The sequence below is a fragment of the Pteronotus mesoamericanus genome, unplaced genomic scaffold (assembly GCF_021234165.1).
Source record: "Pteronotus mesoamericanus isolate MK-2021 breed Mesoamerican mustached bat unplaced genomic scaffold, CSHL_Meso_final contig_164, whole genome shotgun sequence".
NCBI classification, from domain to species: Eukaryota; Metazoa; Chordata; class Mammalia; order Chiroptera; family Mormoopidae; genus Pteronotus; species Pteronotus mesoamericanus.
In genome coordinates this window covers 29091046-29212941 of record NW_026555065.1, presented here as the reverse complement: position 1 = coordinate 29212941, position 121896 = coordinate 29091046, and the positions used below count along the sequence as shown (strand labels likewise).

The window sequence follows — 121896 nt, the reverse complement described above, 5'->3', positions numbered from 1 at the left end:
CGATTTTGAAGTTTATTCTTTGCATGGTGTAAGAAGGTGGTCTAGTTTCTTTCTTTCTTTCTTTCTTTCTTTCTTTCTTTCTTTCTTTCTTTCTTTTTTTTTTTGCCTGTATCTGTCCTATTCTCCCAACATCATCTACTGAATAGACTGTCATTACCCATTGTATATTCTTACCTTCTTTGTTAAATATTAATTGACCATAAAGGTATGGGTTAATTTCTGGGCTCTCAATTCTGTTCCATTGATTTATATGTCTGTTTTTATGCCAGTACCATGCTATTTTGACTACTATGGCCTCATAGTGTAGTTTGATATTAGGTAGAGTGGTTCCTCCAACTTTTTTTCCCCCCCACAGTATTGCTGTTGCTATGTGGGGCCTTTTGTGGTGCCATATCAATTTTTGAAATATTTGTTTTAGTTCAGTGAAATATGCCATTGCTATCTTGATAGGAATTGCATTGAACCTATAGATTGCTTTGGATAGTGTGGACATTTACATGATGTTACTTATTTCTATCCATGAAGACAATATATACTTCCATTTATTTGTATCTTCAATTTTTTCTTCAGTGTCTTATAATTTTCTGAGTACAGATTTTTCATATGCTTAATTAAATTTATTCCAAGATATTTTTTTGATGCGTTGTATATGGAATTGTTTTCTTAGTTTTCCTTTTTGATAGTTCATTATTGGTGTATAAAAATGCAACCTATTTCTGGATATTTATTTTGTATCCTGCTACTTAATTGAATTAATTCATCAGTTCTAGTAATTATTTTTGGTGGAATCATTAGGGTTCTCTATATACAGTATAATGTCACCTGCTGTGTCTGTCTTCTTGTACTGGAGTAAAGAAGAATAAAAGCCCCTTTTTTTTTCATTTGAAAGTGACCTTGTATGCCCTTCCTAAAAAAGAGGGGGTGGTAATAAACTTGACCACGGTTAAAGAAAAAGATATTTGCAATGATCAAATAAAAATCAAATGATTTATATCCAGAATGGATTTCTCTTTAAAATTAATAACAGAGAAAGGGAAACCTTTCTGCATGGGTGGTGGGAATGCAGACGGGTGCAGCTACTGTGGGAAACAGTATGGAGTGTTCTCAGAAAATTAAAAATGGAACTCCTTTTTGACCCAGCAATTCCACTTCTGGGAATATATTTGAAGAAACCCTAAACACTAATTCTAGAGAGTATACACGCCCCAATATTCATTGCAGCATTATTTACAATAGTCAAGATTTGGAAGCCAGTCAGAGAAAGACAAATACCATATGATTTCACCTATATGTGGAATCTAATGAACAAACTAAACTAAGAATCAAAATAGAGACAGACTCAGAGAGAGCAGGCTGACAGCTCTGGGTGAGGGGAGGGGTGTTGGAGGTGGCAGGATTGAGCAGAAAAGAAAAAGAACCAATGGCCACGGACAACAGTGTGGTGATTGTGGTGGGGGAGGGGGTGGGAGGTGGGTGGAGGTGGAGGAGAGTATAAGGGGGACAAACGATAATAAAAAAATGCAGTCAAAATAAACTATTAAAAATAGTCACTTTATCATAAAAAATTAATAAGAAAAATATTCCACAAATAACCTAATACAAAAAAAAAAGGCTGGCAAAGGACACAATGAGGCACTTCACAAAAGAAGAAAGCTGAACACACAGTAAACATTAAAAAGTGCTAGATTACACTAGTAAGCTGAGGAAATGCAAACTGAAATAGAGGATAACCCTTGCTTATATAGCAGATTTGCAAAGGTTTAAGCCTGCCAATATCCAGCAATGAAAAGGGTATAGCGAAGCTGGTACTTAAACATATTGTCATTGAGAGTGTCAACTGGCACAACCATTTCAGAGAGTAATGTGTCAATATGTGATAAAATTAAACATGCCCCTAGTATACCACCCAGCTATTCCACTTCTAGGTAAACGCCTTCGAAGAACTTGAGTGCATGTACGAGAACTAGAAACTTGTGTGAGCACTTCTATTACAGTATTGTTTATAATGATCTTGGTGTCCATCAACAGTACAAGGCATAAGAAATTATTTTATTCATATAAGATGCTATATAGACCTCAGAATCATAGTGTTGTTTTAAAAAAAAGCAGTAAGTTGCAAAATGATACAAGCAGTATGACACCATTATGTATATTTTATAATAAACATATAAAACAATCATATAAATTGTTTATGAAAACATATGTGTTCATGTAAATGTATAAATAGTGGACTGGAAACCAGACCTTTCATGGCGCCCACCAGAATGGAATGGGGGAGGCATGGATCAGGGATGGAAAACAAAGAGATTTCAACTTTCTAATGCTTTAAAAATGTTTGTTTTAAAAAATCTTAAAATAAATAGGATAATATATTGACAATTTTCATTTCTAGGTGATGGGTTCATGGGTGTTTGTTAGTCCCTTTACATGCAAATTTTTTAAAAGTTTTTCAAAATTAAAAAAAGAATCTGAGCTTTTAATCATAATTTCAAGTGATTTCTAACATCATTTGGGCACTGAGGATTTCTACTTCCTGTGTGCTCCAATCAAGGCAGGCATGTTTTCACAACACATGCGAGCCCTGGTGTTTCTATGTCTGCTTACCTGTGTCCTCCTGGAGGGCCAGCTCCTGCCTATCCGCCTTGCTCTCTACACATTGGCAGTAAAATGTTTACCAGTTTGCTGTACATGGAAAATACATATACATGTGACAATTTGGAACAGTGCTGCAAAATAAAATATATAAAAAGATGATTCATGCAGGCCATTTTAATACAATATTCTGACCTAACCCCATACAAGTATTTATTGTACATGCTACTTGTGCATTGCAGTATGCAAAAGGTGACAGCATAAAAAATATACTATAGTCCTTCGCAATCAGTATGTAGCCATAGTAGAAAACACACTGAACTTGGAGTCAAAAAAATCAGAATAAACTCCTGTCTCCTCCTCATATGAACCATGCCCCTGCGTTAGATATTTAAACCCTTGGAGCCTAAATTCAATAATTTACGTTATAGGAATGGTAATAATACCTACCTCTGGGTGGATGATGGAAGTAAGTAAAATAAGCTTTGTGAGTGCCAGACATGTGACAGACACCTAGTAAACAGAGTTCAGTGGGAACTGAAACAAAGACAATGAAAGCATAATATCAACATGGGTCTTGTCTCATACATCTTTATATTTACAGTTCATAATGCAGTGGATGCCACATAGTAGGTGATTGCATGGAGGAAAGGAAGAAAGGGAGGGAGATGGAGGGAAGGGGACAGGAGAGGAAAGGAGAGAAAGGGAAGGGGGAGACAGGGCAGGCAGGGGAAGGGAGGGAAGGAGTGCTGTCATTCCACGAAATGCCACAGCAACTTCTATCTTTGGCAAAACCAGTCGGTGGTATGAAACCCCACAGAGTGGCACGGGCAGAACAGCAAACCCTCCTGGCTCTCTTTTGCCTGAGTCTTAACAATCACTTAACTAAAAGTTATAGTTTTCAGATTGTTTTCACCGCAACGGCAGAACCTGAGAAAAAGAGGTCAGAAGATGCCTAACCATGTAGCAAGGGAGGCTGAATCTCCCAAGCCCAGGACTGCGGGCAGAGATGTGGGAGTGAAACAAGACAGAAAGGCAGAGAGACAAAGGCCTTTCTCAGCAACCACACACGCAGTTCCAGGATACGAAGGACCCTGCTGCAGATGAGGCTCCCATCTTTGTCTGCAGCCCGGGTGACTTGTTCAGTCTGAAAAGTTTCTGTTTGTCTTGAGATCTTTGACATGACCTCACTCTAAGAAAAAAATTGGATGGGACTTTAATCAGTTATTGATTTTCTGTTTTCCCTTAGGGATTGAACTGCTGTGGTTCTTCATTTTCTCAGTCTTTTTTAGGTGTATTTTCCAAGAAAATCTCCTTCTACTGCAATTGTTAAGTGCCAACATCTTGGAGAAGATCTGCTGAGAATGCTCATTAAACCGAAGGTCTCCGGGTATTACGCCATTGTTTCTGGCTGCCCCGCTCCTTGTGCCTTATTGAATTTATTTCCAGCCTTTGTTCCCTTGAGATCTTTGCTATTTACTAGGAGCCATATCTTAAGATTTAACTTTCCACTTTTTGGGGTTTTTTTAAGGCATGGAAGAAGCATCGATGTAATTTCTGTTCAAAACAGTCACTGTACTGGTTTATTACATCTTTTAAAAGAGTTTATAGCATTATAAAGATACTATAAACTCATCATAGAAAACTTGGAAAACAGAGAAAATACAAAGAAAAAAAATTCCCATAATCCCACAAATAAGCACTGTTTACACACACACACACATACACGTATACATATATGGGTTTCTTTCCAGTTATGTAAAGTATGCATGTCTACCTTACAGTCAATTTTTATTAACTAAATAAAGGGTGGAGCAAAAATAGGTTTTTACAGTTGTTCATATGGAAAGTAATACAATAATTAATAAATAATAATACAAGAATAAACTCTGTGTTTTGCATACTCACAACTGTAAACCTGCTTTTACCCTACCTTGTATATGGCTTTCCATACATTATCTAATTTAATCTTCACAACAATCCTATAATGTTTTACTATTATTTGCTCTTTTTAAAGGTGAGGAAACTGATATCCAGAGAGGTTGTATAAGTATCTCAAGAGCGCACACCTGTGTGAGGCAGAGGAGATTTTTATGGTGAGCTGATTTCTATGTTTACTCCACTTACCTTCTATACTGTACACTGTGTAGTTAGAGTCTATACTATACACTGAGTTAGAACTCATATTCAAGCCCTGGCTGGTGTGGCTCAGTGGATTGAGTGCCAGCCTGCAAACCAAAGGGCCACCAGTTCAATTCCCAGTCAGGGCACATGCCTGAGTTGCAGGCCAGGTCCCCAGTTGGGGGAGTGCAAGAAGCAGCCACATGTTGATGTTTCTTACCTTCTCTCCCCACCTTTCCCTCTGTCTAAAAATAAATAAGTAAAATACTTTTTTAAAAAGAACTGATATTCAAATGCCATGATTACTCAACAAAAAAAAAAGCAACTTAGCCCTGGATGGGTGACTCATTTGATTAGAGCATCACCCCATACACCAAAAGTCTGAGAGTTTGATACCCGGTCAAGGCACATACCTGGGTTGAGGGTTCAGTCCCTGGTTGGGGAATGTATGGGAGGCAACCAATCAATGTTTCTCTCTCTAATCAATGTCTCTCTCTCTCTGTCTTCCTCCCTTTCTAAAATTAATAAACATATCCTTGGGCAAGGGTTAAGAAAGCACCCTAAATACTAAGTGATTTAAATAATTCAGTAGCTGGTATTGTCAAGACCTTTGGTTGTATAAAATAGGAACACATATAAAAAATATGAGTTTGGATTCTACATGACCTTACTTACAAAAATTCTGAACACATGGCTATTGAAAATTCAGACAAGCCCTGTTTTATATAAACACAGCCTTACTACCATTAGAATTGTTATTAGTGACAGCAGCCATCTAATTTTTTAATTAGGAAGTCTTATAAGTTCAGTGTTTTCGGGTTTGCTCAGGGCAGAGAATTGTGGCGCTGAAGATGAGAAAGAAAGTTCAAGACCTGCTTTCCCTTCTAAAAACCACTGTGAGCTGGGTGCTGATGTGCACTGGGCTCCCAAAGGGCCCCAATTTAAATTTCTTTCAAGTCTTAGTCCCTCCTTCATCCTTCCCTCCCTAGCTTAAAGAGTGGATCATCTGGAATATGATTTCTCATTCCTTTTAAAAAGAAAGACAAAAATGTAAACTGTGGGCTCCTCACTGCTTATGTCAGAGCAATACATGTGTGGTTTATATAAACCAACCATTTATCTATTAATGTTTGTAAAGAGCTTTGTAGATACGAGGCATTTGGGACATACTCTCTAGAGAAATGTGGTGCCTTTGGAGAGAGGATCAGAGAAGGAAGAAATCAATGGTAGGAGAAATGCCTTTGTACTTGATGGTAAGAGAATGTGGAAAGAAATCCTCAAGACGAGCACCGAGCTGATTTTCCCGTGTTGAAGGCTATGGCAGGAGGAGAGAAACATTTCCAAGCAGACTTGGCAGCCTTGCCTGTACTGTTTGTTTCTCTACTCTCACTTGTCTGTGTTACACGAAGGATAAAATACAGAGGACATTCTTCAGACTGGAGAACATGGCAGTGCATCCCCAGATACTGGCTTCCAACTGATGTCCTGTGTGTCTCCCAGAGGCAGCAGGGGTTTCCTGCTGACTGGTCACCCCGTTGGCCTGACTGGTAAGGGGCTCTCAGGACCTCTCAGAAGCTTATGTCTCCCTACCCCGCGTGTTGTACGGGAATGCAGGGCTGGGCACAGGACAGGCTCCTCAAAACTGTCAAGTGTGGTTCTTGGCCACAGGGATGCAGAGCCAAAGGAGAAAGCCTTTCTGAAAATAAATCATAATGATTCCCTAAGCAGCTACTCCGCTAGCCAGAGCCATCCCTGAATGTCCGTGAACAGATTAGACATACTGCCCCCAGACGAATCTCTGTGGCCACCTCTCTGCACCAGCAACCCCCAAAAACCTGCCTAGCCGAAAACTCAGGACACTGCCCTGAGCTCCTGGTTGTGTTTCTGATCTTCCTTGAAAGGAAGGAAGGAAAAGAAAGAGGGAGGGAGGGCGGGAGGGAAGGACCCAGGGAAGGGAAGGGATTGTTCCTTTTCAATAAGAAAGAGATGTTACTTCAGGGATTGTTCCTTTTCAATAAGAAAGAAATGTTACTTCAGAAAACAATAGCTTTCATTAATTGGTACTTAAGCTTTTGTTCTGTTGTTCTAAGTGCCTATATTAATAGCAATTATTACAGTGTGAGCTCAGCTAGGGGAAAGGACCTTGTCACCAGGAAGAGGCATTTCAAACGGAGAGTTTGTTTGTGATACAAACATTTGATACAGGCATAAAGTCGCACAAATACAACCGTGCATATGAAAGGGCAAGAGGCTGAGCGGCACGTGTCTGCTTCTACCCTTTGTGGTCAGTGCTTGACCGGTGTTCTCAGTGGAACTTTCTCAGTGGAACTTTCTGCACATCCAGCGCTTGAGCCAAAGTGAACCACAGACCCACCCCCCCTTCCATGCCTTTGCTCCCTCCACTGCGCCCTCCGCTTAGAGCTTCCCACCCTCATCTCTTCCTGTCCCAGTCATCCTCTGCCTTCAGGGCTGCCTCTCAGACCATCAGCATTTCCTCCGCAGTGTTTTAACTTTATTGTTGTCACATGTATACTTGACCTGTCTTCTCCCATGGCAGGTAGACTGCTCGAGTAGTGGCACCATTTCTGTCCTCATCCTTGAGTTCCCTGGGGTCCAGCTGAGTGCCCTGAACAAAGGAGATGCTCACTCAGCAGATTCTTGTTGAACTGGAAACAAGGATTTTGTTTCCAATAAAGGAGGCTGAATTGCCAGAGTGCTCCGCATCCCCTCAGCCATCTGTTTTATTCCGTCACCTGCGGGAGCTGTGTCAGAACTACAGGTGATATAAGAAACATCCAAAACTGGAAAGAATCGTTACATGTTTATTTGAACCAAACTGATGAACATTGTGAGGAAGCAAAACCTCAAGGGATTGAGAAAATGTTCCAGAGGATGGCAGTTTTGCAGGAGGAGATGTAAGGAGGCTTACCTGAAATTCATTGTTAGTAAATTAAGGGGTTGGGAGAAAGCAAAGCGGGAAAATCTCTAGGACTGGATAAAAAGTAAAATGAAGAAATGCATTTCTTTTACCTTGGTGGGTACAGCACAGTTAACAGTGAGCATTTGCAGCACATGGAGGCGCTGTGTGGGAGAACAGGATAACGATGAGAGTTCTGTGGTCTCGTGCTCCGGTGGGAGGAGTCTGACCTTTCGAAGGTATGTTGTCTTACATGCATAAAGACAACAGACAGGCTCCTTTAAGGTAAAGATTTATCTTTTTCTAGGAAGCTGCAGGCCTAAGAGCTGACTACAGGCCACGGCTTGCTTTTAGTTAGGAACTTTTACATTCAGACATACGTGGCTACTTTCGGTCTCTGAGTTTGTAAGACCACCACACAGGTCCCCCCTGAGCTTGTCAGGTTTAGTAAGTCGCCCCCTTTTCATCCACAGTACCAAGCTCTAGGGTTCATCCAAAGCTTGGGTGCGGGTGACGGCGGTTCAGGCGTCGAGCTTCAGTTGATCTCACCTCTTCACTGCCAGCGCCCCAGTCCAGGTCAAGGCCATGCCCCATCTGGGGGGCTGCAGGTGCCTCTTAAATGCTCTCCTCTTCCATCCATGCCAACATGCAGCTGCCAGAGTAAGGTTTTGAAATCCCTCACCAGATCATGTCTTTCCCTTGCCTAAAACCCTTTCTTCCTAGCTCTTATCAGACTTGTAAGTTACTTGGTTTGTTAATTTGCTTCATTTTGTCATCTCTTCCACATGCCTGTAAGTTCTGGGGAGCAACAATCATCTTTGTCTGGGTCACTGTCTCCTGCTTCTCACATGGTGCTAGGAACATGGCTGGTGCTCGCAAACATTTGCTGAATGAACAGGTAAAAAGCGCAGAGTCATTATCATTCTCCTGTGCATTGTAAGCCTCGCTCTACCTCCCATTTCCCTTGCCGCAGCTTCTGCTCTTTAACTGGAACTTACTGGAGCAATGAGCATGCCGTGGTTGCAGGCCAAAGCCCTCCAGTGGAACCTCAGTCCTTAGCTTGGTTGTCGAATCAGAGAGCATACCCCCACCCACGGAGGGACAGCCGGAAATGACAGTGCAGCCTGATTCTGGGAACTTCAATGCATCCTGACTAACTTTCCTTGTACAACCAGTCAGGAGACAGCATTCCAAAGACCCCAGAGAAGTAAGCTACTTGGCCTGCCAGATAGGTTAGCAGCCCCTCTGCTAAAAGTAGCATGGTAAAATTATTACTCTTCACTCTTCCCTTTGTGTTTCTGGGAGACCTTAAAGATTTGTTATCAGCAGATAGTTTTGTTTCCTTAGCCTGGAGAAATAGGGCATGAAGGAAAACAGCCATACTGAATAATAGAAGGAATATTTACCTATGTGGCCAGGCATGATGCACGTTTTGCCACTGATTTCATTTTTCACTCTTTTTTGAAGCAGGGTGAAGTAAGTAGCCAAGCATAATACATGTTGAGGCCATTCATAGTTCCCAGTGTCTCTTCCTTCACTATTTATTGGTAGGGGCCCAAGTAGCTCATCCTAATTCATCCCGAGGAACAAGGTATAACAACAGTGTTTTAGCATGGTTTTCGTGGCTTCTGAAAGCACAAATCCAAACCGCGGGAGTATCTGGTACTTCTGGGAGGAGGTAGGCTAGTTAGGAAGATCTGGGATCTTAGAAATAAATTCAGGTGCCACCAAAACATGTTTTTCTGACCAGGTCGACTTTTGTGAGATGACTTGTATGGTTTTCCAGGCTGCTCACACCACACTGGTGTGTTCATTCTACCCGCTTCTCTCCTGGTCTCCTGTCTTCACCCGTCCCCATGCTATCTCTGGTTGCAATTGTGGACATTGTTTCCTCAAACTGGTCATGCATCAGAGCCACTGGAGGAAATTTTCAAAAATCTGATTTTCAGAGCTTGTTCCAGACTACTGAATCAGAATTTCCTAAGCCAGGCCCAAGAATCTGTATTTCTACAAAGCTCACCAGATGATTCTGACCAGCATACAAGTTTGGGAATCGCTGGTGTCGTGGAGAGTTCTGTCTGCACCAAAGCTCAACCACTTAAGCAACTTAGACAAGTCAACCTCTGCACTATTGGAAAAGCAGAGAAAATGACACCTATATCACAGGGCTGTTGCAGAATTAGAGGACATTTTGCATATGATTTATCCCTATGTGTGTTTAATAGATGCAGTTAATATTCTGTTGGTGACCGAGAAGCTTCCCAGAGTCTTTTTCTGAAATAGTGTTTAGCTTCCTCTTCTGTGTTTAATTCCTTATGAACCTTTATTTCTCCCTTTGTCAGTCACTGAGGATAAGGCCATATGTAGATGAATCATAAGACCATCATGCCATGTGTTCCAAGAGCCTTCCAAGTTCATTGCTACAAAAAAACACTCAACATTTAATGCATATTGTTTCTCGATATCTCTTTCCAAATTGCCAATGCAGTTTTCATTTCTGGGAAATTACATAGACATGTCTGGATCCAACTCTTTTATCTTTACATTTCCAACTGCTCTGTTTTCCTTCTTTCTTCCCATCAAATTCTCATATTTTGACAGTTTTAAGACCAGCTCTTCCTTGATCTTTTCCTTCCTATAATATATTGAATTGAAATGAGCCCATTCTCTTTGGTGTGTCTTCTGTCCAAACACAAAATACTCTGAAGTTCAGATTCTCTTTCTGTGAGTGGGTTAACATCACAAAAAGTTTGTGGTTTCATCCATCATAAACAAAAGTGTTTTAAATGAACTCTGTTTCTTTTCTCCCAAGTATCACAGAAAGGTTGGAACAATGGGAAATAAATTGTTATCAAAATAGTTACTTATTAAAAGTAGTAGTTATAAAAACACGGTAAATTGGTTCAGTAGGAAATATTTGTAAAATGCTTTAACTTCAAAGGAAACACTCTTGTAGTCTTCTGCAGTGAATCAGGAGGAAAACACTCTGGCCTCTTGAAAAAGCTGTTTACACTTTTCAGTGTTGACAAAATGTATCCAAAAACACCCCTTCTCTTATGATGTGAGGCAGGAGGCAAATGCATGTGAGAGGACCTGATCATACTTCATTGAGGAATGTTACGGTTTTGCTGGTTGTGTACCCAGTTAATCTGAACATATTAACAAATACAGTGTTAGCTGCTGGCAGTGTTTTGTATTGAATACATCCATTTTTAAAAATAGAAGAAATACTACATTCACATTTACAATCCTCTTTATTAAAAAAATACTGCAATGTGGTTTGAGTTGTGATTCTATTGAAGACATCTTTGATGAATCAACAGTCAAGGCATATGTGAAAAGTGATTTGGAGAATTTCTCATGGGCTCTTGGTGGGGTGGTAGGGTGGCGAACAGACTGCTGGGCATCTCTTCATTCTCTTTCTGCCTCTTCCATGGACTCCTTTCACTTTCTAAGATCGTCTGCTGTTACAGTAAAAATAACCTCCCTCCTGAACCAACATCTCTCAGAGCTTTCTGGGGTAGATAAACTAATTACACATAGTCTGATTTTTTTAAAAATAACCGGCGCTATCTAAATATGTGGCATTATGCCCTATCAGACACTCAAAATAGCATCTAGTCCGAAAGCTCCCAAAATCTGTGGAGGAGAAATAAGCTAAGAGCCCAATCCAAAAATCAACAACAAAAAAGAGCCTAAATATAAAGAAAGAGAAAAAAGAAAAAAACCTCCATCTCTACCTTTTCACTCGTGCCATTGTACATCTGGGGAAAAAAAGGTTCCCATGTCAATACTGATGATGAAACTTGAGTATGATGTGCATCTTTGCTGCTATTACTCATTTTCTTTGGATCACACTTTCTTATTTTGTCAAACAGGAAGTTTGTGGAGGAAAATAAAAGTCGCCTTTAAAATTCCACAGTCTATCACTTGGCCACACTATCTGCTGTGGAGCTCTTATAAAATAGTGAGTTGATGGCTAAACTGAGATCAGAACAACTGGGCTCCACTTTGACCTTCGCCAGAGCGTTCAACTTACCTGTGCTTTGCTACTTCTAAATGGAAAATGTCGATTTCCTGATTATATACTTTTGACAAAGTGGAGGAGGAAAATATGACATGGACTACCTGTGTTTCTAAGAATAATAGTGCATGAATGCTGGCTTAAGTAGCATGTCGATTAATAAAGAGAGTTGACCACAGATGCTCCAGGTTGCAGAGGTCAGGCTGCAAAGAGGTCAGCATGCTGCGGCAGAGTCTGCCTGTCGCAAACTTCAAACTAAGGCAGCCTAGAAGGTGAATTCTTCAGAGGAAAGCAGACATTCTGAAGAAGATAATGCCAGTCCCTTTAATTATATGGATGGTATGGTCCAGCAGCCTTATGCAAGTTCCTGGTACCAGAAATCTGCCTATAATCCAGTCCCTGTTCCTGGGGCAGGATTCAGAAATGGAAATCTATATTTACCATGTTTGGTGGTCCTGATGAGTACCCAGGTTTCCTCGTACCTAATCCCCTGCACCTGCTACCCCAACTGAAGACCTAAATTCCCTGTGTGTTCTAATCCAGCATGATTCCAGCGCTATGGTTGCTCTGGGAGAAACGTGAGAACCCAAGAGACTCAGACTGAACTTCAGCAGGTGCAGCACAATGGGATTTCACAGAGTTCCTGAGAAAGCAGGGGTGTGCTTGGTAACCCTCATGAGGGTAAAGACCCCTCCCCCAATAAAATGTATGAAGAGGAACTGGGAGAGTGGGACAGCTACCCCCAGGGGGAAGGGAAGTCCTTCTGCTGCCTGGTTGGCCCAGTCTAACAAAGCCAGTGAAGCCATCCAGCATGGCATGAGATGGTGGCAAGCTAGAGTGGTCCCCTGAGCAAATGCTCTTGGTAAATGAAGAGTTGTCACAAAAGGATCGAGAAAAAAGGTCCAGTGACAGAGAATCAAACCAGGCCAAGAGTGTATTCTTACATCGAAAGACAGTGTATTTGAACAAAAACGACACCTTGAACATTGTGCTTCCCAATGATTCATATGACTGTGAGTTGGAAGACAAAGCATGAGAGGTAGAATGGCTCTTTGAAGAAGCTGGTAGTCCAAGTTCTAAGGAAAGGTTTTATTATGAGGCATGCATGGCAACTAGGTTGTCAGAGAGCTCTCTCTATCCCCATGTTGTCTGGCCCAGCAGCAATAAGATCTGCTGAATATGAGACCATCCCTTTGATTAGCATGTTGATCAAACATGCCATTGTTTGAAGTCATGCCATTTGAAGTCATTGATAGTAAGTTTTGAACGAACGTATGACCACCCAGGAGAGATTGGAATTCATGACATCGTTTGAGGAATTATTGGAATGAAATGAAACAAATTACTAGGTTCTAGCTGCAAAGAAGAGCTAAATGTTGCATCATCCTAATGGGCTAGAACATGTGATGCCTTGATTTGAACTAATAAAACTGTTATACCAACAAAGAAGTTAAGCCTTTGGAATGAGTAAGTTGTAAAAGTAAATAAATTGAATAGCAAAAAAAATAATGAGAGTTAACATTAAAGATCTTATATATGTTAAGACTGTGACAAACACTGCCTTAACTGGTGTGGCTCAGTGGATTGAGCACTGGCCTGCAAACCAGGGGGTCGCCGGTTCAATTCCCAGTGTAGGGCGCATGCCTGGGTTGTGGGCCAGGTCCCCAGTAGGGGGCACGCAAGATGCAACCACACACTGATGTTTCACTCCCTCTCTTTCTCCCTCCCTTCTCCTCTTTAAAAATAAATAAATAAAATCTTAAGAAGACAGTGACAAATACTTTAAATATTGGATATAATCAACTGGCACCCATTTCTACTCCCATTACCCCCGTGTGCCTTCTTGTAGTGCAGCGGCTGGAAAACTAAAATTGTATTAGCTGACTCCCTGGAAATGAGGATTCTGGAAGCAAAGTAGAACACAAAATAGATGCACTCCCACAGATTTTGAAGGTGGAAGAGAAAAACTTTTTCTGCTACTGTTTCTTCTGTGAGAGATAGTAACTGCAGGCACTCAGCATCTCTGCGTCAAGACAATAGCTTTGGGAGGGTCATGCCTCAGTCACAGCAGCCTGGTGGTGGCAGTGACATCTGCTTCCTCACCCCTGGATCCCAGCGATGAGGGTGACCTTGGCTGGTAAAGTCCAGCCATGGATCCCCAACTCCTGCTCCTCCACATCATTAAATAATTTAATAAGCACCCAATTCCTTGTACTATATTGCTTTCATCTAAAAATATCCAGAGTAAAGAATTTTTTTCTTGCACTATAATCTGCCTAATTCTGAATTAGACATCCATATCAAGGTTTAATACAAATGCTGTATTGCAGGGAATTTATTCTCACATTAATTTGATGAAGTAGATATTACCTTTTCCATTTGTCAAATAGAAGAAAATTCAGTGAGATGAAACAACTCACTCCAGGTCACACAGCTTGTAAGTAGCAGGACTCAAGGTCAAATGCAGATCTAATTACAAAGTATTTGTGCCTAACTGGTCTCCTTTGAACTGAGATTGTACAGGATCAAATACATAATAATCATGCACAAAATATGAAAACTCATATGATGGTCTGTTTGGGCATAAATCACTATAGTTGCCAAGTTGGTTTTATTAAGATGTATCATGCCTTTAATTGCCTGTGTAATTACAAATATTTTTTACAAAGTGATCTCAAATATTTTAATGTTTCTTTTGTATATATTTTTGGTTTCTGTTGAGAGGAGTATCTTATTGACAAGTTCTACTGCCACATTACATTCATCAAACAACAGAACATTCAGCCTGCGAGGACGGTCTTTGAGGTCTATCTCATCTCATCCTGTAGCAGCTCTTTTCTAAAAGAGTGTTTCTTTACAATTTTAAGTTAATGTTTGTAAACCCAAATTCAAGGACACATTTCTACTAGGCTCTTTGCAAACACTTTGCCTTTGCTTACAGACTTCAGGAGCCAAGGTATAACATCCACAATTTTCTTGCTAGTTTTTTGCATAGTCTCCTGTGTGCCCATTAGCAACAAAGTTTTCTGTTTGAGTAGCTCCTGTCTTCTCACAGGGCTGGTGGCCACCAAATCTGATATATGCCACACACGTGTATTTTAGGAGGAAATTTGATCCGTATGTTTCAGATTCACCTACAATGAAGTCACCAAACAGAGAGCAGAGAAAGTAACAAAGTCTTTACAAAGTCTTGGTAGAGTGTGTTTTTCCCCCGTTTAGACATAGGAAGTGAGGTATGTGAGCCCCAATACTGCTGTGCGAAGGCTGCTGATTAAACCTAGTCCCTAGGAGGTTTCGAGGAATTTTACTTTTTCAAGATGTTAGTCTCTTCATGTAGTTCTGCCTTGCAGTGGACCTTGCGAACAATGTCTCGGGTGCTGCTTTTGGAAGACGATGGAACTGACCGCCTCTGCTGACTCCCTCTTGGGGCTCTCCCCTTGTGCTCTAATCAAGCTCCCCATCAACTGACCAGCGTTTCCCAAGGTCTCTCTGTTCTAATTCCCACAGCCATTGTCACAGCATGTGATATAGTCAAAGGCTGGCATATGCCCTGTGAGCCACTCACACGCCTACTGGACATTCCCATGGTCAAGAGGAGCCCTGGCAGATGGAAGCCCATGGCCTAAGCCAATGCTGAGGCTGCCCACAGATCTGTCCTTGGGGTGAGCAGAACCCCTGCAGTGGTCTGATCTACTTCTCTAATTAAGATAGGTTGTGCAGAGCCATCCTCGGACTGCAGCAAATTGAAGTATTTGGTTGGACACTTTGTGAACTGCCAACATTTGGGCAGTTACTGGGGGGAAAAGGGAAGAAGAACGTTCTATTGGCTGGTTTTAGAAGGACCTGGGAATCATATACATAACTTCAAGTGAATTTGTCAGCCCCACCAACGTAAGAAGTCATACCACCCTTCCTTCTTTACACATAGTCTAAGATGTTCAATCTTTCCTGGTTCTTGAAAACGTCCCTTAATGATCACTTGTTCAGCAAGCAGTGATTGCCTTTGTCAGACCCTAAGCAAGGTACTGGGATAGAAAAAGAAATGAGCACAGTCCATGGCCTCAAGGAACTCATAGCCCAGGGGAGCCAGACAGACACATAATAAGCAAATACTGGGAAGTACCAAGGAGTGGTGTGGTCCAGGGTTGAGTATCAACAGTGAAGATCAAGAGACTTAAGTTCAAGTTCCAACTCTGCAACTTACTAAGTGTGGAGTCTTGATTAAGTCATGGAACCTCTCAGGCTCAGTGGCTTCATCTAGTAGGGAGGGAGGATTAAGTAAACCCCATATACAGAGCCTGTTCTGCATGTGTAATCGCTCTTCTTAGTCTACCCCATTACAGGGACTGTACAGAAGTGTACGTGAGGCCCCCAGGAACACAGGGGAGGTAACAAAAGAATCCGGAATACTGAATTTGGGGGAAAGAATGACCTCTGAGGACCTGACTGCATTGCTAGGTGAAGATTGCTGGGAAGACTATCCACCCAATATGTTGGGGTGCCTTTTCTCCTGAATTAAACTTAAATACTCGGGCATAATGTGATGGAGATTGTACACACGCCCGGCACCGAGACCGCCTCGCTATGCCAATAGCTCTCAGGGCTCGCAGGACCTAGAATTTCTATGTGTCCTGAATATTCAGCATTTCTAATTGCCTCTTCCTCCTGTTCTTTCTTGTCCAGATTGTGAACTTGAGCAGCCTTTGCTCTGGTCTGCGCACTGACACCAGGGCTGTTCTAGAATGTGAGCTTGATAATGCCCCTTCCTCATGTGAAATCCTCTAGGGATGTCCCATCTTTCAGGATAAAATCCACACACTTCAGCATGGCCCATTCGGCTCTGGCTCTTCTTGACGTAGCCTCTGCCTCCCTCGCAGACTTAACCACTTAACGTTCCCATACATGTTACTTTTAAAACTACCACCAGACCGGGCACCCCCATGTTCTGTGGTCCCTCTCTCTTCTGTAGTTTTGTACATGCACTTCTTTGCTGGAAATATTCTGCCTTCACTCTCTTTTCTAATTTTGAAAAAACTCTTAAGATTCAGCTCGGATGTCACCTTCTGGCTTCCTTTCCCAACCCATCCACTCTGGCTTAGCTGCCCCTCTTCCGAGTCCTCGTTACACCCGCACAGGTTCTGCTGTGACGTCTGTTTCCCTATCAGCCTCTCTGCAGTGTAGGTTCCTTGGACTTGTAAGTCATTTGTCTCCCCACCTGGCTCAGTCCTGACTCACGCAATGTTTGTGAATGAATTACAGAACCTTAGAGAGAATCTCAGCTATTCTCCTTGTAGGTGTGTGAATGTCCTCTGCAAAGATTTAACTAGGTTTCCAAGGAAAAGGCTACTTCAAATGCCAGCCTCTTGTGTGGAGGGGGCTAAGTGGAGGACCATCTGGCGCAGAGACAAAGAGTGAGCCCTGTTCCTGGGAGAAGAGCCACTGGTTCTTCTAGATGATCAAAGTCTATCACGGAAAGGCCCCTGTTTCCTGGCAAAAGGGTCTAACCGCAGCTGGTCTGTTTCTGAGTGGTCGTTGGAGAGAGGGCATGGAAGAGGGAAGGAGGCATGTGCTGGAGCAGCTCCACATGATCCCGGAGCAGGCTTTAACTCCATAGCCCAGTTCTGGCACCCATGGCAGCTGTCCTGGGGCCTGAGTCTGCCATCTTGCTACCTTAAGGGTGGAGGCTTTAGGCGAGACAAAGGTGGTGAGACTGCATGGTAGCCAGAAATGCCCATGTCTCAGGGATCACACCTCTCCTCCACCCCCACTTTCACTTCAGACTGATGAAGACCCTGGAGGGTCTTAGATAATTGTTTGGAAGGGTCCTAAGTAAGGAGATTCTGGACCACCTGCCAGGTGTGTGCTTGAATGACGATGGAAGACATAAAAGTTTATGGAGTGTTCATGCTGCTTGCACAGCGATGAGGAACCCAGGAGCCCACTGGGAGCTTCTTGCATTTCGATGTACTGATAGGTAATCTTTCCCCCCTTAAATAGATGTTCACTGACTCCCAGTACTGTCGCTGGTAAAGAGCTCCAGGTGAGGTTTGACTGAACGGGATGCGGCTTTTTGGTGTCAGAGAAAGGGCCATAACTATTTTGTTTTGTTTTGCGTTAACTTTGCAGTCATGGGAAAACTAGAGTCCAGAAGTGGGAGCTTTCACAGATGTGGAATTAACTAGGCTCTGAACCAGAGCGGCTACCACGTCCTGCCCAGTCTGACCCCACCCACATCCTGGCCTCCATCGTCTTTATGTCCCATTCCATCTGACTCCACGATGCCACCTCCGAGACGTGGGTGTGGGCTCGTCTGAGCCCTCCTGCACCCGGGCCAAGGCAGTGACACCCTAATCATCACCCTGTGATTCTGTGGCAGATACAGAGAATTTCAAACAGGAAGAGTTTAATATAAAAAATTGGTAACACAAATGATGGAAGAGCCAGGAGGCTGCAGGGGTTAGTAGTGAAGTAACCAGGGATTAACAACATGGCAGAAGCCATGGCTCCCTCAGGCTGCAGGGCCAGGGGAGGAGGCAGCACGACTGGGGCCTGGAGCCCGCCTCCCCTGACCGCGACGGGAGCCCCAGAGAGGTGGCTACTGGGAAAGAGAGTGAATTGCCTGCTTTTCTCCCATCTTCTCACCTTCTCCTTTGCCCTTAGTGACCTCTCGTTAAACTCAGCCAGACATCAGCTGACAGGGGAGCCTGAGAAACCCAACTTGCCAGTCAGAGAACAACAGGGGAGGACAAGAACGTGTCTGAAGGCGAACAGGACAAACACAGGCACAGTGACCTTGCCTCCTCCTGCTTCTTCTTGATGATCATGATCTTTCTTCCTCATGATCTCAAAACATCTTTCTTTAACCATCTTTTCCTTCCTCTGTCTAATCTTCAAGAAAGAGGTGTCTTTGGCTTTTCTGAGAGCTCAAACTGGTATGAAATGTAACTGAAATACCTGCAAAGCCCAGAATGCACAGGGCAGACCCTCCCAATTCCTGAAATCATGCTGCGTGAGATGGGGAAACTACTTGCAGAAGCCGTCTTAGAAAAATGCCTCCTGCTGTGAAGAAGGTGCCCATACCTTTCTTGATTTTTATAAGCCATAATAACAAACTTGCATATTAGCTAAATGTGGTCAAGCTATTTCTATTAGACAAGCCGTAAATGTGCACTTGTTAAAATTCAAATCAAGAATGATGCTTCGCCCTGAGTACTTCCTCACAGCTGTCTCCCTTTTATAGATGAGGAAACTGAGGCCCATGATATCAAAGCGTGGAACTGTTGTCTGTTTTGGAGTGAGGAGTTGTCAAGGGCATGGAAATAACCTCACCAGTGAACTGTCTCCTGCCAGCCTTCCACTGAGCGACTGTTTGACTTGGGAGGACTCAGCTGGAAGGACATTGGGTACTTCTTCAGAATCAGGCAGGAGAGTGCTCCAGCACCAGCCACTCTAACCCTGAAAAGCAGAGTGCAGTCCTGGCCAGGTAGATCAGTTGGTTGGAGCATTGTCCCAATATGCCACAGCTGCGGGTTTGATTGATCCCTGGTCAGGTCACATACAAGACTCAACCAGTGAATGCATAAATAAATGGAAAAAACACATAGATGTTTCTCTCTTTCTCTCTCCACCCCCCCATCTCTTTGAAAATCAATATTTTTTTTAAATTAAAAAAGAAAAGGCAGAGTACAGCTGACCAACCTACTTGGTGCTCACAGAGAGAAACTTTGAAACCTGTTTCACAGATTGTATGATCTGCTGCCCGAGGATCTTAGAGACTTCAGATTGGCCTCCAGGCCTGTGTCTGGCACACAACAAACACCCATTATTTACTTAATAAACAAAATAACTCAAAGTCAGAAAACCTTAGTCACTAGGTACTGACTGTGCCACTTTCAGCTTTCTGTGGAAGCTCTCTGAGTCTCAGTCCTACCATCTGTAAAATGGGGATAACATTATAGTCCCATTTACTTCACAGTATTATTGTTAAGATCAGATAAGCTCGTATGTATGAGTTTGTTCTAGAAAGCAAAGACATGGTTTTAAAATGCTCTAAATATTAAAAGAAAACTCCCTATGCCAATGCTCACAAACACATTTATTAAGATGCAGCGAAGTGAAATGTGTCAAATTCTCTTTATTGGTGTATAACAATGCCCAAGGGCTGGGTGACTGACATCATCAAAAATAAACACCACCTTTTGACAGACCTGGCCCAAACAATGCAGCCCAAATTGCAAGAAACCTGAGGACATTTCATTCACAGTCTTGCTTTTCACTGTTACTGACATAAGTGCTTTAATTTTAATGCTCATTTCAGATCTTCATTTAAAAAAAATAAAAGCTCATATTCTAATTTAGCAGAAAGCAGAGTTATCCATGTGAAGGACAATGCAATATCAAAGTAAGACTGCTTTTCTTCCACACTTGTCTAAATTAGAAACATTTTGCCATTCACGGGGGCTCTAACACATGCACACATGCACATAAGCAATACCGAGGACTAATGGCTGAGTGGGTGCCCACCTAGCATATTCACTTTACTCTGGGTCCTTATCCTCTTCTGAAAAATGGGGGACCGACTTCTTTGCGACAACGTTGTCCAATCTCTGTCCTTGTAGATACGGGTTGACACTCTGAAACAGTATATATGGTTTGGTGTTATACCTGAACATCAGATACAGACATCTCACAGAACAGGTAGATGAGAATCATTTCTGGCCTATTGGATTAACTATAAGGTAACAACAGCAACTATCACCTAGCAAAAGATTACTCCAGTGAACTATCCAACACCTCAGTGGGACATTGTCTGACTGATGTGTCTAACTGTGTCCTTCACACATCTGTAAAGTTCTTCCTGGGCGCAATCTGCCCCCCTCCTTGTTTTGGCACAGAAATTTGGAGTGAACCAGCTAATACACCCTCACTATTAACTAAATGCACAAGACCCATATGAAAGAGAATTACTATTCTATGGCCTTATTTAGGTGGGAGAGAGAATCTGAAATGCATTAAATTATCTTACAAAAAGAAGTTTCTAAAGATGACAGAGCAGGCCAAGGTGAAATTATATTTGCAGACTGGCCATAGATCATCCTATTATGTTGATTCCTCACGCCAGTATTTTCCTAAAGAGGATTTTCCTCAAGAGGAGTCATTTCCACTGTCTCTCAGTCCAACTGAAAAGCTGAAAAAAAAAGGTTATACAGAAACCTCCACTATGTTTGATTCAAGATTCCACAGTCTGAAATTTCTTTTATCTGTTGGTATGCTGAATGAGTCAAGGTTTTTCCATTCCTTCTCTAATATGTACCTATTCTTTGAGGTTTGGATTTGAACCTCAAAGTAATCGCCTTTAGCAAGCAGAAAAAAATTTAAAGTTGTGAAATATTAGTTTATTGAAGTCACTTTCCAATAGCTGAACAAAAATATAAGAAAGAAGCTGTAGCTGCAAATGATCGGCAATTCTGTTGGATACGAAGTCCCCAGGAATGAACAGACGCAGTTCACAAGTGGGTCTCTCTTCCCCATGGGACATGGTCTGCTGTGACTCTTTTGAAGGGTGAGCAGACATTCTCCAAAGAGAAACAATGGAACCTGAATTTAGTATTTGTAAATGTCTTTCCACATTTTGATGGGTAATGAATTGTGCAAGTCCCAACTCACCCTGCAAAAATGCACCACGAACCAGCTGAGAATTACAAAATATGCAATGTCCTTATAGATCTGAAAAACGACATGTCACAAAAGACAATACTTTGCTGGGAAAGCGTCTTTAAAATATTTAAAACTACTCACATAATTTCTAAACCAGGCAGATTGTCAACTAGACTGGCCTGGCCGACGATAGGGAATTGTATTAGAATCTTTGGGTAAGTGGAATGAGTGTGAACTGAAAAAGTATGTTAAATATCATACATATTTTGAGTGATTTCTAGTAAAAATATTTATTCTCAAAATTCTAGTACATTAAAAAAGGATATTAGGTGTTTGCAATGATCAACAATGGAATAAAAGTTTGATTAGCTCTTTAAATAAGATAAATAGTAGATCTCAAATATTAACAAGATACATCTTAAGAGTTAAAACTTTTGCAAAGTCATTTACAGGTGAATTAGCCTTTGACTCATGAAGCAAGGAGGAATTCAATTGCAACCAAGCAAGTATAGAAAGTTACATAAAACCACCAAGGGCTCAGTTATGACTTCAGGGAGAATCTCCTTGGTGAGGTACTTTTATGGGAGATAGACCTCCTGCCCAGATCTAGAACATGACAAAGATTGGAGGGAAGGGGAAGTAAATTAATGAGGAAGGAAAAAGAATGATCAGCTGAATTTTTTTGATGAACTATTAATATTGAATCTTAAGAGTAATAATAATAGTGATACTTGGTTTTAATTATCCTCTGAAGAACTTAAGGCCCTTACACATTTATCTCCTCCTTTGGGTGAGAGACTGGATAGGTTATAAAGTGAACATTATTCCCATTTCACAACTGGAAGAACCATTGGAATCAAATCTCTACTTTTCATGTCTTCTGGAAACCCACAGAAAATGCTGAGCTTCATTGGAGAAAGCCTTAATTAGTCCCAAAAGGAAGCCCATAATTTATATTGATTCATGCACTTGAGGTGGTAAAATCTTCAATCAAGAATAGGGACACCATCTGAGGTCTGATGACTAGGGAGGCAAATTCTGTTTCCCCAAGAGTCCCAAAAGGCTCATGGTTTATGGCATGAGCACGGGTCTTTGCAGATGCCTGAGAATAGAAAGAACTTGATATGTACAGGTCAAAGCAACCCTTATTTTCACAAATTCTAAGCCTTTCCTATGAGGAGGAAGTTGAGGCCAAAGTAAAACCTTTATAACATGTGTCCTAGCCAGAATTCTGATTTTTTGGTCTCATCACTGAACCTAAATCATAACCCACAGCCATTACTTAAGTCAAGGCAAGAAGGGGTGGTGAGCCAGGAAGTAGGGACAATCAAAGCTTCAGGCTAAGTCATTCATTTTGGGCCCATCATTGGTCTTATTTGGAAATGTCCTTGGTGTACCATGGAGAGATATTCAAGCCATTTTACTGGTAAATTATGTGTGTTCTGAGCTCTTAGAATAGAATTTCTTGATGTTCTCTCAAGACCACACAACACCCTTTGGACGCTTCCTGCCATCATCTGCCACCGGAAACTGTAATCACCCAAGAAAAACCCCTAACAACCCTGTTAACTCTCCCAAGAAGATCTGCTTTTCCAGACATCAAAATTGGCCATGGGATGTCTGCATTTTTGCCAGGTAGCACAAGGACTTGGCACTCTCTGTTGCAGGGGCCTGAGACTTAGGGCTGAGTTCAAGAACTCCACGTCTCCTAAAGCCCCCTCTGACCAAATTCAGTAAAACTCTCAGGACGGCCACAAAGACCACTGTCCAGAGTCCCAAATTTTGCCAGGATCCTGGTATTTGCTAATCTAAACAATCAGTCGGTGGCCTTGGGTGTACGGTTTGCTTTGTGTATTTTAACAAAAATGGTTACTTTCTGGCAGCACCGTGCTATGCCATAGCAGAATTTTAACTTTTTCTCCTGCTGATCAGAAAATGATGGCAGGTGGCCAGACTCTTCCATGTAGGAAGGCACCAGTGGGTTAACAGAGTGGACAACGATCACTGATTAAGTCCAGATGCCATCAAATGCACAAGAAACCCAAAGCAAATCTATCAGCTTTACACGAGGCAATGCCATAGTGGCTAAGTGTGGAGCATCCAGACCAAAGCCCCACCCTGGGCAGCCCTGGGATGGTTAGTAAATTGAGAGGTCAGCAAACCAATATAATTGATAGTCAATTTTTACATCAATCTGGCCAGGCAAAGAGAAAAGGTATGTAGGAAGAATGAGGTTTGTTCATCTCATCTTTTGTCCCCACATTCCTTCAGAATTCTTGCCTGGAGCATGTTTTGCATCACTTCCTTGTTCCTATCTTGTGCATTTATATAATAGATGCTGATGTGTGAGCAGTTTCCTCAGTGGCCTACAGACCCTCTGAGGGAAGACACACCCTCATGTACTCCCTGCATTTCCCACACCATATGGAGATGCAATACACTTGTCCTGTGCGTGTGCAATGGAGGTGATGGAATTACCACAAAGCTTGGAGTCGCCCTAAAGTGTACGTGTGAAAGCTGGAGAAAGTCATCCCAGAAACCCAGGGTGGACTCTCTGGGCATGGCCCTCATCACACAGGACCCCTGCTCAGCCCTCCCAGGCCTGCACGTGAAAGGATGCTGCTACATTCCAACAACCGAAGGTTATGGCTTGTCATCTGCCCCACTCAGGAAGCTCTGCGCATCCCCAGAACGACCCAGCCAGCTGCATATTACCCTCCGCTTTCGTCTCTGTCCTCCCTTCATCTTCTCATAAAGGAGTTTCTTGTTCTAGAGTGGGGAGAAAAGAAAACAAATGTAGAAATATGGATCAAATTTGGTGAACATCTATTTTAAAAGCAAGCCTTGGTGTGTCCCCTGGATATTTGCATACACATATTTTGGAAACAAAACTAGATGAAAGGAATGCCGTGTCAGAAAGACAGACCACAGGGGAGAAGCTGGTGGTTGCGCAGCTATGAATAAAGTTCTCTGCAATGCCCTGAGGCCTTCAGTGTCATAGACAATCATATAAACAGGGAAATACGACATGCAAAAACCCAAGAGGCATTGGAAACCCATCTCTTCACTTTGAATAGCCGTCGTTTAAAACAAACAATTTTATCTCACTTTACTTTCGTGTCTAACTCCCTTGTTATGAGCTGTACACATAAACTGTTCTCTAGAGTAGTGTCTGACTATTAATAACAATCTTCTAGGTAAATAAATGAAACACTGACTTCTGCAACCTTTCCTCCTGTGGCTGAAATCCATGTACCCAGTCAAGACAATCGGAAAACCATTTGGTCTATAACATTTTTAATAGACTGAACCTTTTAAAAATTGCCAAAAAAAAAAAAAAACCTTTTTGGCAGAAAGGAAAGTTATGTTGGGGGAAGAAAACGGGGTCTGTTACCACAGTTTGTATAAGTGTTTCCACATATTGCTGTATTTCAAACACGTAGGGGACTTAAATGAGCTCTAGAATATCAGACACATGCTCAACAGATTTCCCTCCTATTGGGATTACAAAAGACAGACACGTAACCTGGAGGCACAGTGAGAGAAGAGGAACTGGGGGGCTTTACTTGTGTTGTTTTCTTTTTTAATTTGAATTTTAATGAGAAGGGAAATAATGAATAAAAAAGGTGATGCATCTTACTCCAAATAAAATACCCTGACGCAGATTTAAAAAAAAAAAAAGAAAGAAAGAAAAGGAGATGACAGAGTTTTGGTAAGGAACAAGTTTATGCAGCACTTGTATCCTCTGAACTGTCTGGGTAGAAAGAATTTTTATGGTAGATTTGGAAATGAAAATGAGAAATGCCAAGAATGAGCTTCGTAATATTCGTGTCCATTAGACTCCATGTCACCCATGATTTACAATGAGTATGTCTTGCCCAACCTCAACTATGCAGGGAGCCAGCCAGGGAGGGGAGGAATCTCCGCTGTCAAAGGGCCACACTGGCCACAGTCTGTGTCTTGTGGTCACTCAGGGAACTGATCAATTTCATATCAAGTGAAGTCTTGCCATTTGCGACAATGTGGATGGACCTTGAGGTATTATGCTAAATAAAATAAGTCAGACAAAGAGAGACTAGTACCATACGATTTAACTCATATGTGGAATACGGAAAAAAACAACAGAACAAAAACAAACTTACAGAGGCAGACACCAGATGGGTGGCAACCAGGGGACAAGGGGAATGGAGAGAGGGCAAATGGGTAAAGGGGGTCAGGAGGTCAGTTGTAAGGTGATGGATGGAAATGAGACTTTTGGTGGTGAACACACTATATATAGTGTATGCAGTATCAAACTATAATGTTATACACCTGAAACATATAATGTTATAAGCCAATGTTACCTCAATTTAAAAATATATTTGTGCGTGTATACATATAGGTATATATATGCATATTTATACAGGGAGAAAGGCGAACCTGCAGATCTTCACTTGAGGAATGATGATGTCTCTGTGAGGCTCATTCATGTTGTCTATACTTGCCTTTCTGGGATGTAACAATTCCTGATGGACAGAGAATGTCCTGGGAGTTCATGCCCGAGCTGGGGAAACTGGGGTGAGGACAGAGCTTTTTCATGTGCATCTCCATGTTCAGCTGCGTGCACAGGAGGGAGTGAGTGCACAGGCACCTGAGAGCTGGCACCATCACGTGGGACAGACAACCAGCCATGGCAGAGCTCCGCCTTGCCACCAGCTGGGTAGAGGTGGCATCATTTTAGTCACTCTCCTTTAGAAGGGGGCGGGCCAGATTATGCCCATAAGAAGTTTCATTCCAAAGGACGTGCAAAAGGTCTGGCAAGTCTTCCTCTCAAGGGTGGCCCCGGTGTTTCCCGAAGGGCCAGGGTTAGGATTAGCAGGACGATGCTGTCTCACCTCTGCAAGAAAGTGGCTGGGGCATATCAGTTAGCCCTGCTTTGAATGGATTTAAAGGCAGGGACTGGCAGGTATAGTGTGGGTAGAGGAAGGCTGAGAAGAAACCAGCCCCTTCTCCTCACACCCATTCCGTGCCGACGGGGTGGGGAGGGGCGACTGGTGAGCCTGCTTCCCATGTGAGTAGCAGGTTCGAGTTCATAAGGAGGGCTTTCCACTGTGCCATCAAGATTTTGGACAAGCGCCCAGATGTTGGTTTCAAATTCCACTCCTAAATGGAACCAGGGAGGCTTCTTGCAGAAATGTCTGCTTCCAGGACTAGGGAAAGGAAAGCACAAGGATGAATGAATTTGGAATATCTAATTGGGGCAGAAAGTTAGGAAGTGCTCAAAAAATGATGGGGCATGTTAAAAGGAAAGAGAAGCCAACTTGCAGAGACTACCACTGGCTAAATTTAGGATGGTCTGACCACCAAAATAAATAATAATAGGCATCAACAAATCCATACTGATATTAAATAGATCAATACAATTTTAGGTAAATAAATAAATAAATAAATAAATAAATAAATAAAGCAAGCAAGCAAGCAAGGGAAGCTCTTGCTTAGAATATAATGCCAATCAATAAATGCACAAAAATATAAGAGTGAGAAAATCACCATTAATACTACCATAGTTATAACTGATTCTGGTGAAGATCAATAGACACTAAAATTGTTAGTTAAAAGTTCAATGGGGACAAATATTTATACAGTCTCAAACTATCTCCCCACAGATGAATTACTAATTTCAAAAGGAAAAATGTTAACATTGCACAGAAAACTGGCAGATACTACTTTAACCAGGTTACCACCAATTTTGGGACAAACTGGCATCACGTGCCTCCTGATGTAAAACACTAACAAGAACATACTAGAAGGGCTGGCATAACTCCAGTTGATCACATGGAAAAACGAGACAAACATTAACTGAAGAGCATTCGACTCTTCAGACACATTGAGGTCATGAAAGGCAAAGAAAGACAGACAGGGTCCTCGTCTCCCACTTCTCCCTGGGCTTAGGCTCTGGCCATGATCGATCAGCTGCTTCTGTTTCAGGAAGAGCCTCTAATTGCCCAAGCTGCTGTTGAAAAGATGGGATAAACACTTGGCAAGGAGAAATATTTGCTGTCCATACAACTTTTTCCTATTTAATGTTTGAAGGAGGGGAGTGACTGACATCTATAGTAGCCAGCCTTTGGTCATAGACCCTCAGGGTGTGAAAGACAACCAGCCCTAGATAGGACTTGATGGGATCACTGAACAGGACACATTCAGAGTCATGAGCCATGGACCAGGTAAGGAATTTATCCAACTTTCAAAGAACCTGGAGTCAGTTTGGTTCAAATCTCAGCTCTGACAATCATCAGCTCTGTGGTATTGCACAGCCTACTCAAACTCCCTGAGCCTGTATCTTCTCATCTGTAAAATGAGAGTAATAGGGATGGGCAGATTCAATGAGATAATTCATATCAAGTATTTAACATAGTGTCTGGTACATAGTATGAGCTCAATAAATATTACTATTGATTAGTGTATTACAAAAGACAATTACTATTCATCTTTCTATTCCAATCACCTAACACAGGCCTGGAAGGCATATGATGTGCATTTAATAAATGTGTCTTCATGCATTAACAAAGATAAAAACTCAGGAAACAAGACACTGATATTTATATGTGAATTGCTGCTAAAAACCAAGCTCAGCTCCAGGGAAACATTATCTGCAAATACAGAATCAGGGTTCTATATGCAGTTTCATGTGAAAGATAATTATTTTGTTAACTTAAAGGGTGGTTGAGCTTAGAAGATTGAGGCCATCACTCTATACACACAGTGAGGATGCTTGCGGACCCCAGCTTAGAAAAGAAGACATACTCAATTCACACTTCCATGTGAAGATCAAGCAAACCATGTTTTACTGCTAAGGTGATAATGAGAAAATAAATGAAGGAAACGTAAGTTTAAACAAACACATAATCATAGATGATAAAAGGTGTGTAAACATTGGTCCTTGGTTACAGATCTGTAATCGTTCTTCCCTTTTCATTTAGTCCTGCCTTCTACGGTTGAGCTCTGATTTAGACAAAGAGTGGGGAAGACTGAGAAAACAAACTGGTACTTAGAAAAAGATGCAAAGTGGATGAAGGGTGGTGTTGGCCTCTCACTGGAGTGTTGAGAGTGAATGGAACTTGGTAAGAGAAATCTGTAAAGGTTTTTAAGACGAGGCCAGGAAAGTTGGCAAGAGAGAAGTTTCCATTTCTCCTGCTTCCCCAGGTGGGATCTCCGCCCTCAGGCAGATGTCTTGCAGTCTCCCTCCTGTTTCTTTTGCTCATTTTCAGTCTGCCAGTTATGCAGGGTACCTCCTTACCTTCCACCTTGGCTCTGCCCTTTTTAGCCAGTTTGACTTCCTCAGTGGCTATTGTACAATCCGCTGTGTGAGCCCTTAGTCCTGGATCTTCCTCTACCCTTATCTTCCATCTGTCCTAGTAACTGCACCTGGTGTTCACGGTATAGCTAGAACATGATGCTGAACAGTGCTAGGTTGGGTTCATTTTATTCTCATTTAGTTTTTCTTAACCAGAAGACTGTAAGCTCTATGAAGACCAGTACCATGTCTTGATGACTATTGCACATTAAGCACCTAGAACAGTGCCTGAAACAAAGCAGGCTTCATAGCTTTCATTTGGCCTTTGGTGAACCTGCCCCTTATTCCGTTCAGCAATATTTTTCTCTGTCTCTTGTGGATTCTCTGTGATCCTCTGTGATCCTCTATTCTCTCCCTCCTTCTCTCTGCTCCCTTCTTTCCTTCCCACGTCCCTGTCTTCTTTCCTCCTTTCTCTTTAACATTCCCTGAGAAGGAAAGTTCATACCATCCACTTCATATAAACCTGACATATCTCTTCTTTCCCCCTTATGCTCTATTTATGTCACATACCAATTCTAGTCAGTTCCCCGGCCTCCTTTGAAATGTCTTAGAGTCTCATCATGTTGGTGAGATTCACTTGAGTTCACTGTTCACAGCCCTCACCACTGGAATTACTTCTTATATTTTTTCCTGCCTATGGTCTCTGCTGCCACCAGAATAAGTTCCTTTATAAAAGTCTTTCATGATTCCAGTTTCCTATCCAAGAATGTATAGATGTTTGGCAATTTAATTCAATATATTTAAACTCTATTTGTACACTTCCACATGGCCCTCCACTCCAATTCTCCCTAACAGAACTGCTTATGGAAAAAAGAAAATAAAATAATGCATATTGGAGGAAGCAAGATTAATTTAAGGGGTGTTGTTGCTTTGTTCTTTTAAGACTGGAAGCATGTGCATGTTGAAGGTTGCATGTAAAATCAATTCAGTGCAGTGTTAAAGCAAAATGATGAAAAAATAAAAATGGTCATTAATGAAGAGAGACAGTTAATGACCTCTCTCTAAAGGTGTAACTCTAAAACAGTGTAAAAGAAGGGGAGAAGTTGGTCTTTGAGACTACAAAATCCCTAATGAAGTTGGAAGCAAATTCAGCTGCCAGTAAGGAGCTGAGATGGGATGGATAGCTTTCGAAGGGCTTAGGCAGTGAGGAATATCTTCTCATTCACTCATTCCACAGATGTATTGACCACCTACTGATATGTGAATAACATTCCATAGTATTGTATTTTCCACTTTTCTCACACAACTTCAGCATTTGATTATACGGCTCAACCACAGAAACGTAACATAGATGGATATATCCCCATTCAGCTGGGATCTTATTTGGCTCATTGTTCCAGCCTGTTACAACCATCTTGAGTCCCAACTCGGTCATTCCATGCTAGCCCTTCCAACTTTGTGTCACTTTTTGAGAATCTGATTTGTACACATTCCACACTTTTTTATTACAAACATTTATAAAAATGTGGACATTCAGGATGCCATGTGAAATCTCTCTCCCTGTCGATGTGGACTTTTTAACAAGCCCCCTTTTGGGGATGTTCTCTTGGTGGGGTGTCTCTCCACCTTTGCAATAGGAGATCATGAAAGTTCTCATCAAATACTTTGCTGAAGTTCAAATGCACCATGCTCACTTCATCTCCCTCATCAAGCTGGCAAGTAAATGAATAATGCTGGCAACAATTAATTTGACAAAACTTGTTTTTAGCAAACCTGTGCCAAGTGGTCGTGATTTCTCTTTCCAAATGCTTATAAACAATTTCCTTAACTGGCAATTATAGATTCTTGCCTGATATTGACAGCAAGTTCACGGCTGCACATTCTGGAATTTTTTCCCCTCTTTCCATAACTCAGAATTACATACATCTGTTTCTAAGCTTCTGGCATTGTTTTTCCTTAGTTCTGCAGAGGTCATTACCCTCAGTCTAGAGATACAATTTGCAAATGTTCTCAGTATTCTTTTTTTTTTTTTTTTAAATCCTATCCTTCCTGTAAGAGCTGTGTGCAACACTGGTGAGACTTTAGGATGTGTTATGACCCAGACAGGGAAAGAGTGGGAGAAGCCTCTGCAACTACCACTGATGACATTTGATGACAAAGGTCATCGACTCTTTGGATAGGCTCGTATGTTGTGGCCATGAGTGTGGTTTGGACTAGTGATTACTTAATGTCCCTCTCAACTAGAGATTTCTGAAATATCAGCCACTAAATAATTGTTCCTCTCTCCCCATCCACAGTGCTCATCTCTGCCACCAGTGCCTTCAGAGCAGCAGCGTCTAAAAATCACCTAGTGACTAAGGTTGGACTTACCCACTTGCCCAAGCCTGGGTAGTCGTGTTCTGGGTCATAAAGGTGCTGGTGCAACTGGAACTCTCGACTGAACTCTGCCGTGTCAGGGGTGTTTTCTAGACATCCATCATCGACTGCAAACAGCAAAAGGGTTTTGAGAAACGGCCAAGGCATTTATCATTATTCTGAGTTAATGTACTAAAAACAAGTAGACACCCAAAGGTCAGATTGTATTCACATCAGTCACTCTAAGTCACTTTCCCTGTGGGATTTACTCATCCCGAACTCTCACTCATCCCCCTTCTTGTGACAGACTGGTTGGCTGTCCACCGAACCCACTGCTCCTTCCTCCTCCGCACACAGCCAATTTGCCAGCCATGCTTTGCAAGCAGATGGCGTTGTGTGCCTGAGTTTGGGCCAATGGGACGTGGGCAGAAGCGATGTATTCCACTTCCAGGTCCTGCTCATCAAAACCTCCTATACGAGCCCCACTGCCTGTCCCATGCCTGCCTGTTGCTCAGGTTGCTACCTGTGGCCGAGTAGGGCACCTTGGATGTCAGGTATAAAGACAAAAGATGGCAGTCTGGGTTGCTGAAATTTCCACCCCCACCATACCTCACCCACCTCAGGCAGGACTTCACAGGAGTAGGAGATAAACTCCTATTGTGTTAAGCCACTATAATTTTTTATCTGTTATAACAGCCAGCATTTCCTTAACTAATATACTTCCATTCCCCATGACTCACTCTGTTTTTCCTTGGGTGAGTCGTTAGCAACAATTTCAGCTCTTGGACAATGCACCTTATACAAGAACAACAGCCATCGCTAGACAATGCTTGAGGTTGGGTGTTACTGTGGTGATGGGATAAACTTTGAAGTCAGACAGACCAGAGCCCAGGGTTCCAATTCTAGCTCATAAGGGATAGATGAGTTCAGTTCCTTGGAAAAGTTAACTTAGTCTCTCTACGTTGATTTATTGTTCTGTGAGATGGGAATGATCAAGTACTTACCTTATAGGGCTGCTGTGAGAAATAGAGATGATCATATTCAGAGCTTCCAGCACATAGAAGCCTTGCTCTTTGTTTTACTTCCTTTCTCACCATTGCTCTTTCAATGAGTTACACTGTGACTGTTCTTGGGACTAAAGCACGTCTTCCCTTCAAACCCAAAAAAGGTCATCCTTCTTCACTGTTCCTGTTACCTGTACTTTATCATTACTAGACACCATGCTCTGAAAAGGAATCATTTCTTTCTGTCTCTAATGTGCTATAGACAGCCATTTAAATAAGGGGAGAGGGGAGGGATTGTGAATTTTGTGTAGGGTTAGGGGAGAAAAAGAGTCTCTTTTCACAGGGACAATGAGCCACTGATGTCAATGCTAAGAGGGGTCTAACACAACCAGTCAGGTAGTCTAATCGCCTGGGACTGCACTGAAGCCTTCCAGCACCTTCAGTCATCCAGCCTCTCAGTTCTTAGCAACACGCAGCTTGTGTGGAAGTCAAGCATTCTGAACAAACCCTTAATGTGGCACTACGGTGGCTCCCCACTTTTCCTTGAGCTGTTTATCTCATTTCTTCATCTATAGCAATGAACCTACAGGACAGGGAGAGTGAATCAAAAGAATTCTGGTAGTCGGCAAAAGGCAGCTTTACAAACTTTTCATACTTTTTCTCAAGTATCTCTGAGGGCCCAGGCTGACAGGTAAAGATAAAGGCGTGCTCCGGGAATCGAAGGTGTCTTGGACCTGACGCTGTGCCCTGGAATTCCCAACCCTGAGAATGGGCTCTCTGAGTTCTGCTGCTCCACCTTGGTGAGGGGTCATGATTCCCAGGAGAGTGAGGCCTGGGAAGGGGAAGGCAAGGTTTTATCCTGGATTTCTCAACTGTGTGGTGGCATGATTCTCAGTGAGGTGTATCTCAAGCAATTTCTTAGAAATAATAACCACATTGACAAGTGATTTCCTTTTTAGAATGCAAATTATGGTAGAACAAAGACTGAGAAATAAGTTAGCTTAATGGAATGATAACAAAGGAAATGGCAGATGAATTGGGTGTTTATCCAATGCCTTCAGCTCACCTTGATTGCTGTGTCTTAGAGCTCCTAAGTACTTCATTACATAGATCTGTATTCTTCTATTAGGATACCTGCATTGCATGTTTTTTAAAGGCATTGAGTATGTGTCCATTTTAACAGATGAAGAGGCTGAGGTTCTGGGAAGTAAAGTGACTCCTGTGGTGAAGACTAGAACTCAGATCTCTTGGCTCCAACTCTGCTTCTCTTTCCACTCTCCTATAACAGCAGTTCTTAAACTCTAGTACACACCGTAACCATGTGGAAGGCAGGTTAAAATACAGGCTGCTGGGTCCTACCCTCAGAGTTTCTGATTCAATACATCTGGTGTAAGGCCCAAAAGTTTTCATTCCCAACAAATTTCCAGGTAATGCTGATGCTGCTGGTCCCAGAACCACACCTTAGGGACCCCTGCGCTGTATCTAATCCACTTAAACAAATTCCCATGGGAACTGTTGGTCTTTAAACTCTAAACTGGTCTTTCCTCCTACCCTCCAAGGTCCTACAAGCAAGCAAAAGGTAGCAAAAGTGATAGGCGCTGGGCAGTAGCCCAAGTTTTCCTGCAGTCCTGGGCCAGCATCCCTACACTGGCTGGTCACATCCACTTACTCTGATCGTTCCATCCCAGGATGGAGGCTCTGTGCCCCACGAAGAGCAGAGACCTCACCCTAAATGAAAGGAGGACTATCTGTCAGAGACAGTGCCTTCCAGATACAACTTGTATTGTGTTTTAGGAAAGCTGAGGGGCCAATGCTGTCACAATTTTCAGAGCAAGGCAATTTGTCACTGTGGTTGAGTCCACGGTACTCAGTCAGGTAGACCTTGACTCAGCAACTTGCTATGCAGGTAACCTTGGGCATGTTACTCTCTAAGCTTCAGTTTCCATATATAGAATAAGGGTAATGAGCACCAACTATTATTATTAGGCTTGGGGAAAGAGACTACTTTGGTACTGAAGTTAACATAAGCCCAAAAAGAGAGATGCATTACTTACTAGGAAAATAGCTAATTATAATCTGGACGCCATGCGTACTTAACTCTGTGCTAGGTGCTATGCCAAGTGCTAACACAGACACTTGCGTTTAATTCCCACAACAACCCCCATATTGCTAATGAGGAAACTAAAGTGCAACATGGTTAATTAGCTTGTTCAAAGTCACATGTTTTGACCTTGAATATGAATTCAGGTAGTCCAAGCCTAGGGCCACTATCCTTGACCACCAGGGCAAGATGCTCAAAGGCCAACATAAGTGTAGCTACTTGCCATTCATTCTCTTTGCATTAGGAGGTAGGAAAGTGGGAAAAAAACACACACATAGCAAGGAAAGTTTTACCCTTCTTCCCTAGCCAGCTTATATTACTGGACCCCTGTCTCTCATGCAACCTCCTGGCCCCTGAAGAAACATTTCAGGATCAATGTTAATTAGTCAACAGAGAGTTGAAATGTTGATTGTCAGGAGAAGTAAGTAAAACAAGTGGGTATGGATAATCCACAAACTAAATAACCATTTCCAAAGACACTAAACAGGCAGCAGTTCTATCATAGAAGAGGGGGAAAAGCATTCTTCCTGCAGAAAAGAGAATCAGCTTCCACTTACAAAGAAGGAAAGAGACAGAGGTAAAGTCTCGGCAAAGGAGTCCTATTGTGGGTGAATCCGAATACCAGAACTCACCAAGGAATTTTTTTAAAAGGTTTTATTTATCTATTTTTAGAGAGAGGGGTAGGGAGGGAGAGAGAGAGAGAGAGAAAAACATCAATGTGTGGTTGCCTCTTGCATGCTTCCTCCTGGGGACCTGGCCCGCAACCCAAACATGTGCCCTGACTGGGAATCAAACTGGAGACCCTTTGGTTCACAGGTCAGCACTCAATCCACTGAGCCACACCAGCCAGGGCAGGAATTTATTGTAGAATAAACTTCTCTTTCCAATTCACTTACAAACACAGGATGGCTCATTGGACTAGAAATACTATTTCTCATAATAGTTGTAGCTGATGTTAAAATTGTTAGTTTCCTCCCCAAACCCCTGCCATACATGGGAACCAAAGGGCACATCTATTACCTGTTTTTCCAACAGGACAAGGATTTGGAGGGTCTGGGTAGCCCTGGTCCTCACTGAAGTCCTTGGGAATGTTGTCACCAGTCAACTCTGCCACAATGTTTGGGATGTTGCCAAAAGGACCCAAGTGCTGCAGACCTTCATGAGCTCCACCTGCCGGGCAACCAGAAGTAGTTCATCTCAGTGCAATGAAATTCACTTCAATGAATATTTATTCAGGCATGCTGTCCATGCTGGGGACAGGAACAGAATCAAACAAGTCCTGCCTCTACTACAATTTTTAAATTTTAAAAATTTAGTTGTGGAAACAGACACATACTATACATATATTGTTGCCACACATAGTGCATTATATACGTGATATGATATAAATATCAACACAGCATTATGGGAGCATAGAAAAGGGGAAGTTTCATTTGACTGATATGATGGGAAGGCTCCTTGGACCAGCTGGAACTTGAGTGGCACTGACTCCGATGGGTGGGGCTTGGGAAGCTGGGCATGGAGCTTGTGGGCTGGGCGAGGGGGGGTGAGGGGGAGAGAGAGGTGAGAACAGGCTGAATGACAACACATAGCCAAAAAAGAGGTAGGTAAGGAAAAAAGTCACTATTCTCCTGCCATTCTAGATCAACCACTTCAAATTTAGTATATTTACTTTAATCTTTTCTCTTCTGCATATCTCTTGTTGGTTCACTTTTCACTTAATATTAAAACACAGGCATCTTCTCATGTGGCTGTATGGTCTCTATGCCCATAATTATAAATGGCTCGTCGTTTCCTAGCCAGTGGCTGTACCATGGCATATTAATCATTCCCCTATGTGGGACATTTACTGTTTCCCAATTTACTGCTAGGCATTTAATTTTTTCCATAGTTTAGATTAATTTTCCTCAGGATAGTTTCCCACAAGTTAAATTACTAGGTCAAAGGCTATAAATATTTTTATGGCTCTTTATATTATATTGCCAGACTGTTCTCCCAAAAAGGAGGTACCAATTTATAACGAATCGACAACAAAATATGAGAAAATCGCTTTTACAACATCTTTACTAGCACTGGGTTTTATAAAAATAATTCTTATGTTTTCCTTGCTAATTTAAAGGCCCTTAGAAAAATTACTGTTTTATTTTGAATGTCTTTACCAGGTAAGTCAAATAGTTTTCCATGTGCTTATTTACTAGTTTTAATTTTTCTTGTGAGTTGTCTGTTCATGCTCTTGGAATTTTAATATTTCTATTATAAATTTGTATGAACATTTTATATAATAAAGATATCAGGCCATTGGATGTCACATTTCTTGCAAATGCTTTCCCATGTTGTCTGATTTTGAACTCTGGATATTATAATAATATTTTGTTAACATACGTTTTTAATATTTATGTAGTCAGATCTGTTGTTGTTATCCTCCTTCATGATTCCTTTTCATCCTTAGAAGTTTAGAAACCTACAAAATTGTTGTCCCTTCAGAAGTACTACCAACATTTGGATATTTCTTTTAGTTTATTTATTTTAAAAATTAATTCTTTGTTCCGTACGTTTTGTGTTTTAGTGCATGTAAAATAGTTAACCAATTATTCTACCAGGATTTGTTAAGTAATTCTGCCCTTCCCCATTTATTTCGTTCCTTCAACAAATATTCAAGTGCTCCACACATAGCAAAGCCTGCTCTGAGCACCAAGGCACAGCAGTAAGAACAATGGACACTGTGTAACTCACTTTACTTATTCATACAAATGCATATCAATTTCTGGATTCTTTCTTTTCCTGTAGCTTAATATCCTTTAAGGTCCAGGAACCTTACTTTTCCAGCACAAGAGCAGTTCATTTCTTGGAATGAATTCCTATTTATTAACTTCATTGGGACACGGAGGCCCCACACTCCCTGCTCCCTTAATGCACAATCATCCTGCACACAGACCCGGACAAAAGGACCCATCAAAATCCAACGGTGTGCATGAAATTAGAACCCAGGTCAGGTTAAATAACTCCACACTTCCATCTCCACCAGAAGGCTGGTCTTGGGAATTGTCTCGTTGTTTCATTCCAGTGGCTGGAGGAGGCTCCCTTCTCCGGGATGAGCAGGAGCACCGCCAGCTGTGCTTTCTGAAAGTTGCTTTTTTTCCTTTTTCTTTTTTGGCTGAACCAGCTTCACTTTGGATTGACACATATTTTTCTTCATAAATGTTAATGTATTTATTAGTAACATGGCAAGATCTTAGTGTCCTGAAAGTTACACTGTATCTCTGAAGTGACTTCGTGTCATTCTGTCTTAATTTATTATGTTTGATTAAAGTGTATCCTTAAAAGGGCAATCTTACTTCCTTTAATTCCAAATTCCTCTAGCCCCCAAATATATACAGCACTAAGTGGCTGGGTTGTTCTGTTTACATTTACATTATATTATCTCTCATTGCTTTGTGATGAGAAAGTAGCCAGCAAATTTTCTGCATTTAAAAAAGATGTTATTTTTGTAAATTTTCCATGTGGACATTTAAAATATGATGTATTTTACAGAGTCCATAAATGTCTAAATATAGTCAATTAGTCAGCATGCTTAATTATATTCTTTTATGTTCTTATTCACTCTTTATCTGTTTAAATTATCATAATCTGATGGCTATCTGTTAAAATCTATCAATATCGACCAAGAATTATCAATATCTACCAGGCACTGGTAGATAAGTGGAAACATCTAACAATCTGCACTTATCTACCAGTGCCTGTCAAACTCTATTTCTTACGGCTTTCACTTTAGCATTTTGATGCTCTGCTAGTTAACGTGGCCCAGAGTATAAATGTTTCCTTTTAACTGTAACTAGTTGGCAGTTAAGTAAAAATTGACTAATCATATTTTGTTTCATATTCCTCCTAATTAGCATAGCACTGTCTATCTGCTGTTTTGTGTTTGGTAAATCTTCGATCATCCTTTTCATCTTTCTGTATCTTTCTGGTGATTTGCCTGATTCACGTTGTGGCGGCTGCCTTCAGAGATCCTCTGGTGATTCATATTTATTATGCCACACTAACCCAAGACCTGGGAAGGGTTGGACAGATCAGCACACCTGGTATTGATCCATTTGAAGCTTTGAACAGTCTTGGCAAGATGGCCAGCACGGTGCTTGCCATAGGGCATGCTCTCTGGTGCGTCAATGCGTGTCTCAACTTTTGAAAACACCCCAGCCTTAAATGCCGGGAATTATCCAACTTGGCTCAAAGGAGAATACATGTCTTAATGCTCCATTAGTAATTAATGAAGGAAGCAAACACAGTTTCCTTTATGGAAGGCCTGCCAAGGCTCTGTTTACTTCTGTGCACCAGTGCCATTAAAATGAATGCAGCACTTGTTAGGAAGCAACAGATGTTTAGCACCAGGCAGATATGTTATAACACAGGCTCTTTAAAAACTACATTTTATGACATCGAATCAAGAAATACTCACTGAGGTAGGAACTGTGGGAGATGTGGAAGTGACAAATGCTATCTTTTGCTCCCCAGGACCTTGAATGTTATAGACAAGAAAAGTAACCACATAGAGAAAAGAATTTGATAATTATAATTAATTGATAAGTGCACTATCAATTATATATCAGAAAATTACATAGTTGAATACACAACCAAATGCTAGTTACCGGATTCACTATATTGTTTGGATTTGCTAACCTACTACACCCAAAACCAAGTCAACCAACATGTTATGATGCTATGGATGTTATTTGATCTATTTGTCCCAGTCTCAACCAAACATATATTTTTAAATTATTAATTTTTGTGTAAGTCTAAACAACATGTATTGAGAATATATCAAGACCTGGACTATGTGTTAGAGGGTCAATGATGAACGAGATGAATGTGGATCTTGCTCTCATAGTGTTTGGTCTACAGGGCATACAAAGGAACGAACACTTAAAATGCAAAGTTGTGATGCACTTATAATGCAACTGGGATCCAGCAAGATGTCATGGATATGTGGACGAGAAATGTCTAACCCAGATCTAAGACATGGAGGACTTCCTGCAAGAAGAAATAGGACTATGATTATGTTAGGTGCCATAGAAGCCATAAATGTGAAAGACATGATTCCTGCTCTCCAGTTGGTTCCTCATTCTCATTGGTTATTTCAGGCTAACAAACTAAGAAAATGGTATGTGATAAGGCATATTTTCCAGTATAATTCATTATGGTATAAGTTATATATGATGTCGAAATTCAGGAAAAAAAGAACCTGCCAGGGAGATTTCCATGGAAGAGGTGACACTTGAATAGAATCATCAAAGATAGAATCCATGCTTACAGGTGGCAAAGGAAAATCCACAACTGAAGGCACAGAGGTGGGTGTGAACATGGAATGTCTGAGCATCAGTGATGAGCACTGCTGGGGGAGGAGTTGGACAGGAGGGGAGAAGGCCAATCCAAGCAGAAAAGTATAGATTTATGCTCATCTAGTGATAAACAGCAACCAAAGTTCTCTGGGCAGGTGAGCAATGTAATAATTGGATGTTGTGTGGAACATTAATATAGCAAACGTTTATAGCTTTGTTTCTGTCCAGGGGTACACACCAGAATCACTTGTGGAGTTCTTGTTTGTTTGTTTTTTAATCTCAATGCTCCTGCTCTGAAACCAATATAGCCAAGTGTCCTTTTTAAGACTGCTACACAAAGATAGGTTAGAGGAAAGCTTGCTGGGAAGCTATTGCTGAAACTCAGGGGTGAAGAGACAAGGATTGGGGTTAGAGTGGCCACAACACGAGGAGAAATATTAGAGATTTCAAACAGTGCACAAGGGAGAAATGAGTCATGCATCCCTAAGGTTTGAGTTTCCCTCTTTTGGGAAAATAATGCCATTGGTAAAGATAGGACCTTTCACTACAGCTTTAAAAGTATTCCAGGCAATTAATTAATTCTACCCTGTAATGATGTTTTATTTATCTGTTTCCATCACAGCCATGCACTCCACAAATGTGTCTAGAATAAACAGAAAATATTTAATTCTTGCCAAACAAATTTTAGGCCTAGTTTTGTTTATATAAATTTGCTTTATATAATAAAATTGGTACCAGGCAGCTGTTTATTCCTAAGCTCCAGATATCACATTATTGGTGGGTCTTCTTCGCATTGTTTTGGCAATAAAGTGCCAGTCAGCTGTCATGTTCAGAGGCGGTGCAAGGCCGGGAGTGAAGAAGAAGGGGAAAGAGACCTGGGTTGGTCTGATCTGGGTTAGGACCCCAACATCTCCTTCTTGGCCTGTGTTGGAACACTTCCTAGAAACCTGCTGAGGCTCTTTTCCACATTTTGGAGTTTTTCTTCAACAGCTTTCCTCTCTTTTTGATGTTCCCATCCCCTGCTTTGTGCCTGGATCCTCCCTCCACTGTGTGGCAGTTTGGCTGGTGCTTGAGCCTCATTTCAGTCGGCTATCTGGTCAACCTCAACCCCGCCTTTCCACACTCATGGACTTGTCAGGGCATGGCTGCTCCCAGAAAGACTCCTGAGGACCTCTGCCTGGGGTTCAGTGCTTCCAATACTTCCTTATTTGGAAAAGGGCACTAACTTTTCTGGTTAATTAAAAACTCCTTTCAGTTTCAAGTCCATTTTCCTACCTTAGTGACTTTGACAATTGGTTGCCAATACCTTGTAAATGAAAATAGCAAATTGAACACATACTGATGCCCAAAATTTTACCTGGCTCTGAACAGTCATTTTAGTTGTTTAGCTGTAGAATAAATCTTTGATATAACACCTTATCCTGATGTCATTTGCCTCTCCTATATGTACTGCATGAAAAACGAAATCTGAGTGAACTGAGGTTTCCAATTAAAGTAACAGCTCACTTATTTCTTTACTGGAGAACATGGTTTTCAATGTAGTATCCAGATCACCGATGTACCCCCTTAAACATCCATATTCATTTATTTAACCACATCAAAGGAAAATTTCCACTATTAACTTTAAGTAAATAAACAGCAGATTTGGAATATGACTTTACCTCTTCTTAATAGTGTTGTAGCAGAGTGTTCTCACAGAACATTAAAATGTATACAGTGATACAACTGTATTAAAGGGACCCGGCTGCTATGGCTTTTAATGTTCTCTGCCTCTTCCTTCTGTGTAAGCTATTAATACTGATCATCCCAAATCCTTTCCATAATATAGTACATAGACAGATAGATAGATAGATAGATAGATAGATAGATAGATAGATAGATAGATAAAGAGTGGGCTGAGGCTTGTGAGCCCCATCTTCTAATTTGCTTTACCACACACATGAACCATATGAGGATCTTGTCATAATGCAGATTTAGTGAACAGGTGAGGGGTGGGCTTGAGACTCTGCATTTCTAACAAGCTCCCAGGTGATGCTGATGCTGTTGGTTCACAAACTACACTTATAGTAACAAGGGTCTGGAAAATGAGAGAGCCAGACTCATTGTCATGTTATATATACAATAAGATTAAGTTAGCTCTGAGAGAAACCTTGAAGTGACCATCTTGGTTCACAGAGTTTGTGACATCCAGTGTGGCTGCTGAGAAGCTTTTTAAAACTGCTTCACACCTGTTAGAATGGTTATTACTAACATGACAAGTAAAAATACAGGTTGGAGAGCTTGTGGAGAGAAAAGCATGCTCACTCACTGCTGGCAAGAATGTAAACTGGTACAGCCACTATGGAAAACAAAAGGAGATTCCTCAAAAATTAGGAATAGAGATAATATATGAGAGAACCTCCCAAATTTGAAAACATTTATTTGCAAAGATAGATGTACCCCTAAGTTCATTGCAGCATTATTCACAGTGCCCAAGACATAGAAACCACTGAAGTGTCCTTTGATAGATGATTAGGCAAAGAAGTTGTGGTACATATATACAATGGAATACTACTCAGCCAAAAAAAGCTGAAATACTACCATTTGTTACAACATGAATGGATCTTGAGAATATCATGCTAAGTGAAATAAGCCAGAAAGAAAAAAAGTCAAGAATCATATGATTTCACTCACATGTGGGATATAAAACTGAAAGCAACAAATGAACAAATAAGAAAAAGAAACAAACAAAACCTCATAGACAACAGTGTGGTGGTTACCAGAGAGAAGGGAGATGGGGGTTAGTAATGGATAAAGAGGTCAAATATATGGTGACAGAAGATTTGCCCTTGGGTGGTAAACACAATGCAATATACAGGTGTTATACCATAGAACTGTAGACTTGAAATCTATATAATCTTATTAACAAATGCACCCCAATCAATTTAATAAATTAAATAAATAAAAAGAAAGGTGATGCAAAAAAGAAATACCACTTGAGGTTTCAGAAAGAGAGCTGTAGCTACAGTTGAAATCATTTTATCTGAGGTTTTATTCTAATTAAAGAGGAACTCCATCACACTTCACAAGAAGAGGACCGCACAGCACCCTTTCTCATTCAGGCTAGTTCCGTGGGAATCGTAGGTGAAAACCTCCCGCAGTACAAGTGATGTCCTTGATAATCATGCAAGACTGGGGCTGGTGGAGGCAGTTTTGATAGAAGTAAAGGCAGGCTGGGAATGAAGAAAAAAATGGGGACAGCACCACTTCCCTCATTTTTGTAATATTATGGTTTCCAAAGTTTGAAAGTACTTTAATACCCTTATTAAAAATGCTTTACTGAGTTCAGTAGGACAAGAGTTACTATTCACAATTATAAGTGAAGAAAGTGCGATTTCCTGGGATTGTGTTACTTGCCTAAAGCCGCTCCGCAACTTGGTGAGACCAGGGATCCCAGCACAGTTTCCTCTCCAAGACGGCACCGGGAGCGCTCCCATGGGGCCGTGGGACACCCTTCCACGCCCTTTTCACTGGTTTCCCATCTTCCAATGACTCTACTGGTTCTAGTTCAAGAACAATTGTTGGCAGAATAACCTGTCAGAGTAATAGGGGCCCCTTATATTTTCTAGCTCATTGTGAGGATCCGAAGTGTCAGTGACCAGGCGTGGAGGGTGGGGACCATCACTCCACTCTAGCCAGGCACCACCAGTGGTCTGGGGGTGATGCTGCGACGGGGACGGGGCGCCAGCCATGGTCCTCGTGGCTGTGGTTCCTTTGTGTCTGGGTGGCAGCCTTACGCCAGAAGGTTTAGAGCAGCGATTTTCAACCTTTTTCATCTCGTGGCACACATAATTACTAAAACTCTGCAGCACACCAAAAAATATTCTATTTTTGGCCGGTCTGACAAACAATAGGTATAATTTCGATCCATTCACACTGGAGGCTATTATTGTGTTGTCTGTTGTCACTTTTTAATTTGGAAATCTAAAAGAAAAGAGGTCAGTGCCCCTTGACTAAATAGTCAGGCATTGCACATTTTAAAAATCCTCGCAGTGCATCATTCGACAATGGCTGGTTTAGGGCATCCAGACACAGCCCCTGCCCTGCAGACTCTGCCTCACAATCCGGCGATACCCTGACCAGCTCGCAGCCAGCAGTCTCATCCATACCCACCCCTGCGCACAGGCCTGCCGGGGCTGCCCGTGGAACCGTGCAAGGGGGCACCACAGCTGGGCAATAAAGGAGAATTGTGGCGGGGCAGCCTGGTGCCAAGGAGCCAGTCACCCAGCTCATAAAATGGGAGCTCCGTGAGGAGAGTCTGGCAGGGAATGGGACCACTCTCCTGAATACCAGCCATTCAGCTGAAGGGAAAGGATCCAGCAGTTTTCACTTATGTTACCACAAACAGCAGGCACTAAAAATACACTGTGGTCTGGGCCCTCATTCCCCCAGCACGTCTCGATACATCTTTTATAAAGTAATGGCCAGTTTTTCACTTTTTAACATCTGGGTGACCGAAGCAGTTGGATAGGTTATTCTACCTAAGGCTGCCCACCTTTGTGTTTTCCCCCATGGACTCCTGACAGGGAGCTGAAGGCGCAAAGGAGAGAGCACCTGAGGAAACAAGGGAAGAAGGCAGGGAGATGGAAGCTAGAGTGCAGCAGGCGAGGTGACTGACATCTGGTATCAGGGGCTGCACAACGGAGCCGGAAGGGGATGAGGGAGGGCACAGTCAGCTCGCAGCCCCTGGGGGGACATGAGAAACCCCAAGTCCCAGGAAATCCTGAGGACTTTACAGAAAAAGGTCTGGCTGGACCCAAAAGTTTTGGTTTTTTCCATGACTTGAGGTAAACACATAGACTTCTACAAAAAGTGCAATCACTTCTCAAAGGTCAGAGGACTAATCTGTGACTTTCTGTACAATCCATGCCTTGGGTTTCTCCTCCTTAGTATAACATTCAGGCAGTTTCACTAAATTATTGTCTGCCCTGGAGCAAAGAAGCAGGAGAAAGGGCTGCAGAAAGACAAACAAATCAGTCCTTAGTGTGTGTGCATGCGTGTGTGTGGGGGGGGACACCTGAAAGAAATGACCAGCCTAAGTGTGGGATTTTGAAATTTTAAATGTCTAATATCCATGTGTCTGCTTCCTTCAACCCAAGTAATTTAAATGAGCTAAAAAAGAAAAAAAGAAAAAGAATTTAGAGTACTTTCTCTACATGTCCATTCTCAAAATCAACTCTATGTATTAAGACCTGTTTTGCCTTCACTTCTGGTGAAAAGGAGAGTCCCAAAATTCAAACATAGTTATGAAAAGCAACTAATCTCCATTTACTGAGGACCCGTAGACAAGGGAAAACCTTTCATACACAAATCCCTTTTAAAACTTCCTATTGTTAGGGCTCTGGGTTCAAGTTTACATCCCAATCTCTTTGGACCTCAATTTCCATCTTTTTAACTTGGAGATAGTGTGCTTGTGGAAGGATCAAATAAAATTATATGTAAAATGCTCAGCTATGTATCCGGTGTGTATGTAGTAAGTACTCCACATATGTTAGCTGCCTTTATTATCCAATCAACATTTTCTAACAGCACAATTAACAGAGCCCAAATCAACAATCCCACGTATTTTTCATTTTGGTGTTCACAGTCCTGTGTTCGGATGGTGAACAACAGGGGCTCAAAATAGCTGAGTGTTTAATGAGCAGTAATGCCTCCTTCTCAACTTAGAATAATTAAATTAACACTTGACCTCATCCTACTCATTTTTTTCAGGGCAGGCATGCCCCCAGCCCCACCCAGGAGACATAACCCCTATCTCAAGGATCTGCCATCCAGTTACAGGGGACAAAACACATCCCCATCCACACATATCTGATGTACATGGCAGTGCAGCAGAAGAGCCCAGGAGCACTTTGGGGACAGAGAAATATGTGTCCTAGAATGAGAAAATGAGCATTATGGTGGCTTATAATTAGCAGCGCATGTTATGGCCTCAACTTTCCTCCTCCCTGGTAACAGAATTTAGTTGAAGCTGTTTAGAATGGCGAGCACTTGTGTTGCAATATCCACATTCTCTAAACCCATGACAAGTGACCCCAAAGCACACAGCATTTGGTAATTGAGAAAAACAAAGGAATGATTCTATCTTTGCTGAATTGGCTTATTCATTGATTTGCCCCAGGGAAGGGGGCTGGTCCAGATGGTTTGCTAGAGCCATCCTAATAACTCTGAGCGCAGCTTGGTCCCTCAGAGGGACTTCCCCACGAAGCCTGCATCATCGTCAAACATACCACACTTAGCAGGCCCCACACTATACATGCGGGACAGATTTGAATTGAGTTGAGCATGCTGGCAGAGAAGCAAAATAAAACTCATTGTTCAGATGTTTTGTCTTGAATGGTATTTGTTTTCATTCCTTCTCTTTCTTCTCCTTCCCTCCTTATACTAGGATCTGAAAAGCTCGGGGTCCTTTGGGACCAAAGGCAACATTATCATCATCTACTCCGAGGCACGCAAACAGCAAAGGCAGAGACTCAGAGACGCGCGCACTGCATTTGTAGCTTTCCCATCTACATGTGGTCCCAATTTAGGATCACAAGCAGGGTTGTTTATTTTAGGAAAGCTTTTTAGTTCAGTTTTAAGGTATTTTGCTTAAGCATTGCTTGCTTTTTCAAAATAAGAAAATGTGTATTTTTCCCCCAAAGTGGTGTTTGTTTTGGCTGTTTACTCATTTGCAAAAGTTCAAATTTTATTCTGTGAATTTAACTAATTTTCCTTCAGCCACCACAAGCCCCGCCCCTCCCCAACACATGCACACAAAACCCAAAATTAAAATAAAATGCATTAATTTGAAAATGAGGCAGTTTTAGGATGGCTGTGAATTTTGCAGGTTTTGAAAGTCATTTTACTAAGTAATTTACAATAGCACTTTCAGCCCCGTTATGTGCTGCTTGAAACAGCTTCTCCTCACCATCTGTATGGATGCCAAGTCGGTTTTTGGCATGAGGTTAAGGACCATTTGGGGTTCTTTAAAAACTTTATTCTATGATTCTTGCTGAAATTATGATTTAAATGTCAGTCAGAGTGGAGCTTAAGCTGAGGGTCAACTACCGTTGATAACATAATGCAGCATAAATCAAAATTTTGGTGGGGGTTGGGATTAGTTGAGGACAAGGACAAAACGGAGCAAAAGTCAAATGATACACTTGAGCCCTTCTAGCATCTAGTTCCACCTAGAATCCTGCTGCCTTTGGTTATTTAAAGCCCCAACTGCATCTTCTTTTCTGAAACATCATTTGCAGATGATTTCCTTTGCCAGTACCTGCACCCCACATCTCTGTCCTCAGAGCTACGACAAGTCCGGTGTGTCTTTCCTTTGGGTAAAGTTCTCAACAACATGATAATGTGTACTGACATGCGTACTCTGCTCCCATGACATAGAGAATTTCTGGGATAATTATTTTATTTTTAAATATCATTTTTAAGCTACTGATTGCATTCGGTACTATTTTGTATTAGTTTCTGGTGTCCAACGTAGTGGTTAGATAATCACAGAATGTACAAAGTGTAGAATAATGATTTTAAATTAAGGTAGTGCCTTCATGAACAGGGGTGCTAGGTCTCCTAGTGTACCAGCTAAAGAGACCAGCAGGCTGTGTGGAGTTCTGCGGTCAGAAGCGGGCAACGGCAATGACGATCCTGGTGCGCAGGCAGACACCAACATACGTAGGACATCAGAGCCCAAACCAGAGCCAAGTAAATGGGCAAGAAGTCCATGATTAGTGAACAAGTGTCCAGGGAGATAGCTTCCAACACAAAAGAAAATAATAAAGGAGACGTGCAGAAGCCTAGGAAATGGGGACGAAATGAATGGGTGGGCCGACAGATGGCATTGACACCAAGATAGCATGATAATGGAGGTGGTCTCTGACCAACTCAAAGCTCTTGGGTGGCTTCCCTGAAGGCTGCACTCTCACAGCCAGCCCGGGCGTTCCAGAGGGAGGAAGGAGGTCCGTGGGAACACAAGGCTGAGGAGGAGGTATGATCAAGGGCCATCAGAGGCCTTGATGGCCCCATTCTGGTGGTGCTGTGCCAGTCCAGGGTCCCTTTCTGTCGACTGGCTTGGTGTCAAGTCTCAGTTCGGACACTCTGTTCTGGGCAGGGGAGCAGCACCCTGGCCCGTACTGGGGGTACATGGATCGGGAATGTGATGACTTCACCTGGCAGTCCCTTCTACTTGTCTCTAGGTTAAGACAAGGGGACTGGACTCGGGTCAGGGATGGCCTTCTGGACCGTTCTCATTTGGCCTTACAAATTCATGCCTATATTAATTATCGATCCTCTACTTCCCTTTCTCCATTCAAACCTGCTGTAAACAAGGACACGTCTTTTATAAATAGCTAGCATAAGCGTTTGTTTTGGACAAACAGTGATCTCCTTGTAGGACATTCTTTTCTGTTTCTGGAAGTTATTACATATTTTTCCCCCTTCCTTCTCCTTTTTTTAAAATTCCGGCCTCGGGAGGGGAGGGCAGGTGATGTTTGGGGGAAGGAGGTTAGTTCAGACTAAATCCGCTACAAACCTCTGGTATAGTTTTTCTGGTCTGTAGTTTTCCAATCCCAGACAAATATTCCCAACTTCTTCCTTTCATATCCGTATAATCTCTGCCTGGGATTTTTGTTTTTTAATGGCGGCAACCTCCCCATACACCTTCAACCAAAATTTTAACTAGAACTTTTGATGACAAACAATGGTGGTTTGAGTACATTTCACAGCCTCTCTTTACTTGGAATAACATACAGCAAACTGTCTGATAGAAATGTAATGTGAGCACAGCATAAAGAATATAGTCAATAATGTAGTAACTATGTATGGTGGCAGATGGATACTAGACTTATCAGGGAGGAGGAATCATTTCATCATAAGTTATATGACTGTCCAATCACTATACTGTACACCTGAAACATAATATTGAATGTCAATTGTAATTGAAAAAGTAATTAAAATTTAAAAACAAATCAATAAATACTCCCCAAAAGAAATATAACGTGAGCCACACTAACAATTTTATTTTTTAAAGTTTTTTATTTTTCACTTACAGATGACATATATTAGTTTCAGGTGTACACCCCATCATATAACTTACTAAGTGATTATTCAGATACATCTCATACCCATCTCACACAATATATAGCTATTAGAATATTGGTGGCTATATTACTTATGCTGTACCTTTATCCCCATGACTATTTTGGAATGACCAGTTTGTACTTCTTAATCCTTTCACCTTTTTCACCCATGCCCCCAACACCCCTCCCATCTGGCAGCCATCAAAATGTTCTCTGTGTCTGAGTCTGTTTCTGTTCTCCTTGTTTGTTTATTTTGTTTTTTAGATTGAATTGATATGTATGTATTGCCATTTTATTGCTCATATTTTTATCTTTCTTCTTCTTTTCTTCTTCTTCCTCTTCCTCTCCTCCTTCTTCTTCTCCTCTCCCTTCTCCTCTCCTTCCCCTCCCCCTCCTCTTCCTCCTTCTTTTTCTTCTTAAAGAAGACTCTTCAACATCTCAGGCAATACTAGTTTGGTGGTAATGAATTTCTCTAGCTTTTTCTTGTCTGGCAAGCTCTTTAATGTCTTTCAGTTCTAAATGATAGCTTTGCTAAGTAGAGTAATCTTGGTTGTAGGTCCTTGCTTTCCATCGCTTAGAATATTTCTTGCCAATACCCTCTGGCCTGTAAAGTTTCTGTCGAGAAATCAGCTGATAGCCTTATGAGAGCTCCCTGGTAGGTAACTAACTGCTTTTCTCTTGCTGCTTTTAAGATTCTCTCTTTGCCTTTAACATTTGGCATTTTAATTATGATGTGTCTTGATGTGGGTGTGTTTGGGTTCATCTTGTTCAGGACTTTCTGTGCTTCCTGGACTTGTATGTCTATTTCCTTCAACAGGTGTTTTCCATTATTATTTTTTCAAATAGGTTTTCAATTTCTTGCTCTCCCTCTTCTCCTTCTAGCACCCTCATGGTGCAAATGTTAGTACAATTAAAATTGCCCCAGAGGCTCCCTACACTATCCTCATTTTTTTAAAATTCTTTTTCCTTTTTGCTGCTCTGATTGGGTGTTTTTTGCTTTCTTCTACTCCAAATCACTATTTTGATTCTTGGCTTCATCCATTCTACTATTGATTACCTGTAAATTATTCTTCATTTTGTTAAGTGTATTCTTCATTTCTGACTGGTTCTTTTTTATGGTTTCTATGTCCTTTTTACGCTATTGAAGTTCTCTCTAAGTTCATCTACTCTTTCCCTAAGTTCATTGAGCATCTTGTAACCAGTGATTTGAACTCTCCATCTAGTAGATTGTGTGTCTCCGTTTTGTTTAATTCTTTTTCTGCAGTTTTGTTCTGTTCTTTCATTTGGGACATTTCTTTGCCTTCTCATTTTGGTAGCTTCCCTGTGTTTGCTTCTGTGTATTTGATAGAACTGCTACATATCCCAGCCTTGGTAGAGTGGCCTAATGTAGTAGGTCTTCGGTAGGGTCCAGTGGCACAGCCTCCCTCTTTACCCAAGCTGTGCACTCCAGGTGTGCTCCCCGTGTGGCCTGTCTATGCCCTCTTGTAGTTGAGCGTTGATTGCTGTTGGCACGTCAATGAGAAAGATTCCCCTCCCCCAGTCAATTGGCTGTGTGGACTGGCTGTGACCACTGCAGAGGACTGGCTGTGCAGGGTCTTACCCTATGAAGCAGGACTTCGTTCAGCAGGGCTCTGTTGCCTGCTGAGTCCAACCTTTGAGTCATACAGATCATTTTAAATTGTCTAGTAGCTTCATTTCAAAAAATAAAAAGGAACAGGTAAAATTAAATTTAAGAGCTTATTTAATTTGTTCCAATATACTCAAATTTCAACATGCAATCAAGATAAAAAATGACTGATGAGATCTTTTGCATCCTTTTTATTCATACTGCCTTCAAAACCTGATGTGTAGTTTACAGTCAGAGCACATCAGCCACCTTCCCATGTTCAGCAGCCTCGTGTGGCTGGCCTCCATGTGGGACAGCTCGAGTGTACAGAGGTTCGGTGCAGCGGGCAGGAGTGCAGGCTCTGCAGTCCAAGAGCTAGAGTTTGCATCTTGGCTCCATCATACTAACTCTATGACATTATCTGTAAAACAGGATATGAGTAATGCCAATCTTAAGGGGTTGTTATGAGGACAAAATAAAATAAAATAGGCCTTGGAAGGCTTTTTGCATGGATTCTGGCAAACGTTAAGTAGCTGTCATTTTTCAATGCACAAGCTCTAGACTTATGTGACCCTGGACAAGTCGTCTTACCTCTTTGAATATTGGTTTCCTTCTCTTTAAAACGGGATGATAATAATGCTTCGTTGAGAAGATTAACTGGTACAAACATAGCACTTAATAAATGTTCATTTCTTTCCCCTTGGATTTAGGTGTCAATAAACAGAGGAATAGCCAAAGGACCAGCACAGTGGGAACAGGGGTAAACGGGCCTGGATAGTTGGCAAACAGGATGGTCACGAGGCATCTATGCCTCAGGCAGGAATCCGGATGGTTCCAACCTACCCCAGGCAGTTTGAGGAGTGCCTGTTAGGTGCATTTCTTTGGTAGTCCCTTTGCTAGAAGCTATATAACAGCAAGCAGTTTCCCTGACTCATGGGCTGATGAGGATGTATCTGCATCTTCCATGATATATCCCTACATATGGCTAATTCAACACACAGCCATTCAGTATTTAAAGCTACAGCAATAATTCACCTCCCTTGGTGTTGAGAAGGAGAAAAACAAACAAATTATTTGTTTGTTATAGAATTCAAAATCTCTAATGGTAATGGCCTTGACTGCTTTCCTACCCAGAGGTTTGTTTTTTCATATTTAATGGTTTGTACAAGACTTTGAGAGAGAAAACTTGAAAAGTTTAATTAAAACCATATCCTAAATATCCTTCAAATCCTCTGCATATTTGGTTATTTTTTCTTACGATTGATTTGTGAAGAGTTTTGGAATTACCAAGGAAGAGCTTATGGGGATGTTTGAAATCCCTGATTCAGACAGGGAGGGACACAAATGACAGGATTCCTTATGACGTCAGAGGTAACCGCCGCTCCTGGAACCGCCAGCGCGGGGCCCTTCGGCCTTACTGCAAGGAGGTGTTGTGAGCCCTCTGGAGGTTCTAACGCCCCCTGCACGATAACATCCCAGGAGGCTCATTCCCAAATGACAGTGCAACTGCCGGGAGAAACAAAGTGGGTGGGGGTGACACCGAGGACGCAGCCACTTCTTCCACCAATGAAAAGGGATTTTTTTCTTAAGTCCTCACCCAAGGATATGCATATTGATTTTAGAGAGACAGGAAGAGGGGAAGAGAAACAGAAAAACACTGATGTGAGAAACATCAATTGTTTGCCTCCCACATGCACCCTGGCTGGGGATCGAACCTGCAACCTTTTGGTGTACGGGCCTACGCTCCAACCAACTGAGCCACCTGGCCAGGGCAGAAAGGGAAATTTTGATAAGACGCAAAGCAGTACTTGGTTTTACCTAAAGAGACTTGTGACCTCACAGTTCTGACTCCTCACTCTCCCACAGGAATTCAATAAAACTAAATGTACCAATAAAAAAACATAACGAACAGCAAAACACCCTGCACTAAGCTAGATCTATCTCTATCTCCATGTTATCTTCCAGAAAGTGGCAGAAACCTGGCTTTGTTTGTGGTTAAATACAGGAGTAAATGCTAATGTGATGGTTTAAATAAACAGGGTGGAATAAAGATGCTGTCTTACCAAAATGGAAATAAAATAAATTTCTTGAGAATATGCATAGAGACTACTCACATTATTCTAATGATTTCAGGGGCATTAGGCACATTTTATGGAAAGGTGGCCCTGATGAATAAATGTACTTTTAGTTCATTTCAAAGCAGTGATTTGAGACTTAAAGGACTTGGGGGAGGTAGGAGGGGCATAACCACAAAAATATTACTTAAACCTTGAAAATATTTTCATCCAGAAATCCCAAAGGGTCTTACTTATTTGATGTTCATTATCCATGTGACAGAGGAAGAAGAATGACTGGGAGAAAGAAGAGTATCTGAGACCAAAACTGGAGAGACGTGTAAAGGCCGGGCTCGCTGAGCCATCACTGGCCCAGACCGGAGTTGGGGACGATGACTGGTATCAGTACCCATTACTATGCATTCGAACCTCATCTCCTAAATTAAGTCATTGTGTCCTTACCTCTCTGTGCCTCCCCCAGGGTTCTGTACACGGAGCAGGTACTCAATATGTATTTGTTTATAGAACGGCTTCCATTCCGTGCAACTGGTGATGACTAAATGTTCTCGGCAGGACACATTATTTATACAAATAAAATCATCTAGCAGAACACACATGACTAGGACTCTTGCTATGACTGTTCCTAGAGGTAGATTTACAGCAAAGTGAATGGAGCTTAAGATTCAGGGCCTCTCATTTGCATAGATCGCTTCCAAGGCCCTGGATCTAGTTTTGTATTTGTGATTTTGTATTCTTCTTCTTAAAGAGGGTTTCAAAATTGCACACGCTTCAGGCCTCACAGAATTTGGTTCTTCTCTGGGCTGTTCCGAAAAGCCATCCATAAATGCAACCTTGGAGATTTCATCTGTCATTACTTTAACTCCTACTTAACCAAAGCAAATATAAATCAACTAGCTCGGTAACCACGGACAAATAGGCCTGTGTTTCCTTGCTTCTGAAAATGAAAGGCGATTGGCTGTGATTCTGCCGGTCCCAAAAGAGAGAGCTGTGGAAAAGTGGGCAGAGTGGAAGAGAGGAGGCAAACAATCTGACCCCCAGCCCTCCTCCTGACTGCATTACCAACAGCTGGTACATGACCTTCTGTGAGAAACTTCACCTCTCGGAACCACAATCTTCTCTTCTAGGAAATGAGGCAGGTAGGCAAGATGCTGTCTAAAGTGCCATCTTATCTGTAATTCCAACATCCTGATTTGTGCAGTGTGCCACATCTCACACAAACTCTCAGCGGGTGCTCACAGAGCCCTAGGGAGTATTTACTGGAATCTTCTGGCAAGTAACAGCCTTCTATCTAACTCAGTGTTCTTCCTGTTATACCACATTGCAGAGACTTGCCAGCTGAAGAGTAAATAGGGCTGATGTCATTGGTTTTGATGGCTTTCAAATATGCACCGCTGTCATGCTGAGTCAAAGATGACACTGTGACAAGAACCAGCATCGTAGCGTGTCCATGTGGCAAAGGATGAAGGGGGCTCCTCTCCCACGGGGGCCATACAGCCAGTCTCCGGGAAAGGCAGCTTCTTCTCTCGCTTACATTCAAAACCAGGCTGGCTTTTCTCCATGTCTTGACGGCCTATTGCCGTCAGTGAGAAAAAGATTAGAAATCCCTGGGGCACTGGTAAACAGTCCTAAGCAGCAACTCTCCAGAAATACCAAATTTAAATTCCCGGAGACATGGGGGGCGAGGAATATTTAATTCTGAAAGCTTCCCAGGTGATTCTGATTATCTGTCAGATCAGATCATGGCTGTTCCAGGTAGTTTTCTCCGTCCTGACAAGCCTGGAAACGCGAAAGCCGGTGAAATAGTCTATCCAGCTGCCCCGATGCCTCCTGCCACAAAGGAAACTGGGGCGGCGCTGGCCCAGCAAGGGACAACCAGAAGGCGGCCCTATCACAAAAGCCCACCTGCCGTATGACTCCCTTCATGCGAAATGTCCAGAGCAGGCAAAGTCATTGTGAAAGATAGGAAATTAGTGTTGTCAGGGTCTGAGGAAGGATTTGGGGGTGGGGTGAGGGGAAGAGATGAGAGTGGTGACCGTTAAGGGAAATGGTGTTTCTTTGGGGGGGGTGATAAAAATGTTATCAAATTGATTGTGATGATACGAATACAATAAAAACATTAAATTTTATACTTTAAGTGTGTAGTATGTGAATTATATTTTAATAAGACTATTGTATATAAAATATATATTATATATATATTTTGAAACCAGCCCTAACCTTCCCTTCCCTTACACACACACACACACACACACACACACACACACACACACACACGCCCCATGCCAATTTGTGATCAATGACAGGTCAATTACAAATTCGCAACTAGTAAAAGTCCTATATGTGTGGCTGGCACTCAGCCTCCTTAACCCCTCACCTTATGACCACTAATAGCCTTCCCCAGCCCTGGGAGACTAGAGAAACCAATTCATCCTGAGCTGGTGGCACCACCTGGTGGCCATCCTGGGAAATTCCTGACGAGATCTCTGCACAATCTCTATCACTGTCCGTGGACCTCATGCATGCACAAGCCCTTCTTCCCTCTGATCTTTGTCCTACTTCAGGGTTCAGTTAATTCTAGTTTAGGTAAGCTCCAATTTATACACAAGCATTCCCTTCTACTTCTTCCTCCTAACTCTTGCCAAGGGTCTCCCTCTACTGCTGCTAAAAAGCTTAAGAAACTTCAGTTATGAGTTTGTTCTGTGGGAAAAAAAAAGTAGTAAATCATAAAGCAGGTAGACACAATTAGAGATACTAAAAAGGCACTCCATCTCGTTAACAAGTATTTTGGAGAATCAGAAAGGCAAATAAGTAGATAATAGATGGAAAGATGGTGAGTCATGTTGGCAATCAAATTAAAACTATGAGATGCGATGTATGTCTGTTAGATTTCTTACAAGGTGATACTCATAATTAGCAGGAGAGACAAGACTGCCATGAACAAACAGATGGCGAGAGAGCAGCCCCATAACTGCAACGTTTACAGAAAGCAACACGGCAGACAGACTGCAGGAAATGGAGCCTAGACATCTACATGGAGCTCAAGCCAGTTTTTGTTTGTTTGTTTGTTTGTTTGTTTGTTTTGTAGATACATACACCCTAGAGAATTGTCAGGAGTCCACACAAAGATTTATGTGCAGACAGGCTCACAGAAGCAATGTCTACGATGGGGACAAACTGGAAAAACTCTAAATGTCCAAACTTTGGGGAACACTTAATTGAACTGTGGCACAAACAGATGATTGGATATAATGCAGTTACTAAAAGCAACAGTGATTTTCTATGATATATGAAAATGCTCTTGATATAATAGTAAGTATAAAAATTCAGATACAAATATTTATAGTATGATCGAAAAAGCTACGTATATACACAGGAAAAGACACTAGAAGGAAACACACCAAATGTTGAACGTGGCTATCTCTGGATGATGAGATTATAAACAATTTATTTTCCAAATACTCCATATGGTCTTCATTACTTTATAATGATAATAATCCTGTAAGCATAAGTAATCCACACTACCTATCATTTTTTTACTGATAACCTCATATTTCCTTCTGAACGTGCAGTGGCCGGGAAAAGATAAGCTTGCAGAGCAGTGGTTTTCCACAGCGGGCAATGCTGACTCGCAGAGGACATTTGGCAGTGTCTGGAGACATTTCTGGTTGTCACAAGTAGGGGGAGTCTCCTGGTGTGTAGTGGCAGAGGCCAGGGATGCACCCTCCACAACGGAGAATTCTCCAGCTCAGTGTCAAGAGCGCTGAGAGTGAAAACCTTGCTCTAGAGTCAAACATACAATTGGAATCCAGATCCCATCCCCCCAGCTGGTCCATCCTGGGCCTCACCTTTCCCTTGTAAAAGGGAATGATCCCACAGCATTTCTCAGGACAAAATAACGATCTACATAGAGTCTGGCACATAGTATTTACAAAATCAATATTAGTTCCCTTCCCCTAGGACCATATTTAAAGAAAGAACGCTATTATTCATTTTTGTGGGGTTTTTTTCTTTTGGTAGGTGTTATAAAGTACTTTTTACTAATCTTTTAATTACTTCTCAATTATTCATTTCAAACATAATCTCGGAGTCAAGTAAGCTTTGATGTGCTCTCCCCAGATTGTAGAACTTTAATATTCAGTTTGATAGGATGAAAAATTAAATTTGGGCCTACAAAATGGATTTGGGTGGTGATAATCCAAAATTCATAGAGACAAATGTTTCCGAAGTATTGGGCTAACACGGGTGAGAAGCTGACCTGTCCCGACGTCACCCAGCTGGGTCCGCCCTGCAGCTGAAAGGCCGAGCCTGGAGGGGGCGCAGCGAACCCGAGGACACGCAAGTAGATGTTGTGCGGTCATCTCTCTCTAGCGACCAAGGCTACAGGTGAACGATTTGGGGCTCATCCATCCAACTGAGTTTCTCACACTTTCCCCCTCCACTGAATGGTTCAAGCTCTATTTATAAATTTGCTCATAGAAATGAATAATGATCTAGAGAGAGCAAAACTCTAGACCCAAGGTGTCCCCGTTCCTGACTGCTTCTACATCAAAACAGTGTTGGTACGACCTGCCGCGGTGGGACCTCCCACCAGTGGCCTCTCAGCTCCGTTGCTAAATTGGAGGGAGGCTGGCAGTCGTTCGTGCACTGTCACGGAGGGAGAGGGAGGTGATGCGACTTGCCTTGGAGCGTGGATGGACACGCTGAGGCAGGGTCAGGAGGCGCGCTTCCAGAACGCTGCATGGGCACTTAACCGCAGTCACAGCCATGGATCCCCTGAGCTGGGAGCCAGCTGACCACTCCCTCCAGTAGGCACTTCCCTGCCCACAGCCCAGACCCATAGGCACCAAAACTGCCTGTAAAAAGCTAGAAGTGCTTCCAGGCTCCAGGGTGCTGTATACGGACCTAGTTACATGAGAGCCGACTGCCAAAAACTCTCTTCATGGACCATGCATGCAAAAAAAGAAAATCCTTTTGATATTAGAATAATGCATCATTTACTGTCAGGATAACTCCTGACCACCCCCCACCCCCGCCCCACCCCTTCCCTTCAGAAACATTTTCAGGCCTGCAGGGTGGCCATATTTTTGCACACTCCAGAGACCAAGGACTATTCAGAGTCTGGAAAAACTGAACATCATAGCTGAAGGAGATACATATATTTATGTTTTAAGGAAAGAAAGCAAGGGAGAGGAGAAGAGACCCCCGGGTTCAGTTCAGGAGACAGGTGTCTTCGGTAGTTTATGGCAAAGGAATCCTCCCCAGCAAGCCCATCATTCCTGCTGCTTGGGAGGAAAATGTTAGTCACCGCATCTGTCCAAACTGTGCAGGACTTGTGGACACAGGCCTGAAGAGCTGTTACACCACAAAGATGGCATCAGGAAGGTCCCCTGGGCCACTGCAGAGCAGGCCAGTCACCTGGATAACGCACCTAAGCCACAATCTCTCTTGTAGAAAGACTGACGGGCTGCTGGGGGAGATGACCAGCAGAGATGAGTTGCCATGAGTCCCCACTGGAAGGGCCATCACCATGGCCATTTAGGACCCAGGCCAAATGCCAGGTGACAACTGCTCTTCCCACTGCATGGGGCACTGGCCCCACTGTACACCCAGGTACAGTGGGCACAGCTGTGAGAGGTCGGTGTCCAGTCCTCTGGGAACTTACCACCAAATGGGTGCAAGTGAACAGCCACATTCTGTCTCGATGTCCGTAAATGCTGAGTGACTGAAAAAATACCCACCTCCTCCATCCCTGAGACCCCACGGGGGCTGGCACCACATGTGCGTGCATTTGCACAACACAAAAAGACATACCCAGCGCACCCTGCCGCCCAGTACCACCAGCTCCACCGCTGCCCCACGGAGGGCGCCTCCAGGTCTGGGACAGCCTTTTAGTGTGAAGGACGAGACAGGCCGCGGAGGCCGCGGCTTCCCTGGGGGAGCTGAGGGCTCCGAGCAAAACAGGCCACGTGCTCCTGTGCCCAGACGCTTTTAAGTAGAGAAACCTCCCGACATCCTTCAAAGTGTCCACCTTCCTTGCTGCCACTGCCCCTCCCCTTCGCCAACCTACACTCAACACACACTGGCTCAAACGTATATTTCTTCCCACTTCTTCCTGTCTGAACGTGAGTCCCCATAATCCACATCCTACTTCTCCTCAAGGAAGTTCAGTTCAAGTACTGTGATGTCTTTTCTCGGGGGCCAACGTCTTGCCCCCTTCCAGAACTCCTTTGGTGGTGACTGACCCACATCCTGAGCTCTCAGGTTCTATCCCAACGTGTTCCAGAGATGCGTTTCAGTATCTGTGGCCCTTTCTCTCCCCTAGACTTCAGCTTCCTTAAACAAGGGCTGCAAGTCACAGTAAGAAAAAACAGGCCCTGCTCCCCCTGTGCAGCTCTCTCAGGAGCAGCTGGCACCATAGCTGACCCGCCCCCTGGAGTGAGGCGGTGCTCATCATTCCCGATCTCTCTGTGCAGTGTTATTTTCACACCCCTGGACGCCTCTAGACTGAAGCACCAACGGAAAACGCAGCCAGGGAATGGGGGAGCGAGGGGAGCGGCAGTCTCATCCTGCTCCACCTCTGATTTTCTGCAAAACTACTTAATTCCTTTGGTCAGGGTTTGACCTTTACTAACAGGTTACACAAAGAGAATGCCTGGCTCTTACCTACTTTAAAAAGACCCTATGTAAGTAAATTAAATGCATGCTTATTAGTTGTAAAAGGCATCAAGGACACAGTTCCTGGCACATAGTAGGCATTCAGTAATTACCTACTGAGTGCATGAAAATGGAAATGTGTTAGATGGCGTTTTGACAGCACACACAGCTCAGGGGAAGTGAGTGGATCACATCTTGCAAGACGCGCCAGCCCGAGCACAGCCTGCTCTCTGCTCTCACACCCCCGAGAGCGCCCTTTCCAGCCCCTCTGCACACCTGTCTCACCCCGCTCTCTCTCTCACGTCCACATGAGCATGCTTCCCTCTGGCTTCCCTTGACTAGTCTTCTTGACTTTAAAGATGCTTCCATAACCTATTTCATGGCAAATCACCACATTTACTTAGCTGCAAGGACAACAAATAAAACAAGGAACTGCCTTTTGACCCAGCAATTCCACTGCTGGGATTATACCCTATGCATCCTACAACAGCAATTCAAAAGGACCAATGCACCCCAGTGTCCATAGCAGCATTATTTACCATAGCCAAGCGCTGGAAACAGCCTAAGTGCCCGTGAGTAAGTGAGTGGACCAAAATATTATGGCACATTCACACAATGGAATATTATGCAGCAGAAAGAGAGAAGGAACTCCTTCCCTTCATGACAGCATGGATAGAACTGGAGAGCATTATGCTAATTGAAATAAGCCAGGTGGTGAAAGACAAATACCATGTGATCTTACTGGTAAGTGGAACCTACCTAATCATCAAAACAAACAAACAAACAAAATAGAACCAGAGACATGGAAATAAAGAACAAACTGACAGTGACCAGAAAGGGGTGGGAGGGGGATAATGGGGGAAAGAAGGGGAAGGAATAGTCAAGGAACATGTATAAAGGACCCACGGACAAGGCCAATGGGTGGGGGGAGGATTGACTGAGGTGGGGAGTGGGAAGGGCAGGTGAGAGTAATGGGGGGAAAATGGGGACAACTGTAATTGAGCAACAATAAAAAAAACAGAAGACGGCACAGTTTGGAAAAGCTGCTCTTTCCCAGGTTGTGCGGGAAGCGTCCATCATCACGACAGGTGCACGTTCCCGACGCGCGGGGTCAACACCGATGGGAGCAGAGCGCCTCCTGAGGCCAGGAGCGAAGACGGATCCTGTAAAGCTGACCATGCAACTACTGGGGGCAGTTTTCTGAGGCCAAGCCTAGGAGGACACGGGCACAGGGAACGGAGACTGTGACAACCTTCCAGCCGTGAAGCCATGGAGGCCCGGGAAGACGCGCTGGGGTGAGACAAGCAATGACGGCAGAATGATGCTGCGCATCTGTGTGACATTGGAGATTGTCTCGAACACTTGGATATACAGGGAGGGACAAAAGGAGGTTTACAGTTGTTCATAAGGAAAATAATACAATAGTTAATAAACAATAATACAAGAATAAACTCTGTTTCATGTACTCATAACCCACCTGCACACTCCTCAGCCACTCTCTCACCACTGTGGGACGGACTGCACCACTCACATCCATTTTCAGATGGGAAATATGAACTTCACAGAGTCTAAGGGATCTGTTCAGTGCCGCATGATGGGGCTGAGCCAAGATTAGAGCACCTGGCCACCTGCCTCGTGTCCTTCCTGCTGCTACTCAGCGACCCCCTCCCCACCTCAGGCCCCATCTGCTGCCCTGGTCCCATGGCGCACCACAGGCCAAAGAGCACTCTTAGTTTTCATTGCGGTGCCAAGCCGGGGTCTGCTAAGCCCTTCCCACCTGCCTCAAGAGCTTTCCTTACGAACCTTGGTGTCCAAGGTATTTGCACCAATTTGTTCCAAGAGGACAGTTTGACAGAAAATTGGCCTCCTGACGTGTCCTTCATGTCCCTAATACACCATCTGCCCAAATCCACAAGTGGTTTACCATGACTCCCAGCATCATGGTGGCTTCTCAGCTAAATCTTACAGAAGTATACAAGTCTACGGGGATAGAAGACAGCTTGTCAGAGAGATGCGTTCAAACCTAACCCAGCTGTTTGCCAGCCAACTTGTAAAGCGCAAGCCGTGTGATGTGGGCAACTTTAAACTCAAAAATAAAAAACTTATAAAGTTTACATCAAATGAGATAGGGTATGGGAAAGAATTTTTGCAAACCACCAAATATCGTATAAAATTTAGCTACCACTACCCCATTCCTGCATGGGTACGATGCACTTTGTCAATTAGCTGTTGAAAATTGTTCACTGTGGCTTCCGCAGGGACTCTGCACGCTTCCTGTTGCTTCACCCTTTTTCCAGATGGCAGGTCTCGATGCCGTGAAGCAAAGTCCCGGCTTGAACCTGCTCTGGGCTTCAGATAGGACAGATTGTACAGCCTGGGGAGGACCCCTGTCAGAACCTGTTTGCATTAGGAACTGAGATGCCTCCTGAGGAAAAGCTCCCAGGAAAGATGAGAGGAGTCTGGCTTGTTCAGCCTGAGGAGGGGTAAACCATGCCTTCCTGGGCAATGGCAGGGAGAGCTTTTTAGCTCCTGTGGTGCTTGATGTTTAGATTTGTCCTTTATGTCCAGCCATTCATGGGAATCCCATGGAAAGCACAAGGCAGGGATGGAGGGTTTGTTGGGAACAGTGAGAAATGAAATGGAAAGCTCTGTTTTCGTAAAAACTCTCTAGGATTTAGGGGCACAAGTTACACTGAAGGACCTCCCCTGCCCTCACCCCCAACACTTTACAACAGAACTCCCTGGGGCTGGCCCTGGCCAGGTAGCCCATTTGGTTAGAGCATCATCCTGATACACCAAGGTTGTGGGTTCCATGCCCGGTCAGGGTATGTACAAGAATCAACCAATGAATGCGTACATTTCTCTCTCTCACACACACACACTCTCACTCTCTGTCTCTGTTTCATCCTTCCCCCGACCCCTCTAAAATCAATAAATTAGAAAACAATTTTTTAAAAAAGAACTTCCTGGGCTGCAATAGTTTAGTGGAAGGAGGACAAGGTGGTACCCAGCTAAATGGAGCAGAAAAAGAAAAAAGGGGAAAGGGGGAAGTGCCCCGAGGGAGCCAACCGACTCACTGCGTTCAGGGTCATGCATGGGGGTGTGTTCCGGGGTCTCTGGGAACTGTCAGGGCACTTCCTAGGAAGCCGAGGTCCTGAGTGAGCAGTTGTAAGAAAGGCCAGTGAATTTTGGATTATTAAGGTTAAAATGCTCCAGTAAAGTATGGCATAGAGAATGTAGTCAGTAACATTGTAATAACTATGCAGGTGCAGGGGTGTCCAACCTGCGGCCTGTGGGCTGCACACGGCCCAGAGTGGCTATGGAGGCAGCCCCACACAAAATTGTAGATTTACTTAAAACCTTTTTTTTGCTCATCAGTTTTCATTAGTGTTTGCGTATTTAATGTGAGGCCTAAGACAACTCTTCTTCCAGTGTGGCACATTGACGCCAAAAGGTTGGACACCCCTTGATGACAGGGTGTCAGATGGGTACTAGACTGACTGGGGTGATCACTTCAGAAGTTCTATAAATGTCTAATTAGTTTGTTGTGCACCGGAAACTAATGTAATATTGTATGGCAACTGGAATTGAAAACTAATTTTTTTAAATTAGAAGATAAAATAAGCGAAAAGAATAAAGTAAAATAAAATAAAATAAAATAAAATAAAATAAAATGCTCCAAATGTACTTACTGGTTGTATTACACGCTGGATGACCTTGGCTGAAACAATACTAGTCTCACTTGGCTGAAACAATACTAGTCTCACTTGACCTTGGCTGAAACAATACTAGTCTCAAAGGTCAATGTTATTTCGACAAATATTTAGTGAGTGTCTCTTTTGTGCCTGGCCCTGTCGAGGTACTGATGACAAAGCAAGGCAGGCATTGTCTCTGCTCCGGAGGATCCTACCACCTAGTGGGGAGGGCAAGGTGCACTTCCATCTAAATACTGACTCACAAAGACTCTATAAGCAGCAATTGAAAGAAGGATCAATGATGAGCTCAGGAGTGAGGATCACCCTTAAAGATAAACGTATTTCACAATTTGGTCTAAGATCAACCCTGCCCACATCTATCCCTTCAATCAGCCAGCTTAAGAGGCAGCGTGCTGTGTTGTACAGAACAGAAAACACCAGGGTGCTGAACCCACATACCAACACCGGCTGCATCCCTAGATAAGTCACTTTTCTGAGCTTCTCTTTCCACATCTGTCGCATGACACTGTGCATGAAGACACTCTGAGATCTAGAATCTATAAAGAGGTATTGAAAAGGACTGTATTGTCTTTATGTGGATAAAAACTATTTTCCTTAGAAAATAATGGCTTGATGGCACCTGTGTTCTTATATTCCTCACCCACTCTGGTGTGATGGTTAATTTTAAGTGGCAGCTTGGCTGGGTTAGAGGGCCCTGTCGTTTGGTCAAACCGTAGTCTAGACGTTGCTGTGAAGGTATATTTTTAGGTGTGATTAACATTTAAATCAGAAGACTTTAGGGATTGAGCCAAAAGGAAAAAGGACTCATGGAAGACATGGACAACAGTGTGGGGATTGTTGGGGGAGGAAGATATAAGGGGACTAAAAGGTAATGGAAAAAATACATACATACACTAAAGACTAAATTTAAAAAAATAAAGAAGACTGAGCAAGGCAGATTATCTCCCATACTGTGGATAAGCCTCATCCAATCAGTTGTCGGCCTGAAGGGGACACACTTAGGTCCCCTATGGAGCAAGGAGTCCTGCCTGCCTGCAGACTCCATCACGTCAGCTCTGCCAACGGCCGGTGAGCCCTGCAGATTTCAGATTTCCCAGCCCAGCCAAATGCGTGAACAAACGGCTCTCATCTGTATGGCTCTTTTTTATAGCCTTGGTCATACTTTATTTGACTGCATCTTATTTAGATAGCTTGCACCTTTCAAATGCCACTAAACCTTTCTCCCCAAAAGGATATGGGACAATAAAAGAAAATGATGCAGCAATATCTAGTCATCATACAGCAGGCCCGTATTCTGAGATACATGTGATATTTTCTAGATACTCAAACTCACATTGGATGTTAATATAATTTATGGTTATGTTTTCATAAGCCTGAAAGCATCATTTTTGTGATGTCATGGTGCACTGACGAGTGGCTCTGATGCACTTCCGATTTGTTTGTATTTCTGCTCCTGAAAGTGATGAACTTCATGATTTTTAGATACCATAATAAAGACATAAATGTAGTCTTATTCATATCAGCCTACATATAGTAATGTTTATATGTATATATAGACAGATTTATTTATAAACATAAATTTTATATGTGTATAGATATGTGTATGTGTATATGTATATGTATATGTATATGTATATGTATATGTAGTTTGTTGTTTCTCTGGAGAACCCTGACTAATACATCTGGATTCTACTCACTTCCATGGTAACACATCAAGGCTCAGACGCACCTAGACTCCCGCATGTATGGGAGTGGGCACCTCACAAGGACTGTCCTAGAGTCAGATACCTGGCATACGAGTTATCAGTTGTGATACAGAAAACTTAATTTCAATAATTGTGTTGGTTTCCTGTGGACCTCTTTGCCATTATAAGATAGTCACGTTATTTAAGAGATAGACTGAAGATCTAACATCATTTAACATTTATGTAATTTCAAAACAATCCTGATCAAGGATGATAACCATTTATGCTTATCAGCCAACAGGCAGTAAGCACTGTTTACAATTACTAACTAAGCTTAATACTTTGACATTGTGATTCTTAACAAATTTTTACTTTGCAGGGTTCGCGTAACTTCATAGTTTGTGCATGCAGTAAAACCGTACTAATTTTTTTATTGTATTGTTGCAAAGTCACTTAAAATACACATGAAAATTATGAAGATTATTTTCCACTTTTGTTCTTGGCTATGCCTCATCAAAGCATTTATTGCTATTAAGTAAAAAAGAAAATAGACAAAGATGACACTCTAAGTCTTTTGATCTTGGATGACATTTTACAAGATATCTAGGAATTACATAATATAAACAGAAAAGTTCATATTTAGCAAATAACTACTGGTCAATTACATTTATGGAAAGTTAAACCAGTCTTGTCTGAAACTGTAAAATATCAAAAAACATATAGGTCAGTGTATGCGATGTATACAAAAGAATAGAGATTTGGGAGGCTGGTTTCATTTCATTCTTATTTTAATTCTGAACAGGTGGCTTGAGAAGCTACAGAGTGTCTACAAATGCCAAGGCCGAAACCTCCAAACTGACTGCCTCCCAACACGCCTCTGCCTCCCGCTTTGTTCCCAGCGGAGGGGAGACCCAGGCCCCCACCTGGACTCCGGCTTCTCAGCACCCCCCGCCACCGCCTCCTCAGGAACTTTTACCACTCACTCGTCTGCCCTCCATCCCACCTCATCAACTCTCCCTCTCCCCCGGGTCTTGCCAATTAGCACTTAGACAAGTTTCACTCTCTAAAACCAACACCTAAACAAAACCGTTTTCCTCTCTGTATCACCCCCTGCCCCAACCCACATCCTTCCACCGCTATTACTGTCTTCTCCCCTTTACCTGCTGACTCAGGTAACGGATTTTCACGCCTCGGCCTCTCTGTCTCCTGCGGTGTGGCCCCTGCCCACACAGGGCTGCAGTCCTGTCCACACCCCCGTGACTTTGCTGTTGCTATACCCAGTGCTTCTTATTTCACACGACCTCTCTGCTGACCTTGACAATGGTGACCGCTGTCCCCTCTTGAAACACTCTTTCCTTGTTTTCCACACGTCACCTTTCTGGTTCTCATTATGCTCAGTCTTGCTCGGTTTCCTTCTCAGGTTCTTCAAGCTGGCCCTAGGTACTGATCTTTAAGGTCTTTTTCTTAGGTGCTCTGCTCCCTTTCCTGATACTCACCCCGGGCCACCTCATCTGTTCCTATAGCATCAGCCACCGCCAACCTGGGATGACCCCCAATCTCTCCCTTCACCAGCATCTCCCCTGTGTTCTCTACGCCCGAGGGCCTTCCAGACACCAGCACCTAGACGCCCCAGGGCACCTTAAACACAACGCAAAAATAAGTCATCATTTTCATCTCCCTCTTCTGCCTCCTCCAGCAACACACCCCAAACCTCCCCCTATTCCTTTTCAATGTCTTATCACTATCTGTGCAGCTTCCCAAGAAAGAAAATCGTAAATCATCCAGGGACTTTTTTTTTAAGGAGTTGAGTTCAGGGTGGGCTCAACCGAATGCCCAAGGACATGGGCCAGACTGGAGGCCCTGGTCCACTCAAAGACAGCTCTCCAAGCCACGGCTCTCAGTGGTTTCTCAGGATGGGGATAACCTAGAGACAGGTTTTAGTCAGAACACCTGGAGCAAAAGTCGGTCCCACTCCTTCCTCCAACTGCAGCGAGAGGCCACCGGAGAAACTAGTCTCTCACCCTCCAACCTTCAAAAGGAAAGCAACTGTTGTCCCCCATGGGAAAGTGGAGGCACTGCAGCTCCTTCACCAAGGCCAAAGTTGGCTAAGTAGAAACTTTAGGATCTGACCCTTCAAGAAGGCTTTAATCTTACAAAGGACTCTTTCTCCACTTGTATTTATTAAGAAAATAATCTTGGTTCTCTTTGTTTTGACATGAAGTGATTGAGCCTCCAGAACAGTGTTTTAAAAAAGAATTTTGATACTTTTATGTTTGTCAATAGAGTATTGGTCTCTCCATGGCAGATGCTCAAGTGTCTTATATAAAATGTAGTATTTGCATATAAGTTTTGCACATCATCCCACATACTTTAAATCACCTCTAGATTACTTATAATGCCTAATACAATGTAAGTGCTATATTAATAGCTATGATACAGTATTGTTTAGGGAATAATGACAAGAAAAAAAGTCTGTACATGTTCAGTACAGACAACTATCATAGGCCGAACTACATAGTACACATCAGGAACAATGTAACATTTTTGAAAAAATATTTTTAATCCATGGTTACTTGAATCTGTGGATGTGGAACCCAAGGATTTAGAGAGCCGGCTGTATAAATTTAAAATTATTTGGGACCATCAATGCCAATATTTATAAATTTCTGCCTCAGTGGTTTAATGCTTCATGTTTTCACAGAGCTAGATACCTGGTGGTTTAGAATGGTGAAGAAAATGAACCAGTGGCACTAAGGAGAAGAACCTCTTTTACCTGAGGCTGTTAACACTCTGAAAAAAGTACATGTTCAGATTGGACTCATCAAAGGCCAACAGCAGGGTCAGCTGGCAGAGCCAGTTCTGACTCCCACGAGTCTCTATCCCTTCGCAAATGGCTTTCTGCTTCAACCCCTTGGACAGCTGTGACCTCCCTTGTTTCTGAGGATAATATAGCAACTCGTCATTTAGCTGGGTCATAGTGCCTGACGAGCAACAATGCGCTTGGGGGAAGATGGGCGCTGCTGAAATACGAGGTTCACTGAAGCCTATCTGACCTGTGCTGCTCACTGACTCAGTAATCAAAAGAGCATCAGGGAAAGCCATTCAAGATTGAAAATGTGTTGTCAATAATCCCCAAAGTGAGAGGAGGCAGGCCTGCAATTCAATTACTAACAGCACCCATTTATTGCATTCGAGAGAGTGGGTTGGAAGCCCCACCTTATAGATGAAAAAACTAAGGGTCAGAAAAGTTGCCAAGATCATCCACAGCTAGTAAATAGTATGGCCAAGACTTACCCCAGTCTCCCTCACTGTTAAAGCACGTGTTTCTTCTCTATACATTACTCCCTGTTTTGTCTTGACTTACTAAGGGCTTTTTTTCAGTTTTGTTGGGTTTTTTTTTCTTTGGGCTAAGAATTTATACATTTAAAAGATGCTCTTTACCAAGGAGCGTAAAGTGCCTATGGAGAAGTAAAAAATAACCCCTAGCCCTCTCTGGATGTTTTTGGTAAAAGCTTCCTTCCCAGTGAACACTTAGTGCGAATAACTGCCAGGTTGCAGGAATCCTGTGATATACTTTGAGCCTGGTTGGCCCCCTGCTGGTTTAGTACCAGAACTGCAGAAAGTCCTTTTTTGTTTCTCAATAGGCAGCTGTGCGGAGGGCACAGACCTTGCATTATGAGATGGGTCACAAAGTAAAAAAGTATATTTCACTGAGCTCTTGGCAAAAACTTCTAGGTAGATTTTTTTTAACTAAGAATAGAAATTAAATATTTTTCTTTAATGGAAAGAAAAAATGTCTTAACAGATCCAGATGTGAAATAGATTTACATACTCATTGCCTCCAGATATGTTTATTTTTCCCCAGATATCATATATTCAACATCCATATATTTACTGAGCACTGTACAGGTTCTGAATGAGTCACCCCAAGATGTGCCTCTGTAGCTTGCAGATTATCTTGAGCTGAAGGCAACAGAGACCCTGTGGGCTCAGAAGAAACTTCGGTCCCTCCCCCTTTATTTACCTGGAAGAATTTGTGGGCCTTGCCCACAATAAGAGATTATCAGAGACAGTCTTTCTTACCTAGCTATGTGACAGAGCCGACTGCCAATTACTGAACACCTGCCCTCCGTACCACCCTGCGACGACCCTCCAAGGCATCTTACCTCGCCCTCAGCTCAGGGTGTCACATACACCTCACCTTCCCTTTCTGTCTTTGAACCTCTCATATCTATAGGATTCCTAGGCATATATACATAATTAAATTTGGTCATTTTCTCTTGGCAGTCTGTCTCATGCTGATTTATTTGCTTATTTTTTCAATAGCAACACTGGGTTAAGACCAGTTGCTTATTCTTATAACGCTTATCCCGCTCTATCATAATTGTCTATTTACTTGGGTCTATGCCTAAATATAGTGAGCAGCTTCAGAACAGGGATTTTCAATCTTGTATTTTTGTCTTCACTCAGTAAATCTTTTTGAATAAATGAGAGTGTAAAGATTGCATAAGAGATCACCATGGTCAAAAGCCTTGGGGGCTTTTTGAAAATCAGTTCAGTCCTTCCTGAACTTTATTTTTTTCAGGAATAGTCCCAGAAAACCTGGATTGTTTCTTCCAGGGTGTATTTTAGGTTGGCTGCCGCTCATGCTCCAAGAAATTGTGAGAGGTATGGATTTGGAGGTCCGGAAGCCTGGGTGGAATTCTCATAGTCATTATGCTTGTGTGACTTTGGGCAAATCATATCACCTCTTCATTTCTTGGTTCTATCAGCTGGAAAATAGTAATATCTAGGCCATAGATACTGCTTGGTGGTAAATAAATGAGAATGTCTGTGGGAAGTGATGGCACATAGCAAATACTCAGTAAATTTTACCTCTCCCTCTTTCATGTTGATTTAATTACTAGACCAATGGAAAGAACCCAGGAGGGTACAGGAAAGTTCCTTCCTCCCACATAGTACATACTGTGCGTCTGGGTAGAGAGCAAAGAATAAATAGACATAGTCTGATGACACTTGAATTTCAGTGGGGAGACAGACAATAAGCAAGGAAACAAACTGATAAATCCCCCCCCAAAAAAATTCTATGGAGCTTATAAAAGCAAAAGAACACTGTGACAGGGAATGGGGGCCACTCAGACAACTGGCAGTGCAGGCCTGCCTGAGGGAGTGACGTTGGGACTGAGATCTGCAGAGGAGGACGTGGCAGCGCAGAGCAGGGAGGACACATGGTGCGAGAGCCCGGAGGCTGGAAGAGCTGGCGTGACTGAGGGGCTGGAAGGGAAGCGAAGCGAGGGGGAGGGTGTACAGGGGCTGAGGGTCCTTCTAGGTCATGGCAACAACTGCTGTTTGTATCCAGGTGCCATGCAAAGCTACTGACTGAATTTAATCAGGGGAGTGATCTTGATGTGATTTAAACTTTTAAAGTTTAGCTGTGTCTTTCCTGTGGGGAATAACCAGAAAGAAACCAAGAGTACAGGCAGGAAGATCAGGCAGTTTCAGAAGTCCATGGCAGACACATGGATCTTCACCAGAGTATGGAGAGTTGACCCGGAAAGAAGAGAAAACAGGCAAAATGACAGATGTATGTGAGGGACAGAAATGAAATAAACCGCTTTATAACTTGAGGATGATGTGTGATGCAGAAAATCTAGGTTTTGGTGTTTTGTTTTGTTTTGTTTTTTACCTTGCATATAGGTCACCAGTGGCACTGCTCACTTATACAGAAAAGGGTCACAGAAACAGGCTGAGGAAGGTGGTGGTAGAGAAATGTTGACACATGGTAATTTAGTGATCACATAAGCTCATAGGGGTAGAAGAAAGACAGTTAGACTCAAAAACACAAACATTGGAGTCATAGGAAAAGAGACGGCATTTAGAGAACTGGCAAGAGAATGAATGGGATCATCTAGTCAGAGGATTTAGAAGAATCTGAGAAGTGGACTCAGCACCAAGCCCTGGAGAACTTAGCAATTAAAGGCTGCATTACAGGAGCAGGGAAACAAATAAAAATGAAACCGAGAAGAAATGGTTAAAGGGAAAGAAAAAAGGTGAAAAGCCAAAAGTAGGCCATCTTGGAGTATCCTGACATCTTGGCACCAAAACCAAGAAAGGAAAGGGTTTTAGGAAGGAAATGGCCAAGCGTGCTGCATGCTGCTAAGAGGCTGCGTAGTTGAGACAGAGGGAATAAAATTCACAGGCGCAAAACTGAACTTGAGAACTTGCCTCTGAAGATCTGTTTGTTGTGGCTACTTTCCAGTTGTAAATTTGTTCCCTGGCTCCTCTCTTTCTTTCAGTTCCTACCTCCAACCCACCAGCATACCCTGCTGGCTTAACTTAAAAATATATCCCGAACCTGACATGTCTCACCACGTCTCTAGCTATTAGGCTAGTACATCTCTCACCTGGAGTATTACAGTAGCCTCCGAACTCATCTCCCCGAGCCCGGTCCTCTCTCCCTGCAGGAATATTTTAGAACAGCAATCAGTGATCCTTTTCAAAGGAAGGCTGACAGCATCATAGGACTGTAAGACCCTATGGGACCTGTCCCCACACACACCACCTCCCTCCCCTCCTGCCATGACCCAAGTTTCCAGCCACACTAGTCTCCTGGCTCCTGTCTTACCGCCTCTGCACTTGCAGCTCCCTCTGCCTGGAATGTCCTGCTTCAAATATCACACAGCTCACTCTTAACCCTCTGGTTTTTGCCTTCCTTCCCAGGGAGGAGTCCCCTGGCCCTGCTTTAAGTCGTCTCCTCCAGGCCCCTCTCCTGCTTCCTATTTTTATAGCCCTTATAACCATTTGACTTACTGTATATTTTACATATTGCTTATTTAAGGGCTATGCCTCCCCTGCCCTGCCAAATCTTTGAGAGTCATGTTTCTTTTCTCAGAACCTAACACCATGCCTGGCATTCAAGAAATAACGTCTTGACAAAGGAGTGGCGGGAACAGTGAGCTACAACAAACTGGGGAAGAATGGGAGTGAGGGGGTGCAATCAGTATGTGTCCAAATGTTGCTGTGAAGGGGAGCGGAAAAATGGTACGGTAACGAGGAAGGGTGTGAAAGTAAAAGAGGAAAATTTTTTTAATGGATATATGACCTCAGGAACCTAATGGCAATTTATATGATACCATGTCTAGACTAAAAGATTGGTTTATAATACTATAATTGAGAGCTAATATGGATCTTCCATAATGAGATTTATCTAGGGATCATACAAATTAACTGATCAGAATAAACGAGAGAAAATTGTCTTCTTTGTGCCATGGATTAGACAATGAACAACCCTGCCTGCAAGGAACTCAAAATCTAGTGATTGTCATAGAAAGTGGTGATAATGTTTCCTTCAGAAGTGATTTCACAGTATGCTAACATGTAATTTTGCTTCTCTAAGTCCTACTTATAAGGTAAAAGGGAGCTTAGAGAAGTTAAATAATTTGCCCAAGCTCACTTCACTAATAAACAATGGGTCTGGCATTGAAAACCAGGTATCTTTGGGAAGAGTCTATGTTAAATATGGGTTAAAATTCACACCAGAATACATGTATTATGTGTACTTTTCTATAAAAAAATAGAAAATGGATAACTTTTCTAACTTAGTCCTGTATAATAAAATCCTAAAATAAATGTTGGAAGGGATACGGAAAATACTACATAGATCTGTCAGAAGCCTGGGAATTAGCATGAATGAATGAGCAGAGACAAGGCAAATAAACAGGTGAGTTGAAGCAATAATATACTCACTTGAATAAGTATTACACTACCCAGTGCATTAATGCCAAGGTGCAGGGCTGGGAAACACCCGGCCTTTTATTTTGTCTCCTTTTTTCTCTAAAGTCTGTGGGCTATTTTCTCCATTAAGCTCTCACCCAAGCTTAGCAGACAGAGCTCTAAAGTGACCCCCAAGGAGTTCGCAAAGTCTTGCTCCCCAGTCTATGTCATCAGTTCGGGTCAAACAAACTCATAAAAGCTATTTGAAAAATGAAAAATGGAAAAATAAATAAATAAAATGACCTCCCCCATGCCCGCCCACTGGTAAACACGCCCTGCAGAATCCTCTGCCCTTGATTGCGAGTGGGCCCTGTGAATAAAATGGAATGTCGCTTCCTTGTTAAATGGCAAAGGCGAGGGGATAGTCACTCCTGTAAGTACATTACAATTAGCAGACTAGAGGGATATCCTCCCTCTGCCACAGGTGAGAGGGCCGCCCTGTGGCTTACTGCTTGAGGGTGGCCTCATAGAGCTGACGGTGACCTCAGCTAAAAGCAAGAAAAAGAGGACCTTGGTCCCACAACAGCAAGAAACAGAATTCTGCCAACAATCTCATGGCCTGGCAGAGGACCATGAGCCTCCACCAAGGCTGCACCTCTGGTCAATACCTTGACTTCAGCCTGTTGGGACTCTGGACAGAGACAGCCCAGCAAACCCATGTCCCAACTCCTGACCAGTGGAAACCAAGGATAATAAATGGCTATTGTGTTAAGCTGCTAAACCTGTGGTAATCTGTAACAGTAGCATAAAAAGTAAAACACAAGCCAATATTCATCTCTTGTGCAGACATTGTCAGAGGACACCTGACATAGCTGTGACCTCACATTACCCCAAGGGTAATAGTGGAACCCATTTTTAATTCTGAATTGTCCTAATCCATGTTCTTTCAACCTGCATGCCTTTCCACTTGCCATTCCAGATGAATTTCTACTCAAACTTCAACACCAGGGTCAAATGTTGCTTCTTCAAAGAAGCATTTCCTTACAGCCAAACACAAGCACTCCCAAGCAGAATAAACTACTTCTATTTGCTTCCGAGGCAGCAGCTTGTCTGCCCATCTACAAAACACTCGCCATGATGTCCGGTGATGCCTGCCCTCCTCCCAGCCCCTGACAGCGAATTCTTAGGGCAGAGCTGCCCCAGTCTCATGCACCCTGCCTGGCATAGAGTGGCTGCTAAATAGTTCGTATCCAGGGAAGAAAATGAGGCTCGAGATTAACATGGGCTTTTGATGTCAGGGAGCTGCTGTTTCTTTTCCACATAGATGATCAGGCCTTGGGTATTAATAGAAATTCAGAAAGCCTTCTCCATGACAACAGCTGGGTGACTAACCTAGCACTTACTTCATTAAATGGGCGGATATTTACTGTCTCCAAAGAGCTGGTCTGATATGGATAGGTGTGCTTGCAGCAACAGATGGCAGGTGCTGGGAAGGATTTAAATTCTCCCACAAGAGGTGGCATGAGGCCCTGTCCGATCTGTCCTGGTTCAAGCCCTGGGCTAGGCTGGTATGCTTGCTGATTCATATAATTCATGTTAATCTACTCCGAAAATCAAATGTCAGCCGAAACAGACTATAACCCTGCAGAGTTAGTTTTACTCAATGGCTTCAAACTATGGGTAACAAGCCAGAAATGAGAATCATGTGTGAACAACATCCATGGCATTCACAGGATCCCAAGGTAGAAAGCATTTTTTAGGAAATTAAAAACTCAGGCAAAATTATGCATCGTCAGTCGGCCGGGAGTGGCATTTGTTGCAGGGCCAAGGGGTGTCTTTTAGATATATATTTTTTAATTGTATTTTTTTCCATTACCATTCATCCCCCTTATCCCTCCGCCCTGTGGCCCCCATGTGTGTTTTGACAAAACTCAGGGAAAGAATTTGCATTTTTCCTTAGGACCCCCTCCTGTCGGTGAACACTTGAAGTGCCCCCTGCAGCTGTCCTACGTTAACCATGCCACTGCTTTAAGGCTCCACCTCGGTGGAGAGAGAGATCATTCTGATTCAGAGAGGACACAGAGCAAGGCACGGAGATAAGGGACCTGCTCATAGAGCAGCTGGTCACCAGTTCCTAAGAGCTAGATTCATATTCTCTCCATAGATAAATCATTGAACAACAAAGTGCTGTTTGTCTTTTTTTAAATGCTCACCCAAGCATATGTTCATTGATTTGAGAGAGAGAGGAAAGGCGGGGGGGAGAGAGAAAGACAGAGACAGAGACAGAGAATCATCGATTGGTTGCCTGCCTCACAAGCCCCAACCAGGAATCAACCCCACAACCTAGGCATATGCCTTGACCGGGATTGAACCCACAGCCCTTTGGTGTACAGGATGATGCTCCAACCAACTGAGCCGCCCGGCCACGGCCAAGGTGCTGCTTTTTCATGAAAGTATTACAACCACATTCATAGAAAGTTAGAAAAATTCTGGGAGGAAATGCTCTTGCCACATGAAAACACGTTAATTAACATTTGTTATATTTTAAAATATTTTTAACAGCTTGTGACATAAACTCTTAATGTCAGTACCTCTTTTGGCTCTTCTGGGCTTATATGACATCATTCTTAAGAATCAAATCAGACCCTATATGGCACTGGCCACCAGAGACTCCAAGACACAGCCAGCTGGGGACACAATTTCTCAAAGATCAGTATGGGAGAAGGTGTGGGGCTGGGTTCCAACCTTGAGCCATAACACTGGATTCTCCTTCACGCACTCAATACATACTGATGCACCAGACTTTGCGCTAGGTGCTAGGACTACCTCTGCGAAGTAGACAGGTAAAGTCCCTGCTGTCACAGGATTTATATTCTCATGTGGATGTATATCCTGTGCAGTGTAACAAGAAAGGGAAAACAGAGTAGAGGAAGTAGAGGAAGTAATCACTGTGTATTAATTATTTTAAATACTAATGGAAACTTCGAAGTGGCAGAACACAGTAAATACCTTCGATGCTCTGTGGGCCCACAAGATTCATGGCCTGGTGAGCTGGGTACTCTACCCGTGGCCTGGCAATGCCCAGCTGCTCCATGACGCCGTGGAGCAGCCTCTGGATGTCTGTTTCAGAGACCCGGTCAGGGGTCCTTGGACTATAAGCAGATGTTGCAGTCCACCCAAATGCCAGCCAAAATGTTAGGCCAGAGAGCATGGTGCAGACCATCCTGGAGACCATTTTTAACCTGCAGAAATAAGACCAAATTATATCGATAGGACACAATTGGCAATGGTGATGATGCCATCATGCAAGGGACTAATTTGAGGACCACCCAGAAAGCGACTAAAAACCTAAGAGTTTGCTTTTGCCTTAAATATCAACTGTGGTCAGGACATCTGCTGTGGGAAGGTGTTAAAAAACAGAACAGTTAGAGATAATTCCTTCTGTCCTTTCATTTGGGAAGACCAGACTAGAATGGCAGCTCTCTGTCAGTTTTTATCCTCCTTGCAGCTCCCTGGAAATCAGGCATCACCCTAAACCCACCACTCTCTTCCTTTCTTACAAAAGCAAACAAACAACAATAACAACAAAAACCTGTTTCAATTTTGAGAAAAGGAGAAGGACCTCTTGAGTTTTCCTAGGTCTTGGGCAGGGTGGAAGGGTGGGGAAGGTTCACAGATAGGAATTAGGGAGACAAAAAAGCTAAAGAATCACAAAAGGGTTAGAGAGGTGGAAGGGAACAGGTTAGCTTAGCAGATGTCCAGGATTAATACACTGGAGATCCCGAGGGCACTAAAAATGCATGCAGCTCTGGTCTGCCCTGCAGTCCGGGAGGGGAGATGAAGCATGCTCGCTCTGCCACAGGCTGGCGGGGTGATCTTAGGTAAAAGCCTCAGCTTTCTCATCTGCAAAAAGGGGATTAGAAAAGCATGTGTCTTATAGGATTGTTATGAATAGGTGTGTGGGAATGGACATCAGGAGTCAGAACCATGCCTGGCAGAGCACCCACATTGCTATCATTATCTTGGCAATATTACCTTACAGTTCTGGGGTTAGCATTTGGGGAAGTGAGTGATGAGAGAAAAGACAGACAGGGGAAAGAGAGGGAGAAAACTAGTCTAGAGAGTGACTGTCTTAAATGTTGGCTTCTGTAGAGCCAGACGCCTGCAGAACAAGGGGACAAACATTCATGCAGTGATCCTCTGCAGCTGCTGGCCCACGCTTCTGACCATTCTTCTACGCATTTTCTTCCCTGAGACTGAAATATCCATAACCCCTATCTTTTTCTGTATAGGAAAAGGCCTTTTCTAGCCCCTCCTGGATACAAAGCCTTGTTCCCCAAAGAGCAAAACCTGCAATCCTGACGGAAAAGGCCGGCGGCAGCCGCCAGCCTCCATCCCTCTCCATCTTTCCCTCCTCCTCGCTGAATGCGGGATGTCTTTCTGCTTCATTTACATCCCCGGCCAACACAGTTCTCATTTGATGAGCTACACAATCTCCTCCCGTCGGTACTCTTTCCCTCCTATTTATTGCCGAACCTCCTAATCCCCGCACCCATCCTTTGTCTGCCCCCAACCTCCAGCTCAAAGATTGCAGGACGCCCTTCCCGACTCCCGATCCCGAAGATCCCGCGCGTCTGGGCTGGGTCTCCGGAGGTCGAGCCGGCGTCCCCGCGGGACTCACCAAGGGGCCGGAGCCTGACGCAGGTCTGGGCCTTGCTGGGGGTCGGACGGGAGCCGCGATTCTGGTCTCTGGTGCGTCACCTCCGCATCTTAGCTCCGCCCCGGTCCCTCCCCCAGCAGGTGAGGGCCGCCCAGAAAGGCCCCAGAGCCGGTGCCTCCTGCCTTGAGCCATCTGGCGTTGACTCAGGCATTCCACGTGCACATCTCCTGGAGATGCTCTTCTCCACCGACCCCCTTTCTCAAGCAAGTATCTATCATGCCGGGTCGCCACTGTGTACTTTGCCCCCAATAGCCCATCTTTAATTCTGCCACCTTCCAGCATTTTGTTTTCATCTTTCAGCTTTAAGAGGATATGGGGCAATGGAAGGAGAAACAAAAGATGAAGATATCCTAAGAACACTCAGTGATGGCAATTCTAGGGCATATCCTAAGGGTGCTTTCAGAGGCCCTTTCATTGAGCAGGGAAACCGAGGCTATTAAATATAGCAAAATGCTAGCAACTTCTGTTCCCAAAATGTGGGAAAATCTCTGGGAATATGAATTTTGAGTATTATTTCTGAACGTCCACACCAACTATCAAGTAATATTCCTTTGGCCTCAAGAGAAACCATACTCCCAGCACACTGTGCAAATTTATCTGTGTAGATGCAGAATTTTAAGTTTTTATAGAGCAAACTTGTACATTTGAATTTTGTCCAAATACAAAAATTGAAATGTAAAACTACACAATGTAGTATTGCCGATTTGTTTTAAGACTGGGGATGGCTGGAGTACCTGGGGGTACCTGAGAATAACTGAGTGACTTGAGGTTAGAATCCAGGTGGCTTCAGCCCGGCTTTAGGCAGCTATGGTCACCCACAGCAATTTTACACAACGCAGAGGGGCACGCAAACTTCATTCCTGAGACACATGGCTTCGCTCTGAAGCCAAGCCTCCTTCCTACTCTTTTCTTCTATGGATGCTCTTCTGTTTCCAGCTTTTTCTTTCAGGGTATGTTCAATCAACAGTGCAGATAATCTATTGGCTCTAGGTTCAAAGGCCAAGCTGGGGTTTAATATTTATTATGCACACATGAGGGTGTTTGGTCCTCCCCCCAATTCTGAATTTTACTTTAACATTGTTCACTGTTACCTTCATTTTGAGCCTGGGAAAATGGAAGTCATTAAAACTTACTGCTTTTGGGATGAATGGAAATTTGGTTGAAATACACCAAAATGTAAATGATGTATGAGATTTGATATTTTAAAAACACCTACAACATGTATGTTGGACTTGATGATTATGAAAATCCTATATTCTTAGTGATTATAGGATGTTGCCAAGCAACTCATTTAGTTCTATGTAATTGTGTTATTTCTCATAATATTCAAATTAATATTAGATCTTTACTTGTAAGAGCAATCCAGGCACTTTTTAACTTTGTTAATTATGTTTATCATTTGATCAAATGTCCCCAGGAGATTAGGAACATTATTTATTTTGTGTAAAAGAAAAACAATGAAAGCATAGATTAAATCAAGTCTAAAACTCAACTTTCCTAACTTTCTCCAATTACCGTACCTCCAAGCTATTCACTTTCGGCTAACAAAAATGGGAGTGACATGTGGGTATCTTTTTTAAAATAAGTATCTCTCATTATTGACTTATCTCTCAGAAAAGCCACTAATTCAGGTAATTTGTACAGTTAATTTCCCATGTCTTCTTTTTAACTTAACTTTCCAATTCAACATTTTGCCCATCCCCATGGATATAAAAGGACATTAATGCATTCTTAAGTTTAAAAAAGTCTTTGAAACAGACAACGTATTTCAGAGTTTATGAATACTTTCTACCTCTACTACTAGAGAAATACCATAAACACCTGAAATGCATACCCAGTAAACACTACAAACCTGTTTTGATGCCAGGTAAACATGATATTTACACCTATAGATTTTTACAGTTTTCATATGTCAATTACTTACTAGTTCTGAGAAAGGATTGATTCCTAGTAATAGAGACAGGAAATGGCTTTGAAATAAGAGATATACTGCTATCAAGTAAAACTTGGTAAAGCAAATATCTGATGACTTTAAAGTCATCATACAAATATATACTAAGTCTGGTTGGTCTGAGTAGGTGTGCAATGCTGTCCTATTCTGCCCCAATATCTGAAAATGACATTCTAACTGACCTACAAAACTATGTTTAGTGGTTGATTCTGCCTGCATATTCCTTCCTGTAAAACTTAGAGAATATCTTCTATTTCTTCCTTAAGGATTTGTAATTTCTAGTAATTTGAAATATAAACACAGTTTTGCTTTACAATTTGCATCAAATTCTAAAAGATATTTTGAATTTCATTAGTCTCAGGCAAGTAATTTTTCAGAAAGTTATCTTTAATGTCTATGCTAAATAAATAACATTTACACACAAGACAAAACCATCCTTGGCTTTTATAAAAATCCAAAGTACAAGAATTCAAGGTAAATGTGGAGGTCGATCAACTATTTCAAATTCTACAATCAAGCATCTGCATATAAGAAATCACCTTGATTAAATTTTTCAAGCTTAATTAGTCCTCAATTTTAAATTCTACATGAGACATAACAGATACAAATGTATTTGTGCAAATTAACTTAAAAAAAAACAGTATGGCTTAAAAGTCATCAATTATTCCTGCAGCATCATACTATATAAGCACACTTGAGTTATTATTCTACTTTAGGCATTATTCTTAAGTGAGCACCCTGTATACATCTACAGGCAATAGAAACCTAATTACTTTGTCCCAAATAGGAATAAAGGATTAAGATGCTATTGAAACAGGTTAATTTCCAGGGGTTTAGGTAAAGGCAATAAACATTAATGTATTTCAAGAAAAAAGGTTTGTGCCCTGGCTAGTATGGCTCAGTTGGTTCGAGCATTGTTCTGTACACCAAAAGACTGTAGGTTTGATTCCCCGGCAGGGCACATGCCTGGGTTGTGGATTCTGTCCCCTGTCGGGGCTCATACATGAGGCAACCGATCAATGTTTCTTTCACTCTCACCTCCTCTCTCTAAAATCAATAAGCATGTCCTCAGGTGAGGACTTAAAAAAAAAAAAAAAAAAGATTCGCAAGGTTTATCTATTCCCTTTATATGTTAGGAATTTCTTGTAAAAACATTATGTGATTTAGGAGGAATAACAGGAAATAGATACAACTTATTCTACTCTTCCTCTCACCCTTAATAAAATTCATGCAATTTTGAACTCAATTTCTTATAAATCCAGTCAACTTCTTTTAAAAAGTATAACCTGTTTTAAGAGATCACAATAAAATTAAAATGTTTTAAATACTGCCATAATTAAGGAAAACAAAGTAGTTATTTATACAAACATAAGAATTCAAGTTGCTTTTGCAATGAAATTAAAAATCTGGCCCTGGCTGGTGTGGCTCCATGGAATGAGTGCTGGTCTGCGAACCAAAGGGTCACCAGTTCGACTCCCGGTCAGGGCACATGCCTGGGTTGCAGGCCAGGTCCCTGGTTGAGGCTGCACAAGAGGCAACCACACATTGATGTTCTTCTCCCTTTTTCTCTCTCCCTTACCCTCTCTCTAAAAATAAATAAAATCTTTAAAAAATAAAAAAAACCTATCACATATCATCTTGAGCTACAAATTAACATGTAGATTACCTTGCAAGCACGTCACTAACAGCTAATTTTATTTACATTGATGACAAGCATAACACTGACCAATTACAAGTCTACAGGTTTACTTGTTGGTAGTAGTTGAACTTTTCCAAAAGGATTTTTGGGAGAACCTTTATAAGAAATCTTTTGTTTTTCTGATGGTTTCCTAAGGACCCTGTTATTTATCCCAGGAGAAAAGCCCACATTGTTATTTACAACAGGTTTTAATATATCATAATTTGTCAGATCCTCCAAGGGAACCTTAATTTGGCCATCAGATATAACTTTCTCTCTGTAAATTCTGGTTGACCCAAGAGAAGCATTCACGGAGTCTGGGTGCCTTTCCATCTGTGAGAAAGATTTAGAAGTTAATTCCATGCTTGATTTCGAAGCTGCATCAACACTTGACTGTTCACATGATAAAGACTTCTGTTCTCTTAGACCTGATTGAGTACATGAAATTGAGGAATCCTTTGAAGAACTTTCTGTGCAAGAGGAAAGAGCACTGTCATAGCTCACTGCTTTAACCAGAGGAGAAGCAGTATCATCAAGATGTGCCAATTTATGCCTTGTAGGTTGTCTATTATACTCTAATAAAGAAGTAATTCTTCTGACAGACTGACGGACAGGTGTGCGCTGAAACTTAAGAGGTGATTTAACTTTTGTCCTATTTGGTTCATTTAAAGAAAGCTTATTAAACCACTGTATATGGTCTGAAACCTTACCATGCTCTGCTACTTGTAAACCTTTATAAACTGTTGTATCACATGTTTCCACCAGTGACAGCTGTTTAACCACTCTCACGGGCCTAGGTTTTGACAACTTAGCTATATTATGTGTAATCCGCACTGAGGAAGAGGGGTCAGCTGCATCCTCTCTAGAAGCTGTGCATTTTGGTAAGTTCTCCTCCATCATATTCTCCTCCTTTAATTTAGTATTTAGTTTATCCCTTGGAGACTGTTGTATTTTTATTTGTTCATCACTGGGCAATTCTTGCTTGCTTAAATAACCATTTGGTATATCTGAATAAACGCTTTCATCATGTTCCACCTTCATCTCAGTAGAGTAACATTTTGTAGTTGCTTCTCTATCTAATATTTTAGTCTGATGTAGTGAGAAATCTCTTTCTGAAAAACTGTTTTCACTTTTACTAGTGTGGTGTTCACTTGATTCTATCACAGTCAAATCATTAGTTTCAAAGAGATTTTTCCCAGGGCTATATGCTATAGAGGTTGTTTCATTTAATTTTACTTTCTCCACATTAGTTATCGATGACTGCCTGTGATTTATCAATGCATGAAGATTACTTCCAGATTCCGAAAATGCTTTCTGAATTTTCACCAAAGTCTCTGTACTCAAATTATTTTCATCCCCACTAAGAGAGCTTGTGGTTATGTTGTTATTATGCTTGTTGTGTAAATTAGAAGGGGTGAATTCATATGAATTAATAGATGACTTTTCCATCATAATATCAGGCTCCAAAGAGGAGTTTTCTACCTCAAGACTTCCTTCTATCGGAGAAGCTTCATTTGCTTCTGTTTCTCGAATACTTGAATTATTTGGTCCCGTCCAAGACATTCGGTAACTTGTTCCATCTAGTTGTTCTGGAGTTAGTAAGTTTTCCTCCGACTTACTGATCTTTTTTGAACCTAAAATAAAGCAGTTCAGGGTTTTTAGTCATTTATATTTGACATAGTTTTGAAATATTATCCAAATACATGGTAAATAAAGGTACTAAGCATTTGATTACAATAAATTAGATTTGTTAAAAGAAGCAATGTTTAAGTGTCAAGCATTTTCATATTTATAAGCATCCTCCAATTGTTCACAAAATAGACATTGCTAATTCAAATATTTTTATTCAAACTTGAATTTTAAATTTCTAAAACAATAAGTTACTTAATACATTTTATCATTAACAAAGCAACTAAAGGCTATGTGTCAATTTTATTTCAATAAAGGTGGAAACTTTTTTTTTTTTTAAATCAACTAAATGTTGGTTTTTTGAGTAAAACTCTAACAATACCATGTAAGTGTACCTTTACCTTTCTTTGTTAGTTTTTCATCAATATCTGGGCTAAAAAGCAGACCTGTTTTTACACATTCAATCCTATTTTTTAAACTTTGTTGATTTGCAAGTCTTCGACCAACATTTTCATGTCTATTGACACCAGAATACCCATTCTGCAGAGACAAAAAAAGAAAAATTAAAAGTTTTGGATAAAAAATAAACCAGGTGATTTTCAAAATATTAAGACAAGTTAAATTTTTATGGTTATCAAAATCCTCTATAATGAATTAAAAATGATATATATGATTGAGAAACAATTTTATAGCAAACACAAATATATTTGTTCGCATGTTGATAAGTTGTAAACATTTGACTTGGATATTAGTTGATTTTATGATCAAAAATAAAAAATAGCCTTGAATATTCATTAGGTTAAAAAATAATGTTGATTCTGAGCCAAGGCCTATTCACAACAGTGAAAGAAGAAAAATAAACAAACGGAACCCAAGACCAAAATCTTAGCTTAATGGAATTTATATTCTAAGTGGAGAGATTCAGACCAGAACAAAATAATCAGTCACTTAAATTGTATAATATAAAACAGGGTTGCCCAACCCCCAGGCCGCGGACCAGTAACGTGCCAGTGCCCTGTAAGGAACAACGGGTGAGTAAAGCTCGCCTGAGCTCCGCCTCCTGCACTCCCCTCCCCCACTGGTCCCTGGTGCCAAAAAGGCTGAGGGCCACTGACATAAAAGATGAAAAGTGCTATGGAAAGAAGTAAAGTAGGGTAAAAAGAATATGCAGTGATAAAAGGTGGGGGTGTAAATTTAAACAGAGTGATCATAAGATGGTTTGTGAGTCAAGAAAAATGAGGATGAAAGTCATTGAACATATAAGAGGGAAAACAGTCTGGGGACAGAAAAACTGGGGTCAGTGCAGTGTCTAAGGCTGAAGCCAGGTCTGGCATATTTGACCAACAGCAAGGGGGCAAGAATGGATGAAGCCGACTGAGTGAGAGGCAGAGGCAGGAGGAGAGCTCAGGGAGGGAGGCTGAGAACAGATCATGCGCAGGGTTGCAGTTGGTGGAAGAACTTTTTTTTTTTCAGAGTGAAATGAGGAGTCACTGGAGGGCTCTGAACAAAAAAGTGACATGACCTAACTTGGGTTTTAAAAGGATAATTTTGGCTAGAGTACTACAGCCAGGTAGAAGCAAGTAGATCTACTAGTAGAACCTTACTGCAGTAACCCAAGCTTGAGACAGCAGGACTTAGAGAAAGTTAAAAATGTAGTACTGGTGAGAATTGGTCTGAAAGCAAAAGTTAGATAGGATTCCCTAATGGCGTAGGCAGGAAATGCAAGAGAAAGTGAGGAGTCAAGAATGCCTGCATGGTTTTTGGCCATAACTGAGGGGTGAAAACTGCAGGTAGAAGTGTGGATGGCGGAAAGGGGGAGGAGTGGAGAAGTAGAGGCAGTGAAGAAATGCATCTCAGAGCTCTGTTCGGGACAGGTTACACTAGAGATGTCTGCTGGATCGACATCCAAGGAGGGAAGTCAAGTAGGCAGAAGTTCAGAAACAACCAGGTTGTTCAAGAGAGCATTTTGGGCTGCAGATATCAACTTAGAAGTCTGAAGTAAATATAGATGTTTAAAACTGATGATCACCTCTAGTGAGTGGAGAGAGAAAAGAGAAGTCCAAGGATGAGGCTCTGAGCACTCCAATGCAAAGGAATTAGGAAAGTAACCAACGAAGAAAGAAATCATGAGAGCACAATGTCCTTGAAGCAAGGAGTGAAAATATATTGAAGATGAGCAAGTAAACAGCCAGGACAAACGTGGCTGGCAGGTCAAGACAAACAGGCACTGATATTTGTTCCGCGGCTTGAGTAGTGATGAATTCATGGGTGACCTTGATGAGTGCTGGGAATGAAAGTCTCACTGAAATTGGCTTAAGCAGAGTAGAAAAGGAGGAATTGGAGATATGCAAGTGTAACAGTTTGGTATACAGAGAAGTAGAGAATAAGAAAGTAGCTGGAGGGGAGTCAGGGTTGGGAGGGTCTTTCGGCATCAAGCCTACAGCTTTATGCTAAGATGAACATCAGTGAAATAATGAAAGACAACTTACTACATCTTTGCTACTTCTCCCCAGACTAAATCTCAAACGAAGAGATCTTCGAACTTTTTCTTTACGACTGATTTTAGGAGAGAAGCAGCCTGCTTTTCCTGATTCCACCCTGAAAAGAGTGGAATTAAAAATGTCAATTTATAGCACAAAAACTGGAGAAATGTCTGCAAAATGAAATTTGAGAATGTCCACTGCCAATCATATTGCTAGTAACTCAAGAGTATTAATTTTCTAAAATCAGTTAAGCTTTAAGATACCATATATGAACATACTGTATTTGCATATAAAAATGATTTTTCCTATCACCAGAATTGTCTAGTTACTTATAAACCATAATCATTAGAATAAACTCTTTTCAAATAACCAGAAATTTAAAAATTACCCACAAAAACATGAAGTAGGATTTTAAGCAAGCAAATGACTCAGATTAGGAATCTTTCTCTGGAGGATATATAAAGGGCACCTGATTAATAAGACCATAAAGACAGAGAAAATTTTTAAAATTATAATTCTCGGGATAAAGACAAGATATTTTATTAACTATCTACATCAAATACTTATCCAATGAAAACACAATGTCCTGGATAAGTTACCTGCAAACTTTTTTGCTTGCAATCCTTTTACTTCGCCTTGGCACATCTGTGCTGATCAAGGGATTTCCACTGATGGCTACAGGAGAGAGTGAACTCTGAGATGACCCTTCTGGGCTTGTATCAACGTGAACTAGAAAAATAAACACATGCAAATATACCACACATACTTATTTTCTTTTTCAAAATAGAAACTATTAATAGCAATTAGAATTAAAGTCTTAATTTCTACCACTAAGTCACAATAAAAATCATATAACTTCTGCTTAAAAATTTCAGGGCCTAAATAACTCAACTCAACTAAAAAAAAAAAGGTTTCAATTTTCTCCTTTTTAGATGCCAATGAAAGGTACCATTGCTTTCACATTGGAGTTTTGCTTTAGACTCATTTAGGAATACAAGGGAGGATGGGGCACTGTTGGAGACTGGACAAAATGCAAGCTTTCATGACAGACAGACTTGAGTTTGTTCCATAACTTACTAAATGGCTTTAAGCTCTGAATATGGATTGCTATGGCACATATAAGTATTACTGTAATGTATGTAAAATGTCCACCACACTACTTGATGCGTAATACTAATAATTTTACCCAAAATAAACTATTAGAAAACAATTTAGAGTCTGAGTATCCAGTATGCACCTGCTAGCCAACTGCAGTCTATCTGACTTGAGTATAATTTGTCCAATATTTTTGGCAAAAAAACTATCTACAACACATGCTTAATCACCTGGCTACTGCCATGTTCCATGCTAAGAACTGGGGGTTACAACAGCTCATTTCTATCAAGTTTTCTAACACTATATCATGAAACTGACTATAAATTAGAAAACAAGTAAAATAATTATGAACAAAAGCTCCCTATACATTTGACTTATATTTGAATCATGCCCAGGATACACTCCACAAACATGAGCCCTCTTAACTCATCACTGGAAATGACAAAGAATTCACATGGGTCCCCAGAGACATCCATGTTTTAACATAATCATTAGAGTGACCTTGAGGTGCATTTGACTAAAGAAAATTTTGGAGGCCAATATGATATAGCCAATGTGACATAGGTAAGCTTTATTCTAAGGTTGCAGTGATCACAAGCAGGCATAGCCAGAACACATGGCATAGTGCAAAGTTATATATATATGAAAGAAATTATATATAGGTATTCATGGGTTTTAGATTCATGTCATTACCTTTATACATTAAAAAAAACAAAACAAAACACATTTAGTAGGTGGAATCTGTTAAATTATGCCTAAGAAAGTAGGGCCAAAGAAAAACGATGGGTTAAAATAATAGGATTACTACTGTTGAACTTCTTTACTTTTTTATTTTAAAAAAATTCACTGATTAAGCCCTGGCCAGTGTGGCTCAGTTGGTTGAAGCATTGTCCTGTAGACCAAAAGGTCACAGGTTTGATTCCTGGTCAGTGCACATACCCAGATTGTGGGTTAGATCCCTGGTTGGAGCACATACAAGAACACGGCCAACCAACATCTCTCTCTCTCTCTCCCTCTGTCTCTCTCTCTCTTTCTCTCAAAGCAATGAAAAAACGTCCTTGGGTGAAGATAAATAAATTTTTAAAAAATAACAAAATTAAAGAAAACTCACTTTGGTGAAGTTTTCTTTACTTCACCAAATAAATTTTGATATAACAAAATTTATTTGGTGAATAAATAACAAAATTAAAGAAAACTCACTGATTAAGCAGGCTAGTACTACTATTACAATAACACAAGAATGTATAACCTATTTGGGGGGAACTTAAGAGTAAAAGAACCAACAGGTTCATCCTTGGGGGAGATGCTGTAATGCCAATAAGCAAAGGCTTACTGTGCCATTTGGAAAAAGTCCTCCAAAGTGGAAAAGCCTTTTTAAATATAAAGAAAACACAAAGTTACTTTTAAAAAGTTAAAGTCTTCAACCTCTGAATACTGAGAAAGCTACAGTTGTAGCCTCAGAGTTCTTATCATTACACTTTAATCAAGCATGGAGAACCTGTGAAGGACCAGAAAACAAATTGCTACTGTTTATTTTTTTAATAAAACAAAAAAAGGAAAATATAAACCTTTTAGACAATGGAAACAAAAAGAGGCTTCTGAGAAGATCTCATAATGCAGTTAATGAATTCAAAATGGGACTCTTAGCATTGTCAGGAAACAATAAAAATCTCAAAGATCAGAGATCACTCATTTTGACTAAATGTGAGCTAAATATGAGATGGAGGACCCCAGCTTAGTTATGGTTTCATTTTGAGTTGACCATAAGGTTAATTAATATGAGCCAACTGTATTCTACACATGCTAAAGGAGCCAATTCAAAATTCAGCCTAAGGCTGAGCATCAGCAAGATGGAGGAGTGAATGGAAGTCACACTGACCTCCTCCCAGGACCAATCTGGAATTACAACTAAACTGTGGAGAAATCATCCAGAACAAAGAACTGAGCAATAGTGAGAGAGAAGCCTTATAACCTAGGACAGACAGCAGAATCAGCTTCAGCACAACCTGACTGGGAAGGAGTGTAGTGGAAACTCAAGAAGGCTGGCTGGGTGCCCACAAGCAGCAGAATCAGAGGGATATGTAAGCAGCCAGTGGTATCCCCCTGTGAAGAGTGGGGTCTAAACCATAAGTGGGGATCCCCAACTTCAGCACCAGAACCCAAAAAATACAGATAACAACCAGCTGCACAAAGCAGCAGGGTTGGTCTCTGCCAGAGACAGGCAGCTGGAGATGCAAAGAGCCGTTTAAAGGGCCAATGCACAAATTTTCATTTGTAGCCACTTACCCTGGGCTCCGGAAAAGGAGGAGACAGAGTGGGCTAGAGACGTCTGAGGAGAGACTGGGAACAGAGGCTTTTGGGGAGAGAACGGAAAGAATAGCCATTGGAATCCCAGTGCTAACTCATCCCCCATAGGGCAGCAGCCATCCCGCTCAGGTAGATCACTCCACTCTGAGCAGCCAAAGGGGAAACAATAGCCCTGACCTCAGGAGGGATTCTACCCTGCCCTATGGTGCTTAAGCCTGACTACTGAGTGCAGAGTGACAAGATTAACAGCTGAAGGAGATAGTCATAGACAGTAGACCCCTGAAAATTTCCAACAGACTGTCCAAGGTCAGATGGGGTCAACATCTGACATCACCAGAGGTGGATCCAGAAAGAAAAGACAATGGTAAATACTAGAGGCTACCGAGATGAAATCCACTGTGGTCTTCTCCATGATTTGCGATATTTTCTTTACTGCATAGTTTTTAAACATTCATTTCTTATCCATCAAGTCTGTGCATATTGTCATTAGATTTTATACTATATTTCATCACTCTCCTTTCTTATAATAGTTTTAATCTCTTTAGAGCCTTATTAAGATTGGTTCATTTGGTGTTGATAGTGGGATTGCCAGGAGGAGTTATTTTTGTGGATGTGGATTTGTTTCCTGTGCTTTGTGGTTTTGTTCTGGCAGCACCTGCACAACAACAACATGGTAGGCAAAGTGACCGTCAGTCAACCAGCTGGAGGTAAGGACCCATCAAAGAACAAGTAAACAACTTTCAGAGAGCCAACATAAACAGCATTAAAGGCATCCCAAGAGCATCAAGTTCAGGAGATCAAGGAGACTGCATCACTGAATTTCACATGTCTCCTACCATAGAAGTTCACACCACAAAGTCAGGGAGTCAAAAGAGATCAATTTAAGAAGCAGAAGCAAACAAAAAGAGTCTCACAAATAATGGGAAGACAAAGAAACAACCCCCAATTGAAGGGAAAGGAGAAATTCCCAGAAAGAGTGCTAAATGAAATAGAGGCAAATAAACGATCAGATATTCAGTTCAAAACAATGGTTATAAGGAAGCTAAATGTGCTCAGTGAGAATTACCAAAAACTACAGGGAAATATGAGGAACTTACTGCAAACTACATCAGCATGGAAAAGGACACAGGAACTACCAATAAGACAAGAGGAAATGACAAATACAATTTCTGAATTGAAGAACACAGTAGAAGGAATCAAGAGCAGGCTAGAGGAAGCAGAGGATCGAATGAGCCAGCTGGTGGACAATGTAGAAAAAAGCTCACAGAAAGAGCAAGAAAAGGAAAAAACACTCAAAAAGAATGAAGAGGGGTTAAGGGAAATGCAGGACAATATGAAATGTAATACTATGTGTATAATAAGGATACCAGAAGGAGAAGAGGAGCAAGGGATAGAAAATGTGTGTGAAAAAGTAATGATGGAAAATTTCCTAATCTGAGAAGAGGAAATGTCACAGAAGTCCAGGAAGCACAGAGGGTCCCAATCAAGAGGAACCCCAAGAGGCCCTCTCCAAGATACATCATAATTAAAATGGCAAAATTCAAAGGCAAAGAGAGAATCTTAAAAGCAGCAAGGGAGAAACAAATAACATACAAGGCTAGCAGCTGACTTCTCAACAGAAACACTACAAGCCAGGAGGGAATGGCAAGAAATATTCCAAATAAGAGAAAGCAAAGGCCTGCAACCAAGACTACTCTACCCAGCAAGGCTCACATTTAAAATGGAAGGTGGAATAAGGAGCTTCCCAAACAAAAGGCGGCTAGAAGAATACACTTCCACTAAACCAGCACTGCAAGACATGCTTAAGGGACTGCTTTAAGAAGATGAAGAAAAAGAGTGAGAAAGAGGAACACAGGTACAAAGGAGAAAAATGAATAAGTATCTATCAATAACAACGTTAGTTGTAAATGGATTAAATGCTACAATCAAGACACACAGGTGGCTGAATGGATTAGAAAACATGACCCTTATATATGCTGCCTACAAGAGAACCACTTCAGAACAAAGGACCTACACAGACTGAAAGTAAAGGGATGGAAAAAAATATTCCAAGCAAGTAGACAGGAAAAAAAAATAGAGGTAACAATACTTATATCAGACAAAACAGATTTCAAAACAAAGGCCATAAAAAGAGACCCAGAAGAACACTTCATAATACTCAAAGGAAGAATCCATTAAGGAGACAAAAACATTGTAAACCTATATGCACCTAACACGGAGCACCCAAATATATAAGGAAAATCTTGGAGGCCTTCGAGAAAGATATAGACAGTTAGGGCACATGCCTGAGTTGTGGGCCAGTTACCCAGCAGGGGGCACTCGAGAGGAACCACACATTAATTTTTCTCTCCCTTTCTTTCCCCCTCCCTTTCCCTCCCTAAAAATAAATAAAATATATTTTTTAAAAGCTTTATAAATTTATTCTTACAAAACTGTTACTTAGGGCTAAAGAGTGAGGTAATATGTTTACATTATCAAATGTTATATAAAACTAAATTAATACCATGCAATTCCATGAAATAAAAATAGGCAAGTTGCAAAGAGGCAAGATTCTGAACACATTATTAACTTAAACTAAATGGACTAAAAGGTGCATGTAATTCTCTGTAAACACACTGATAGTAGGAAATTTTAACACCCCACTGTCAACAATGGATTGATCTTCCAAACAAAGTATCAAAAAGGATATTATGGACTTGAACAATGCATTAGATCAAATAGACTTAACTGATATATACAGAACCTTTCACCCCAAAGAAGCAAAATACACATTCTTTTCAAAGGCACATGGAACATTTTCAAAGATAGACCACATGATAGAACACAAAGCAAGCCTATATAAATTCAAGAAAATTCAAATCATAACAAGCATTTTCTTGAGCCACAAGGGATTGAAACTAGAAACCAACCTCAATTAATCCCTGGCCGACATGGCACAAACAAAAGGTCACCAGTTCTGAACCCACAACCCAGGGAACATGCCTGGGTTGAGGGTTCAGTCCCCAGTCGGGATACGTACAAGAGGCAACTGACTGATGTTTCTTACATCACTGCTTCTCTCCCTCCCGGCCCCCTCTCCAAAAAAAAAAAAAAAAAAAAAAAAAAAAAAAAGCCCTGGTTGGTGTGGCTCAGTGGATTGAGCGCCAGACTGCGAACCAGAGGGTTGCCGGTTCCATTCCCAGTCAGGGCGCATGCCTGGGTTGTAGGCCAGGTCCCCAGTAGGGGGTGCGTGGGAGGCAAGCATACACTGATGTTTCTTTCCTGTTCTTACTCCCTGCCCCTCTAAAAATAAACAAAAATAAAATCTTTTTAAAAAATTAAAAAATAAAAATAAATAAAATCTTTAGAAAGTAAAATATAAGTAAAATTTAGGGGACTTTATAAAGATTCAGATCTGATTAAAAAAAGAATAAAGCTCTGGCTTTTCAAGGGTGGTATTAATGTGAAATAGCACTTTGCCTAGAATAGGCACCCATGTTAATATTTACAACCCAATTATATAAATTACATTTGGTACCTGATAGTGGTGTAGAACTGGTACTGAAGAGGTTGCTTGGCAACAAGTCAAAGTTAAAATTGTGCTTGATAGACTTCCTTTTCTTGCTTGAGAAGCCATAAGAATCTACTGGCAGTTTACGCTTAGCATTTGGTGTAAGAATCACTGGTGACTCAGATAGTTGTGCTGGAAAAACAAAAACAACAAAAAAACCAATTTATTGTTTCTCCCACAAAGTTGATAAAATAAAAAAGCTTTATAGCCTGGCTGGTGTGGCTCAGAGGATTGAGCACCAGCCTGTGAACCAAAGGATCACTGGTTCGATTCCCAGTTAGGGCACATGCCTGGGTTGTGGGCCAGTTACCCAGCAGGGGGCACTCGAGAGGAACCACACATTAATTTTTCTCTCCCTTTCCCCCTCCCTTTCCCTCCCTAAAAATAAATAAAATATATTTTTTAAAAACTTTATAAATTTATTCTTACAAAACTGTTACTTAGGGCTAAAGAATGAGGTAATATGTTTACATTATCAAATGTTATATAAAACTAAATTAATACCATGCAATTCCATGAAATAAAAATAGGCAAGTTGCAAAGAGGCAAGATTCTTAACACACTATTAACTTAAACTAAATGGACTAAAAGATGCATGTAATTCGCCTTAAACAATATTAACATAGGAAAGAAAATTATAATCAAGGAATTAAAACAAAAACTAAATATTATTTTTGCTTTTCATTATAACTCAGTATTAATCAGTTAATTTATTCAATCTGGAAAACAAAACAAATGATTATATTGTCTGTTATAGGACTAAATAATTTCAGCCATAGCAAAGTAAGATAAAAAAACTGGAACATACACTAATAAACTTCTGGTTTATAAAACAAAAGATTGAATTATTTTCACATATTCAATAACATCTAACTTACAAGCAACAGAAAAGCATAATTTTGAAGACTGAAGATATAATAGACTAAAAGAAATTCTTATAATTTTGGCTTCATTATATTCAATGTAATTAGCAAGTCACAAACATATAATAGCACAGTATCCCCATTGAAAGTAACACTGAATTTAATTAAACCAAAATAATTCAGACATTTTCATTTAAATAAATACGTATAATACCTACCGATTCTTTCTTGTTGAGGCGTAATAGAGGGTGTTCTGTTATATTTAAGTTTATTTAGTGCTCCACTGACAAAGTCTGAAATGCAAGATATACACAATCATATAGTCAATTATAACTTAACATTTACCTGTCTTTCACCAGTAATTCACATTGATATTTGTGGTCTTCTAGCATCTAAGTTCGTGTCAACCTATATGTTTTAAAGGTAATTTAAAGTTATTTAAAAGGAATTATTTCAAAATAGGAAAAAACTAAATGATATATTTTTATTCCATTCCACTTTTACTCCCATATCTCTCAAAAAAAAAGATATACAATACTGAATGATATGTAAGACAAATATTTATAATGTACAGAAAGGTAAGGAAGAGGAAGGTAGAAGAAGTGGTAACAGGAGAGAAAGCTTTGCAGGATAAGTAAAACCTTGCCTGTTCTTGAAGGATTAGTAGGTGCTGACTTGGGCTAGGTGAATGGCATATGCAAAAGCACGTAAGTAAAAACAGGATTTATGTATACTAGAAACCAGTAGTTCAATGTTGCTGGAGCAAACAGTCAGCAGTGGATATTGTAAGAGATACGCCTTCCATATTAGAAAGAACAGCGCCTGTTTGTCGTTTTGAAAAACTTGAACTTCTCCAAAGGCAAAGGGGAGCAAAACTGTCTGACCTGCATTTTAGAAAAATTACTCTGGCAGCAGTTTAAAAGACAGGCCTTAGGCAGCAAGCTTCCCCGGAGGCAGGCCAACTAGCTGAAGGTTCTTCTACGTATGTTACTACATCATTAATCAAGTATGTAATTTGTACCTACAATGCATCATGCACCTGCTAGCATTAGCGATACAACAGTGACCAAAACACAGTTTTTTGCCTTTAAGGTACTCATTCTCTGAGAGGAAACAAACTAAATACCCCAAGAAAATACTAAATGTATAATGACAAATGGATTAAGTAGTCTGAAGTTAAAATATAACAACAGGTTTATACTAGGGAGTCCACAGTGTCCCTAAAGAAGTTATATTTGAAATCTGATGGGCCCTGGCTGGTCTGGCTCAGTGCATTGAGTGCCAGCCTCTGAACCAAAAGGTCACAGGTTCAATTAGCAGTCAGGACACATGCTCGGGTTGTGGGCCAGGTCCCCCATTGGGGACCAATGAGAAGCAACCGATTGATGTTTCTCTCCCTCTCTTTCTCCCTCTCTTTCCCTCTCACTAAGTTTTAAGAAGGAAGGAAGGGAGGGAGGAAGGAACGGAGGGAGGGAGGGAGGGAGGGAGGGAAGAAGGGAAATTAGCCAGACAGGAGATGAAGGTCAGAGCAGAGACAGGAACAGTGGAAAATGGAGGCAGGAATAAAGGTATTTAGAAGATCAAAGTAACAAGAGTTAGTGAGCATTGAGATGTAAGGGTGAGAAAAGAGTAAATATAATATACTCTTCTAAATATAAATATAAAATTCTGCTTTTGGTAACTGAGTAGACAATAGAGCTACCAAAAGAAAAAGGAGATTATGAAAGGAAGAGTTAGACACGTCTCTGAGACACTGAGATGGATATGATTCCATTTGCAGGAAGATCTAGGCTGGAGAAGTAGATTTGGGAATTGTCAGCCTAGAAATGGTAGTTTTTAAAAATGACAGTGAATAAGATCATTTAAAAAGGGGACAAAGAGTAAGAAGATGATCAAGTATGAAAAAATGGAAAACTTAAGAGGTGGTAAGAAAAAAATGAAATCCAGAAAAATGAAAACAAATGGCTTACAGAGGTAGGAAAACCATGAAAGCGTAGTATTACAAAACAAAAACAAATAACGAGGAAAGAAAAAATATCAGGAAGGAAAGGAAACAGTTAAGTGGTCAAAGAAGCTCTCAATAATGTAACCAAGAAAATATACACTGGATTTAGCTACTAGGAAATATTTTCCTTCAACAGGAATATTTTCATGCACAAATACGCCCCTAATTTTCAGTCACGATGAAACACAAAAGTCTTCTAAATATGTTAATTTACTGGATTAATCACCAAATACCACTCAAAATAGTTATTTAAATTCAAGCTCAGATTTTACACCCTCAAATGAAATATGTACAAATCAGAGGAGAATACTGAAAACCTCAATGAAGAGTGAAAAATAGGCAATGATCTAACTCTCAGGCAATGGCTAACCAAGCCAACCTTCATGAAACCAGGGCAGATAAACAAGATTAATATGGGAGAAGGAAAATAAAATGAAAAAGGAAGAAAAGTGAAAGGAGAGCCAGAGTAGTTAGAAGAAACAATAGAGCAACAGATTGAGCCATAGCGGTAACACACTAGACCAGCAGAGCAAAACCAGGAGTATGAAGACAAACTGTTCCCTCTATAATCTGAAACCGTCCTGAATGCATAGTGGGCCACATTGAAAGTACAGACCATCTCTCTAGAGAAAAAGAAAAATTATGTCCTAATCCCTTTAATAGTTTCATGAGCTTACTATACGTATTTTAGGAAGTACCATACTAAGAATGGCATCACATTAATTAAATCAGCTCAGCGCTGCATCACTGTCCATGAAAGACATTGGTTAGCACAAAGCCAGTTCAGAGGGGTGCACACACTTGCATACACAGGCAAGAATGGGAAAATTATGATAGACCAAATTCTTCTTACTTAAGAGTTTGCTCATGGAAGTCTGTGTAGATTCTGGAGCAATACGATTATTGAGAATTGTTGTATCTATCATAAAATTAAGCTAGAGTAACTAATTCAGATAATAGCAAAATAAAAGTTCTAGAGATTGGTTGCACAATGTGAATGTACTGACCATTATTGAAATTACACTTAAAAATGGCTCACATGGTAAATTTTATTATAGTTTTCCACAATTTAAGAAGTCAAAAGATTCTTCAAGGCAACTGCAAACAGCTCACACTGCTGTTTGTTTTGTGTGGCATTTTAAAGTCAGATGCAAAAAAAGAGGCTAGCTACAACATAAAATAAACACTAATGGTCTGGAGCTCCTGAACAGTTTCAAATTGCTAATAAAATTGATGTATTTTATGATACTTGACAAACGCTATCATAACCTGTTTGAATAAAGTACCTCTGAGTTTAAGCCAAATAATCAGTAACTCAACTTGCTGTATTCACTCAGTAATTTATGCTTATTCAGTAAACAAAACAAAACACTGGGCTGGATAAAATGACGTATAAAACATGGTGTCTACCTTTAAGAGCATTAAATACAATAGGTAAGAGAGTTATGCACAATGAGTGAATATAAAACCAGATGAAAACTATTAGAGTCTAGAATATTATAGACTGTTGGATTGAAGAAATATTCCTACTGAAAAAAGGAGGGGGAAGCTTAGTTGTTGACAAGACATTCAGGCTGAATTTTGACAGCTGGATATAATTTGAATAGCAGGAGTAGATGGAAGTAAAAACTTTATATGCAAAAGAACAAAGTGTCTAGAAAACAATACAGAATACAGCTTGACTACAGCATAGATTGCATAAGGGAGAAACAAGAAAAAGTACAAAAGGCATGCTAAAGCATGCTTTAATGTCAGTCTATGAACATCAGTATTTATCAATGGAAGTTTCTGAAGAGTATGTGTGTGAGATACATGATTAGAGTTATACATCAAGAATATCAGCTTTGACAGCAACGGCAGAGCAGATTCAAAGAGGAGGCACAAAAACCAAGGTGATTCTTACAGTAAAGATGCAGTAAACATTGCAGATAGAATCTTATAGAATCTGAAAACTGGAAATATAGATAGTAAGGCATCAATGGCTTAAAGCCCAAGTGATTAGAGAATGGCAGTGCTATTAATAGGAAATGGAATTCAAGTAGAATCAGTTTTAAAGAAGGTAAAAACGATCATTTCAAACTGCTCAGCTTAAACTACCAAGGAAAAGCCAAAGTGGAAGGTGTCTGCCTATTAGTTCTTTACTAAAGTGGAACTGATGTGGTTAAATAAAAAATTGTTATTAAATAATGTGATAAATTATTACAAAATAAAGTAGAACTGGTATTTGCAAGATAACAGTGAAAGTTAGAGATCCAGTGTTTACCTATTTAGATAAGATAACCAAAACTATAGGAGTGAATGAAATCATAAAGGGAAGCAGGGTAATAAAGGCAATCAGTCTGAGAATAGCCTCCAAGGAGAACTGAATTGTGTCCTCCAAGATACGTTTAAGTCCTAACTCCCAGTGCTTATGAATGTGACCTTATTTGTAACTAAGGTCTTTGCAGTTGTACTCAAGTTTTGCTTTAAGCAACCTAGTTTGTGGTACTTTGTTACAGTAACCCCAGGAAGCTGATGCAGAAGGCGTAAGAGCAATCTACAAAGGAAACAAAGAACAGAAGGCAATGCCATATAAACCAAAAGATTAAAAACCAAATGTGACAATAATAATTTCTTCTGATACTCAAAAAATAAATTTCTAAGACAATTAGAAGAGGTATGGCCAGACTTCATCAATGAGGAGATAAGAAGTTTTATAACTGATTTCACCACAACAGCATTCTGGGTCTTTTTGATTCTTCCTTGGCAATGTTCCTTCACTATTTATTTCATATTCCTAACTAATTCATATCATTTAAAAATTATGATCTCACACCTGGATTATTGCCACACATTTGTGACTACTGTCCCTACCTCCAAGTCTCAATTCTCCATACCAGGTAACTTTCTAAAATATTTTAATCACGTTATGCTTCTTCTCATTAAACCTTCAATGGTTCTCCAATGCCCAGCTTAATATTCTAATTCTTTAGCCTGACATTGAGCTCACCAAAATATCATCCTAATAAATACTTCAATCAAGTCACACTGGTCATTTTACATAATGATTAGTTCTTCCTTACAAAAATCTTCTTTCATAGCATCCTTCTCATCCAGAATAAAATACAAGTATTCTAACCCTCCTCCCAACCCCCCCTAGATTCTACCTGTTCTTCAAGAAGGTTCAGTTTGACCTATTTGAAGACTCCCTGATTATTACAATCCTGGGAACTTTTCTCATTTGAACACATTTGGTTTGCACTAAAGATCTAGCTCTTAATATTAGATTGTATTGTCATTTTTACTTTTCACATGCATATATCATGTCTTTCCAACCATGCTGTAAGCACCAAAAAGGCATACACCATAATTTCTGCTTCATGTTCATATACATTTCAGATAAAAGCAAACTGCTGTACCTCCATAAAACAGACTGTTACTGCCACTTACCTCCTACACTTTGTCTTCGCTTTCTCTTATAGTCAACAGGGGTTTCATATTCACCTTCTTCAAAGCCTTCCAGTGATGGAGTAGCACAGAGACCTTCAACACCCAACATAGCCGGTATCTTTTCCAGGATAAAATCTGGAACATGCCCTAATGGAAAATGTTCACAGTTAAGATCTTTCCTCTTCTATCCCTTGAAATGTTTAAATAGTATACACCAACTTTCTAACAGTTATCTGCACAGTTCGCTTGGAAGAAGGGGGGATCTCCCTCCTTTAAACAAATCCCATTACTTAATAATGCAACTACATCTTACCAATATCTGATGCACAATCAATAAAAGTCTGCACTACTGCAGCCTGTAATCGTAGCTTTTTTTCTGCATTGGCAGGTATCTTTTCATGTCCTCTGCTTGTCTGAAGGAGGTTTGGTGCAAATATCACTGCAAGATTGCTACTATCCATCTTATTCTCACTGGACCTTCATAAAAAAATTTTATGAGATGGCACCAAAGATAAAAATAAAGAGTTAAAATAATGTATTAAGGACATTTTGAAGATCTCTTACTTTACCAGTCAAGCACAAGTTAAAATACAGTTACCTTTCACTCACCCATTTTAATAATAATTGGCTTGAAATAAGACAGAACCAGAAATATACAGCTTAAATACATATTTATCATAAAAATCATGCAAACCACAGAGTCCACACTTTGTTTTTCCACACAAATTGAACATGTTTGATTTTCAAACCCTTTAACAGGAAATCTGAAGTACTAGAAGGCAGAAAGTATGTCTAGAACAAGCAGGCTCACTGACAGCAGGAAAAAGAGACAAATTTGAAAAGCAAAACACAAATATTTTAAAAACACAGTAATCTATAACAATTCAGGGGACAAAGGATCCTATAATCACCAATAAGCTATTAAGGCATTCATAATGATCAAAGACAGCAAAGAATCAGTAAATCATTTGGTATGTTGTTTCTTAAACTATACAGGGTAGACTTCTTATAATAAGGATATATATATATATATATAATATTTTTTAGAAAATTGAAATTTATTATCTATTAGAATAAATCCAGCTAATTGAGAAATTAAACTCTCATTTCCCACAACTTTTAATCACTACTTACCTAACAGAAACATTCCTGAGGAAGTTAAAGAAGTATCTTAATATATCAATAGTGTGGCCAGGCATAAGACAGGAGAGCAACAATGTAGCTTTATTCTTCTGCTCTGTTCCTAACTCTTGAGCTTTGAAAAGTGCTTCATGCAAATCAGCTGGGAGAATGGGCTCTGGCAATTCCCTAAAAAACTGCTTAACGAGTCCTGCAATATCACAAGGCAGTGCAGAAGACAGGCCACTGTCACCGTGATCCAGTTTATCCTGAAATAAATAAAATAATCCTAAGCATCTGGGGGCTTACGAGCATATTGCAAATAAAATACCCTTTCTTATACTCTACAGAGCTTTTTAAAATAAATTTCTCTGAACTGTTGTTTTAATACATATGACTTTTTTAGAAGGCTAAAAATAATAAAATTTAATGTTTTTTCAGGTATTGGAACAAGGACCATGAATTTGAAACTAAACTTTTAAAGTATTGTATAAATAGCTGATTGCAATCATTTCACAATGTATGTGTAACTGAAAACACCAAGTTGTACATCTTAAATGTACTTGTGAATTATATCTCAATAAAACAAACAAACAAAAAAAGCATTATATAAATGATATACTCTCTTGGAAAAAAAGTTCTTTTGCCATGAAAAAGCTATTTGCAAACTCAATTTCTGTCAATAATTCATGCAATACTTCTAAATAGTTCAACAGTAAAAACCAAACCAAAAAGTGGTACAAAAGAAAAATTACAGTTCAAGAATATGCTTACCTTTAGAGCTTTTAGACGAATAACAGATCCTGATTTCCTAAAAAGCCCTTCTGTATGAATATGCTCTTCTAGAGATGTGCAAGCATCAACAAGAAAACTGAAAGAGAGAAATCTTTTCAGGTGGCCAAATACACATCTTTCTAAGCCCTAATATTCCGTCAAAGTATATGAGCAGACTAGGGACTACACCTCTTTCAGAAGCTCCGAGGCCACAGATCTCTTTAGTCTGTGATAAATGATTACTTGCTCCCTAAATTCATCTTGAGGGCCCACCCATTTACCCATGACAATGAACCCACAGGTCCCACATCCTTCCCAATCCTCCATTTTTCTGCTTCCACTCAGAGCATAGGACTTGTCTTTTGCACTGTCTCTATTCCTTCATATCTCAGTCTCTACTGCACCAAATCAGACCCTCATCCCCATTCCTCCAGCAAAACAGCTCTCATCAGAGTGGCAAATGGCCTCTGCCTTGCCAAATCTACGGTCAATTCATTGTCTTCATCTTCTTGTCCTACCAGCATTTGACACACTTGACTACTCCCAGCTTATCTTGAAAATACTTATTCACTCTTCTGGTTTTCCTGCTGACTCCCTGACTGCTTCTTCTCAAACTCCTTTTCTGGATCCTTTTTCTGCCAGATTCTACATTCGAAGATGACCCAGAGCTCTGCCTAAGGCCTTCTCTTCTTCATTCTCTCTCCACATGTGATCTTGTACAGCATACACAGCTTAAAATACCTACCATCCACTAAACTTGCCCAAAAATAAAGCAAGGTTTTTCCCCACTCACTCCAACATTACCTCTCAGAGAAGTCATATATATCGCAGTTCTTACAATCCTTTTCATATTTAAAGATATGTGCTCTATTCTCATATTGAACAATTTTTAATAATCAGTGTAGGCTTATTTGCTTAGTTAACAGCTGGTACCAACAAATTAGAGTGGATGTCAGCTGTAAACAACTGATAAAGTTGCACAGGTGAACAGTGGCTGAACATCGCAGACGGTAACTGACAGAAGAGTGTTTTTTGTTTTAAACATGAAAAGAAATTACAACAAAAATGCAGCCATTATTACTGAGAATGTGACTTTCCAATTCTAAATGTTTAAAATCATAAACAAACCTTTTATAGATTATTTAAAAAGCAAAATAGTAAGGGATTACCTTACGAAGATTGTGAATCTACACCTATAGACTGAGGGAGAATGGTTCTAAGGCAGCAAGGTGTTCCATAAATGTTTTTGAACAATGTGTCAATTAAAAACCTAGGTTATCGGAATACACTAAAAACTCCTTTGGACATAGGAAAAAATAATTAGAAAAAGCTAAAATAGTTTCTTAACATGCATTTAAACTGTTTTCTTAAGATGTAAACTTCTGTGGTAATTTCTGATGCAGTTGGTCCAAAAGATTATTTATAAATAGTAAGCAACATAGAAAGGCTCAAGTTTTATATAATTTATATTACAAATACTCTAACACCTCAGCACAATATTCTTTTATCCAACTGTTCCAAAACACACAAAAATATCAAAACTGTAGCTGAATTGGTGAATCAGTACATTACTGAATGTAATCAGAATTGTGGGAAAAAATAGTATAGAAGTAAAACTCTAATTCGATAAAACAAAAATAATTTGCTTTCTAGCATTCATTCATTACTAAATCTTAAAAATCAATCCTAGGAATGAGTATGAATTAAAAAGTTAATATTATGTAAAAGTTAAAAAAAATTTTTTACATCGCTATTGAGAAATGGAATCATTTGCTAGTTCAAAACAAAAGTGTGAGTCGAATACCACTTTGAAATATTTATTCTTCATTTCAAACTTTACTTACCTTGGAATTTGTCCATATTCTGGTACAACAGAATGGGTCAATGCATTAATAGGTACTCCAAATATTTTACCCTAAAACGACAAATATAGTTCCTCTAACACAAAATTAAACATAATGTAAGTAACTTCAGGAAATAAAAAAGCAAAAATAAACTATCAGTTAAGAAAACTAAAGCAATTATTTCAAGTACTTTTGGTAAAAAGTAACTGTATTATCCTAGGTGTTGAGAGTATGATGATGGTAAAATAAAGCTATTGCCCTCAAGGGATGTGGTAAATTCCATCAGTTTCCAATGCCTTAATAGAAAAATCAACCCAGTGAGTGCTCAGTAAGGAAATTCTTAAATGCAATTTGTCCCAAAACACTAACATTTCCCTCAAAATACTACCTATTCCTTCAGCCACCTTATAAATACTGACCTTGTATCTTACTTTTATCACCTTATAAATACTAATTTGAACAAAAAGCTAAGTTAATTGATTGGGTACTTCCTAAAATTACAACTGATTACCTTTTCCACACTTCATGGAAAAATGCAATTCAAACTATGTTCTAAGATACCCAAGGCAGGGATTCTGGCAACACTTAATTCAAATTTCACTTAACTACTTTGAAAGTAATTTTAAACAGTCACATTGAAATGTAATACTCAATTATTCAAATTTTAATACACTCAAAATCCTAAGAGTAAATTTGTATATGCTGGTTAACTTGCATGCTTGTACTCACCTTGCCACTTTCTTTGGGCATGCTTTCAAATTTCTTAAAAATGTGTCACTGATTAAGAAGGTTGTAGCTTTTCACTAAACTTAAAATAATTAAAGCTTGTATATGTCTACTTATACAAAATCAACTAAGTGGGTATACTTAATATTTCACCTGTTAATTTAGTTTAAATGCATCTGTTCTCCAAGAATGATCTTGAAGCTCTTACGTTTTAAGAGCATCTTATTTAACCCTATATTTACAATAAGAAACCATTCAGCATTGTTAATAATTAAATGCACTAACAAAAATCTCACTAGTCCCTTTTCAAGCATCTGGCTCTATTTAACTGACAAATATAGAAAAGACAGTGCAATACAATGCTTAAGAGAGCAAGACCCTAGAGGCAAAACTGCCAGATTTTCAATCCTGGCTCTTCCACTTACCAAGTGACCTTGATCAAATTAACCTTCTCTATGCCTCAGTATCCTAACATAGGTCCTAAGTCATAATTATATAAAGAATTAAAAGATGTAAAACATTTTTATCAGTGTCTGACACAGAGTAAGCATTCAAAGAACATTTATAGGTGTTATGATTACCATTTCAAGATGAACTACTTTTAAAAAATGTTAGTATGAGCAATTCCTTATTTGGGTAAATCAAAATTTCCTTGATACTATGAAAGCAAACAAAATGCAAAAATAAATCAGATGCTGAAGCTGATCGTAAGCCTACAAATGTCGAATTCAAGGTGGGCTTTTTTTCCCTTAAATCTCATTATTCTAATACTTGGTTTCACAAGTAACTGCTAAATTTAATCTCATAAAATAAAGAACATGCTTTTTAAATTTTATGTATTGGAATATCATTTATAATACCATCATTAAAAGAACTATGATTAAGCTACTAACCAACACCAAAGAACTGAAGAAATCTAGTTTTCAAACAACTACCTATCTTGTTAGATTCCATTCATATAACACTAAAATCTTCCGTATTTCTTTATCAGAATATTTTATTAGTGTTTCTAGCATGACTATCAAGATGCAAACCACTTATTATCATTAGTTTAAGTGGCATGTCACAGGCATTGTGCTAGTCCTATCTACAGATATTAATGTTTTTTAAACAGCCCAAGAAGAGAGACCATCATTCCCACTTTCTAGAGTAGGAAGCTGAAGCTTAGGAAAATGAAACAAGCAGTCCAAGATCACATCCCTCGTAGGGGTAGAACAGCAGTCTAACTCAGGTCTCTCAGAATCTAAAGAAAAGCGTCAGTTTTTTTTAAGAGGTTAAAAAAAGAGTCCTTATATAAATTCATACACTTACAAAACCAACGATATTTGATATCTTGGAAAGCAGTTTTACAACAAGAAAAAAACAGTTTCTTTTTAAATATAAACAAATATGTTGCCATTAAGTTGCAAACAACAAAAAAACAATTTCTCCAGAATTTATAAGAGGTATACAAATTATATTTGCTAGTAGTTTTCCTTTTCCAAGTACTTCTTATCTTTCAGAAAATAAAAACTATTAAGAGTTAGTTTTATCAGTTTTCAGCTGTAATTACTTAGAAAGCACCATATAATTAAGCAAATAAGTTTAAAATAAAATGCTTTATAGTTTATTTTTCTTAATGAGATTCGTGATGATACAGTAGAGAATATAAATCCCATTCAAAATTCCCCTACCTTGACCACCCAAAATCAACAGCTTTTTAATCATTTCACTCTGGCTTCTCATCTTATTTAAGGGGAAAAAAAAAAAAAGCTTTGTCTCAAAATATGATATAGTTAAGTTGCAAGCTTTTGTTTTTTTTTAAGCTCGTGATTAGAGAGGCATTATCTGAAGTCTATTCCTAATGTTCTATCACACCGCCTGATCCCTTTAGAAAATGTACTGGTTCCCCTGGTCCTTCCTCGTCAAATCGTACTCTACAACAGCGGTGTAGGGTTTGTCTCCTTTCTCATGTGCTACTTGTTTAAAATACAATAAACTGGCAATACCTGGAAGTATTTTTGTCACAACTGGGAGATGCCACTGGCATCTAATGGATAGAAGAGATGTCGCTAAACATCCTACAGTGCAGAGGACAGCTACATATGTACCCCCCGCCCCCCGCCCAGCAGTTCTCTAGCTCAAATGTCAAGAAGCTGAGACTGAAAAATCCTGCAACTTTCTCTCAATGGCCAAAAATCCCTGTAAAGAAATAAAAAATGTCATTCTTTGAATTTCAGCAGTTGACCCTTTGGATTAAATTAGACACACTTCACCACGTTCCCTCCTGAATCCATACAGAATGAACATTTTAGCATGACCTGGTAGTGATAGTACAGGGGGTGTTCTTCCCCCGCCCCTAAATATTCCCCAGAACTTACCACTATTTCCGTGGCTGCTGTTTCTTTTCTCTTGCGAGTGCAGTGCCCGCGGTCACCTTTGACCTTGATGCCATAGACAGCCCGAAGGTGCTGCAACAAGGCCAGCCTCACCAGCCTCTTATCCCACATCCCGGATACGTCGCCCACTCTCCGAGGCAGGATCTGGGCCCTGAACCTCGCTCGCCACCAGGTCTTCCAATTTCCGAACACCCCAGCCACTTCCACTTCTCCACCAACCGTCTGATCCAGCCACACCTCACCGTTCTTTCACTCACACAGACCTTCTTTCAACCACTTACACAGACCTTCCTTGTCCTTTCGACCACGCCCGTCACCAGCTTCTCACTACTTCCAGCCAAAGAGCCCTTCCTCCAAACCTAACTTTGCCCTCGTCTTCTCTCGAAGTGTAAAGACGACTCTTGTCGCCTCTCCCGTCCCCGCTGGGTCAGCCGAGTGTGTTCGTCTCCGTCCCCGCAACCCGCGCGTCAGCCCAGCCGCCGGACCAGCCGGCTGCTTAGGCGCCTCTTCCAGTCCCGGTCCCCGCCCGGGCTGGTCACCGCCGTCACCCCGTTTCACAGGCCGCTCCTTCCCTCCCCCATTAGCCTGCATGCGGCCCTTGGCCTGCACATCCTGGTGCGTTCATTGAAGCCAAAAAGGTCTCCTCATGCCTCCGCCCCCACCGCCCCTGCAGACAACTGAAGCCACGGTGGGCCGTGTCACCTTCAGTTCTCGCCCAGGCTCAAATGGCAGCGCCAAACAGCGCTCCACTCTGATTGGCCCGCTCCTCTTTTCAAACTCAGGACCTCGGAGGGTGGCCAGAAGCTGCCTGGCTAGCAAGGTGTGGGCGAAGGGTGAGGAGGGCAAAATTAAAAAGCATAAAAAGACATGTGAGTTCCACTTTCTCCTTCATAGCCATATTTTTAGAGGAAAATACTTTATAAAGAGTACTTTAAAACACTTTGCCTGAGCCTGAGACAGTATATTCGGGGAAATGTGATAGACACCTCATTTTCATTTTTGCTACCGCTTCCCGCCCCCCCCCGCCCCTCCCCCCCGCCCCTCCGCCTCGCCCTCCGCCACCTTGGCTGAAACTGAAGGCCTTCTTCCGGAAAAAATGTTTCTACAGAACCTGAGTTGGGTCCAGTTGAGTCAGGATTCACAAACCGTGATTTTAGCAACCTTACGCCAGGGCCTTTGGTGGCAATGTCGGATACCGAAGCTGGTTCATATTTGGAGGACTGACGGTGACGCTCAAATAGGTAGTTAAATATAGCGAAGAAAACCGATTTTGAGAGAATAGAGTTAGGGAGGAATGCGAAGTCAGAGGGAGAGGCAAGTACAGAGTACTTGCTCCCTACGGTCGGATCTGAAGTTTGGAGACCAGGGAGGAACCCGGCTCGATGACCACCCCGTGCGGACACTTTCGTTATTCTGTTAACTGCACGGACCCAGCTTGCGTCCCCTCACCTCCGCTGCTTTTCCAATTCTCAGTCATGAGCAGGCGATCCCATCAGGGCGTTCTCTATTTTCTGGGATGTAATTATTTTAGGCTCCTGTTGAGTGATCTATTTGCACGCCTTACCTTTCCTTCTCTAGGTCTAAGTCCCTTTAGAAGGCTGGAGCCAGGTTCATGTTTACTTCCCACCAAGTGTAGCCCATAACAAAGTTCTCATTGAATGCTTTTTGAATGAATGAGGGATTCCTAAACAAGAAAAGCTTTCAGTTACCACTCTTACACCACAGGGTAAACAAGCAAACAAACAATACCCCCTGAGAAGGAAATTTCGAAGACTAAATTTGGGGAGAGAGGAAGCAGGGAAACCTATATGCCAACAGGGCTTTGTGCACAGACTTTGTGTACCAGATCCCTAATTCCGACGAGTGTTAAAAAGCAGGATACCTCATCAAATAAATGCGGGGGGTTAAACCAGTTTCTTTGCCACAGATTCTCTAGGGCCCTTTCATACAGCGTTGCGCATAGGGACTAACCAGTAAGAGGAGGGAATTAGGCTACTCTTCCTAGTGTTTGCTGAATTATTTTTTTGTGTGGTTATTTCAGAGCACTTGGTTAGTGTTTGATGAATGACCTCCGATGCTCGCGGCACTGTGTTCACGTGAACTTATTGGGAACACCCTCCAGGACTGCCTTTCTCATTTGGTGGCCTTCCTATCTCTGCACGCACACTGTCTGAGGTTTGGTCAAACGTTTCTGTGGTCCTTCTAAGAAAGCTGGACACAGTTGTAGATCATACATATTTTTTTCCTTAAAAGGAGGAGAAAATAGAGTGGGTATGAGGAAAGTAATAGTTTGAAATCATCAAGGGTCTTTCAAAGATGCACAGTCCATCAGTCTAAAATGTCACCAGCAATTTTTGCTTGACCCTTGGAAGTAAGCAGATAAAGACAGAGAGGTTTATGCCACTGTAGCAAGGGTAGCATGTTGTTTGAATTCTCCAAGAAGCAGGTGCCCAGACATTAGATGTGCAAGAGATTTATTGGTGGAAATGCTTGTGAAGGATAAATGGGAGGAAGCAGGAGTAGACAGGATCTTTAGACCATGAAGCAGGTCTGATACCTGTGAACAGGGAGAAGGAAGGAAGGAGGATTAGGTAGGGGTTACCTTGTCAACTACAGGAATTCTAAGACATTTTGGCCAAACTGATGGGGAGTTCCTTACTTAAAGTCACATATTGGAAGAATCTTTTATCCTACAGGAATGGGCCAGCAGTAGGAACCCTCAGTCATTTGCTGGAAACAGCTCATGGTACAAATGCCTTGGTGGATGGAGAGGGCCAGCATCTGGGGCTGTCAGTGAGCTTCGCTCTTTGCAGCAGGAAATCTGAGTGGTAAATTTTTATGGACACAAGGGGAATGAAGTCAAATAATCAGGGTTTGAATTTCAGCTCTACCACTTAATTATGGGACAGTTATCTAACTTTTTAAAAAATTTATTTTAAAGAGGAAGGTAGAGTGAAACATCAATTTGTAGTTCCACTTACTTACGTATTTCTTGGTTGCTTCTTGTATGTGCCCTGACCGGGTATCAAACCCACAACTTGGCATGTGGGGATGACACTCTAACCAACTGAGATACCCAGTCAGGGCCAAAAGTTATCTAACCTAATACCTCATCTGTAAAATGGAAATTATTAAAGCATCCATCTCAAAGAGCTGTTATGAGGATAACATGACATGAAATTCTGAGCATTTTGCCCAGAACATTGAAGATTTCAAAACATTAACTATTATTATTATAGGTACTTGTAACTGGTACAATGTCAAAAGTCCCAGCACGGAGGAAGTTCTGACAGCTGGATAAAATGCTGAGAGGCAGGAGAACGTCTTTACTTGTGTGTCATACCGTGTATGTAGAACTCTGTTCCAGGATCTTTGGAATATGGCCCTTTCTCCCTGCTCCTGAGAACAAAGTTACTCTCTCCTGAACTTCACTTTAAACACATAATATAAGGGAAAAAGACAACATCCACATTTCCGCACTGGATTGACATGGTTGGAATGAGGACCACCCCCACCTTTGCAAGTATTTCTTGAAGAGTTTAGTGTGTTTATTCCGTGTGCCTTCTGCAGACATCAGTAATGCTGTAAACAGGAGAGTTTCAGGCTCAGTCAAGCAAATTGGAGAATACTGAAAAGGTCATAGCAGTAAAGTACATGACTATAATCCACAGAATATATGAAGCTTTAAAATACTAATGCCTTGACTTTTAATGAGAATTAACAAGGGGTGAGAAAAATGAACTACCTCAGTGCATTTTTATGGTCAAAATTAAAAGAGGGGTGGAGTCACCTAACCCCTGCTAGCCATCTTAAATTCATCGAATTACCTTCTGTGTTCATAGAATTCTGTCTCTATGGAACTCAAGGTTCTGGGGAGCTGTTAATGCTTTGGAACCTTCCCTGAAGATGAAAGGAAGAGAGAATAGGTGGGCAATAATAGAACCAGCAAGTGAGGCATCTTCACACATAGGAGACCAGGCTAATAGCCAAGTGAGTGTTGATGGTTTCTCAAGGATATTAGTCCCCTGACCTCCTGGATCTATGATGTTGATTGGCTCAAAGGTGTGACCTGTCCTTTCATGGGCCATGTAGCAGGGACAGCTCTACACAGATTCTATTCCTCTGCACCACACCAAGGAGAAGTGATTGTGAAGTAAAGAAAGTGGCTTCGCAGCCCATGAAAAGAGTAGGCAGAGAGGAACATGAAGCTATGTGGACATCTCACATCCCGAAGAGAGTCCTTGATACCTACAGGAATTCTGAGTGAAGCAGCCATGGGCCCTGATTTGGAACTATTTCTAGGAAATAATCTGTTTAAAAAATTACCTAGGAAAGAACAGATTCACCTGTACAATCTCATAATGAAAATTACTAGTGGTGTTACTGTCTAACCTTCAAAACTTAAATTACTCTGCCATCTGAGTAGCTTCATCAAGGACGAAGCAGAGGAAAGTAGTATTTATCATGTACAGGATACCCTGTGTTAGGGTGGTTGGTGATCTAGGCTGTGAAAGAATTCACAAAGAGAAGAAAGTGCAGAGAGTAAAGGTTTTATTTTACTTTCCCAAGAGAGGGAAAGGGCTAGGGGCGGAGATATGCACCAGCATTGAGGGACAGGGGTTTTGAGCTTTTACTGGATTATAACTAGATTAAAAAAAGTCGGTGAGGGGGTTACTGTTGTGTGGCCCCTTTGCTGTTGGGGCATTGTAACATGAGGTCGCAGTTTGTTCCATTGTTATTTTCTGTCTGTGGCTGTAGGGAACCGTTAGTTCTGTTCTTGCTTCCAGTAGTTTCCAGTCCTGGGGACATAAGCTCAGAAGAGTAAAATGGCAGTCATGTTCAACAAGGTCATGGGCTTGTTCAGCAAATCATGCCGACTTTATCCTTTCACCCAGCATTAATCCCCACAGCAGCCCTATGAAGCGAGTATTATCCCTACTTTACAGATGAGAAAACTGAGGCTTAAAAAGGTTAAGAAAATTGTACAAGGTCCTAAGCTAGTAAATAGCAGGACTGAGATTCCCATCTGGATCTGCCTGGCTCCAAAATCCATGCTCACTCTAAATCGCACAATGCTAATGGCAACACCTTTCCTGAGAAGGACACCAGTGACCTTGAAAACAGCTTCAATTCAAAAGCTGCCAGTTTTTTACTTGGGTGGTAATTGAAAACTTTTCTGTCTAAAAATGTCTTCCTCACTAATGTCTGTAATTTCCTGTTAGGAGCTGTTTTCTTTGGCTTTAGTTCTGATTTTCTTTTAAAATGTAAATTATTCTGAGAAATGAGACACTGTGAATAATTGTTTCAGATACTTCATTTTCTTAAGGGAGACCTAGATAGCATTGGACTTGGGTCACCTGGGAAACAGAGGTGTTCATAGAAAAAAATGGCAAAAAAATGGAAGAGTTGGATGTGCCAAATTTGTGAGTCTGTATCAGAATTTACCTGAAAATGAATACAGTGATCCTTTTTGCTTTTTTTTTTAGGAAAAACAAGTTTAATGTTTTAGAATGTGTACACCTATACCGTGATATTGCTCTGAGAGATAAGTGAGATGTACATACATGAGAATGCTTTGTGATGTAAATGGATTAAATAAACAATGTGTGCTTTGGTGCTATTTCAATTTGTAAATTAGTTCAGTTTTTATGGCTCAATATACCCTTTCTATTCCTTGTGGCTCTATTCTCTTAACCATGAATCAAATATAAGTGGGGCAAAAAATAACTGGACTCTAGAAACAAATTATATAGACCAAGAATTTGTTCTAGAAAATAATGTTTAATATTTCAAACGGAAAGAATTACATTTGAGGAAAAAATTGAATACTTTTTTTCATGATTTTCAACATGTTTTTCTCTTACAGTTTTAAAAACACAAATGATGTTTCTATCAATTTGACTTCTAAAACTAAGGAAAAAAAAAAATTTACAAAGCTATCTTAGAATTTACCAGCAGAGGGGAGTAAAGGAACACAAAATGCCTTCCAGTTTGGGATAATTTTTATGACTAAATAGGGCAGAAAAGTCCTCAAATCCATGCTTTTTTTTATGAGCCAATGAATCCATGTGAGAACATCGGATTTTATGAATAGCTCAGTCTGAAATTAAGGCAAATGAATATACCTGTAAGTCACAAAGGCATTGAGTTGATCAGAAGTAATCAGAAGTTGAGAAGAATGAACTACCTGAGTGCATTTTTATGGCCAAGTTTGCCAAGTGTGAAGTTTTCTTTTCCAAGTTTCTTAAAACAATAGTGGAGTTAATTTTACTATACTAAGCATTTTTCTTAATTTTTCATGGTTATTTCTTAAAATTCATTTAAAATGACATTCCAGTGAAATGCATTTTCAAAATCAGCTCTCTATGTATGTCATTGTGGATGGAAATTTGACTTTTACAAACTGTATCTTGGACATACCACTTTATTTATGTTAATGTAAGACACATCCAAACCTGTAGAGAATTTTTGTAAGAGTTTATCTGAGCCAAGCTTACAACATATGCCAGGAAATAAGATCTCAAATGCTCCTGAGAATAACAGTTTTGCAGCTTCTTTTATGTATTTGTTTGTAATTAAGGAGGGGATATATGGAAAATTGGAGAAAATAAGGTGGGAAAGTTAACAAGATTATGTGCTTTCTTAAGGGTGGTTATGCCTTTGAGGGGTATTGCACTACTTCTGACACCTGAAAAATGTGTTAACCTCATGCACAAGAGCAATGGACAGGGCTTGCTTTAAAACCTTTCACTAAAGAAGTTATATGTCTGGGGCACGTGTGACTACCCATGACCTGCCCAGTTAAGAATTTATGATTTATTACAACACCCATTTTTGTTCACATTTAGATGAAGAGTGTATGTGGGAGGATAATCTGATGCTGGTTTAAAATGTACCAGCAGTACGCACACCTTTGAGAACCCAGTTATTTATCTCTAGATGGATGCTAGTTAGTGTTCCAAAATCTCTTTCTCTAGACCTTGAAGGAAGGTGACAGATTAGAATGTATGAACCCTTAACTAGAGGGAATATATCAAAACAATCATGGTCAACAACCTGAAATATATATTGAGTGATTCCTGCAGTAGACATTAGAGACACAAAGATATTGAAGAAGCCATTGCCTAAGAAAGAACAATGTAGTTGAGGAGACAAATGAGTGTATTTTGCAACAAGATATCTTATAGGACAGAGAAGACCTATCACTAATAGATGAGAATTCCAATATCTACTCAAAGTAATATTGACCAAGTTTCTCCCTCATATTCATTCAATTCATAGTTTACATACTGTGAAGGTAAAAGATAAACTAAGCCCTGGTCAGTGTGGCTCATTGGGTTGGAACGTTATCCTGTGACCTGAAAGGGTTTCGATTCCTGGTCAGGGCAAACGCCGAGGTTGCAGGTTCTGCCCCCAGTTGGGCATCTGTATGAGAGGTAACCAATCAATGTTTCTCTCTCAAATCCATGTTTCTCTCGCCCTCTCTTCCCTCCCTCCCTCTCTCTCTAAAAAATAAAAATCAGTGAAAAAAATGTCCTCAGGTGAGGACAAAAAAATAAAGTGAAAATGAAAAATATAGCACCCAGCTTAAAAAAAAAGATTAAACTGAGGCATATTAAAAATTTTAAGATCAAAACAACGTGAACAACGTGTGCATCCTTATGTTCATAGAAGCTATGTTACAATAGGCAAGTGCTGGAAACAGCCTAAGTGCCTATCAGTAAATGAGTGGATAAAAAACTGTGGTACATTTACACAATGGAATACTACACAGCAGAAAGAAAGAAGGAGCTCTTTACCTTCTGTGACAGGATGGATGGAACTGGAGAGTATTATGCTAAGTGAAATAAACCAAGCAGTTAAAGACAAATACCACATGATCTCACCTGTAAGAGGAACCTAATGAACAAAACAAATGAACAAAATAGAACGAGAAGCATAAAAACAAGGAACAGACTGATGGTGACCAGAGGGGATAGTGATAAGGGAGGAAAAGAAGGAAGGGTCTAGTCAAGGAACAAGTATAAAGGACCCATGGACAAAAGGGTAGGGACTGACTGTGGGAGCAGGGGCGGGGAGGGTTGGGGCAGGGGAGAGAAAGGGAGAAAAGCTGGAATAACTGTAATAGAACAACAATAGTCTACAACCATACCACCCTGAACGTGCCCGATCTTGTCTGTAATAGAACAGCAATAAAAAATTAAACACATTTGTAGTGCGCCTGTATACTGGGTAGCAAAGTAAAACATATCTCTTACGGTGCAAAAAATAATTAAAAATAAGTGCTTTAAATTATAATAAAAATAAAACTAATTAGCTGAAAAAAAACTTTAAGAGTTTATTTGATTACAAATGAATTCCAATCAAGGGGGGCCAAACCGGAAGTGGTTAGGAGCAGCACTACACTGCCAGGAGCTGGGGAGACTTACAAAAAAAAAGCAGAAGCAAAGCAAGGAAATTATTGATTGGCCATACTTTAAAGCCTAGTTGGCTGTTTGTGATTAGTTGGCCTTAGGTTTTGATTTTATAATCTTGAAGTATTGACAAGCTTAGATTTTTGTTTGCTTATTTCAGCTGCCAAGACGTTAGAAAGACCTCAGTGTAATGGCCTCCTTACCTAATTAATTTAACAGTGGAAACCAGAATCTGTGCCCTTAGGAGGAAGCTCTGATCTGGTAGACTGGAGAAGGAAAATGTCAGCTTTAGATTTCATTGCATGAAAGGTCACTTATCAATTTCACTTCATTGACTTTTTTAAAATTTTATTTTTATCGTCATTTTTTTCTATTACCATTTATCCCCCTTATACCCTGTTCCACCTTTACCCATCCCCCTCCCCTCTGGAATCACCACATCACTACACTGTTGTCCATGTCCATGACTCCTTTTTTTCCCCTCGTTCCCATTGGCTTTTCATATAGGATCTAGGAGTAATACTAGCCTCTTCGCTTACTTACTTGACTTAGCAGCTTTGGAGGTCTTCTATTCATATTGATATTTCCAGTCCCAGAACTTTAAGTCTTGGTAGAACTTCATATCTTATCTATTGACCCACCAGGGACACACTTAACAGTGTGTCATCAGTTGATAAGATAGGATGGATTTGTTAGTGGTCTTAGTAAGAGCCTTAGAGGTCCGCACACCAGGCAGTCAAGGAATTCTGGGAGTATTGGGGAGGGACTGATGACAAAGTGGAATTGTAGAGAGCTTCAGAGAGAAGGTAAAAATAAAAGCATTAAAAGAGAAGTAAAAAAGCAGTCCAGTCCAGGTAGGAGACAGTGCTGAGTAGCAAAGCAATCTGATAAAGTTAATTTGTATTCTGGAACCTGCAAAGCGGAGGCCGCCCCAGTGGCATGGTGTCCGTCACAAATCTAAACCTAAGTCAGCCTGCACTTTTGGGAAACACATGTCAATCACAATCCTGCAACTCAGCTTTAGCTCTTGACCAAACCCTTGAAAACGGGACCCGCCAGCCTGATAAGGAAATCCCAGCCTCCAGCTCAATTGAGCCCTGTTTCCATGTTGCGCCTTCTAAAGCTCTACAGGACTCACCTTTGCCCCACATCCATCAGCAGGAGCGCTGCACTGCTTGTGAGGCTCCGCACTCTTCCAAGCCATGGATTGTTTTCTCTTAAATAAAGGACATCAAATTTATTTTCTAATTGTTTTAGTCTTGTCATTTGGCAAGTTACATACTATAAAGTACCTGATGAGTTTAAAGAATGATGAGTACTGAGAGGGTTTAAGCAGTAAATTTCACTTAGCCTTGCAGAGTTTAAGGGATGCCCTATTAGAAAACATGGAAAAAAGAGAGAAGAGTGTGCAGGATCTAAACCACACACCTGGTGTTACAGAAAGCCAGACTCAAGACACGATTCAGGGAACGGAGTAAGCCTTTATTCACACGCGCGGGCTCAGAGGAGGCAGTCTCCAAATTCTGAGCCCCAAATCGGGGTTAGATAGGGGTTTATAAGCCCTAGCATTCCGGCGGGAAACGGATGGGCAGAAGGGATTAGCATTCAGGTGGGAGATTGATGTGCTACCCCAGGCGGGGGAAGGGATGTGAAAACGGGCTACAGAAGCAGATAAGCAATGATTAACAGTTAACCTGGGAGGGGGTCTCTGGCTAGGCTGCTCCTCCCAAGTCATCTTGCCCTTATCACTGGGAGTGACTTCAAGAGGTTCCTCTCTCCCTAAATTAATAAATGTAGATGTATTGAAGAGCTAATGAAATAATTCTGTCACAGGTTTAGAGAGAAATAAGATTAGGTACGCAAGATTGCTAGACTACAGTGGGTACCGAATCAATATTAGCTCTCTTGTCATTCCCATCATCATAATCCATCTTAGAAATACTACTCTCAGAAAAATGGCAATTGGTAAGCAATAGATGTTATACATCTCAGAGTGTTACACAAAGTATGTTATCATCAAGAATTTTAATAGTAAATATAAGCATAAATAATAAATGTTGTTATTTCTCTATTACCTTCCCATACTTTGCTCAAGAAAATAGTCCCTTGAAACTCATAAAAGTGTTCATACTTCAGTCCTATTTATAATTCACTGCGGCCATTTTTTTTTCTATTTTTCTCTAGCAACAAACATAATGCAGTTATGTAAATGGATAGAAGTTTTTCTAAATGAAATTACTCTAACAACACTTAAGGATTTTCCCAGTTTCTGTTCCGGAATGGACATGGGTACTATTTTGTACATCGTGGACAAAATGACTTAGTTAATTTTGGTGTCAAGGAAACAAATATCCTCTGTGTTTTATGGCAAATTTTCGCTTTCATAAAGACGGCCAAATTTATGGGGGAGGAGAGAGAGCAAAATGAAGTATGGAGTTACATTTGCACCTTTTAAAAAAATATTTTATTGATTATGCTATTACAGTTGTCCCAATATTTCCTCTTTGCCCCCTCCACTAGGTACCCCCATTCCCTCCAGCAATGCCCCCCCTTAGTTCGTGTCCATGGGTCATGCATGTAAGTCCTTTGGCTACTGTATTACCTATACTGTTCTTAACATCCCCCTATTTTGTACCTACCAATTTGTGCTGCTTAATCCCTGCACCTTTCTCCCTTCTTCCTTCCAACTGATAACCCTGGAAATGATTGCCATATTAATGATTCTGTTCCTGTTCTGCTTATTTGCTTAGTCTGTTTTTTGGATTCAATGACTGATAGTTGTGAATTTATTGCCATTTTAATATTCATCATTTTGATCTCCTTTTTCTTATGTAATTCCCTTTAGCATCTCATATAGCAATGGTTTGGTGATGATGAAATCCTTTAGTTTTACTTTGTCTTGGAAGCACTTCATAGGTCCTTCAATTCTAAATGATAGCTTTGCTGTATATAGTAATCTGGTTGTAGGTACTTGCTTTTTACTACTTTGAATCTTCTGGCAAGCCCCTTCTTGCCTGCAAAGTTTCTTCTGAGAAATCAATTGACAGTCTAATGGGAACTCTTTTGTAGGTAATTGTCTGCTTTTCTTTTGCTGCTTGCCAGTCAATATGGAAGTGTAGGTAAACATGCCTTACCTCCTTGCACAACTATAGCAAAAAGTACAGCTACACTACAAAACAAATATCACCCAGAATTGTCAGAAAAACTGAGTTGTGTGGAAATCCCACATTCATTCAGATGGGTAGGAGGGGTGGAGATGCTGAGTGGCGCAGAGAGGCAAAGAGATGTGAACGGGTGGTGGATAAAAAATGGGAGGGATACCTCAGAGTGAGGGATTCCAGCTCCAGTCCAAACCACCCAGCCCAGGGTCCCAGCACCCGGAAGATAAGTCTGCATAAGTTCTGGCTGTTAAAACCAGGTGGGGTTGGGGCAGCAGAAGAAACTGCATCTTCTTAAAGGGCCTGCAACAGACCCAGGACTCACACAGACCCACCCCCTCTCAGATTCAGCACTAGGGCAACAGCTGGAAGGGCACCAGAGGCGTATGGGGAGAAGATGAAGTACGAGTGGGGAGACAGCTTCCTCCCTGACAAAACTCCAGAGGCCAGACAGCTGCGTTTTCCCCTCTGCGAGCCCTCCTCCACACAGAGCATCAGAGTGGTGACAGGGGTTGTCCCACCCTGGCGATTATCTAAGGCTCTGCCCACACAACAATACAGGTGTGTTGAGACTGGGAGTCAAAGCAGCTCTACCTAATACACACAAACAAACACATTGAGGCTGCCAAAATCAGGAGACAAAGAAACATTTGCACTTCAAATAAGGTTATTTCCTGGTGAGACCATTTTGGTAGATAATGTTAATGACATGGTTGCTTAGTCATAATGTTCATGCAACCTTATCAATGAACTTAGGATATCAATGAACTTCCTGTCTTGCTAGGACATCCTAAGGAGCAATACCTAGGAGAATTCTGCTATTGTTTTTGGATCATTCAAACTAAAACATGATTTTTATAAAAGATTTAATTAGAGTTTAAATGGCTGAGAGAGGAGTAAAAATTTAGGTCATAGGATTTTTATTTCTCTCGTTTTAATAATGGAGAGAGGTGCCGATCCATATTCCATTTTTGCTGAGACTTGCTGAAAAGTGAGAGAAGGAAAGATTTCTCTTACATGAGAGAGATATGAGCCTTGGAACATCTCTCCTTGCCTCTGCTTTCCCAATGCCAATGTCTCTCCTTGCACTTTTGAGCCTACCTAACTTTTCACTTCAGGATAGTGTTTCATTAATTTTCTCCCATTTCCATTGTTTTCCATTTTCATTTATTCCTTCTCCACTGGTTTCTTTTTCTGGAAAAGTTCTGGAGATCCATTGCACAACAATGTGAAATACATCTAACACTAATTAACTGTATACTTATACATGGTTAATAGGGTAAATTTTATGTTGTTTTTTTTTGCCACAGTAAAAAAAAATAAAATCACAATAGATCATAGATCATTGTAATAGGATAGACGCTGTTGGGAGGCCAAGGGCTTGATAGAAAGGCTCAGCGTTCATGATTTCTGATTTTACGGATCATATCCACCTGATTGCCCTCATATCATTCATCCAGAATGTTTTTCATTGTGAAAGTACCATAATATAAATAACATAATATTTGAATATAATATCAAAATACGACAGTGTGGATTAATAATATGAACTATAATATATGAATAACCACAAAATTCCACTTCCTTTTTTGGGAAAGTTGTTCTCCCTTCACCATCTCTATCTACTTATGTTTCAAGTTCACATAATAGAGAAGTTCAGTATTAGTAGACCTAGCAGTAGTCCTCTTGGAGCTTACAGTCCAAACACTATGAGCCCAATACAGGCAATTATCTAGAAAACCAGAGAGTGGTCCAAAGGGTACACATGAAAATATACACATGTTTGTTTGTGAGCACATACAAACACACAGAGACAAACAGACACATACCACTTGCTGAAGTTCATGAAGCATTTGTGAGTCAGGTTATTTTAAAAATTTTATTTATTTTTTTAGTTTATTGAATTTATTGGTGTGGCAATGGTTAATAAAGTTATATCAGTTTCCGGAATACAATTCTATAATAAATCATCTGCATATTGTGCTGTGCGTTGACCACCCCAAGCCACGGTTCCTTCCATCACCAGTTATCCCCCATTACCCTCTCCTGAGTCAGGTTTTTGTATAACTAAATAATGTTGAAAAAAATAATTAAATAATTTCATGAAAAGCGTATGTTGAAGAAAATGTTTCTAAAGAAGAAAGTGAAGCAGGAACTTCAAATGTCTCTCCTGACCTTCATTGACTTATAAGAGTTGGCATAAATTCTCCAAACAGTAATCACCCATCAATCAAAAAGTGGACCTCAGTTTGAGCTGATTCTTTGGTCTTTAAAAATACATTCGGCAGCAGGAAACATTTCAGACTTTCCCATTAGGGTTTCAGAAATTTCCTTTTTCTGAACCTACACATTTTTATCTCTCCCATGGAAAACATAAACACTAGGGGTGAAATGGAATTCAAGATTCTTAAATGATCCCCTACTCTATCTAATAGAGCTCATTTTCCATCATTGAACCTCTGGGGTTACTACAATAAAAAATCCTGTTAGCCACTGAAATTGAGCAGTTGATTCAAACTAGTAAAACTGACAAGGAGAAGACCTGTGAAAATTGCCATGTGCCTGGGGTGCAATAGGCAATCCCTGATATAATACTACTTCCCTCTACATTTACAGCTGGGGGAATGAGCACAGCCCCCAGGTCTGCCTCCTCATCCCTTCCAAATCTGCAGGAAGTGCATCTCTGCTAGTTTGAGCCCTGCCATTTCTAAGTTGCCTGGGAGCTATAGGAAAACATCATTAACTCAATCCGTGTTAACCTGAAATGCTGAAAATAAAAATAGCAACTAGGAAGCTACTTCCCTAGATTCCTGTTATTTCATATAAAGATATTATTCCTCCTTAAGCTGCTGTTGCTTGCTGGCTATCTTCTACATTGCAGCTGCTCTTTTATTATACCATCTTTATTGAGCTGTAATTGACGTATGACTTTGTGTAAGTTTAAGGTGTACAACAGGATGACTTGATGCATATATATGTATATTGCAAAATGATTATCATGCTAAGGTTAGTTAACACATTCATTACCTCACATGATTATATTTTTTGGTGCTGACAACACTTAGGATCTATCTTTTTTACAGTTTCTCTTTTAAAATTTTATGTGCATCCAGTTCTGCCTGGAAGCAAATATACTTGGGAAAAGGGGAAATATCTTCCTCCCCTTTGTGTAGAGACAGGGAATGGAAGGAAGCAGGTTGTTACCTGATGGGATTTCTTCCCCAGACCCACATGTATTTATGCTGATGGAACCAAGTAAAACTGAATTCCTTTTAAAAGCAGGCATAATGGGAGAAACCACAAAAGTTAAAATCCTTTAGAAACCCTTTGAGGAAATACAGAGGAAGAGAGGTCAGGTGTGGATGCCTCCCCATGCACTTAGACTTGGGCATGGTTGAGGGTTTCTAAGCTGATGGGGTGTGTGTGCATGTGTGTGTGTGTGTGTGTGTGTGTGTGTGTGTGTGTGGTACAAAGGTCCACAATGATGTACTTAACCTTGCTTTTTATTTATTTGCTTGCTCATGTATTTTGGTATGAGCTTGCCACAAGGCCACTGGCACATGGCTCTTTTTCTCCTTTAGCACATCATCCTGGGAAACAGTTGCTTGGTTTTCTGATCCCAGCTGAAAGAGATTTCCTGTAAAGAATCATGTTACCCCAACTTACCTGTGAAGATGACCATATAACTTATTATATAAACCAGGACACACAAAGTCAAAGTGGGCACTAAAAAAAATTAATAGACAGTAACTGATCTACAACAGGTGAAAACCAAGATGTACGGTCAATAGTTTACCCCTAGGCACCTGAGTAATGGTGGTAAACCAGGTCCAGTTTCTCAGAGGGTTCATGGGGGATACTCCTTCCTTCCAAATACCTTGGTAGCAAGGGTGAAACTGTGAGATCATTGTGCCACTCTATTTGTGTTGCACAATCTAGCCTCAAAAAGTCTCTTATTTTGTTTGTTTAAATGCTTATTAACAATTGTCTATTATTTTCTGTATTAGTTTTCTAGGGCAACCATAACAAAACATCACAGGCTGGATGGCTTATACAACAGAAATTTATATCTGTCTCACAGTTCTGGAGGCTGGATGTCTAAGATTGAGTTGTCAGCAGGGTAAGTTTCTTCTGAGGCCTCTCCCTGGTTTGCAGATGTCCACTTTTTCTCAGTGTCCTCACATGGTCTATTCTCTGTGCAGATGCACCTCTAGTTTCTCTCTGTGCATCCTAATTTTTTCTTTTAAGGTCACCAGTAAGATTAGATTAGGGCCCACCTTAATGGCCTCATCTTAACTTAATCTTTAAAGGCCCAGTCTTTAAAGGCCCAGTCTCCAAATACAGTTACAATTTTTGATACTAGCGGTTAGGGCTTCAATATGTAAATTTTTGGACAAACAATTCATTTTATAATACTGCCTCTTCTCAATCTAGCTTTCCCTCATGTTAGGACACAACAAGAAAGCAGTCATTTATGTATCAGGAAAAGGACTAAGCCAACACTGGATCTGCTGGCACCTTAATCTTGGACTTTCCAGATTCCAGACTGAGAGATAAATGTTTTGCTGCTTAAACCACCCAGCTTCTGGTATTTTTGTTAAATTAGCCTGAATGGACAAAGACAAGATTTGATCATTTTGCAAACTGTACATATGTGGATTTACTGAGAAAATCTGGATGAGGTGGCATGGTGCTGTGCCAGGCCTCCAGTTATAGTGTGATACCATCGAAATTGAGCCAGGGACTCAGATATAATAAAATGTGAACTGGGGGACAAAAAGCACCAAACAATCCTGCAGTCAAGTTTCTTGAATGTCAAGTGCCTAATTCTGTATGTTTCATTAGAACAAGGGGGCCCCACAGAAGCAGGAAGCATTCCGCGCTGAGGGTGCGTTGATGCTACTCAGTGTATCAGCACTCATTATCCTCAGGGGGTGGCAGCAGGGAAGCTCCCAGTGACATATCGTTCTTTCTGTGAGAGAGAGAGTGTCAACACAGAAAAGTGATCTACAGGCGCCAGAAATCTGAAAAGAAATGCAAGAAGTATTATTTAGCTTTCATTACTTGTAGCATTTATGGGCTGCAGATAATTAAATCTAGGGATGTAACCATGAAGTCATCAGAACTGGAGAAACTTGGGTAGGTTTCAAATTCATCTTTCTTTTTTCAAGGACTGCCAAACCATGACTAATGAAGGATGGGGGAACACGGATGAAGAGATTTTTTTGGCTTAATTGGCCAAATGAAATTGATCAGTGGGTCTGATGTGTGTTCTCCCATGACCAAGCAATCCTCCACTTCTCAGGAGATGAGTGTCCTACAGTTTAACTCAGTTCTGCCACTTCCTGGGGATAGCATCCCACAGGGTAAAAGCTCTATCCTCCAAGATTGTCCTCACTTCAGATGCATTTGTGAGGCCAGGTTGTTACATGTGCTTCTGACTGACTGGCTGTACATTGGAGGTTCCTATGGCCCTTCTTTGGGTTTGATTCATTTTCTAGAACAGCTCATGGAACTAAGAGAAACACTTACTTACTTTTACCAGTTTATTATACTGGATATCTTAAAAGGTGCAGATGATCAGCCAGGTGAAGAGGTACACAGGGTGGTGTCTGCAAGGACCCCAAGTGCAGGAGCTTCTGTCCCCAGGTAACTAGAGAGTCCCACTCTAACGGCATTCAGGTGTGTTCACCAATATGTAAATTCAACAATTCTAGTTCAAGAGTTTTAACAGAAATTTCTGGCCAAGATAGAGGCATAGATTTCCTTGGCTTCCTTGCACAACCAAAATAAGGATAACAACCAATTTAAAAACAAAAAACAATAAGAACTGC

The 121896-nt window shown here is 41.0% G+C and overlaps 2 protein-coding genes across 2 annotated transcripts; both read right to left on the bottom strand.

Moving 5' to 3' along the window:
• Positions 1-19768: 19768 nt before the first annotated feature.
• Positions 19769-76733, bottom strand: SCG5 (secretogranin V). The gene is made up of 6 exons (XM_054565156.1): positions 76621-76733; positions 74949-75181; positions 35068-35217; positions 30958-31070; positions 24027-24080; positions 19769-20287 (listed from the first exon to the last, which is right to left on the bottom strand). Exons 2-6 carry the CDS (start codon positions 75172-75174, stop codon positions 20192-20194), a joined length of 639 nt encoding a protein of 212 aa, XP_054421131.1. The 5' UTR covers positions 75175-75181; positions 76621-76733; the 3' UTR covers positions 19769-20191.
• A 3336-nt stretch (positions 76734-80069) lies between these two features.
• Positions 80070-104601, bottom strand: ARHGAP11A (Rho GTPase activating protein 11A). Its single transcript, XM_054565155.1, has 12 exons — positions 104473-104601; positions 101387-101457; positions 99543-99639; positions 98784-99037; positions 97963-98126; positions 97650-97796; positions 92434-92508; positions 91320-91484; positions 85000-85129; positions 84407-84515; positions 82319-82457; positions 80070-81922 (listed from the first exon to the last, which is right to left on the bottom strand). Exons 1-12 carry the CDS (start codon positions 104599-104601, stop codon positions 80340-80342), a joined length of 3063 nt encoding a protein of 1020 aa, XP_054421130.1. The 3' UTR covers positions 80070-80339.
• Positions 104602-121896: the final 17295 nt, after the last annotated feature.

Coding starts and splice junctions, on each gene's coding strand:
- SCG5 (XM_054565156.1), bottom strand. CDS start 75,174: ATGGTCTCCAGGATGGTCTGCACCATGCTCTCTGGCCTAACATTTTGG. Junction 31,071..35,067: donor TTGTCCTGTTGGAAAAACAG/GTAATAGATGTG, acceptor TGCTGTTTGCAG/TCGATGATGGATGTCTAGAA. Junction 20,288..24,026: donor GACAGAGACGAAAGCGGAGG/GTAATATGCAGC, acceptor ATACTGTTTCAG/AGTGTCAACCCGTATCTACA.
- ARHGAP11A (XM_054565155.1), bottom strand. CDS start 104,601: ATGTGGGATAAGAGGCTGGTGAGGCTGGCCTTGTTGCAGCACCTTCGG. Junction 98,127..98,783: donor CTCAGGAATGTTTCTGTTAG/GTAAGTAGTGAT, acceptor TTTTTTATGAAG/GTCCAGTGAGAATAAGATGG. Junction 91,485..92,433: donor GCCTCAACAAGAAAGAATCG/GTAGGTATTATA, acceptor TTGTTTTTCCAG/CACAACTATCTGAGTCACCA.